General features: G+C 48.9%; 2 protein-coding genes across 5 annotated transcripts; one reads left to right on the top strand and one right to left on the bottom strand.

Moving 5' to 3' along the window:
* Positions 1-4,593: 4,593 nt before the first annotated feature.
* On the top strand, positions 4,594-26,958 carry LOC310697376 (radial spoke head protein 3 homolog B-like). The gene is made up of 9 exons (XM_083483981.1): positions 4,594-4,785; positions 7,970-8,057; positions 9,013-9,154; positions 11,000-11,145; positions 12,333-12,536; positions 16,256-16,418; positions 19,458-19,544; positions 21,657-22,054; positions 26,698-26,958. Exons 1-8 carry the CDS (start codon positions 4,652-4,654, stop codon positions 22,031-22,033), a joined length of 1,341 nt encoding a protein of 446 aa, XP_083340107.1. The 5' UTR covers positions 4,594-4,651; the 3' UTR covers positions 22,034-22,054; positions 26,698-26,958.
* Positions 26,959-64,159: 37,201 nt separating this feature from the next.
* On the bottom strand, positions 64,160-122,013 carry NRTN (neurturin). Of its 4 annotated transcripts, XR_014521027.1 has the most exons (4): positions 121,131-122,013; positions 71,572-71,809; positions 64,602-66,377; positions 64,160-64,519 (listed from the first exon to the last, which is right to left on the bottom strand). XR_014521027.1 is itself a non-coding variant. In XM_083484211.1 (3 exons), exons 2-3 carry the CDS (start codon positions 71,780-71,782, stop codon positions 65,929-65,931), a joined length of 660 nt encoding a protein of 219 aa, XP_083340337.1. In that variant the 5' UTR covers positions 71,783-71,809; positions 121,131-122,013; the 3' UTR covers positions 64,160-65,928. The 4 variants fall into 4 exon arrangements, 3 of the variants coding, with proteins under 3 accessions (XP_083340337.1, XP_083340339.1, XP_083340338.1); XM_083484211.1 differs by having other exon boundaries at positions 64,160-66,377; XM_083484213.1 differs by having other exon boundaries at positions 64,160-66,377; positions 71,572-71,711.
* Between the last annotated feature and the right edge of the window lie 20,995 nt (positions 122,014-143,008).

Raw genomic sequence — 143,008 nt, 5'->3', positions numbered from 1 at the left:
CAATTTGCAGCGCGGTTTCATCCGGGAGTCCAGCGCAGTAGGGGGCAGTCCTGTTTTCTTCGTGAAGAAAAAGGACACGCCCCAAAAAAGATTGGTCGTGGATTACCGCCTCTTAAACAGAATGACCAAGCCCTCCGATTTCCCTATGCCCAGGATTGACGACCTGCTGGCGACGGTGCGCAAGGGACGCGTGTTCACCAAGTTGGACCTGCGAGGAGCGTACAATCTCATCCGTATGAGGGAGGGCGATGAGTGGAAGACAGCCATGTTCACGCCTCTGGGCACCTACGAATATAGAGTTATGCCTTTTGGATTGCAAAATGGCTCCCACGTTTTTCAAGCTTTTATGCATCACGTGTTGGCGGGACTCCTCTACAAGAAGTGCGTCTGCTTTCTGGATGACATCCTGATATTCTCTGACTCGCAGCAAGCACACGACCAGGACGTTCGGGAGGTGCTGAAGAGGCTGCAGCAGCATAGACTGTACGCCAAACTGGAGAAGTGCCAGTTCGACACGACGGAGGTGGATTTCTTGGGTTACAAGCTGTCGGACAAGGGGCTAGCAATGGACAGCGCCAAGGTTCGTGCGGTGTTGGATTGGAAGAGCCCGCGCAACCGGAAAGAGGTCCAGAGGTTTGTCGGATTCGCCAATTTCTATCGCAAGTTCATCAAGGGGTTCGCGATGCAGACGGCAGCTATTACGGACACGCTAAGCTCCAAGAAAAAGAAATTCATCTGGACGGAGCAGGCGGAGCGGTCCTTTCAGACACTCAAGCGTCTCTTCGCGTCGGAGGAGCAACTGCTGCATATCGACCCCAGCAGACCGCTGAGGGTGGAGACAGACGCGTCCGATAGAGCAGTGGGAGCGGTACTGCTGCAGAAGGACCCGCAGGGGGTCTGGAGGCCGGGGGCGTTCTACTCCAGAAAGCTCAGCAAGTCGGAGCAGAACTACACCATCTGGGATAGGGAGCTGCTTGCCATTCATGCAGCTTTCAAGGCGTGGAGGCACTTCCTGATCGGCGCCAAGCACACGGTGCAGGTCTGCACGGACCACAAGAATCTGGAGCACTGGCGCACGGCTCGGTTCCTGAACCAGAGGCAGATCCGTTGGGCGGAGTTCTTTGCTGACTTCAATTTCCGAATTGAGTACGTCCCGGGCGACACCAACATCATGGCGGATGCCCTGTCCCGAAAACCGCAGTACCTCGAAGAGGCGACGCCAGCGGCGGCCATGCACATCTTCGCGCCAACAGCGTGGGCGTGCGCTTCAGCCACAGTAGACCTGGATGCGGTGCGACGGGCGTTGACGGACGACTCATTCGCGCAGGCGAAGATGGCAGAGGTGCACAAGGGCACGGCGAAGGGCGACGAGTTCCAGATACGAGACGGCTTGCTCTTACGTAAAGGGGCCGTCTACGTGCCGGGAGACGAACTTCGCGCCCGGGTACTGCAGCAGCTGCACGACGCACCCACGGCCGGGCACTTTGGCACAGAAAAAACGGTGGAATTGGTCGCAAGAGACTTTTGGTGGCCCAGACTGAGGGGGGAAGTCGCGGACTACGTCGCGAGGTGCGACACCTGCCAGAGGGCCAAGCCGGTGCACAAACCACCGGCGGGACTGCTGGAACCGCTGCAAACGCCGTTTGAACCATGGGAGAGGGTGGCCCTGGACTTTGTCACGGATCTACCCAGCTCGAGAGGCAAGACAGCTGTACTAGTGGTGGTGGACTTGTTCACCAAGATGGCACATTTCATACCGTGTGCGAAGGTGGCCACGGCAGAACAAACAGCCAAATTGTTCATAGATCACGTGTTCAAAGTGCACGGGCTGCCACGGTCTATACTGTCCGACCGCGGGCGCCAGTTCATCTCGAATTTCTGGCAAAAGCTGATGGGCTTCCTGAACGTCAAGATCAACCTGACATCGGCAAGGCACCCGCAGACCAACGGGCAAGCGGAGAGGGTCAATGCCATCATGCAGCAGTACCTGAGATGCTATGCCAATCAACAGCCGGCGACGTGGGTGGATTACCTGCCGCTCGCCGAATTCGCCTACAACAACACGAAACACGTATCCACAGGGGTGACGCCGTTCTTCGCCAACAATGGGAGGAATCCCAGAACCTTCCCGGGACTGGACAGAGTGGGGGAAGGGGAACCACAGACGGCGGACGCTTTCGCATCTGAGTTGCAAGAGGTCCACGATCAACTCAGACGGCAGCTGGAGCTGGCGAAGCACGCATACAAGGTCCAAGCTGACAAGCACAGGCGAGTTGGCGAGGAGATCCGAGTGGGAGACTGGGTCTGGTTGGCAGCCCACGCAGTGCCGACCCGATCGTTAGCCAAGAGGAAGCTGGGGCACAAGCAACTCGGTCCATACCGAGTCGAAGCGCAGATCAACCCGGTGGCTTTCCGGCTGGTGCTACCAGAGGGTTCCAGGATGCATCCGGTGTTCCACAGGTCGGTGCTCACTCCCTACAGGGCACCGCACAGGTTCCAGGAACCAGGAACGGCACCGAGTCAGTCTCCGGAGCGGACGGAGGTGGGGAGATTGCCACAGCAGGACCCCATCAACGAAGTCACGGAGATTTTGGACTCCAGATGGGGGGAAGATGGAGTAGAATATCTACTAGCAAGGGAGGGCACCCGGGCCAGTACTAATAGCTGGGTGCCGGACTACGCCTTAGAGGAACCCCTGCTCAAGGATGAGTTTCATGCCCTTTTCCCACACAGACCTATGCCAGCGGGCTTCTTCGACGACTGGTTGTTCACGCCCACGCTTTCCTCCAGCACGTTCCATGGCTTCGACTCGGAAGGGGAACCCGCACCGCGCACACGTTCCCCAGAGGGGTCACCGGAGGGTTCGGCGTCCGACAACTCGTATTGGTGGGACGATCGGCCAGAGGAGCAGTGGCGCCGGAAGTGGCAGGAGACACCAGGTCCAGCGACAGACGCAGAGACGGACATGGACGTTTGCGGGGAGGACCTTGGTTTCGAGCACGGCGGCACCGAGATGGAGGCGGAGGAGACCACCGTTGACGAACGCGGGGAGGAAGACTCGGAGGTCTTCAGTTGGCGGCCAGCAACGGGGAGCGAACTGTATCCGACATTCACTCCCGTGATGACGGAGCACCCACCAACCACCCTTGAAAGCGGGGAGGGGGGAAGGGGAGGCTTCGAGGGGGGGATGGATGTCAGGGGTTCAGGAGCAGAGACGCAGAGAAGGGAGGAGACAGAGAGCGAGGGGGAGGAATACGAAGGAAGGATGAGTGGGGATGACGACCCGAGATCACCGAGCCTGTCTAGCGAGTCCGAGGATTCCCAGAAGGGAGCGCCAGCAGCCAGAGCAAGGGGGGAGAGCAGGGGGACACCCCAGGAAGAAGGGTCCAGAGAGGGATCAGAAAGCAGCAGTTGGAGATCGGGACCCACGTTCCCAGCCGGGAGCAGCGGGGAGAAAGGGGACCAGATATCGGGCTCCGGAGACTTTCAGAAAGAGGGAGGGCATGAGTCAGGAGTAGTCACGCCCACCTCGGGGAGCGAGGAAACGATCAAGAGGAAAGTGGAGAGTTGGGCGCGCGCGCCAAGTTCAAATGTAACGGAAGCTGGCGCAGCCAGCAGCCCAGAGAGTGAACCGAGTCCCAAAGCCCGCCGCAAGGAGGCGGAAGGGTCAGGGGGGTCCGCGTCAGAAGAGAGTAGGAAAGGAGAGACCCAGGGGGGCAGGAGGACCCAGAGACGGAAGGAAAGGCGCAGGAGGTGGAGCAAGGCTAGGGTATTAAGCTGGTGCGCTAGAGGCGGAGACTCAGACGGGTCTTCGTCGTTCTGACCTAGAAGAAGTAGGGCTGCACGTTGCAGTTTGGAAATGGAACCTGTAATCCAATAAAGACTCTTTGAAACTGAACGCTGGCTGACTTGGTCCTATGTGAGCTGGGACTGGGCGGCAGCCCTGACAAATAATAATAATAATAATAATTTATTAAATTTACATACCGCCCTCCACCCGACAAACACAGGCCGGTTTGCAGCATAAAAAGCACAAACATGTGTTGCACCCTATTAAAAAACGACAACGAAAGTAACACAAAATCCCTGCGCCTCCATTTTGTAGCCGTCGCCAGTTGGTGTGTAGACAATGGGCCAAGAGCCTGACTCCAACTGGGGCCATTGAGTTTCCCATTTGTTTTCCTTTGAGACCCATAGCCCCAGATATTTATTATTATTATTATTATTATTATTATTATTATTATTATTATTATTATTATTATTATTATTAATACTCTGCCCTCCCCAGCCAGAGCCGGGCTCAGGGTGGCTAACAACAGTAAAAATTACAGTAAAAACATAATAGGGAAAAAAACCCCAATTTAAAATACAGGTTAAAATGCAATTTAAAATGCAGCCTCATTTTAAAAGTAGCCCATAATTCAAGTTCCCTTTCGTGAACTCCAAGGTCTCTGGTCATAGTTATGCTCCCTTGGACGGATGTCAACGAAGGCAGCTCCCGGCTGGGTCAGGTGGCAGGGCTCAGTTTACCTTGGCGACAGTTGCCAGGGTACGGAGTCCGTGTCGCCCGGCGACGGTTGCCAAGGAGACTCTCTCGGCGCTGCTGCTCCCAGCCCAGGCCTCTTGGAGCCAGAGGCTGCTGCGAGACGCCATGGCCTCCACGTCGGTGATTATCAGCCGGGACGGCACGGCGGCAGGACCCTCTGCCACCTATTCGTACTGCAACCGTCCCAGGCCGTTGCCGGGCAGGCAGAAGTACCGGACCTCCATAGATGCCAATGAGACGTGAGTACTTTTAGGCTCCCAGGCTGGACCGGGGAAGGAAGGGCCCGACCCGAAAGAGTCCAACCGACATCCGTGATAGACTGCAGCAATATGCTCCCTGTGGGGCATCCCTTGCACTCAGCCCAGAAGCAGAATGCCGGCTGAGGCCTTGCCAGCGCATAATAATAATAATAATAATAATAATAATAATAATAATAATAAATTATTTATACCCCACCTGCCAACCTAGCAGTTCGAAAGCACGTCAAGTGCAAGTAGATAAATAGGTACCACTCCGGCGGGAAGGTAAACGGCGTTTCCGTGCGCTGCTCTGGTTCACCAGAAGCGGCTTAGTCCTGCTGGCCACATGACCCGGAAGCTGTACGCCGGCTCCTTCGGCCAATAAAGCGAGATGAGCGCCGCAACCCCAGAGTCGGCCATGACTGGACCTAATGGTCAGGGGTCCTTTACCTTTACCTCACCCATCTGGCTGGGTTTCCCCAGCCACGCTGTGTGGCTTCCAACAGAATATTAAAATACAATACAGTGGTACCTCGGGTTACAGGCGCTTCAGGTTACAGACTCCACTAAGCCAGAAATATTACCTCGGGTTCAGAACTTTGCTTCAGGATGAGAACAGAAATCGCGCAGCGGCAGCAGGAGGCCCCATTAGCTAAAGTGGTGCTTCAGGTTAAGAACATTTTCAGGTTAAGAACGGACCTCCAGAACGAATTAAGTTCTTAACCCGAGATACCACTGTAATCTATTAAACATTAAAAGCTTCCCTAAACAGGGCTGGCTTCCAATGTCTTCTAAAAGTTTGGTAGTTGTTTTTCTCTTTGACATCTGCTGGGAGGGCGTTCCACAGGGCGGGCGCCACCACCGAGAAGGCCCTCTGCCTGGTTCCCTGTAACTTGGCTTTTTGCAGCGAGGGAACCGCCAGAAGGCTGGGCCTCAGTGTCCGGGCAGAACAGAGCTGATAAACAGCTGCCGTGGACACAGAATTAACCTGCGCCTCCATGGACAGCTGTGAGTCCAGAATGACTCCCAGGCTGCGCACCTGGTCCTTCAGGGGCATAGTTACCCCAATTCAGGACCAGGGAGTCCTCCACACCTGCCCGCCTCCTGTCCCCCCCAAACAGTACTTCCATCTTGTCAGGATTCAATCTCAATCTGTTAGCCGCCATCCATCCTCCAACTGCATCCAGGTGTCCGCGAAGTTCAAGGTGCCCCTGTTGGGGTTTAAAGCCTTTAACAACCTGGGACTGGCTTACCTATGAGATCACCAGGCAGAGGGCCTTCTCGGTGGTGGCACCTGCCCTGTGGAACGCCCTCCCATCAGATGTCAAGGAAATAAACAACGATATCTGACTTTTAGAAGACATCCGAAGGCAGCCCTGTTGAGGGAAGTTGTTAATGTTTGATGTTTTATCGTGTTTTTAATATTCTGTTGGGAGCCGCCCAGAGTGGCTGGGGAAAGCCAGCCAGATGGGCGGGGTTTAAATAATAAATTATTATTATTATTATTACTATTACTACTAGATTCTTATGCTGGTTCTACAGGCCTTTCAGCCAAGATGGGCGATGCTTGGTCGCAGAGGACAGCATATCAGAAACGGAATAATAATAATAATAATAATAATAATAATAATAATAATAATAATTGCACATGAACTGAAAAATAGCCAGAGGAAGCAAACAACACAGACCCATGTTTGCAAGAGCCTGGTGTAGCGTCACTGCTTATGTAAATATTTCAGACAACCCAAACACTCCCAATATATGGATTTGTTACCTGTTTGCTTTTGCTTTTGGTCGCTTTTAAATGTTCCGTTTTTGTTAGAAAACGGAATTGTTTTATTTTGTTTGTTTCTGATGCTTTTCAGTTGGGAATGGTCTTGATATTGTAATGTTTTTTTCTCCCCCCCCCCCTCTCTCTCTTTCTGGATAATTTTTATATATGCTGTGAAATTTAAGAAAGCGCTGGAAAGAAAGAAAGAGGCGCAAAGAACAAACTTGCTGCTGTTGTTAGTTTGGCTGTTGTTTTTAAGTGTGTGCGGCTGCCCAGTTGGTTTGCAAAGGAATCATGGAATGGTAGAGTTGGAATGGGGACACCCAAAGGTCCTCTAGCCCAACCCGCTGCAACGCAGGGATCTCAGCTAAAGTATCCATGGCAGATGGCCAGCCGACCTCAGCTTAAAAGTAGAGTGTTTTTAAAAATTAAAAAAATTAAATCTTCTTCTCCTTCTACAAAATAAATACAAATCCTGTAATGGGTATGAGTTACTCGTGCGTAAACTGCCGCCTCTCTAGGCTTAATTGCCTTGGTTAAACCGTTCTGACTGTGCAGCCCATCTCCGCGTGGCTGTCTCAGTCGCTAGCAGAATCTGTCTGTGGGCGTTTTTTAAACCTCTTCCGGCATAGAAGCTGTCTGACTCCCAAACGCCTCCTTCTCTCACTGTGCGGGAGTCTTCTGCGCAGGGAGGGCGTGGGTAGTGGAGGACCTGGGCTCTCCTCACTGATGTCCAGAGAAGAATCCCAGAGCTCTCCCTCCGCCTCCCCCATATCCCGGGTGTTGCACTGATTTCCTTCCCCCTCTACTGAGCTGCTTCTCCCCCTGGTGCTGGGTCCTTCGCCCGCAGAATCTGGGAGCCTTCCCTTCGCCTCTCGCTCTGATGTCAGTTCCCTGACAAATCCAATGTGTGATTTTTCTCTTCTTGCAGAGTTAGAACCAAACGATTCCCAGTTCATTTTAAAACCACGCAAAAACAGTAATAAGAACGTTCTCTGCGTTAGCTCTCAAACTACGCCATTCTCATTTTCGCTGGGAGTTGAACACAAAAGCACAATTTCATGTCCCTTTTTGCTCACATTTTTAAAGAACACATTTGTTTCAGGGAAGAAATATCATGGCACCTGTATTATTATTATTATTATTATTATTATTATTATTATTATTATTGCTATAAATAGGCCCGGAACTCTGTAAGAATTTTTGTCACAAAATCCCCCTGGGCACAAATACCTCTGACAGGTTTGCAAACTTGCAAATTAAGGAGAGCTTATTTATTCTCACATCTCCGGCAGCCTTGCAGATTTAGAAGCAGGAATGGGGACAGTTACACCCTGTTCTCTTACGCTTCATTGCTAATTTATGCTAAGTGCTGTTTTCAAATCCTGTCCCTCTTCATGTTTTTTCTTCCAGGGAAGAGGAGCCCTATCAATATGCCAACCTCATGTATGAGAGGCGAGTCGTTCGGGGCAACACCTATGCTCTTCACATCTTACCATGGGTGAGTTTTCCTTCTCCCGTAAACTTTGACATATCTATGTATCTATTTCGACTGCACATTCCAGGCAAAAGGAACAATGTGCAGTTAACCAGTGGAACTAGCTGCTGCAAGATGAAAGGCTTGGGCATGAACTTTGCCCAGGAGGAGAGGTCTAGTGATGGATATTGCTGTCATGTTCAGACTCCCCACCAGCACATCTGACCAAGCCACTGGGCTAGGGGGGTTTTGGGATCCGGACATGGGTGGCACTGTTGTCTAAACCACTGAGCCTCTTGGGCTTGCCGATCAGAAGGTCGGTGGTTCGAATCCCCACAACGGGTGTGTTATGTACTGAGGTTCTCACCCTGGGCCAGCAGCGGGATACTGTAGATAGTTATGCAAATGAAGGATCGAAAGTGACGTTCAGTGATTGGATAGTTTTAGAAAGTTGCTACAGTAACGTTGTACTGGAGCTCTATATAAGCAGGCTGACTGAGCCCTTCAGTTCAGTTCTGTTCTGGCCTCTGAATAAGCAAGAGCTGTTTGAAGAATCGCTGTGTCGTCTGATATGTTCACCCACAACTTAACAGGGTGAGCTCCCGTCGCTCGGTCCCTGCTCCTGCCAACCTAGCAGTTCATAAGCACACCAGAGCAAGTAGATAAATAGGTACTACTGCAGCGGGATGGTAAACGGCGTTTCTGTGCGCTGTGGTTTCCGTCACTGTGTCCCGTTGCGCCAGAAGTGGTTTAGTCCTGCTGGCCACATGACCCAGAAAGCTGTCTGTGGACAAACACCGGCTCCCTCGGCCTGAAAGCGAGATGAGTGCCGCAACCCCATAGTCACCTTTGACTGGACTCAACCGCCCAGGGGTCCTTTACCTGAGTTGCTGTGGGTTATAGGGCAGTGTTGAAATCTAATAAATAAGATTAAGGACACTGCATGAACTGCTTTCTTTCTGTCCATCCCCTCCGCCAGAGCAGTGAACCCGATCCTCTGGAACTTCAACGTCAGCGGGAAGCCCAGCGTAAAGCGTTGGCCCGGAGGAGAGCTAGGGATCAGCTTCAGACGAGAACCCCGGAACCTGTAGAAGGCAGGAGGCATGTCGACGTTCAGACAGGTAAGGCACCAGGCGGAGAAGGAGGGCGAAATGCTTATCTCAGGAATACTGGGGAATGGCAAAATAGAAAGATTGGTCTAAAATTATGATCTTAGCTGGTATGCTTGTTATTGCATCAGGGTGGAAAGGAAACGATAAATGGACAATGGAAAAATGGAATGACTATGTTATTGAATATACCGTATTTTTTGCTCTATAAGACTCACTTTTTCCCTCCTAAAAAGTAAGGGGAAATGTGTGTTCGTCTTATGGAGTGAACTGTGCAGCTATCCCAGAAGCCAGAACAGCAAGAGGGATTGCTGCTTTCACTGCGCAGCGATCCCTCTTGCTGTTCTGGCTTCTGAGATTCAGAATATTTTTTTTCTTGTTTTCCTCCTCCAAAAACTAGGTGTGTCTTGTGGTCTGGTGCGTCTTATAGAGCGAAAAATACGGTATACAATCTGACGTATTTGAACAGGTATTGACGGAAGATACATGGGAAAACAAATGTAAAAAGATTTTGAATGAATGGACAAGCTATAGGAATTGGAGGGACACGGGTGGCGCTGTGGTCTAAACCACAGAGCCTAGGACTTGCCGATCAGAAGGTCGGCGGTTCGAATCACCACGACGGGGTGAGCTCCCGTTGCTGGGTCCCTGATCCTGCCAACCTAGCAGTTTGAAAGCACCTCAAAGTGCAAGTAGATAAATAGGTACCGCTCCGGCGGGAAGGTAAATGGTGTTTCCATGCGCTGCTCTGGTTCGCCAGAAGCGGCTTAGTCCTGCTGGCCACATGACCCGGAAGCTGCACGCCGGCTCCCTCGGCCAGTAAAGCGAGATGAGCGCCGCAGCCCCAGAGTCGGTCACGACTGGACCTAATGGTCAGGGGTCCCTTTACCTTTACCTTAGGTAATTTGTAAATTTTCCCCACTCCTCACTAAAGCTCCTCTCTTCCTTGTTTCTTATTTTCCCAGTCATTTTTGCCATTTCGCCGTACTCCAGCATCCTCATCAGTCATTCATCTCTGGTCGGGACTTTATTTTCTTTCCATCTCTGGGCCAGTAGTATCCATGCTGCTGTCGTCGCACGCATGAATAGTCATTTCTGCTCCTTTGGTATCTCTGCACCTAAAATTCCTAGTAAAAAAGCTTCTGTTTTTTCCACAAACATTGCCGTATTTTAAACATTTTTTTCCCAACTCATTATAAATCATTTCCCAGAATGCTTTTGTTATCTTGCACATCCTTCCCAACCTTAAATTCAGCCCTCCGCGTTAGTTTGTGATTCATATTGTGGTGAGGTTCTCTCTCTCTCTCTCTCTCTCTCTCTCTCTCTCTCTCTCTCGTGTGTGTGTGGGGGGGGCATGTTAGTTTTTACAATGCCCAAGTCCCTTCTAATCCCCAAGTTTAAAAAAATCTAATGGAAGATTCCATTGTTGAACTAGCCAAGCAGGTTTCCTTGTGCGTAGGGCTGGGAGATATACCGTATTTTTTGCTCTATAAGACTCACTTTTCCCCTCCTAAAAAGTAAGGGGAAATGTGTGATCGTCTTATGGAGCGAATGCAGGCTGCGCAGCTATCCCAGAAGCCAGAACAGCAAGAGGGATTGCTGCTTTCATTGCGCAGCGATCCCTCTTGCTGTTCTGGCTTCTGGGATTCAGATAATTTTTTCCCTTGTTTTTCTCCTCCAAAAAATAAGTGCGTCTTGTGGTCTGGTGCGTCTTATAGAGCGAAAAATACCTTCAAAGGCAGCCCCACGCAGAGCTCCCATTTCCATCCTGATTATCCTCCGTGCCAGAGTTTTGCATCGGAGTCAGGAGAGCTGCAAAACTTCCCCTACACAAGAGCATCCCAAATGCCGTTTCAGAACTGTACCTGGAAGAGCTTGCGGACCGTATCATCGAAGTGGACATGGAATGCCAAACGGACGCGTTTCTGGACCGGCCGGCAACGCCTCTGTTCATCCCCGCGAAGACCGGCAGAGATGTGGCCACCCAGATCTGGGAAGGAGATGTACGTTAGAACCATAGAACCGTAGAGTCGGCAGGGACCCCCCAGCGGTCACTTAGACCAACCCCCTCTGAGCCAAGCCTGGCAAGTGTGTTTCAGGCTTCCAGAACTCCGGTCTAGGCTGGACTTTGGACCTTGCCAGATTTCCTGGGGGGTTGGAACTGGACTGTGATCAATGCCGCGTCCAATGCTTCTAGGGGCGCAGGTAGTGCTTTGGTCTAAACCATGGGTAGGCAAATTAAGTCCCGGGGGCCGGATCCGGCCCAATCGCCTTCTCAATCTTGACCATGGATGGTCCGGGAATCAGCATGTTTTTACATGAGTACAATGTGTCCTTTTGGTTGGACTGTGTTCTGGAAGCTACCAGTATGAGTTTGACCAAACTGCGGGAGGCAGTGGAAGACAGGAGGGCCTGGCGTGCTCTGGTCCAGGGGGTCATGAAGAGTCGGACACGACTAAGTGACTAAACAACAACAATGTGTCCTTTTATTTAAAATGCATCTCTGGGTTATTTGTGGGGCCTGCCTGGTGTTTTTACATGAGTAGAATGTGTGCTTTTATTTAAAGTGCATCTCTGGGTTATTTGTGGGGCATAAGAATTCATCCATTCCCCCCCCCCCAAAAAATATAGTCCAGCCCCCCACAATGTCTGAGGGACAGTGGACCAGCCCCCTACTGAAAAAGTTTGCTGACCCCTGGTCTAAAGCACTGAGCCTCTTGGGCTTGCCGATCGGAAGGTTGGCGGTTCGAATCCCCATGATGGGGTGAGCTACAGCATGGTACTCTTATTGTTCCATTTCTTCTATGAACCACTTTCTATACAGCATCTCAAAACGATTTCACAACAAAAACTTGTATTTCAAAAACTGCACATATAAAGACAGTTAAAACCATTGTATAAGGGGAGCGTGTGGCGCTGTGGTCTAAACCACTGAACGTCTTGGGCTTGCCGATCAGAAGGTCGGCGGTTCGAATCCCAACGACGGGGTGAGCTCCCATTGCTCGGTCCCAGCTCCTGCCAACCTAGCAGTTCGAAAGCACACCAGCGCAAGTAGATAAATAGATACAGCTGTGGCGGGAAGTTTGTCTTGATGTGCAGATTTACGCTTTAAAGAAAACCATTTCTCAAGACGTTCCCCTAGGTCAGCCCACCTCTGATTTCTCCTCTTTGTTTCAACCCCCCCCCCCAGCTTTTCGATTTTGATATCGAAGTGAGGCCGATGCTGGAGGTCTTGGTCGGCAAGACCATCGAGCAAGCGTTGCTGGAAGTCATGGAGGAGGAGGAACTCGCTGACCTGCGGGCGCATCAGTACGCGTACCACGAGCTGCGCCGTGCGGAACTCGCTGAGGTCCAGAGACTTGAGGAGCAAGAGCGGCGGCACAGAGAGGAAAAGGTACAGAGTCCGGCACTGCTAGCTGGGCGGGGAGGGGAAAGAAGCAGCGGTTTTCAACCCGTGTGCCGTGGCACCCTGGGGTGCCTTGAATAATGGTGTTGTAAACAAAAATTGCCCTTTTCCCTTATGGGGTATCCAAGTGCCCATATAGAGTCCATACATAGGTTCCCTATTGGTCAGATACATCATACATACATCACAGAAACGGCGGTCTTAAAACAGAAATTTGATTGTTTTTCTCCAGTCGTTGTTTATCTCCTGTCTGGCAGGTTACTTGATTGGATTGCCTGGGTAGCCTGGCCAGTCTTTTGTAGTGATAAATATTTAGTTCCTGGGTCATGTCACAGGCTCACACCCTGTTCAAACACAGACATACCCTTAAGACAGGATTTGTGAAGGAAAAGACATGGGGGAGGCTTTTCCACTTCGACCTTGCAGAGAAAACATTTGGTCCGTTTGGGACAGTTTGGGAATCAAAATGGTTCCAGGTCGGTCTTCCTGTGCTGATCTATGTACGTGCTTGGTTGGTACACTTATGAACATTTAACATACCGTATTTTTCGCTCTATAAGACGCACCAGACCACAAGACGCACCTAGTTTTTGGAGGAGGAAAACAAGAAAAAAAATATTCTGAATCTCAGAAGCCAGAACAGCAAGAGGGATCGCTGCGCAGCGAAAGCAGCAATCCCTCTTGCTGCTCTGGCTTCTGGGATAGCTGCGCAGCCTGCATTCACTCCGTAAGACGCACACACATTTCCCCTTACTTTTTAGGAGGGAAAAAGTGAGTCTTACACAATCACAATGTGATCACAATGGTCAGGGATGCCGTGGGCAACCCTGGCCTCTGTCCCTCTTTCCTTCCCTCCCTCCTCTGACGCCCTCTGGCGTCTCTGCCTCCCAAAGGCTTGCACGGCTGTTTGTTGCAGCAACCCTGGCTGCAAGCTCCCCGTGTGAATGGTGCCTCTGGGGCTGGCCTGGGGGCGCTGGGTGCCAGGAGCTGAGGTGGCCTCGGAGTAGGCAAGCAATTGGGCGAGGGAGCGCAGTCTGCCAGCCCTTGCTGTTGGGAATGGGCAGGCAAGTTCCAGGCCCCAGTGGGGCAGTGTGAGGAGGCACCTATCTTTGAGGCGAGGGGGGCGGCTCAGAGACCAGGGGCAGCAGAAGCGACTGCCCAGAGGACTCCCCAGGAGAGGGGCAAGTAGGCTGAGGGAGGGGGTTCAAAAAGGGGTGAGGGGCTGCCAGCTCTGCAGGCAAGGGGGGGCCTAACTGGGAGCCAGTGCGGTGTAGTGGTTAAGAACGGTAGATTCGTAATCTGGGGAACCGGGTTCGCGTCTCTGCTCCTCCACCTGCAGCTGCTGGGTGACCTTGGGCCAGTCACACTTCTCTGAAGTCTCTGAGCCCCACTCACCTCACAGAGTGTTTGTTGTGGGGGAGGAAGGGAAAGGAGAATGTTAGCCGCTTTGAGACTCCTTCGGGTAGTGATAAAGCAGGATATCAAATCCAAACTCCTGAGCCCCACAGGGGGGCCACAGACAACACTGGCGTCCACAGACAACACTCTGATGCCCTCTGGCATCTCTGCCCTCTGGCGTCTCTGCCTCCCCAAGGCTTGCACAGCTGTTTGTTGCAGCAGCCCTGGCTGCAAGTTCCCCAGGCGAATGGTGCCTCTGGGGCTGGCTAGGGGGCGCTGGGTGCCAGGAGCTAAGACGGCCTTGGAGTAAGCAAGCAAGCGGGCGAGGGAGCCCAGTCCGCCAGCCCTTGATGTTGGGGATAGGCGACATGTCTGTGGGGCAGTGCGAGGTGGTGTTTCTCTTTGGGGGGCAGCTCAGAGACCAGGGGCGGCAGCAGCGGCTGCCCAAAGGACTCCCCAGGAGAGGGGCAAGGAGGCTGAGGAGGGAGGGTGTTCAAAAAGGGGTGAGGGGCTGCCAGCTCTGCAGGCAAGGGGGGGGGGCTAACTGGTCTCCTGAGCGCCACAGGGGTGCCACAGAAAGAAAGTTCAAGGGAGCCATGGACTCAAAAAGGTTGAAAACCTCTGAGCTAAAGTATTGGGGTGGGGGATTTCCAGTCAAGGAAAGAAGGTGACTGTCACATCAGTTTCTGAAGGGATTACAGTGGTGCCCCGCAAGACGAATGCCTCGCAAGACGGAAAACTCGCTAGACGAAAGAGTTTTCCGTTTTGGAGGTGCTTCACAAAACGAATCTCCTATGGGCTTGCTTCGCAAGACGACAATGTCTTGCGAGTTCCTGGTGGTTTTTTCCCCTCCCCTCCCCCCTTTTTCTAAGCCGCTTATCAGCTGATCCGATCAGCAGATAAGCCGCTAAAAGCCTCTAAAAGCCGCTAATAGCGCTAATCCGCTAATCCGTCAATGGGCTTGCTTCGCAAGACGAAAAAAACCGCTAGACGAAGAGAATCACAGAACGGGTTCTTTTCCTCTTGCGAGGCACCACTGTAATTTGCCTTGCGAAGCTGGAGAGAGAAGGTTGTGCCATTTGAGTTTCCCATGCAGTTCGATGAGGCCCTATGCCACGGAAGGTAATGGGGCCCTTTATATGTCCAGCTGTCCTTTGTCAACAACAAATTGCCACTGGTTTTTTTGTGCTGAATGTATGCTATATGGTAATTTATGGACCTAATAGGTATCTCAAGCATTTGCCCATGTTGCCGTGCAACCAGTCCATGCAGAATGTAGGCACCCTATATATAGAAAGGAGCAAACCAGGGATATTTTAGGGAGCAGGCTAGTAGGCGGGGCCCATGACTTACACCAGGCATAGGCAAGCTCGACCCTCCAGATGTTTTGGGACTACAACACCCATCATCCCTAGCTAGCAGGACCAGTGGTCGGGGATAATGGGAATTGTAGCCCCAAAACATCTGGAAGCCGAGTTTGCTTATGCCTGACTTACACAGAACGGATTCTTTTCGTCTTGCGAGGCACCACTGTACATGGGCTCCCTGTGGTGTTTCCAAGCCCAATTCAAATTTTTTACGAGATCACCTGACGCTACATGTGTTCATGCAACAGCAAGAACAATTTTATTATTTATCTGACTGGGTTGCCCCAGACACTCTAGGCGGCTTCCAACAAAATATTAAAACACAGAAAACTTCCCTGAACATAGGGGAGATAGGTTTCTGGGTGGGAGTTGATCACGGTGTGGATTTGCCAAGCGTGCCTTCCTCTTAGCACGTTTCTCCCTTGTGTCCTGAGTTCGAGTGTCTTCAAAGCCCATGACACCTTTGGTAAAGGCTGTTCTCCAATTGGAGCGCTCGCAGGCCAGTGCTTCCCAGTTGTCAGTGTTTATACTACCGTGGTGCCTTGGAAGTCAAACGGAATCCATTCCGGAAGTCCGCCCGACTTCCAAAACATTCATAAACCGAGGTGCGGCTTCCGATTGGCTGCAGGAAGCTCCTGCAGCCAATCGGAAGCCGCGGAAGCCATGTTGGACGTTTGGGTTCCAAAGAACATTCACAAACCGGAACAGTCACTCCTGAGTTTGCGGCGTCCGGGAGCCAAAACGTTCAACTCGCAAGGCATCCAGGATTCAAGGTTTGACTGTACGTACATTTTTTAAAGATTTGCCTTGAGAGAGTCTTTACATCTCATCGGTTGAGCATCAGCTACCGGGTCTGATTCAAAGTCTGCTGCAATGGCTTGGGAAACAGACCCAAAACAAAACCCAGAAGTTCCACACCGGTTGTTTTCGTCTCCCCGGCAGGAGCGTCGCAAAAAGCAGCAGCTACAAGTCCTTCAGAAGGAGAAAGAGACCTCGGAGAAGATTGCAGCTCGGGCTTTTGCTCAACGCTACCTGTCGGACCTTATTCCTTCCGTCTTCGGCAGCCTTCGGGAGAGTGGATACTTCTACGACCCAGTGGAGAGAGGTGTGTGGCTTGCTGTGTGTTGGGATGGCGGCGGGGGCTCTCATTTTGATTTCAGGCTCCCCAAGTGTTAAGTTGTGGGCGAACATATCAGACGACACAGCGATTCTTCAAACAGCTCTTGTTTATTCACAGGCCAGGACAGAACTGAGCTGAAGGACTCAGCCGGCCTGTTTATATAGAGCTCCAGTACAACGTTACTGTAACAACTTTCTAAAACTATCCAATCACTGAACGTCACTTTCGATCCCTTATTTGCATAACTATCTACAGTGTCCCCCTGCTGGCCCAGGGTGAAAACTTCAGTACATAACACCGAGAAAGGCATCTGTGTTGCCAAATGCAAGGTGGTTCTTTTAGATGAGATTCAGAGGCAATACAAAAACAAGCGAGTGAGAAGATTTTATTCTAAACAACAAGCAATACAGTGGTACCTCTGGTTACGTACTTAATTCATTCTGGAGGTCTGTTCTTAGCCTGAAACTGTTCTTGACCTGAAGCACCACTTTAGCTAATGGGGCCTCCCCGCTGCCGCCGCGTGATTTCTGTTCTCGTCCTGAAGCAAAGTTCTTAATCTGAGTTACTATTTCTGGGTTAGCGGAGTCTGTAACCTGAATCGTATGTAACCTGAAGCGTATGTAACCCAAGGTACCACTGTATATACATTACCAGCTAGGCTAGTGACTGGGAGCGGCTGACAAGACCACATAACACTGGTCTTGAAGACCCACGTTGGCTCCCAGTACGTTTCCGAGCACAATTCAAAGTGTTGGTGCTGACCTTGAAAGCCCTAAATGGCCTTGGACCAGTAGACCTGAAGGAGTGTCTCCACCCCCATCGTTCAGCTCGGACACTGAGGTCCAGTGCCACAAGTCTTCTGCTTGTTCCCTTACTGCGAGAAGCGAAGTTACAGGGAACCAGGCAGAGGGCCTTCTCGGTAGTGGCGCCCGTCCTGTGGAACGCCCTCCCATCAGATGTCAAGGAAATAAACAACTATCTGACTTTCTGAAGACATCTGAGAGCATCCCTGTTTAGGGGAGTTTTTAAAGTCTGAGGATATTAGGGAAAGCCATGTACCACTGGACACGCTTAGATGTTGTTGTTTTTTGCAATTTAGTGGCATGCAAATTCTGTTAAGTAAATGGAATAAACACAAGAATGCCTTTAATAGGAGGAATGTGCCTGGGAATGCCCAATAATGTTCATGCATGCCTTTTAAAAAACATGTCGATGATGAAAACTTAAGAAACACAGGGAACCAGAATGGATAGATTTGGCTGTCCTCAGTAAAGGCTACCATTGCCCAGGAAAGTTTCGACGAGAACAGGAAACCCTTATACAGTGGTGCCTCGCAAGACGAATATAATCCGTTCTGTGATTCTCTTTGTCTAGCGGTTTTTTCGTCTTGCGAAGCAAGCCCATTGACGGATTAGCGGATTAGCGCTATTAGCGGCTTTTAGAGGCTTATCTGCTGATCAGATCATCTGATAAGTGGCTTAGCGGCTTAGAAAAAGGGGGGGAAAGGGAAAAAAAAACAGCAGGAACTCGCAAGACATTGTCGTCTTGCGAAGCAAGCCCATAGGAAATTCGTTTTGCGAAGCACCTCCAAAACGGAAAACCCTTTCGTCTAGCGGGTTTTCCGTCTTGCGAGGCATTCGTCTTGCGGGGCACCACTGTAAGTACTTCCTATTAAGGAGAGTCCATGGCTCGTGGATCAGTTGCAGCGGGCCTCCAGATCGTAGAATCAAAGAACTGTAGAGTTTGAAGGGACCCCAAGGGTCATCAACCCTCTGAAATGCAGGGATCTTTTGCCCAACCTGGGGCTCGAACCCACAACTCTGAGATTAAGAGTCTCATGCTCTAACAACTGAGCTATCCCAGATGTTGCTGCAGAGGGGAACACAACCGGTTTGCCCGCTGCTGGGACGCCACAACAATTACTTACTAGTTATCTCCTGCTTGGACTACTGCTATGCGCTCTAGGTGGGGCTACCTTTGAAGGTGACCCGGAAACTGCAACTAATCCAGAATGCGGCAGCTAGACTGGGGACTAGGAGTGGCTGCCGAGACCACATGACACCGGTCTTGAAAGACCTACATTGGCTCCCAGTACGTTTCCAAGCACAATTCAAAGTGTTGGTGCTGACCTTTAAAGCCCTAAACGGCCTCGGTCCAGTATACCTGAAGGAGCGTCTCCACCCCCATCGTCCAGCCTGGATGTTGAGGTCCAGCTCCGAGGGCCTTCTGGCGGTTCCATCTCTGTGAGAAGTGAGGTTACAGGGAACCAGGCAGAGGGCCTTCTCAGTGGTGGTGCCCGCCCTGTGGAACGCCCTCCCATCAGATGTCAAAGAGATAAACAACTACCTGACATTCAGAAGACATCTGAAGGCAAAGTTTTTAATGTGTGATATTTTAATGTATTTTTAATCTTTTGTTGGTAGCCGCCCAGAGTGGCTGTGGAAACCCAGCCGGATGGGCGGGGTACAAATAATAAATTGTTGTTGTTGTGGCGGTGGTTAGAATGTAAGGTGAGAGGCAGAGGGTATCAAATTTTGGTGTCACACAGGGAACCAGGTAAAGGACCCCTGGACGGTTAAATCCAGCCAAAGGCGACTATAGGGTTGCGGCGCTCATCTCGCTTTCAGGCTGAGGGAGCTGGCGTTTGCCCGCAGTCAGCTTTCCAGATCATGTGGCCAGCAGGACTAAACCGCTTCTGGCACAAGGGGACACTGTGACGGAAACCAGAGCGCACAGAAACGCTGTTTACCTCCCCACCAGAATGGTACCTATTTATCTACTTGCACTGGTGTTCTTTCGAACTGCTAGATTGGCAGGAGCTGGGACAGAGCAACAGGAGCTCACCCCGTCACGGGGATTTGAACCACCAGTCTTTTTAATTGGCAAGCTTTTAATTGCCCTTGTTGCACCACAGAGTGGGTGAGCTCTTTCTGCTTCCAGCCTCAGCTGCTCTACCAAACAACAACCTTCCAATATTTCTCCATTCGGGTAATAATTTTTAAAATCTCTCCTTGTATTTCGCAGACATCGAGACAGGCTTCTTCCCGGGGATGATGTCGGAGATAGAAGAGATCATGGAAAACCGGGTTCTGGGCAGAACAATAGCCGACAGTAAGTTAAATTATCCGGGGGTGGGGTTTTCCCCCATGTGCAAATAAGGTTCGGTGGCTGTTGTTTTCTTACAAAATGACAATGCAAAATTATATATTTTTCTAAATAAAAACAAAACTCCTCCGTTCGTTCTCTGTCAACTGCAGCCACCGCCAGAAAGCGGCTCCCTCAGCTGCAAGTTGGGGGGCTCCTTGCAAATTACGGGGGGGGGACCCGCAAATTATCTCCTAAAAGTTTTTTTTATTTTACCAACCAACAGTTTTAACAAACCAATTTTATTACACAAAACGTACAGTATTCATTTCGATCTGTTGTCGCGGGGCTCCTAAAAGGTGTTGTCAGAGCTGCTTCCAGATCCTAGCTCACAGAGGATCGCGCTAGCCAGCGGTCACTTGTAAAAGTCTTTTATTGAGTTACAGTTTCCATTCTCAAGCTGCTGCGCGCAGCTCTACGTCTTAAGGGTTAGACCGGCGAAGCTCCGTCTGAGTCTCCGCCCCCTGTACACCAACTTAATACCCTAGCCTTACTCCACCTTTTCCGCCTGACCGTTCTTCTCTGGGTCCCTCTGCCCCCCGTGGTCTCTTCCTTCCTGGACTCTTCTGACGCTGACCCCCCGGACCCTCCTGTCTCCTTGCGTCGGGCTTTAGGACCTGGCTCCCTTTCCGGGCTGCTTACTGCGCCACCTTCCTGTGCATTTGAACTTGGCGCGCGCGCCCAACCTTCCACTTTCCGTCTGACCGTTTCTTCGCTCCCCGATGGAGGTGTGGCCACTCCTGACTCGTGCCCTCCCTCCTGTTGTGAGCTGCCAGCGCTTGATACCTGACACCCTTCCTCTCCCCTGCTCTCTGTTGGTGACGCTGGTCCCGATTTCCAACTGCTCCCCTCTGAGCCCCCTCTGGCCCTTTCTTCCTGGGGTGTCCCCCTAGGCTCCCCCCCTTGCCCTGGCCACTGGTGCTCCTTTCTGTGAATCTTCTGATTCACTGGAAAGACTCGGAGATCTCGGGTCGTCGTCATCACTCATCTTTTCTTCTGCCTCCTCCCCCTCGCTCTCTGTTTCCTCCCTTGCCCTTGCCTCTGCTCCTGAACCCCTGACAGGTGTGGTGCCCTTAGTCTACGCGGCTGGTTTGGTTAAACCAGCCACGATTGCTGATCTGTGCCTGATTCCTGCGCCGAAATCAACTACCATAACTGGCTTGGGCCTATTAATTCCTGAGCATTTAGGAGGATACAGCGGACGCTCGGGTCGCGAACGTGATCCGTGCGTGATGCACATTCGCAACCCGCAGAGTTCGCAGCCCGCAGCGGCGTGTCTGCGCATGCGCGGGTTGCGATTCGGCACCTCTGTGCATGCGCAAAGCATGATTTAGTGCTTCTGCGCATGTGTGACCGCCAAAACCCGGAAGTAACCCGTTCCAGTACTTCCGGGTTTCGGCGGTCCGTAACTTGAAAAAACACAACCTAAAGCGTCTGTAACCTGAGGTATGGTATGACTGTATTACCATTTACAATTTCATCATCATCAATCTTTATTACGGTCCAGAGACCCAACAAATCATTACAAAGCAATACACAATCCAGACAGCCTACCTCCAGGTTAAACAAGCATTTTGTTCAGAATATAGGGACCATTGGTTCTTGCGACCACCGATAAAAACTTGGCCACTGCTAATGTTCTAGCATTTGTCCGGTCTTCCAATAGGAACCTGACATAGCGAGCCTCTGATTTTCCCGGGAAAGGTACCAGCAAGGGTAGTATCAGTCCCAATGTTTAAGAGAGGCCACCCAAATGTACCCTCCAATTATAGGCCAATTAGCCTGCTTTCAATAATTGGGAAGCTGTATGCCCGATTCCTCAGCAGTAAATTGACAACCTTTCTAAATGAACATAATATACTATCTGAAGCCCAGGCAGAACCATTCAACATCAGACCACTGTCTAATGCTGTCCTTCCTAGCCGAGAAGTATACCAGGCCTCTACAGGGTAAACTCTTCGTGGCCTCCATGGATCTGAAATCAGCGTTTGACTCCATCCCCAGATCCCAGCTATGGTCCAAATTAAATCTGATTTTGCAGGATTTACAATTTCTAACGCGAAACAACTTTCCTTGCAGACTTAATCCGAGACATGATGGAAATGAGGCTGGACTGTTACGAGAAAGGAGTGTTGCCGGTCCGGCCGGAGGTCATTCTGCCCCCCGACCCGGAAGACGCCATGGTTCCCTCCATGGAATTATTGTTGGGCGCGAGCCTGGATTCACAGGGAATCATGGAACAGATGGAATCCCTTGGCCAACAGGACGGCTTGGATCAGCCAGATGTTTACGGCCAGTTGGAAGCCTTGGATAAGATGGAAGCTCCTGCCCAATCCGAAGCCACGGAACAGCCACCGATTTCAGATCAGCCGGAAGCCCCAGATCAGCCGGAATCCGCTCCAGATCAGGACAAAACAGCGGAAGAGCCAGAAGTCAAGGAGCCAGAACCACAGTGATGGGATTACTAAATGAATCAGGTAGGGCAGGTGTGAATTAGTTCTTCAATCCCCAAAAGAATTATTATTACAGTGGTGCCTCGCAAGACGAAAAGAATCCGTTCTGTGAGTCTCTTCGTCTAGCGGTTTTTCGTCTTGTGAAGCAAGCCCATTGACGGATTAGCGCTATTAGCGGCTTTTAGTGGCTTATCTGCTGATCGGATCAGCTGATAAGCGGCTTAACAGCTTAGAAAAGGGGGGAAGGGGAAAAAACCCCGCAGGAACTCGCAAGACATTGTCGTCTTGCGAAGCAAGCCCATAGGAAATTCGTTTTGCGAAGCACCTCCAAAACGGAAAACTCTTTCGTCTAGCGAGTTTTCCGTCTTGCAAGGCATTCGTCTTGCGGGGCACCACTGTATTATTATTATTATTATTATTATTATTATTATTATTATTATATCCCACCTTTCCCCAGACTGAAATTTAAGGCAGTTAGCAGATATTATTATTGTTGCAAAAGTTGGGTGCCACCTCCGCTCGCTGCAAAAGTGGGGGATCAATGGGAGTCCCCAGCAAATTCATGGGACGCTTGTGGCGCTGTGGCTTAAGCCACAGAGCCTAGGACTTGCCGATCAGAAGGTCGGCGGTTTGAATCCCCGCGACGGGGTGAGCTCCCGTTGCTCAGTCCCTGCTCCTGCCCACCTAGCAGTTCAAAAGCAAGTCAAAGTGCAAGTAGATAAATAGGTACCGCTCCGGCGGGAAGGTAAACGACGTTTCCGTGCGCTGCTCTGGTTCGCCAGAAGCGGCTCAGTCCTGCTGGCCACATGACCCGGAAGCTGTACGCCGGCTCCCTCAGCCAATAAAGCGAGATGAGCGCCGCAACCCCAGAGTCGGTCACAACTGGAGCTAATGGTCAGGGGTCCCCTTTACCTTTTACCAGCAAATTTCATGGAGCCAGCAACCTTTCCAAATTCCAATTGCTGGAAGCCACAGGAGCTGGTTTTGTGTTCGAATCGCGCTCGCTGGTTTCCCACAGGCATCTGGTCAGCCGCTGTGAGAAGAGGATGACGGCCTAGATGGGGCCATTGGCCCTGATCCAGCAAGACCCTTTTTTACATTCTTAGGTTTGCCTCTTCCCTTCCAACCCCTTTCCCTTTTGTAAGAACTGCCTTCGTAAAAACCGCTTGGGGAGTCTTCTTTTTTCCGTTTTTGCCGGCGGGCAGAGTAAAATAAGAATAATAATATTTCAAATAAAATAAAATTGAATGTGGTTCAAGGGATACCATTATTGTTAGCAAGGGGGGAACCTCCCCCCTTTGCTGATATTTATTGTCAGGGTCGGATTTAGATTTGATCAGTGGCGTAGCGTGGGTTGTCAGCACCCGGGGCAAGGCAAGTAATTTGCGCCTCCTAAACCGTGGATTTGCGCCCCCTAACCCGTGGATTTGCGCCCCTAACCCTAACCCCCAGATGTTGCGCCCGGTGCTGCTAGCCCCCTCTGTACCCCCCACGCTACGCCACTGGATTTGATGAGGCCCTAAGCTTCTGAAGGTCATAGCTGTCAACCTTCCCTTTTTTGCGGGAAATTCCCTTATTCCAGCGTCGTTTCCCACTGCTTCCTGCTGCTATCCCGGATTGTTAGATATCCCGTGGACTGTCCTCGGGACAGGTGAGGCTGCTGATCCCTTATTTTCGAGGCTGCTGATCCCTTATTTACAAATCTGAAAGTTGACAGCTATTCTGAAGGTAATGGGGGCCCTTTATATGTCCAGCTGTCCCTTGTCAACAACAAATTGCCGCTGTTTTTTGTGTTGAATATATGCTATACAGTGGTACCTCGGGTTACATACGCTTCAGGTTACATACGCTTCAGGTTACACACTCCGCTAACCCAGAAATAGTGCTTCAGGTTAAGAACTTTGCTTCAGGATAAGAACAGAAATCGGGCTCTGGCGGCACAGCGGCAGCAGGAGGCCCCATTAGCTAAAGTGGTGCTTCAGGTTAAGAACAGATTCAGGTTAAGAACGGACCTCCGGAACAAATTAAGTACTTAACCTGAGGTACCACTGTATGTCATTTATGGACCTCATAGGTACAGTGGTACCTTGCAAGACGAATGCCTCGCAAGACAAAAAACTCGCTAGACGAAAGGGTTTTTTGTTTTTTGAGCTGCTTCGCAAGACGAATTTCCCTATGGGCTTGCTTCGCAAGACGGAAATGTCTTGCAAGTTTGTTTCCATTTTCTTAACACCGTTAATACAGTTGCGACTTGACTTCGAGGAGCAACTCATAGAACGCGGTGTGGTAGCCTTTTTTGAGGTTTTTAAAGACTTTGGTGATTTTTGAAGCTTTTCCAAACTTTGCCGACACTGTGCTTCGCAAGACGAAAACAATCGCAAGACGACAAAACTCGCGGAACGAATTAATTTCGTCTTGCGAGGCACCACTGTATCTCAAGCCATTTGCCCATGTTTCCATGCAACCAGTCCATGCAGAATGTAGGCACCTTATATATAGAAAGGAGCAAACCAGTGATATTTTAGGGAGCAGGCTAGCAGGATGATTTGCATCCTGGGAGCCTACACAACACAAAACACTGTTGCTGTATGTAGGCTTTATTTATTTATTTATTTATTTATTTATTGCTGAATTGCAACTCATTACCAAACTTAAAACCATGGAGAGACCTGGTCTGAACAAAGACATTGGATTCTTATCTCATTATACATAACTAAGCCATTTCTCACCTTCTCACCCCTTGCCTTTTCCTGTAAGACCTATTACAGTCGTTAAGAGTCGTCAACAGGCTCATCTCAGCTACCTGCCAATCTCCCATTCCCACCACCCTTCTGAGTAATACCCCTCCCCACCTTCTCACTATATAGAAGGATCTGGCAACTTCTGTTTCAGTGTATCTGAAGAAGTGTGCATGCACACGAAAGCTCATACCAAGAACTAACTTAGTTGGTCTTAGAGGTGCTACTGGAAGGAATTTTTTTATGTAGGCTTTATAGTATTTGTTTTTTTATCTTATATTTTGAAAATGTACATCCAGTTTTTTCCCCCTTTAAATTTTTTGGGGCCCCCAAGAGAGTGGAGCCCTATAAGCTTGTTTAGCTTATACGTAAACCGGCATTGTTTATTGTGCGTTCTCCCCGCAAGATGGCAGCATCGCCATTGGGATGTTAACGAAACCAAAAGCATCATAGCAAGCCTTCCTGTCTAGCCTGTGGGCTGAGATGCGAGTGAGTTGCAGTGATTTCAGTTCTCCTCCTCTGGAATCGGTTTCAGTTTAGACCAGGGGTCAGCAAACTTTTGCAGCAGGGGGCCGGTCCACGGTCTCTCAGACCTTTTTTTGGGGGGGGGGCAGACTACAGTGGTACCTCTGGTTACGTACTTAATTCGTTCCGGAGGTCCGTTCTTAAGCTGAAACTATTCTTAAGCTGAAGCACCACTTTAGCTAATGGGGCCTCCTGCTGCCGCCGCACAATTTCCGTTCTCATCCTGAAGCAAAGTTCTTAACCCGAGGTACTATTTCTGGGTTAGGGGAGTCTGTAACCTGAAGCGTATGTAACCTGAAGCGTATGTAACCCGAGGTACCACTGTATATGGCGGGGGAATGAACGAATTCCTATGCCCCACAAATAACCCAGAGATGCATTTTAAATAAAAGGACACATTCTACTCATGTAAAAACACGCTGATTCCCAGACCGTCCGTGGGTCGGATTTAGAAGGCGATTGGGCCGCATCCTGCCCCCAGGCCTTAGGTTGCCTACCCCTGGCTTAGGTAGAGAGCTTGGGAAAACCCCCCTTTTAAGAAGAACTGGTTCCAGTTCAACATGTCTGCAAAGGAACTAATTCCAGTTCATGTCTGATTCACGTTCGGCCACCGCCGAATTTACATATAAACTAAACAAGCTATAGTTTAGGGCCCCACTCTCTTGGGAGCCCTCCAAATTTTTTTTAAAAAAATACAACTGGATGTACATTTCCAAAATATAAAAAACAAATAAAATTTATTAATTATTACTCTCCCTTCTTCCTTTTTTTAAAAAAAATACATTTTTATTGATTTTTTAACATATCAGTTCCAACAGTCTCACAACATATCTTCACATCTTATACAATATTTTTGACTTCCGTCAACACCTCTGATGATTTTCCGTTCTTTATCACTTATTCTGCATTTCTTAATTTCCTATTACTGTACATTTAATTATCCTTAACTAATAATTCTTTTCATAGTCTTTCAAGTAATCCACCTTACAAAACTTTTTGCAGTCCTACAGGTATATTCTGTTCATCACAATTGCTTTTCAAATAGCTCATATATTTCCTCCAGTCTTCTAAGAATCTCTGGTCCCGCAGATTTCGAATCCTTCCTGTTAATTTATCTAATTCTGCCTAGTCCATCAGCTTCATCCTCCATTCTTCTTTCGTCGGCAGTTCTTCTTACTTCCATCTTTGTGCCAATAATATTCTTGCTGCTGTCATTGCATATGAAAACAACTTTTCTATTAATATCCTTAATATCCTTATTATTCTCCCTCCTTCCATGACCCTCTGCCATCTTGCCCTCTCGATTTTAGGCTGGTGTGCTGCTTTCACTTCGGTAAAAGTGATAAAACTCGTGCCGGCCATAAGAACTACATTTTATTTTATTTTTTGCCGTTCTCTTTCCAGGGATTCCAGGACGTCGCAGCAACGCGTTTGTGCCAACTGACAAAATGCTGGATTTAATTGGTCCTGGTGAAAGCAATAAATGGAAAGCTGCGGTTTTTCAAAAATACGTGCGAGGTCTATGCTCTTATTAGCCCCCCCAAAAAAACTCGGCGCTAAGAAACATCACACTAGTTTTCAACGAATTCCCCTTCTTTTTAAATTTTTGCATGTTCCCATTAATTGTTTGCAACTTAAATGTGCCTAAATAAATCCCAGACGGCATCTGGTAGAAGTTTGTTGTTATTTAAGTTCTGTTGAAGTCAGCGAGATACAATTTAGCCAGAGCTAAACTGTTGAGTGGGTTCGATTTCACTGGGACTAGAAGTGGTAACAAAGTTCTGCCAGATCTGTGTGTTGACGTTTAGAAAGTTTTTAGCAACCTTTGCATTGTTTAACCATAGTTATTTGCCTTATAACCATAGTATCTGCCTTAGTTGACCAGAAAATGTGTTATTTTTTTAGAGAATGTTTGTGTGTATGTGCATGCCTATATATATTTTTAGAAACTTAGGATAATTTCATTTCTACCTAGTTGCCTTATAAGTCTGATTTATTCATGACTTCAGCAAAAAAGGAGGTTTTTCGTTTTTCTTTTAATGTTATTTTCCTAGTACAAAAGAAATCATTGTGGAGATAAATAGATTGGTTGTTGTTGTTGTTGTTATTGTTGCTGTGCTCTTCCTCCCCCCCCCCAGTCTCCCCCCCCCCCGAACCAGGTTAATTATTTCGTTTCAAATGTTTCTCTTTGGAAAGCACTGTTTGTGTTTTATCCCATAAAGCATTGCCGTTCAGTCGTATTCTTAAATAACTTTAATGCATTTCCATGTTTGTGTTTTACCTATGATTGTATCTATCATTTTAAGATTAATTAATTTTAATTAATTTAATTGATTTATTTTAATTAATTTAATTAATTAATTTTAATTAATTAATTTTAATTAATTTTAAGATTAATTTTAAGATTAATTTGGTTTTGTTGCAATGGTATTATATGTAAGATTTGGGGGGGGGGGTGAATTGACCAAGAATTCACCCAGATCTGTGCTTGGGCCAAGTCTAGAAAGCACAAGTCGAAGCGGTTTTCTGCTTGTCTCAAATGCCCTTCATCAATAAATCGGAGCAAACATCATCCCAACCCAACTGATGTGTGCTCTGATCCAGCAGTAAAGTTCGGGTTTCCCCGGGGGAAAGTGTCAAAGGCAAATGCGGACGAGCTCAAAGACAGCGAAATCTCCCACCGTTTAGTTTTTCTTCTCCCCGGATAAAACGAATCATTGAAGAGGCAGCCAAATGGCTGATCTCTGCTTCCCCTCCCTCCCTTCTAAGGATGCCCAACGCTTGTCTCCAGCGGAGCTCTACTCAGAAGGAACCTGCCGAAATGAAACGGATCCAACCCGTTTTATTTCGGGGGGGTTGACTCTGAATATGACCAGCGCTGGATATGAGCCCATGCATCTAGTTAGAAAAAGTTCCCACTCCCTTTTAATGTGATCTTAAACATCCTGTTTAAGAAATGGGACCGTTTATCTTTTCTTCTCCCTGTGTTTTTTTCTTACCCCCAAATTTAGCACCAATAAATGTGGGTGGGTGGGTGGAAAACAGGCTTGTGCGATTGCAGTTCTGAGCTCCCTGTGTAACCCGCGTTCAAGGTGGCTCATGAATGGCGGGACGTCAGATGCAATGCTAAAAGCCGCTCGCGGCTGCTACTGCCTCCTCTAAGATGCCCATAGCTCTGGCAGGAGCTATGGGGCTCTTCTTCCCCCTAACCCTCCTCCCTGCCCCATTGCCACCTCTCCTTCCTCTTTCCGGGGTACAAAGGGTCCAGCGGTCAAGGTTTCTTGGTTGACCAGTTGCTGTGACCCAAACTCCCTCAAGGGACAGGCAGGAACCCATCAATCTGAACCCATCAACCCAGGAATGGCAGGAGTTTGGATCATAGCCCCAAACGTTTGCCATACTTTAAAGAACTAGCGAAAGCTCTCTGATCTCACGAAGTCCGTTGCGACGAATGTTTATTGTCGTGGGGAGCGATCTGCCTGTTCAGAAAAAAGCACACCTGTAGCATTTCGGAACAGATGCTCAAACCGCTTTTCCGAAGCAAGGGAGGAGACACAATCTCGCCTCCTCCCTGAGCAGCTAGATTTCCAAAGGCGGGGAGCTGTTTTCTTTTTCCTTGCACCAGGCCTCCGGAACCTGTGGCCCTCTCTGGGGAGAGGCTGTGGGACTCCAGTTCCCAACAGCCCCATAGAGAATGTAATCCAGAGACATCTGTTGGACCACAGATTCCCTGTTCCCGCTTTGCACAGCGATTTCTCCCTTCTGAAGTGCTACGGTCCGGCGCACGACTATTTCTGTGTGCTTTTTCCAAACGTGTAGATCAGCTCTGTCTGGAAACATACGCAATGTCAAATCTGTTTTCCTCTTACCTCCTGCACCCCACCCCCCAAAAAGCATTTTGTGTGAACTGAAAATAAAGAAGATACCACAATGTGATTCTGTTGTCAAGTACTTCTTCGCAGCCAGCTGGGGAGCGTTGTAGGAAAAAAATTGCGCTTAGCAATGGATTCAGGGTCCCCTAAGTCTGTTATCAGGGACGCGGGTGGCGCTGTGGGTTAAACCACAGAGCCTAGGACTTGCCGATCAGAAGGTTGGCGGCTCGAATCCCTGTGACGGGGTGAGCTCCCGTTGCTCATTCCCTGCTCCTGCCAACCTAGCAGTTTGAAAGCACGCCAAAGTGCAAGTAGATAAATAGGTACCACTCCGGTGGGAAGGTAAACGGCGTATCCGTGCACTGCTCTGGTTTGCCAGAAGTGGCTTAGTCCTGCTGGCCACATGACCTGGAAGCTGTCTGCAGACAAACGCCGGCTCCCTCAGTCTATAGAGCGAGATGAGTGCGCAACCCCAGAGTCGGTCACAGCTGGACCTAGTGGTCAGGGTTCCCTTTACCTTTTTAAGTCTGTTCTCGGGATGCGGGTGGCGCTGTGGGTTAAACCACAGAGCCTAGGACTTGCCGATCAGAAGGTCGAATCCCCGGGACGGGGTGAGCTCCCGTTGCTCGGTCTCCGCTCCTGCCCACCTAGCAGTTCGAAAGCATGCCAGTGCAAGTAGATAAATAGGTACCACTGCAGCGGGAAGGTAAACGGCGTTTCTGTGTATTGCTCTGGTTTGCCAGAAGTGGCTCAGTCATGCTGGCCACATGACCTGGAAAAACGCCAGCTCCCTCAGCCTATAGAGCTATCTTCCAGGGGCCACACTTCCCAGCAGTCAGTGCCGGCCCACCCAAGAGGCGGGGCGAGGTGACTGCCTCAGGCGGCTGGATGCATGGGGCACAAGATCTGACCTCAAAGGCGTGCTTTGCCCACTGTTGCTGGACGTTGGATCTGGAGTGTCTAGACCAACCCAGTCAGATGGGCAGGGAACAAAAATAAAAATATGATGATGGAATCGGATGTCCCTATTTTCATTGGAGAAATGTTGGAGGATATTCTGTAGCTGTGCTTTGTCTTCCATTCCCAAGAAATGAAGATTAACTCATATCAGGTGCTGCCCTGCAGCTCTAAAGCAGGCATAGGCAAATTCAGCCCTCCAGATATTTTGGGACTACAGCATAGGCGCCGACTCCATGGGGCTTGAGGGGGCTGGAGCCCCCTCAAAAAAATTTTTGGGGGGGCTCAGCCCCCCCAATAATCTCGGGCGCCCTTCCAACAGAGCGCCGCCGCCGTCCCCCGCCTCCTCCTTCGCCAGCCAGCCAGCCAGCCGCGCGCCCTAATGGCGGGGGCTTCTGCCTCGCTGCTTCGACTGCCAAGGCACTGCCGGAAATCCCGCGAGAACAGGGGAATCCCGACTGGCCACACCTCCCAGCCAGCCAATCGGCTGGCGGGGGGCGTGGCTTGCCCTATTTAGGGCCGGAGCCACTTTATTTGAATATTCATGAGCCTATTTATTATTCATGAGCTTTCCCGGGCCCCCCCAATATTTTTTACAAGTCCGCGTCCCTGGACTACAGTTCCCATCATCCCTGACCCCTGGTCCTGTTACCTAGGGATCATGGGAGTTGTAGGCCAAAAACATCTGGAGGGCCGAGTTTGCCTATGCCTGGTTTAAACCAACAGCCCCAGCTGTTTCATCCAATATCAAGAAGATTGGGTGAAATTTAAAGACTATTTGAATAAATATTGTAATATTAAAGATTTGTAACCACTTGAAAGAACTAATTAGGCCTAGGGTTAAATTAGGATTAAATAAATAAATAAGAAAAAGTATAATAAGAAAAGCTAGGAAATTTGATTTATGACCGGAATATTGTTATATGGAATAATGATATTGGAAACTGCTACATTTAATTACATGGAAATTCAGTTGGAAGAGATTAGAGGAAGTCAAGCAATATGTTTATGAAGTTGGATATTTTAATTAATTAACGAAGTCTTATTGCATGCGGTGGTATATGTGAGGTTTGAAATACTTTATTTCTTTTCTTTTCCTTTTATTATTGTTTTTTTTCTTTTTCTGTTTGTTAAAAGTTGTGTTTTTGGATGAAATTTAATAAACATTATTGGGGGGGGGGGGAAATAAAAATAAACCAACAGCCCCAGCTGGGCCTTGTGTCTATTTTCGCCCATTTCCTTCCACTACCCCCCCTTCCCCCGCTTTCCCTCCATCCCGAAATATTTCATTCAGGCTGTAACCATGCCCCACGGAGCGCCGCGGCCGTTCCTTGTACTCGCGCCAGCAGCCATAAAATTCATCACCCAGGTGAGGAAATCAAGGAGGCCGGACTTCACATCTGCCTTCTTGCAGCGTGAGAATTCCCTTCCAAGAATATCTGCGGACAATGAGATTACTCTGGCAAGTTGCGGGGGGGGGCGGTGAGGAAGGAAAGATGGGACCGCGTGTATTTATCGCCATGGCAACACCCAATTCGGAGGTATCCGTTGACCACAAAGCCCCCCCAAGCATCGTTCAGAAGTAACCAGATCTCTTGACGGGTTGGCGGATGGGGAAATTCTTCCTAAGGAAGAAAATTTGAGTGGAAAGGAGGGTGGGAGGGATGGAATGGGATTCGACCCCTCATCCTCCCCATTCCCCTTTTTAATTTTAGGATCGCCACCCCCCCTCCGTGATGATTGAGTTCAAACCGGCTTTCTCTAACAGGATATTGCTCATTTAAAAATGAAGACAAAGTTTTTGTGGGATCGGGAGTCAATTTAAATGCAGTCTTCTTGCATGGGGTTTTCAGGTGGGTGAATGCAGCGAGGCGACGGGTCAACAGACTTATGGGTCAAGGGGCAGAAAACATGTCTGACTGGTCAATCCCACGAGCCAGAAAAATGTAGGTTTTGGGCTGCTGCAACCAGCCTGCAATACAGTGACCTGAATCAATCAATTCAGGGTTTGGTCAACAAAAGCGTAATGAGAACCCTGCAATGTTCAGAACGTGGCACCCGAGATTGCTTGCTTTCCTCTTCCCTCTCCAATCCTTTTTCCTTTTGTGCTGTACCGTTTTTATTTTGGTAAGCCTGAAAGGTAGGGACTGTGTTGTTTTCCCGACAGGCTAGCTGTTCTGCAGATGCTTTCTGGCGGAAGATAAAACACGGCGGACGAGCGAAGAAATAAAGGAATGCATGAATGAAGACTTGGCTGGTGTTATTCGGACGGCCATCTGCCATGCATGCTTCAGTTGATATTCTTGCATTGCAGGGGGTTGGACTAGATGGCTCCGGGGACCCCTTCCAAGTCTATGATTCCGCAATTCTATTTTGAGCAGTATGGCTGACGCTGAAAACCGTTTAGGCCAGTTTAGAGCCAGGAATCGCTGGAGAATGGGTGGAGAATGGCTGCCGTTGCAACCCCTCTCCCGTGACTTCAATGATGACAAAACCAAATACAGTGGTATTAGTACCTCGGGTTAAGAACTTTGCTTCAGGAAGAAAACAGAAATTGTGCAGCGGCGGCAGCAGGAGGCCCCATTAGCTAAAGTGGTGCTTCAGGTTAAGAACAGTTTCAGGTTAAGTAAGGACCACCAGAATGAATTAAGTTCTTAACCCGAGGTACCACTGTATTATGCTGAAAGTGAAATGAATAATGTTAGGTTTTGAGTAAAAAAGCTAAAAATTCTTTTTGAAAGGACTCTGGCCATGCCACGCCTCCTCTCCTCAAGCCACACCCCTCAACAGTGTGGCTCCGCCCCCACTTTGAGAGCTGTCATCTGCCTGGAATCTGTCTCCGAACTGCAATAATTGTTTCTTGCAATGTTACGTCTTCCATGCCTGGATGTTGTGTGAGCAGAACTCTCTGGCTTTCTCAGGACTCGTTTTGCCTGGTTTTCAGAGTCGCGCCCGTCGCTCTGCCCATTTTCGCCAGGGGCCTTCTCCCCCCCCCCCCACGGAGCCCCTGGGAAGCCGACCCCCAAGGAATGTAAGGCCTCCCACCCAAGCTGGGAGGTAAAAAAAAAAAAAAATCCATTGTCTGGAAGCGAAACCCATCTCCCCCCCCCCCCACTTCCAGCCTCTTCCTTTTGCTCATCTGCAAACATCTGCAGCCTAAATCATAAATTAATCTGACTAAAACACAAGTTAATAGACTTGCGGAGACCCCCAGATTCTGATCTTGACGGATTAGAGTGGAGAGGAAGGATCCGAAAGTATATTTCTCAGCCCTTTGCTCAATGGGACGACTCTGAGGAAAAAGTCTGCACGTTCTGAGTCGGTAACGAGTTCCAGATTTTTTGTGGGGGGGGCTGTGCTTGTCAGCTGCTTTGCATTATTTATAGATCCCTTGTGGTCATTGGGAAATGATGGGGGTGGGTGGGGAGGCGTAGGGTCTCATCACTCCGGACTCAAGGCAGCCTGCCCCCCCGGGGATACGTTACAAGTTTCGTTCACAATTTTTCAAACAACGCCCCCCCCCTCTCTGGGTATTCTGTTTCCAGGTCTGAAATAAGAAGCAATTATGCTCCATCCATTCCTTAAGGCAAGGTTGTAGATTTACAGTGCCTGGGGGTGGGGGGGTGGGCAGGGGTTGCCGGGAGCCCGAAGCCGATTAACACCCCTTTTTTTGCAAAAGAATAAAAAAAATAACGGGGGAGGTCGTGTACAAATTCACAGCGTGAGGTTTGAAATCTGAAGCGCCGAGGTAATGCTCTCGCATCTCTGCACGGCGGTTGTGACATGACTTGTGGGGAAGGGTACATTTATATTTACAGTGAGGGGGAGGAAAGTATTTGATCCCCTGCTTAATTTGCCCGTTTGCCCTCTGACGACGAAATGACCAGTCCATAATTTTACAGTGGTACCTCGGGTTAAGTATTTAATTCATTCCAGAGGTCCGTACTTAACCTGAAACTGTTCTTAACCTGAAGCACCACTTTAGCTAATGGGGCCTCCCGCTGCTGCCGCACCACCGGAGCACGATTTCTGTTCTCATCCTGAAGCAAAGTTCTTAACCCGAGGTAATATTTCTGGGTTAGCGGAGTCTGTAACCTTAAGCGTCTGTAACCTGAAGCGTCTGTAACCCGAGGCACCACTGTAATCCCTTTTGTTTTGATTTCCCATCCTTGTGTCTGTGAGCCAGAGAACCTGCAAAAGAATAACAGAAAGCACTGTTGAGAATGTGCAAAAGGTAAAGGTAAAGGACCCCTGGACGGTTAAGTCCAGTCAAAGGTGACTATGGGGTTGTGGTGCTCATCTCGCTTTCAGGCTGAGGGAGCCGGCGTTTGTCCGCAGACAGCTTTCTGGTTTACGCAGCCAGCAGGACTAAACCGCTTCTGGCACAACGGGACTCCGTGACGGAAACCAGAGCACACGGAAATGCCGTTTACCTCCCCGCTGGAGCAGTACCTATTTATCTACTTGCACTTTGACGTGCTTTCGAACTGCTAGGTTGGCCGGAGCTGGGACTGATCAACGGGAGCTCACCCCGTCGTGGGGATTCGAACCGCCGACCTTTTTAATCGGCTATGGGAAAACCATAGCTTTAACTATACGGATCTTTGTTGGCAAGGTGATGTCTCTGCTTTTTAAGATGCTGCCTAGGTTTGTCTTATCGCTACCCGAAGGAGTCTCAAAGCGGCTAACAATCTCCTTTTCCTTCCTCCCCCACAACAAACACTCTGTGAGGTGAGTGGGGCTGAGAGACTTCAGAGAAGTGTGACTGGCCCAAGGTCACCCAGCAGCTGCATGTGGAGGAGCGGGGAAGCGAACCCGGTTCACCAGATTACGAGTCCACCGCTCTTAACCACTACACCACACTGAATAAATACAGCTAATCAATTTCTCTCTTTTTATATATATACATTTTTATTGGTTTTTTAAACATATCATTTCCAACAGTCATATAACATAACTTTTCATCTTATGCAATATTTTAGACTTTCATCAACACTTCTGATGATTTTTCGTTCTTTATCACTTATTCTGCATTTCTTAATTTCACTACAGTGGTGCCCCGCAAGACGAATGCCTCCTAAGATGGAAAACTCGCTAGACGAAAGGGTTTTCCGTTTTGGAGGTGCTTCGCAAAACGAATTTCCTATGGGCTTGCTTCGCAAGATGACAATGTCTTGCGAGTTCCTGCTGGTTTTTTCCCCTCCCCCCCTTTTTCTAAGCCGCTAAGCCGCTTATCAGCTGATCCGATCAGCAGATAAGCCGCTAATAGCGCTAATAGCGCTAATCCGCTAATCCATCAATGGGCTTGCTTCGCAAGACGAAAAAACCGCTAGACGAAGAGGATCACAGAACAGATTCTTTTCGTCTTGCGAGGCACCACTGTATTACTCTTAATTGTCATTAACTAATTATTCTCCTCATAGTCTTTCTTGCAATATTTCATATAATCCTCCTTACAAAACTTCTTGCAGTCCTACTGGCGTGATCTGTTCGTTACGATTACTTTCCAAATAGTTTGTATATTTACTCCAGTCTTCTAAGAATCTCTGGTCCCGCAGGTTTCAAATCCTTCCTGTTAATTTGTCACGTTCTGCAAAGTCCACCAATTTCATCCGCCATTCATCTTTCGTCGGTAATTCTTCTTGTTTCCATTTTTGTGCCAATAATATTCTCGCTGCCACAGGTAGTCAACTTCTGAGCCCTGCATGCCAGGGCACCGACTTGCCCCCCTCCCCCCATTGCAGGTAGGCGGAGGAGGAGCAGGGCCATGGGATTTGGGGGGAGTCCAGCCCCCTCCTTGTAAATTTTGGGGGTGCTGAAGACCCCTCAAACCCCCCACCTGGTGTGCTTACCTGCCTGCATCACACATACAATCCAGGGGACTGGGGGTTGGGGGTGTGTGAAAACTGAATTTCTGGTTTTTGCTTGTCTGTGTCCCGACGTGTCCATGTTTTGAAGCCTGCCCTACCGCAGATCCCCATCTCTTAAAGCAGATCTGAGGCCTGGATGAAATCTTCCTCAGCGCTTCGGGACCCGGGGTCTGGAAAAACCAAAGCGCCTGCGATTCCTTTCGTCTCATTAGAGGACGTGTAAACACGCGGGCCAATTTGCCGCGGCTTTAAACAAAAAAGGAGGAACAACAACAACCAGAAAATAAAATAAAAGCGCTCGTAGCTTCCCTTCCAAGAGCTCTGCTATTTATGGCGCAATTTTTCCATGCCCTAGTGCCAATCAAAATGAATTTTTCAGACTTCCACGGCCTCTTTTTTATGGTTCGTCATGGAAGAGGGAGCCAAAGGGCAAGAGGGAAGCAGCCATCGTCCTCTCGCTGGTTTTGAAGTCGGACGCAAACGGGTGGGTGGGCACTGGGATTCTACAGCTGCTCTTTGAGATGGGGCCGGTTCCCCTGGCTGCGTCTGGGGATGACGGCGGAGGTCCGCTGCCACTAAATCCACTTGACAATATTACTAACAACAGCAACAAGGCGGCCCCCTGAATCTGTGGGGTGCTTAGCTGCTGTGGGGCGGTCCGTCCTCCCCCCGCCTTTTCCCACCATGCCTTGAAAGATGCAGTCAAGAAGATGTATCACCCCTTTCTCAGTTTATGGCGCATTCCTCATCGCTCTCCGATTTCCCGGGGAAGGTGGCATAAGCACTGGGCCTTGGGGGGAGATTCGGAAAAGGCCGAGAGACCAGCAACAGACCAGCTGCGCTGAGAACAGGCAGATCAAGAATTTTCTCAGAGATTCCCCATCTCCGTGGGTATTCCTGCACGGCCTGTTTTCCCCGTGTTATACGGTTTTCTGCTTGCAGAGTCAGTTACAGAACTAAATACAGTGGTACCTCGGGTTAAGAATTAAATTCGTTCTGGAGGTCCGTTCTTAACCTGAAACTGCTTTTAACCTGAGGTACCACTTTAGCTGGGTGGCGCTGTGGGTTAAACCACAGAGCCTAGGACTTGCCGATCAGAAGGTCAGCGGTTCGAATCCCCGCGATGGGGTGAGCTCCCGTTGCTCGGTCCCTGCTCCTGCCAACCTAGCAGTTCAAAAGCACGTCAAAGTGCAACTAGATAAAGAGGTACCACTCCGGCGGGAAGGTAAACGGCATTTCTGTGCACTGCTCTTGCTCGCCAGAAGCAGCTTAGTCCTGCTGGCCACATGACCCGGAAGCTGTACGCCAGCTCCCTCGGACAATAAAGCGAGATGAGCGCCGCAACCCCAGAGTCGGTCACGACTGGACCTAATGGTCAGGGGTCCCTTTACCTTTACCACTTTAGCTAATGGGGCCTCCTGCTGCCACCGCACAATTTCTGTTCTCATCCTGAAGCAAAGTTCTTAACCCGAGGTACTATTTCTGGCTTAGCAGAGTCTGCAACCTGAAGCGTCAGTAATCTGAAGCATCTGTAACCAGAGGTACCACTGTACAGAATTTTTCTAAAACATGGAACTTGGGAAGGTATAACAGAAATGCTGGGAGCATTTGCCGAGACCACATAACACCGGTCCTGAGAGACCTACATTGGCTCCCGGGACATTTCCAAGCACAATTCAAAGTGTTGGTGCTGACCTTTAAAGCCCTAAATAGCCTCGGCCCAGTAGACCTGAAGGAGCGTCTCCACCCCCATTGTTCTGTCCAGACACTGAGGTCCAGCGCCAAGGGCCTTCTGCCGGTTCCCTCCCTGTGAGAAGTGAGGTTACAGAGGGCAGAGGGCCTTCTTGGTGGTGGCGCCCGCCCTGTGGAATGCCCTCCCATCAGATGTCAAGGAAATAAACAACTCCCTGACTTATAGAAGACATCTGAAGGCAGCCCTGTTTAGGGAAGTTTTTAATGTTTGATATTTTATCGTGTTTTTAATGTTCTGTTGGGAGCTGCCCAGAGTGGCTGGGGAAACCCAGCCAGATGGGCGGGATAATAATAATAATAATAATAATAATAATAATAATAATAATATATGCTTTAGTAACACAAAAGAATAGGACAGACAGCTTGGGTCTTGGTCCCACCAGGTGGGAATGTGGAAGAGGGCCTTCTCAGTGGTGGCTCCTCCCAGTAGATGGACAAAAGTGTCTCCTGTTGGGCTTGCGTATGGGGAGGGAAGAGGCCTGAGGCAGAGTCCCAATGGTCAGGGACACAGGTCCAGAAGGCCCCACTTGTCTCCCTTGTCTGATCTTCCTCGCCCCTAAAATAGAGGAACTGTCAAGGATTGAAAAGGAGAAAATTCCACTTCGCTATCCCAAGAATATGGCTTCCTTATTTTGGAGTTATTTGATACGGATTATAAAAAAGCTCTTCCTTGAACCGTTCCCAAACGAGCCACTAATGGAGTGATTACAAAATCTATCAAAGCAATCTTAGGATTTACCACCATATGTGTATGTCTGTGTTATGTGTGTTTGCGTGTCTCTGAAAACATTGCTGGAAGAGGGAGAAAGACAGGCTTCCAACTTCCAGCTGAGGTTGGAGCAAGTCTATAAAATCTTGCAACGGAAAACCGGCATCTCTCTTTAAGCATGTTGCTGTAATTTATAGTATGTTTGCTGGCTTGGCCACGAAGGTTTTGAGGCCAGATGTATTATTCCCCGCAGTTCTGGATCGTCGCAATAGTCAAATGACGAACAAAGGAAGAGGATAAGCACATCAACTGAGAGCTGGGCCATAAAGAAGGCTGATCGCCAAAGAATTGATGCTTTTGGATTATGGTGCTGGAGGAGACTCTTGAGAGTCCCATGGACTGCAAGAAGATCAAACCTCTCCATTCGGAAGGAAATCAGCCCTGAGTGCTCACTGCCAACCTACACTTTTATCATCATATAACTTTTTTCATAATATATCTAAATTCTTATATCTACCTTGCAACTATTACTGAAGTTCCTCGAATGCTGCAACAGAGTCTAAGCTACTATATTTATATTTCAAATATTCTTTGAAAACCTCCCAATTTGAGACAAATTCCTGTTTTGACTTAGTCTTTATTTTTTCTGATAGACCACCAAATTCAGCACATTCTGTCAGCTTTTGGATCCAACCTTGTTATTGTTTAGTCGTTTAGTCGTGTCCAACTCTTTGTGACCCCCTGGACCAGAGCATGCCAGGCACTCCTGTCTTCTGGGTCATGTGGCCAGCATGACTAAGCCGCTTCTGGTGAACCAGGGCAGCACACGGAAACACCGTTCACCTTCCCGCTGGAGCGGTACCTATTTATCTACTTGCACTTCGAACTGCTAGGTTGGCAGGAGCAGGGACCGAGCAACGGGAGCTCACCCCGTCACGGGGATTCAAACCACCGACCTTCTGATCGGCAAGTCCTAGGCTCTGTGGTTTAACCCACAGCGCCACTCCATTGACTGTCAACCGCTCTCTAGGGTTTTAGATGGGGCCTTCCTCAGCGCTACGTAAACTGCACCTGGGGTGTTCTGCATGTCAATCAAAGACTCTTTTGCTAAGCTACAATTCCTCTCCCGAACAGAGAACACTCTTCCTGTTGCTAAAGTGATATAGACCTTTCTGACACCTTCTCCTTCCAGATGCATTTACAGAAACTTAGCTTCTACAGATCATAGGAAGCAAGCTAAATATATTGCAGATTTTAATATTGCACAGCATGAAGCGACTGGATACAGAAAACGGAATCCCTTTGGAATAAAAAATATTCAGATTCAAAGCTTTACTAGGCTAGAACTTCTTCAAAACAGGTACAAAACATCAATGATACATCCAGATAATTCCATAATATCCAAGTACTGGTACTTCTTCTTAAGTATATGTAACATAATTACAATCAGAATAAAATTCAAATCTGTGTCTCTCCCATAGCTTGCATTAGTCTGCATCCAGCCTAAGGCTATGCAGCTGCTGGAGAGATTATCACATCCGTTGTTGTTTCTGTTACGTCCTGAGAAAGACCAACAGGCAACTCCCTTCAAGATGGAGATTTGCAACTGAATACCTTAATCGCATGATCTAAGGTTAAACACTCACATGAAGGCCTGCAGAGAACATCAACAGTTCCTTATCAACCCAGCTAGAGATTAGAGAGAGCTTCAGCATGCTTGAATGGAAATTTCCAATGTTAAACCCTTTCAGCGACATACATACAGGCATTCTTCATTTTGGTGTGCAGTTATACTTCACAAAAGGAACCCTGCTAGCAAGCTAGGGTCAGCTGGGGTCCCAAGACTTGGCTAGAAATTCCTTCTCTTCATTTCTGCAGCGCCAGTAAACAGCCCTTGCCCTGCAGTTTGTGAAGGGAGAAGGCATCTAATAAAGGTTTTGCTAAGCGATTATCACACTGGGTGTCGTGTTTTATTAGCATGGAAATTTGGCCCAGAAATTCCCGGAGCCGGCCTCTGCGTACGTGTAGTAGCTGGTTTTTGTCCTGTTTTGACCACTACAGGCTCAAGACGAATCCCCGAAGTCAGGACTGGAGACAACCCAAGAAGCAGACGGGCAAGGACTCCAAACCTTGTAAAAGTTTTTAACGCTTCCCCTCCAAACCCGAACTCTCCACGCTGTCCAAGCGACAAGGCGGCTCCTCTGGAGCAAGAAACTAGAGGTGGGGAATTTGCGGCCTCTCAGATCTTGCAAAACTTCAGTCCCAATCACCCCTGACCTGGCTGGTTCTAACCGGAGCTTGGAGTCCAGCAAAACTGGGGTGCGTCATTTTAGGGGGGCGAAACTTACTTTTTGCAGATTTCTTCAGTGAGGGGTCTTAAAAATACGTTTTTGGATGTGAGGAATTCAAATCTGCTATTATGTTTGTGACTGGGCAACATTCAGCTTGGTCGCTTGACGTAGAAGGACATTGCTTTCAGAAAACCAAAGTAATAGCATTTTACTTTCTGAACATCTCAGGTAATGAATAATACTAATAATAATAAATCTAACTGCAAGCACTTTGCAATAATTTTCAATGATTTCTACACGATTTTGCACACATTTTGCTCAACAAGCAAAAGCTAAATTGTGTGAATTTAACCAATATAACTTTTGATTTCCAAAATCTTATTGTCCCTGTTGTTTAAGGTGCCTGCCTGCCAGCCAGTCGTGCAGAAAACAACCCCTCTGCACTGCCACAAATCCAACTCAATGGTGTAACGTTGGAAAGTGTCGATCACCTCTCCTACCTGGGCAATTATCTTTCCACAAGGGCCAACACTGATGCTGAAATCCAGCATCGCCTGAGCTCTGCGAGTGCAGCTTTCTCCCGATTGAAGTGCAGACATTCACAAGAAAACCCCACCTTGGAAGAATGGCAGATGAAGGTGATAGAATATATGGGACTGGCAGAAATGACTGGCAGAATCCGAGACCAGGGAAAAGAGACGGCGGAAGAAGACTGGAAGAAATTTAAGAACTATCTTAAGAAACATTGTAAAATTAATGAATGTTAGAATGATGTGGTTTTAGAAATTAAGTGGATTACAGCTGTAAGGATTAAGTTAAAAGAAAAGAAAGGTTAAAAATTAGATAAAATTTAAGGGTGAGGATTTGCTGAATTAAAATCTGAAATTGGAATGCAGAAAGGGGAGGTATGAGGAGGTCGGAGAAGTAAGTTATAAGAAAATAAGGGTTTGAAATTATACTTGTTTTTTGTTTGTGTTTGTTTGTATTATTGTGTTTGTCTATATAATTTGTGAAACTTTAATAAATATCTTATAAAAAAAGACATTCACAAGGAAACCAAAATGCTTGTTTACAAAGCTATTGTACTACCAAACTTACTGCATGCTTGTGAAACATGGACCAACGCCATCTCCAACTCCTCGAAAGATTCCATCAACGGTGTCTCCGAAAAAAAATTACACATCACTTGGGAAGACAGGTGAACTAATGCCAGTGTACTGGATGAAGCAAAGGTCATCAGTGTTGAAGCAATGATTCTTCAACATCAACTTTGTTGGACTGGCCATGTTGTTCTGATGATCGTCTTCCGAAGCAACTCGTCTATTCCAAACTTAAAAATGGAAAGTGTGATGCTGGTGGTCAACAAAAGAGGTTCAAAGACTGTCTCAAGGCAAATCTTAAAAAAGGTAGTATAAACACCGACAACTGAGAAACACTGGCCTGTGAGCGTTCCAGTTGGAGAACAGCCTTGACCAAAGGTGTCATGGGCTTTGAAGATGCTCGAACTCAGGACGAAAGGGAGAAACATGCTAAGAGGAAGGCACGCTTGGCAAATCCACACCGTGATCAACTCCCTCCCGGAAACCAATGTCCCCACTGTGGAAGGACGTGTGGATCCAGAATTGGCCTCCACAGTCACTTACAGACTCACTGTTAAGACCATGTACATGGAAGACAATCTTACTCGGCTACGAGGGATCGCCAAAGAAGAAGAAGACCGTTCCACTGGGAAAACTGTCAGCGCTTTGAACGGTGCCGCACTGAAGGTGAAGAGAGCTTCCGTCTCTCGAATTCAGCTCCTGCTCACCCTTCTTTTCCCATTGACCCCAATGCCCCTGCCCGCAGCCACGGCCAACGGGGAGGCTGCAAGCAGAAGGGAAATCTCACCCCCTTTGTGATAGCTTTCTCAGCTGCCAGCGAGGAATGTTGATTTGCACGCTTTGTGGGGTCTTTGCCTTGAGCTGCTCCTGGCAGACCAGGCTGGCTCAGCTCCAACAAGCAACGAGGCTAAATCCCGCGCATTCCCAAAGTCTTGGGAGCCGGGTGGCGCAGTGGGTCAGTGCATCCGGCTGTTGACCAAAAGACTGGTGGTTCGAGCCCACCCAGGGAACGGCTGCGGGCAGGATTCCTGCGTGACATATTGCACCGATCCTGGTTTGACTGCACTGGCTACCAATGAGTTTCCGGGCCCAATTCAAAGTGCTGATTTATAATAATAATAATAATTTATTATTTATACCCCGCCCATCTGGCTGTGTTTTCCCCAGCCACTCTGGGCGGCTTCCAAAAGAATATTAAAATACTGTGATACATCAAACATTAAAAGCTTCCCTAAACAGGGCTGCCTTCAGATGTCTTCTAAAAGTCTGGTAGTTGTTCTCCTCTTTTACATCTGGTGGGAGGGCGTTCCACAGGGAGGGCGCCACCACCGAGAAGGCCCTCTGCCTGGTTCCCTGTAACTTGGCTTCTCGCAATGAGGGAACCACCAGAAGGCCCTCGGTGCTGGACCTCAGTGTCCGGGTAGAACGATGGAGGTGGAGACGCTCCTTCAGGTATAGGGGACCGAGGCCGTTTAGGGCTTTAAAGGTCAGCACCAACACTTTGAATTGTGCTCGGAAACGTACTGGGAGCCAATGGAGGTCTTTCAAGACCGGTGTTATATGGTCTTTAACCTATAAAGCCTTAAATGGCTCAGGATAGCAATACCTCAAGGACCGCCTCTTTCCATATGATCCTACCCGGTCCTTGAGATCATCTTCTGAGGCCCTCCTTTGTGTGTCTCCTCCTTGAGAGGTCCAGAGGGTGGCAATGCAAGAACAGGGCCTTCTCTGCAGTGGCTTCCCATCTGTGGAATACTCTCCCCAGGGAAGTTCGCCTGGTGCCTTCTTTAAACACCTTTAGGCACCAGGCAAAAACATTCCTCTTTAACTAGGCATTTGGTTGATCCGATTTACACCCTATGCCATTTAAAAATGTGGTTCTTTTGACAAATTGAAATTGCAGAGTTTTGAGAAATTAAAAAATAAAGTGAGAGATTGGCTTCCTTATTATCAGATAATGGAGGCATACAACTTGGATAAGAAAACTGGCTTCCAGGTGGAAAAATCAAAACTAGAGACAGAACTGTTAGAACCCAAAACTAAGAATTTGTCAAGAATGTATAACTTGCTGTTGAAATGGAATACTCAGGATGAAACGGTGAAATCTGCTATGATCAAATGGGCACAAGATGTTGGACATAATATTATGTTTGCTGACTGGGAACAGTTATGAACCACAGGTATGAAGTTTACGGCATGTAATGCCCTAAGAGAGAATATTATGAAAATGATATACAGGTGGTACATGACCCCAGTCAAGCTTGCAAAAATCTATCATCTGCCCGATAACAAATGTTGGAAATGTAAAGAAACTGAAGATACATTCTTTCACCTTTGGTGGACGTGCCCAAGGATTAAGGCTTTCTGGGAAATGATCTATAATGAACTGAAAAAGGTATTTAAATATACCTTCTTGAAGAAACCAGAGGCCTTTCTTCTGGGCATTGTCGGCCAATCTTCTTCTTCTTCTTACTGGGATGCTGAAACTTTGGCCTGATCTTTATAGAGCAGAAAAGTACCAAGGGCTCATAGCCATGATGACCCACCCTGTTTAAGGACAGCAGGCCTGATGGAGCAGGCCAAAAATAAAGAGAGAAAAGTCTATCGCTTCGATGCCATGTTTGCGAGCTTCCCAGAGGCTGTCCACTCTTGGAAACAGGAAACTGGACCGATGTGTTTTAGGCACGACCAGACAAAGCAGCTCTTATCTGCTTCCTCATCTCTGTTTGCTGCGGCTTTTTCAACCGCAGAGGTGGCTCTGGGAGGCGTCTGCGCTCCCTTCCAATTTGTCAAAAGGAAACCCGTAAATGCACATCAGTCGTATTGGGGGAAATACCCTTTTCCTCCCCACGGCCGACTTCACACGCCCTTGTTTTTGGCAAGCCTCCTGATTGCTCCACATTTGGGGCAGGCGGAAGCAAGTCCCTCGCCCCGTAAACGCACCCAGTGTCACAGCAAGGAAAACCCTACAGTGCATTTTTGAAGACAGGCTTGCCATTTATTCAGGGTTACGCCTGATCCTCTGTTCCAGGGGTCAGCAAACTTTTTCAGCAGGGGGCCGGTCCCCTGTCCCTCAGACCTTTTGGGGGGCTGGACTATATTTTGAAAAAATAAATGAATGAATGAATTCCTATGCCCCACAAAGAACCCAGAGACACATTTTAAATAAAAGGACACATTCTACTCATGTAAAAACACCAGGCAGGCCCCACAAATAACCTATTTGTCTACTTGCACTTTGACGTGCTTTTGAATTGCTAGGTTGGCAGAAGCAGGGACCGACAACGGGAGCTCACCCCGTCGCGGGGATTCGAACCACCGACCTTCTGATCGGCAAGTCCTAGGCTCTGTGGTTTAACCCACAGCGCCAGCCGCATCCCACTGGCATTGGTAGAACCATGCAAAAATCGCAAGGCACAGGCAAGCTGACCAGGAAGACCAGTGGGGTCTGAGTCTTGCCAGCAAGCTCCCTGATGGAGAGGACTCCTTTGCTCATCCTGGATGCAGGATCACGACCCTATTGCAGGGATAAGAGGATTCAGTGCCTCCAAACCCAGGACGGAGAATTTGGGAAGTTTCCCCCTACCCGCAAGGTGGCTCGCACCAAGTTTATTTTCCTTCCGCTCCAGGCCTGGCAAGTGCCGATGTCCTAGTAGCCGTCAATGGCAGAGCAGGGTAAAGACAGGTCACCCATGGCAATGTCGTCTCTTCACACTCGGGGAAAGGGGAGCAAGCGGAACAGTCTTGCCCCGAGGATATTGGCAGAGCGGAGGCAGCCCTGCCTTGAACACCTTTTCCAGAACACAACATCGCAGCCTGCCAAAATCTAATGTGTCTCTTGGAGCGCCTTCTCGGTTGCACAAGTCTCTGCAATCTCCCCGATCGAAAGTTTCCTTCCTCTGTTGGCTCCTGGCTTGCAAAGAGTTCGCTCTAAGATTAAGCAATTGGGAGAGAAACCGAACCGAATCACAGCGAGAGAGGACAGCTGCCCACCAGCCCATCGAGGTCAGTGTTGTCAGCACCAACTGGCAACAGCATCCCAGCATCTCAGGCAGAGGCCAATGGCAAACCTTCCTGGTGATGCCGAGCTGCTTGTCTTCTGCTGTGTTGTGTACAAACACCCTGTTGATCGCAGCTAAGAAGCTCAAAATATTCACGTTGAATCCTGACAAGACAGAAGTCCTGTTTTGGGAGGACAGGGGGCGGGCCGGTGTGGAGGACTCCCTGGTCCTGAATGGGGTAACTGTGCCCCTGAAGGACCAGGTGCGCAGCCTGGGAGTCATTTTGGACTCATAGCTATCCATGGAGGTGCAGGTCAATTATGTGTCCAGGGCAGCTGTCTACCAGCTCCATCTGGTACGCAGGATGAGACCCTCCCTGCCTGCAGACTGTCTGTCCAGAGTGGTCCATGCTCTGGTTATCTTCCGCTTCAGCTGGCTGGATCTGATGGTTTTGTGGGATGTGAAACACAAGAGCAGTCAAGTACATTCCTAGATTGAACATGTTTACACATGGGGAGGAATGTTTGTCCAGCCAGCAGGTGAACTTCTTGTTTCCTTCTGGGCTGGGACAGACTTCCTCTGCATGGGACTAGAGGTGGGTGTGGCCTCACCTGTGCAGGTAATGACAAAAGCACAGGGCAGGGCGGCCATCTCTCTCTTTTTGACTACATGCATCGAAGAAGCAACATCTGCTTAGCCAATGATGCTCTCTTGGCCAAGAGAGGACAAAGGGACTGTCTCTTTATGGGATAGTTTCCAGGTGTATGTTACTTTTCTAAGATAAGTCTGCCTTCTGGGATCCAATTGTAAACAGAATGTGAGTACAGTGGTACCTCAGGTAACATACGCTTCAGGTTACATATGCTTCAGGTTACAGACTCTGCTAACTAAGAAATAGTACTTTGGGTTAAGAACTTTGCTTCAGGATGAGAACAGAAATCGTGCTCCGGAGGCGCAGTGGCAGCAGGAGGCCCCATGAGCTAAAGTGGTGCTTCAGGTTAAGAACGGTTTCAGGTTAAGAACAAACATTCGGAACGAATTAAGTACTTAACCCGAGGTATCGCTGTAAACTGTTTTTATACTTTTATAGAAGATTGTGTCATGTCTTTTATGAGGGAATAAGGGGAAAATACCAGAACAGTTATTATAGAGGCTTTAGCGAGCCTGAGAAAACGCATCCGCTGTGAGTTTAAAAGGGGGAATGTTACTCTGCTAAATTGTGAACTTGTTAACACAAGTTGGAAAGGCTATTATCAGACAATATACCACCGGTATGAAATTTACGGCATGTAATGCCTTAAGGGAGAATATTATGAAAATGATTTATAGGTGGTACATGACCCCAGTCAAGCTTGCAAAAAATTATCATTTGCCCGATAATAAATGTTGGAAATGTAAAGAAACCGAAGGTACATTCTTTCACCTTTGGTGGACGTGCCCAAAGATTAAGGCTTTCTGGGAAATGATATATAATGAACTGAAAAGGGTATTTAAATATACCTTTCTGAAGAAACCAGAGGCCTTCCTCCTGGGCATAGTCGGCCAATTGGTGCCAAAGAAAGACAGAATATTTTTTATGTACGCAACAACGGCAGCAAGAATACTTATTGCAAAGTACTGGAAGACACAAGATCTACCCACCCTGGAAGAATGGCAGATGAAGGTAATGGATTACATGGAACTGGCGGAAATGACTGGCAGAATCCGAAACCAGGGAGGAGAGATTTAAGGACTATCTTGGGAAATATTATAAAATTTGTGAATGTTAGATTGATGTTGGACTGAATCTAAGTGGTTACCAGCTGTAATGATTAAGATAATTGGGGGGGGGGGGAGAGAAGAAAGAAAGGTGTAAAACTAAGTGAAAATTGAGGATGAGGATTTGCTGAGTGAATAATTTGAATTGGAATACAAAAAGGGGAGGTATGAGGAGGTCCGAGAAATAAGTTAAAAGAAAATAAGTGAAGGAAATTATATGTGTTTTTAATTTTTGTATTTTAATTTTTGTTTTTTGTCTTTTTTTTGTATAAATCTGGAAAAGTTAATAAATATTTTTTTAAAAAATAAATAAATAACCAAACAATATATAATCTCCTGCGTCTCTGAACATTCCCACAGCATTCTGGAGCCCCGCAACGGCACCTGAAGGCCACAGGCTCCTCATGAGGGATTCCCAGTGCTGAGATATTTTGCACCGGCCCTGCCAGAACCACAGTGACCTTCGCGCCAGGAGAGCTCTCATGGGAACATGGTGGGTCTGGTAATGCAGATCAGCTGTAGCAGCGGTGACCTCATGGAAGACTGCCGGGCGATAATTAAAACGATTCCCTCCGTCACTTTATAAAAGTGCCTCGGGGTACCCACACCCCATCCCCTTTGTGGTGTAGCCTTAATGACACAAGCTTACCCATGTTTCTCCCGGAGCTGTCAGCGAGGTTTCGCGAAACACCCCAAGCCAGCTTGGAAGGAAAATCTGTTCGCAAATTTGATTCCCGCTCCCACGTCCCTCTTTGCCGCCTTTTAGGGGATTCATCAAGCGTTGTTTCGGTGGGTGTTGAAAAATGGACACATGCACACACCGCTCTCACGCACGGCAAAAGCAGTTGCCGAGTTTGGCTCCTCTACAAATCTTGTCTCTCTTTCCCCTCCTTTTTTTAAACTGACAATACTTTGGAAGATGTTCGTTTACTCGGGAACGGAAATGAGTTGTATACCTTTCCCCCCAGCAGCACGTGCCCACAACAGCCACCCGAATATTACTTGCTAAAAATTGGTAAACACAAGAATTACAGTGGTGCCCCGTAAGACGAATGCCTCGCAAGACGGAAAACTCGCTAGATGAAAGAGTTTTCCGTTTTGGAGGTGCTTCACAAAACGAATCTCCTATGGGCTTGCTTTGCAAGACGACAATGTCTTGCGAGTTCCTGCGGGTTTTCCCCCCTCCCCCTTTTTCTAAGCCGCTAAGCCGCTTATCAGCTGATCCGATAAGCCGATAAGCCGCTAAAAGCCGCTAATAGCGCTAATCCGCTAATCCGTCAATGGGCTTGCTTCGCAAGATGAAAAAACCGCTAGACGAAGAGAATCACAGAACGGATTCTTTTCGTCTTGCGAGGCACCACTGTACCAACAACGGAAGATTGGCAGATGAAGATGATGGACTTTTCAGAGCTAGATGATCTGACTGGAAGAATCCACAACCAGAAAGAAGAGGAGTTTCAAGAGGACTGGAGGAAATTCAAGGACTATTTGAATAAATATTGTAATATAAAAAATTAGAAATGACTTGAAAGAAACAAATAGGCCTAGGATAAATTAAGTTATAATTAAATAAATGGGATTCAGAATGTTAAGAAAAGTGAATAAGATGACTATAATTGGAAATTGTTTTAGTTTAATAATGATATTGGAAAGCTGTTACTTTTAAATTACAAGGAAACTCAGAAGGGAGGGATTTGAGGAAGTCAACCAAGATGTTTAAAAAGTTGGATTTGTGAAGAATTAAGTTTGTTATTATTGTCTGTTTGTTTACTGTTCCCCCCTTCCCCCCCTTTCTTCTTTCTTCTTTTTCCTTTTCTGTTTTTGTGTATCATTTTGCTTTGTGGTTTGTGTTATCACGGTGGAAAATTTAATTAAAAAAAATATATTTTTTTTTAAAAGGAAAAGCAGCCCGTGTTTGTATGTGCACGCGAAACAGAACAGCAAAAAAAGCAGCATACACAAGAGGTGAATTTACTCAGAAGTAATCCCCACTAACTTTAAAAAAGCCTTCTTCGCAAATGTTCGCAACAGGATTGCAGAGAGGGATATAAACTTCTATGCAGCCCTGGGTTTGTTGCAATCGGTGCTGTTTCCGCTCAGCTGCAGTTCGGCTTCTGCAAACGCCTACATTGCCCATCTTTGCTGTGCCCAAAATGAATGTAATTGATTATGTAATTAACTTCAGTGTAGCTCACGCGGTTAGACTGTGGTGCTGCTGGTTAGAGCAAAGTAAACGGCTTTTCTGTGCGCTCTGGTTTCCGTCACGGTGTCCTGTTGTGCCAGAAGCGGTTGAGTGGCCTGCTGGCCACATGACCCCAGAAAGCTGTCTGTGGACAAAGGCTGGCTCCCTCGGCCTGAAAGTGAGATGAGCGCCGCAACCCCATAGTCGCCTTTGATTGGACTTAGCCGCCCAGGGGATCTTAACCTTTTTACCTTTGTATAACTGTACGAGAGAGAATGTGGGGTTTCCTCTCTGAGCACACCAGTTTTGCCTTAGGCCCCTGACACCTTACCTCAGTGGCCCTCAGAGGAAAACGTCCCCCTTCCCTGGTGTTAAAAGGGCCGCTGGTTCTGGCAGGAGGAAGGCATCTCAAACCAATTTGCATGAGTCAAATTCCCCCCAACCCATAACCGACTCTGTCAGTTTGTCCGTCCCCACAAGTCTGTGGCCTTATAAAATATTACTAGAAATGGAGGGTTAAGAAGATCAGTTAAAAGAGGTGTGGGGAAAGGCGACAACAGGTCAGATAGATAGTCACAGCTGGGGGAAATTATGGGAGAAACCTACGTTGAAAATGCTGTCTGTAAGAATAAAAGAAAATTATTATTCGGGTGGCGCTGTGGGTTAAACCACAGAGCCTAGGACTTGCCGATCAGAAGGTCGGTGATTCGAATCCCCGTGACGGGGTAAGCTCCCATTGCTTGGTCCCTGCTCCTGCCCACCTAGCAGTTCGAAAGCACGTCAAAGTGCAAGTAGATAAATAGGTACCGCTCCAGCGGGAAGGTAAACGGCATTTCCGTGCGCTGCTCTGGTTCGCCAGAAGCGGCTTAGTCCTGCTGGCCACATGACCTGGGAGCTGTACGCCGGCTCCCTCGGCCAGTAAAGCAAGATGAGCGCCGCAACCCCAGAGTCGGCCACGACCGGACCTAATGGTCAGGGGTCCCTTTACCTTTATTATAAATTAATTTGGAGATGGTATTCAACACCGGTCAGATTAAATCAAATAAACAAGAAATATTCGGTGTTATGTTGGAAGGGGTGCCAGGAAAACAGGGAATTATGTTTACATGTGGTGGGGGTGTAAATATGTACAATTTTTCTGGCAAAAGGTGTAACAGGAAGGAGGTAACAGAAATCACCGGGTTAAAGCTGACCGAAAGTCCAGAGATAGCATTATTATCAATTTACGATGGGGTGGAAGGTTCGCAGGCTAGTAAGGGCTTGCTCACAAATTTATTGACAGCTGCACAAATTATGATAGCCAGGAAGCGGCAGGGGCCAGCAGAATATAAAATGGAAGAATGGTATAAAGTGTCGTGGGGTATAGCTATTAACGATAAATTAACATGTGCCATTAAGGTAAGACGGGGAATATGCAGAAGAAATGATTCTGAGGAGATATGGAAGGTGTCTGTTGAATTTGTACCGTTAAAACAGAAAGGGGCCGTCAAACCATCGCAAAAGGTGTTGACATTTTGGGAGGCTGGCTAGTTACAACGGAATGGTCTCGGGTCTGTGGGGTGCACATTTTTCTTCTGATTTATTTATGATTATTCCTTTGTCAAAAAAGAAAGAAGATAAAACTCAAGTCTGTGGCCACAACTGGGACCTTAACAGGAACGGATTCCATGCTCTTAATTGTGTGCCATTAGCTAATCTCCTGCACACCAGCTCCGTGGAGGCGGCCCGAGTTCTAGTCTTACGGAAGTCGGAGAAAATCTCTCTCTCTCTCCTGTTTATCCAGCCCAGGCATCATTTTATAAACCTCTCCCCAAAGTCATATTTCTCCTAACCCCCCGGGATCTTCCATGTAGGGCAAACCATCGATCATGTTGGCTGCTCCACCCCCCTGTGCAATTTTCCACCTCCTTCACCCCTTCTTCCGCGAGCCAGACTCTCCGGACATCGCCTTCCAAGATGGCCATTGCCAATCTTAGTTGCCTCCCCCTCCCCGGCCCACCCAAAGCCCCTCTTCATTGTTATTGCTGTGGAAGACCTGGCGGCACTTTCCTGTTTTAAAGAAATAAGATTTATGAGACTCCAAAGATGCTTAATAAAATATTTACAGAGCGTGGCTTTGGATGTGGGAGAGAGGGCCTGGCGCTCTACCCAAACCCTTTCTGCTCCTGCCGCTGTCAGAAATCTGGGTGGCACAAGGCGCGGTAATATAAACGGAACATTTTTCCATTCCCCTAAACTCTATAAATCTTCAGGGCTGTCTAAAGGCACTTTGTTTTCTGGGGAGGGGGAGGACGGAGGAAGGAAGGAAGGAAGGAAGGAAGGAAGGAAGGAAGGAAGGAAGGAAGGAAGGAAGGAAGGAAGGACACCTTCACATCTTTTCCAGGGGGTCCATTTCCCTGGCCCCACGACATTCACGATTCATACTGGAAGCCTAGTGTGTAGTCCTTAAGGTCTGAAAAATTTTGCGGTTCTATAGCTCACTGTGTGACTTGAGCTGTTGCCAGTTCCGAATGCTGCAGTTTGACTGAACGAAGTTCCCCGAATTAGTTCAAAACCCACTCCCTCTGAACTACAACTGAAAGTACCATATTTTTTGCTCTATAAGACGCACCAGACCACAAGACGCACCTAGTTTTTGGAGGAGGGAAACAAGAAAAAAAATATTCTGAATCTCAGAAGCCAGAACAGCAAGAGGGATCGCTGCGCAGCGAAAGCAGCAATCCCTCTTGCCGTTCTGGCTTCTGGGATAGCTGAGCAGCCTGCATTCGCTCCATAAGACGCACACACATTTCCCCTTACTTTTTAGGAGGGGAAAAGTGAGTCTTATAGAGCAAAAAATACGGTAATTCCCAGGACTGACCGAATCAAGTTTGTTTGGGGACAGAAGTTTGAACTATTTCGACTTAATCCAGATCAATGGAAGTAAGAGTACCGCTCTATTCTGCCTTAGTCAGGCCACACCTGGAATACTGCGTCCAGTTCTGGGCACCACAATTTTAGAAGGATGTTGACAAGCTGCGAGGTGTGCAGAGGAGGCCAAAGGAATTTGTTTATATTTTTTTTCAAAATATAGTCCGGCCTGCCACATGGTCCGAGGGACGGTGGACCGGCCCATGGCTGAAAAAGGTTGCTGACCCCTGACCTAAGCAATTGGAAGGACGGACTCTTACCTTTGCACCAAGTGAATGGCGGCAGAGAAGGGTGATGGGCTCTCATTCCTCTTGCATCTCGCCCTCTTTTGTTGGCGAGCTCCGATTCTGGCTCCCGTCCCGTAAGCAGGAAAGGGGGGAAAGCGATGCAATGGATGGCAAGGATGAGTTGATTTCGGGAAAGGGTCTTTGAGATTGCCGGGTGCAGCCGACATCGCTCCTAGTGGTGCAGCAATGAAACTGCTGCCACATTGGCAGAGCTAAGCAGGGTCCAGTGTGGTTTCGAATTGGATGGGAGACCGCGTGTTGAGATTCCTGCATTGCAGAGCGTTGGACTAGTTGACTCTTCCAAATATGATTCTATGCCCCTCGGGGTCCTTTCCAAATCTACAATTGTCTGCCCCTGGAATCTGGTGTTTCCATTGTCCTGGTTGGTAGCAATAGGGAGAGAAAGTGGTTTTTTCCCCCTTCACTAGGTTGGCATGCAAAAGGAAGCTTTGCAGATCTCGGGGCTGTGGGAATGTTCAGGGATGCAGGAGAGGATATATTGTTTGATTATAGCCTTTCCAACTTGTGTTAACAAGTTCACAATTTAGCAGAGTAACATTCCCCCTTTTAAGCTTGCAGCGGATGCCTTTGCCCAGGCTAGCTAAAGCCTCTATGATAACTGTTCTGGTAAAGGTAAAGGTAAAGGGACCCCTGACCATTAGGTCCAATCGTGGCCGACTCTGGGGTTGCGGCGCTCATCTCTCATTATTGGCCGAGGGAGCCGGCATACAGCTTCCGGGTCATGTGGCCAGCAGGACTAAGCCGCTTCTGGCGAACCAGAGCAGCGCACGGAAACACTGTCTACCTTCCCGCCGGAGTGGTACCTATTTATCTGCTTGCACTTTGACGTGCTTTCAAACTTCTAGGTTGGCAGGAGCAGGGACCAAGCAACGGGAGCTCACCCCGTCGCGGGGATTCGAACCACCGACCTTCTGATCGGCAAGTCCTAGGCTCTGTGGTTTAACCCACAGCGACACAGGCGTCCCTTAACTGTTCTGGTATTTTCCCCTTATTCCCTCATAAAAGATAAGACATGACACAGTCTTCTGTAAAAGTATAAAAAGAGTTTACTCACATTCTGTTCACAATCGGATCCCAGAAGGCAGACTTAGCTTAGAAAAGTAACATACACCTGGAAACTATCCCATAAAGAGACAGTCCCTTTGTCTTCTCTTGGCCAAGAGAGCATCTTTGGCTAAGCAGATGCTGCTTCTTCGATGCATGTAGTCAAAGAGAGAGAGATGGCCGCCCTGCCCTGTGCTTTTGTCATTACCTGCACAGGTGAGGCCATGCCCACCTCTAGTCCCATGCAGAGGAAGTCTGTCCCAGCCCAGAAGGAAACAGGTAGTTTACCTGCTGGCTGGACAAACGTTCCTCCCCATGTGTAAACATGTTCAATCTAGGAATGTACTTGACTGCTCTTGTGTTTCACATCCTACAAAACCATCAGATCCAGCCAGCTGAAGCAGAAGATAACCAGAGCATGGACCACTCTGGCCAGACAGTCTGCAGGCAGGGAGGGTCTCAGCCTGCGTATCAGATGGAGCTGGTAGACAGCTGCCCTGGACACAAAATTGACCTGCACCTCCATGGATAGCTATGAGTCCAAAATGACTCCCAGGCTGCGCACCTGGTCCTTCAGGGGCACAGTTACCCCATTCAGGACCAGGGAGTCCTCCACACTTGCCCGCCCCCTGTCCTCCCAAAACAGGACTTCTGTCTTGTCAGGATTCAACCTCAATCTGTGGAGCTTCTTAGCTGCGATCAACAGGGTGTTTGTACACAACACAGCAGAAGACAAGCAACTCGACATCACCAGGAAGGTTTGCCACTGGCCTCTGCCTGAGATGCTGGGATGCTGTTGCCAGTTCGTGCCAACAACACTGACCTCAATGGGCTGGTGGGCTGCTGTCCTCTCTCGCTGTGATTCAGTTCGTTTTCTCTCCCACTTGTTTAAGCTTAGAGCGGACTCTTTGCAAGCCCCGAGCCAACAGAGGAAGGAAACTGTCAGGAAACTGACATCAGAGCAACAGGAGAAGGAGAGGCTCTCCGATTCTGCAGGGGAAGGTACAAGCACTAGGGGGAGACGCAGCTTGATGGAGGGGGAAGGAAATCAGCGTAACACCAAGGATCCAGGAGAGCAAATGGGGGAAGAGGGGGAAGGGCTCCGGGATTCTTCCTTGGAAGTCAGCAAGGAGAGCACTGGTCCTCCACTACCCACGCCCTCCCTGCGCAGGAGACTCCCGCGCAATGAGAGGCGGAGACGATTGGGTGTCAAACAGCTTTTATGCTGGAAAAGTTTTAAGAAACGCCCACAGACAGATTCTGCTAGCGACTGAGGCAGCCACGCGGAGATGGGCTGTGCAGTCAGGACGGTTTAACCCAGGCAGTTAAGCTCCCAAACGGGGACAGTTTACGCACGAGTAACTCCAAACCACTACAGAAACCTTCGATCGGGGAGATTGCAGAGGCTCTAGGAATGCTGTACTTGACTGCTCTTGTGTTTCACATCCCACAGGGACTCCCTTCGTTGGATCTGCTCTGGCAGACCAGCTTCATCGGGTGTCCTCTCTCCACAATTGTCACCTGGGGGGGGGGCGGCCATTCCCTCAGTGGGAAACACGGGAAGCAGCAGTGCTCTCACTCCACCAGCTTTGCTGGACGCCCAGCTCCTGCCCCTGAATCTCTGGGTTGGGGGTTCGAGCCCCAGCTTGGGCAAAAACAACACCACTATGTATTGCATGGGGTTGGAGTAGGTGACCCAAACGGTCCTTTCCAACTCTACCATTCTACGGTTCTATAACTGTGCCACCTGGTCAACGGTTTAGAAATCGAGTTTTGATGTTCCTCATCCCTCCCTGTTCCTTTTTCCTCGCGTGTTGTGTGATGATGATGATGGTGGTGGTGATTATTATTTTCCCCCAGATTGTAAGCCTGTGGGTAGAAACTGTCTTGTTTTGTATGGAAGCGACTCTGGGAGCCTTTTGGAGAGCAGGGGTAAGGTAAAGGTAAAGGGACCCCTGACCATTAGGTCCAGTCGTGACTGACACTGGGGTTGCGGCGCTCATCTCGCTTTATTGGATTAATTGATACGTATAATCTGGAATACTTAATGTGATTTGATTGGATTGTTAAAATGGAAAACTTAATAAAAATGATTTTTTAAAAAAAGTTTGTTATTGGTATGAGCTTTCGTGTGCATGCAAATGAAAACTCATACCAATAACAAACTCTCTAAGGTGCTACTGGAAGGAATGTTTTTTATGTTGTTTCGACTACGGCAGACCAACACGGCTACCTACCTATATTATACATCTCAACTATGAGCTGAAAGGAGCATGGCAGGGTTAACTATGCCCTACTCAAAGTAAAGGTAAAGGGACCCCTGACCATTAGGTCCAGTCGTGGCCGACTCTGGGGTTGCGGCGCTCATCTCGCTTTACTGGCCGAGGGAGCCAGCGTACAGCTTCCGGGTCATGTGGCCAGCATGACTAAGCCGCTTCTGGCGAACCAGAGCAATGCATGGAAATGCCGTTTACCTTCCCGCCGGAGTGGTACCTATTGATCTACTTGCACTTTGATGTGCTTTCAAACTGCTAGGTTGGCAGGAGCAGGGACCGAGCAACGGGAGCTCACCCCGTCATTGTGGGGATTCGAACCGCCGACCTTCTGATCGGCAAGTCCTAGGCTCTGTGGTTCAACCCACAGACCCACTGAAATTAACGAACCTCAGTTCTTATCTATGAACTTCGACGACTCTACCCTTGTAGAATGCCACCCATTGTATCTTCATCCTGATGCAGAATCAACACACCACACCAATTGCTTTTGTTCAGTTATTCCTCTCTTTTTTAATCATTTCCCCCCCATGCCAACATCGCGTTTGGTTCTTAAGGCGTTTGCTTCTTCCTCCAAGAACTCGTATGCTTTCGGCCGAGAAATAAATGGTAAAAGAAAAATGTACCTGAAAGGCAAGCAAAGGTTGACATCGTTTTGCACAATAAATTAGGAGAGGGGTGGGAATAAGATGGAGAAGCCCTCAGCGCAATAGGTAGGATATATTTTAGGGTACCTAAATAAATATCATAAGTTACTTTGAATAAATAGAGCTCAGCATAATATACAGTGGAATTGCATCAACTTCTCAAGGTAAATCGATGGGCGGTGTTGACACCAGGTTTGGGAAACCCTCAAAGCTCCTTAGAAACACAGATTGTTGGCTTTTGCCAGGCCCATCTAACTCAATATTGTCTACACGGGCCGGCAGAAGCTCTCCAGAGTTTTGTTTTTCCCAACACTAAGTGGAGACCACGTGCTCTACAACTGAACTATAGCCCTTCCCCCAGCACATCTCTAGATCGCAGGGAAATAATACATTGCGACAGCAGCCCTTTCCATGTTCAGAAATTTCTTAATGAGAACCAGTAGTCATCGATGGCTTTTGATGGCTGGTGGCGGCTAGCTATGACACAGCTGCAGGTCTGGGACTGAAAGGAAATGGTTCGGAAGTTGGGATGTCGCCAGCAGGGGTGCCAAGTTGAACAAAATCTATAAAAGAGGGAAGACAGGGTGCAGCAATAATATTATATATATAAAAAAATACCACGGGAAATGGGATGGGAAGTTGATAGAACCAACAAAAATAAATTATTATGTATTGGAATTTTATGTGAAATTTGTGGGAATTTAATAAAACTTGAATGGCAACGCCCATCAGCTGGGGGGCTCAAATATTTTGTGGCAGCCAGCAAGGCATAATAATAATAATAATAATAATAATAATAATAATAATAATAATATGTTTATACCCTGCCCATCTGGCTGGGTTTCCCCAGCCACTCTGGGCAGCTCCCAACACAATATTAAAAACACATTAAAACATCAAACATTAAAAGCTTCCCTAAACAGGGCTGCCTTCAGATGTCTTCTAAATGTCAGGTAGTTGTTTATTTCCTTGCCATCTGGTGGGAGGGCGTTCCACAGGGCGGGTGCCACCACCGAGAAGGCCCTCTGCCTGGTTCCCTGCAACCTCACTTCTCGCAGGGAGGGAACCACCAGAAGGCCCTCGGAGCTGGACCTCAGTGTTCGGGCTGAACGATGGGGGTGGAGACGCTCCTTCAGGCTGTTTAGGACTTGAAAGGTCAGCACCAACACTTTCTGCTTGGAAACGTACTGGGAGCCAATGTAGGTATCTCGGGACGATGTTACATGGTCCTGGTGGCCGCTCCCAGTCACCAGTCTAGCTGCCACATTCTGGATTACTTGCAGTTTCCAGGTCACCTTCAAAGGTAGCCCCACAGAGAGCGCATGGCAGTAGTCCAAGCGGGAGATAACTAGAGGCGTAATCCCCAAGATAAGGGGATCCAGAGGGGGGAAGAATCTTTGATAGTGCTTTGATACCATCTCCAGAACCACGTGGGGAAGGGATGGATGGGAGGGAAAGCTGGTGGGGAAGTGGAGAGGCAAAACACACACCCCCATCCCAAATAGTAAAGGTAAAGGGACCCCTGACCATTAGGTCCAGTCGTGGCCAACTCTGGGGTTGCGGCACTCATCTTCTCCCTTAATGGCCGAGGGAGCCGGCGTACAGCTTCTGGGTCATGTGGCCAGCAGGACTAAGCCACTTCTGGCGAACCAGAGCAGTGCATGGAAACGCTGTTTACCTTCCCGCCGGAGCGGTACCTATTTATCTACTTGCACTTTGACGTTCTTTCGAACTGCTAGGTTGACAGGAGCAGGGACCGAGCAACGGGAGCTCACCCCGTCATTGCGGGGATTCGAACCACCGACCTTCTGATCGACAAGTCCTAGGCTCTGTTGTTTAACCCACAGCGCCACCCACGTCCCGTTCCCATCCCAAATATTTTCTCCAAATTGGCCCTTCTCAAGAACATTTTTCTGGAGATGTCATGTTCGTGGATGCAATCCTGGCCTGCGGTTTGGACCTCTCGTTGCCCAACAATGTCAGCGCTCTGTGGGTTGATGTCATCTGGACGCTTCTGGGGCAGTGGAGCCAAAGAAAAGACAGAAACCTGGAAAGGGGCCTTCACTACATTGCTACTCTCTCCCAAACATCTGTATCGGGACTCTTATTGAACGGAGGCCTTTCCTGGACGACGATTAGCAAAACAAAACAGAATAGAACGTGGGTGGGGTGGGGTGGGAGGGACAAAAAAGGAAAGATGGCAAGAATAAAAGGGAGCCTTTTCACGTACAGATGTTTTTTCCACCCGCCTCGGATCTCACTTCCGCCGACCCTTTGGAAATTTTAGCACGGTGGAAACGGTCCGTTTTCACGCAGAAGCACGGTCCTGAGAAAGGAAGATATTGTGAGAAAGGGGCATCTTTAAGGAAAAACTGCTATTGACTGGGAAATGTCCTCCTGGCCGGCTGAATGGAGAGACGGATGGGAGGAACTCAGGGAGAGGGAGAGAGAAAGAGAGGGGCCCCTGAGCTAAACTGGTGCAGAATGGATGGAGAAGGAGGAGAAATGGCCTGGAATCATAGAATCCTAGAGTTGGAAGAGACCACAAGGGCCATCGAGTCCAACCCCCTGCCAAGCAGGAAACACCATCAGAGCACTCCTGACATATGGTTGTCAAGCCTCTGCTTAAAGACCTCCAAAGTAGGAGACTCCACCACACTCCTTGGCAGCAAATTCCACTGTCGAACAGCTCTTACTGTCAGGAAGTTCTTCCTAATGTTTAGGTGGAATCTTCTTTCTTGTAGTTTGGATCCATTGCTCCGTGTCCGCTTCTCTGGAGCAGCAGAAAACAACCTTTCTCCCTCCTCTATGTGACAACAGCTACAGGAATGGTCGAAGCACACTGGGAGAGCAATTGCAAAAACTCCCAGGTTCAATGTATTACAGTATTTTAATATTTTTTTGGAAGCCGCCCAGAGTGGCTGGGGAAGCCCAGCCAGATGGGCGGGGTATAAATAATGAATTATTGTTATTATTATTATTATTCCAGTAGTGATGTATGGAAGTGAGAGCTGGACCATAAAGAAGGCTGAGCACCAAAGAATGGATGCTTTTGAATGATGGTGCTGGAGGAGACTCTTGAGAGTCCCATGGACTGCAAGAAGATCAAACCACTCCATTCTGAAGGAAATCAGCCCTGAGTGCTCACTGGAAGGACGGATCCTGAAGCTGAGGCTCCAAGACTTTGGCCACCTCATGAGAAGAGAAGACTCCCTGGGAAAGACCCTGATGTTGGGAAAGATGGAGGGCACAAGGAGAAGGGGACGACGGAGGACGAGATGGTGGGACAGTGTTCTCGAAGCTACTAGCATGAGTTTGACCAAACTGTGGGAGACAGTGGAAGACAGGTGTGCCTGGTGTGCTCTGGTCCAGGGGGTCACAAAGAGGCGGACACGACTAAACGACTAAACAACAACAACAACATTACTATTATTGTTATTGTTATTCAAGACCCAATAACCATGGACAGAATCTGAGCTAGATGAACTGGCTATTTGGTCCGGTAGCTATGTCTTTGAGGGGGAAGACTGCAGCCCAGTGAGTTTGCATGCGGAAGGTCCCAGAATCATATCTCCAGCACCTGCAGGAAGGGTGGGGAGCAACCCCTATCTGAAATCCAGCACAGCTGCTGCCTGTTGGTTTGTTTTGGTCCAAACGGTCCAGGTTTGCACCAGAATGCACCTCTGCTCAGGGATAACGCTCCCCCTTGTGTTTGATGGCTCTTCAGCAGCGGACATCGTGCAGCCCCCTAGTTCCCCCACAACCCTCCATCAGTGGCGTAGCGTGGGGGGTGCAGGGGGGGCGGCCGCACCGGGCACAACATCTGGGGGTTAGGGGGCGCAAATTCACGGGTTAGGGGGCGCAAATTACTTGCCTTGCCCTGGGTGCTGACAACCCACGCTACGCCACTGCCCTCCATGCCTTCTTTTCAATGCACATGGCATGTGCTCATGCACTATTTGCCCTTACATGTGCCTTTGCGTGCGTACGCATTGGCACATGCATTTCTTGCGTGCTGCAAAACCGTGAGAGGTGCAAATCTCAAATGTGTTTCGGTTCTCGTGAAAGTGCAAATTGCCTTTAAAACGCAGACCTAATCGAATCTCTCCCCTGCCCCCTTAACCCCAGACATAGGAAGTTTCCACCACCCGGCCGCCGCATCCACAGATGCCATGAGATTTGGCTGCAATTCACAGCCCTTATAGCTTTGAGCAGGTAAAGGTAAAGGGACCCCTGACCATTAGGTCCAGTCGTGGCCGACTCTGGGGTTGCGGCGCTCATCTCGCTTTACTGGCCGAGGGAGCCGGCGTACAGCTTCCGGGTCATGTGGCCAGCATGACTAAGCCGCTTCTGGCGAACCAGAGCAGCACACGGAAACGCTGTTTACCTTCCTGCCGGAGCGGTACCTATTTATCTACTTGCACTTTGATGTGCTTTCGAACTGCTAGGTTGGCAGGAGCAGGGACCGAGCAACGGGAGCTCACCCTGTCGCGGGGATTCGAACCGCCGACCTTCTGATCGGCAAGTCCTAGGCTCAGTGGTTTAACCCACAGCGCCACCCGCGTCCCTCATCCAGCGTTCCTAGCTTTGAGCAAGGACTCTCTTATTTCCAAACTGGTTTTCAGAGCAATGTGGACAAAGAGCTCTGCGATAGCAGGCAACGTTTCACAGCAGTGTCACCGTTGTTTACTCTGGAAGGATATAAATGAGCCCTCGGACTTCTGCCTTGGCCAAGCCAACTTCATTTGTCTCCCGAAAGAGCATTTCTTTCTTTCTCTCTCCTCTCTTTCTTGGCTGCCTTCCCGGGCCAAGGAAATGCTAAACAGAAGGACTATCCATAAAGTCCTGCCGCCCTTCACAGGCAGGAGCAAAGAACGTGGAATGCAAGCCAGCCCTATGGATCAGGACAGCTGCCTGCTGTCCAGCCAGGGTGGACAACTAGGGCAAAACGCATGCCGCAAAGCAGAACAAACGTTCCTATTTGTGACGAGAGGGGCACTTCCTTCCACACAAGCAACAATTCCTCACTGACCTGCAAATGAATCAGGCCTGAGTCTCTAAGACTGGTACAACTGCCTCAATCCCAGCCTTGCCAGCAAAAGTGAGGCTGGGATCAATGGATGCATGTCTGCTGCTCTCACACAAGAGACCAGAGCCCTGCAGGATTTTGACATCTTTCTGCAGGGCCTGCAAGACGGAGCTGTTCCGCCAGGCCTTTGGTCGGGGTTCAGTCTGATTCTTTTCTTTCCTAGCCCGCTCACAGGTCCTTTATAAGACCAGTGGTAACATTTGGCCCTGGAGAATATTAACCACTCTCAATTTTACCCGTGGACTGCCATCCAGTTGCTCTGAACTAATTTTAAGATGTATTTTAATTAATCAATTGCCTGTTTTTATGTTCTTATGTTCTTTGTATACTGTGTTAGTTTTCTGATGGTAGCCGCCCTGAACCTGGCAATGGCCGGGGAGGTTAAGGTAAAGGGACCCCTGACCATTAGGTCCAGTCGTGGCAGACTCTGGGGTTGCGGCGCTCATCTTGCTTTATTGGCCGAGGGAGCCGGCGTACAGCTTCCGGGTCATGTGGCCAGCATGACTAAGCCGCTTCTGGCGAACCAGAGCAGTGCACGGAAACGCCATTTACCTTCCCGCCAGAGCGGTACCTATTTATCTACTTGCACTTTGAGGTGCTTTCAAACTGCTAGGTTGGCAGGAGCAGGGACTGAGCAACGGGAGCTCAACCCGTCGCGGGGATTCGAACCACCGACCTTCTGATCGGCAAGTCCCAGGCTCTGTGGTTTAACCCACAGCGCCACCCGCGTCCCTTTCGCCAGAAGTATGGATGGGCATCTATGTCCCGGTTTCTGGTTATTATTTTTCCCAATCTTAAGTTCGGTTCCATCACATTTCTGCATTAGTTTGCAATTTTTCTTGGGGGAAGTTCTCATGAAAATTGATGAGCATTTTATTACGAATTTGACACACACCCACCCCAATATATGTACCTAGTGCAATGGATTTTTGTACGTCATATGCATATGTATGCACATTTAACCCTAGGATATGTATATTCATTTGCAGTTTAATCGACTGGAGAACTGCATTGCAAAATTCGGAGAAGTGCAAATGTCAAAGTATGGCTACTTCGGCTCCCATATTGTTTCGGGGACGTGTGAATCCAGTATACCTGAAGGAGCGTCTCCACCCCCATCATTCAGCCCGGACACTGAGGTCCAGCTCCAAGGGCCTTCTGGCGGTTCCCTCCCTGCGAGAAGTGAGGTTACAGGGAACCAGGCAGAGGGCCTTCTCGGTGGTGGCGCCCACCCTGTGGAACGCCCTCCCATCAGATGTCAAGGAAATAAGCAACTACCTGACTTTTAGAAGACATCTGAAGGCAGCCCTGTTTAGGGAAGTTTTTAATGTTTGACGTTTTAACGTGTTTTTAATATTCTGTTGGGAGCTGCCCAGAGTGGCTGGGGAAACTCAGCCAGACAGGTGGGGTATAAATATTAAGCTGTTGTTGTTGTTGTTGATTTGCCATTAAATGGTAACTGAATCAAATTTATCTCCCTCCTCACCGGTCAGCAGCAAATGCCTCTTAAGGCTGAATATCTGGTTCCTTCTTCAGTAGAGAAGCCATCAACCTCGCTTTGAGAAGCATAGCGACACTGCAAATTAAAACTTGTTTTGACTGTCATTTCCATTATTTCACGGAATGAAGAGAGTTGCCTGAACGCCAAGTCAGTTCATTGATTCATCTAGTGGATTATTGTGTACTGTGGATGTCAGGGAACTGACATTGGAGCTAGAGGCGGAGGGAAGGCTCTCAAATGATGCTGGAGAAGGGCCCAGCAGGGAGAGAGGCAGCTCCGCAGATGGGGAAGCAAATCAGCGCAACACCAGGGATAAAGGGGGCTGATGGGGGAATCGGCGAGAGGGCTTCAGGACTCTTCACCGGACACCAGCGGGAAGAGCACGGGTCCTCCGCTACCCACGCCCACCCTGCGCAGAAGACTTCTGCGCAGAGAGAGGAGGAGGAGACTGGGTGTCAAACAACTTTTATGTTGGAAAAGATTTAAGAAACGCCCACTGACGGATTCTGCTAGTGACTGAGGCAGCCACGAAGTGAAGGGCTGCCCAGACTGAAAGGTTTAGCAAGGCAACAAAGCCTGGAGAGGCGGCAACTTACGCACGAGCAACCCATACACATTACAGTAACCTTCTCCAGATGTTATAGGACTGCAATGCCCAGCATCCCTGACCCTTGGGCTAAGCTGGTGGAGACAGATGGGAGTTGTGGTTCTGTGATGTCCAGAGGCTGTTCTCCTCTGACTGGCTGTGGCTCCTGCAGTTCTCCCTGAGGCAAAGATGGAACCTGGAACCCGACACCTTTTGGAAAGCAGGCAGTTCCAGAGATTTGAACTCAGGACGTTCTGCTTCCAAAATTATGGTCCCTCACAAAGTCTGGAGACAATTAGGAAGTTGCCTTGGCCAGAGCTTCAGCAGCTCACACACTGCCTCGTCCAGGATTTCCCAAACTTGGGTCTCTTTCCAGCTGTTTTTGGACTACAGTTCCCATCATCCCTGACCTGCTAGCTAGGGATGATGGGAGTCGTAGTCAAAAAACAGCTGGAGACCCAAGTTTGGGAAACGCTGGCCTGCTCCATTTCTCAGGAGTAGGCGATCTGAGGATTGTGTCCCAATAAAACATCTAGCACATGAGCAGGGTCTGGTATGCTTTCAAACAGGGCGGGGGGACGACTGCGTGTTGAGGTTCCTGCATCGCAAGGGGGTTGGACTAGATGACCCCTGGGGTCCCTTCCAACTCGACCATTCTATGATTCTCTCTACACTAAACCATCAACAGTTCTCCACAGCCCTTCCCTGAACTACCTCAAGATCCCAGAGATCGAACTTTGGACCGCCTGCATGCAACGATGCCTCTTTCCCGTAAAATCCATTTAAGAACCTAGTCCTCATGGTTCTGTGCAGATTGAAACAGCAGCGAAGGTGCCTTAAAACTGAGTCAGGGCCACAGAGCTCCACGTTGGCCCAACCTGCTGGCAGAGGCTCTCCATGGTTTCAGACATAACTGGAAGCGCCAGGAATCGAAACCTGCAAAACTCTGCCACCAAACCGCCGTCTTCTCCAACGTCCCTCTAATGTTTAATGTGGAATATTTGAGCTCTTCGGTTTCAGAATCCCCCGGACGCCGCTGATTCCGTTAAGAATTTGATGCAACGCCTGGAAAGGAACGTCGGCCTTTTTGTACACATTTGTCAATACTTTAAACCTATGTCTACATGTATATACAAACATACATTTCACACAGCACTGTTATAACGGTGTGTGTACTTTAAGATGGCGGCAGATGGCTCCCCCGCAAGTATAAGAGGAGCACTCCTCAATCTCTCAACCCTTCTTCGCCCACAGGATTCAGAAGGCGCAGCATGGGCAGGAACGGCCCCTGGCACCCGGGCCCCATGTGGAACCATCCCCGTAAAGATCTCCAGCTTGGGCAAAGCGGGCACCGCCCAAGGGGCAGCTCCTCCAGAAGACCACCAGGCAAGAGATCTCTCTTGTTTTCGATCCGCTGCGAAGCTTGGAACGGCGTTCCTCCAGCCAGCTGCGTCGAGAGTGCGCCGGTTCCTCCATCGCGGCAGCGCGGCGGGCTGTTCCGGCGAGGCCCTTGACAGGATTCCTTGCACCGCTGGAATCAAGAGCTTCTCCGGCTCCCCACCAGTTGAGGAGGCCCCCAAACAGACGCTGGCTTCTCTTGGCCTCCGTTGACGGCCATGAGGTAGACTTAAAATCCAGGTGTCTCCTTAGCTGCTCCAAGCGGGGATGTCCTGGCGGTCTTCTCCTCGCGTCCTCTTCCACGTTTGGACAACCACCCACACGCCAGCAGCCTCTGGGCACCGCTGGGTGTGCTGCCAGGCCCCTCCTCTTCCAACCTTTGCTCCATCACACGCAGCCGCACTCTTTGGCCGACACCTCGTTCACCGTGTAGTAGCGATTCCCCGCGTCCAAGAAGGAGACGTCGTCGTCGTACGACAGGGGGCGGCAGCACGGCCGGGCCCTCACCTTCTCCTTCTTGATCTTCCGCATGCTCCTCACGTTCTTGAGGGACAGGTCGTAGTTGCGCACGGCCGAGTCGCAGGTGCCGCTGCAGTAGCGGAAGAGGACCGTCTCGTCCGACTTGTACCCGAGGCCCAACTCGCTGACAGTCACCTCCAGCTCCTTGAGGGAGCAGGGCTTGTGGCGGGCCTTGGCGCGTTTCATCCGGTTGCCGGCTTTGGCAAAGAGCGGCAGTTCGTGGCCCCCAGAATTCATGGACTGGCTGTACCTCTCGATCAGCGTGGAGATGAGGTGGCGGATTTCTCCCTCCGTGTAGCTCTCGAACAACGTGCTGTCTGGAATTTTTTTAAGAAACGACAGAAAATTAGAATAATTATAATAATAATATAAGGGACTCGGGTGGCGCTGTGGGTTAAACCACAGAGCCCAGGACTTTCCTATATTGCACAGAGCCTAGGACTTGCACTATATTATTTTCCGTTCAGCAGCCTAACAGCCCATGGACAGAATCTGTTTTTTAGCCTGTTGGTACGAGTGATTGTGGGACGCTGTGGGTTAAACCACAGAGCCTAGGACTTGCCGATCAGAAGATCGGCGGTTCGAATCCCTGCGACGGGGTGAGCTCCCGTTGCTTTGTCCCTGCTTCTGCCAACCTAGCAGTTCAAAAGCACACCGGTACAAGTAGATAAATAGGTACCGCTCCGGCGGGAAGGTAAACAGCGTTTCCGTGCGCTCTGGTTCTCCAGAAGCGGCTTAGTCATGCTGGCCACATGACCCGGAAGCTGTACACCGGCTCCCTCGCCCAGTAAAGCGAGATGAGCGCCACAACCCCAGAGTCGGTCATGACTGGACCTAAGGGTCAGGGGTCCCTTTACCTTAATAACATAATAATAAAATTTTATTTATATCCCACCCTCCCCAGCCGAAGCCGGGCTCAGAGCGGCCAACAACAATTAAAGTAATACAGCATTCTAAAATCAATTCATTTTAAAATCAATTCAAAATCAGATTAATGGCAACCATTGTGCTAGAGTTCTGTGAGGATTACCAAAGGAGGGGTCAGACTGTGCCCTGCCCAAAGGCCTGGTGGAACAGCTCCGTCTTGCCGGCTCTGCGGAAAGATGTCAAGTCCTGCAGGACCCTGGTCTCATGACAGAGCGTTCCACCAGATCGGGGCCACGACCAAAAAAGCCCTGGCTCTTGTTGAGGCCAGCCTAACCTCCCTGCGGCCCGGGACCTCCAAGATGTTTTTGTTTGAAGACCGTAAGGACTATACTGAAATGGCAAAACTGACCGGGCGACTCAGGAATCAAGAAGATAATGACTTTTAAAAAAGAATGGGAAGAACTTATAACTTATTTAGGAGACCATTGTTAAATAAATAAAAACGTCTTGTAAAGAAACGGGGGGTGGGGTGGATAATTCAGAGAGATGAAAACTGTGGAGAACGTAATGATATGCAGTTTTAGAATAATTATTCCTTCCAGTAGCACCTTAGAAACCAACTAAATTTGTTATTGGTATGAACTTTCATGTATCTGAAGAAGTGTGCATGCACACGAAAGCTCATACCAATAACAAACTTAGTTGGTCTCTAAGGTGCTACCGGAAGGAATTTTTTAATTTTATTTCGACTACGGCAGACTAACACGGCTACCTACTTGTATCTAGAATAATTATAATAAAAAAGTTCCTTCCAGTAGCACCTTAAAGACCAACTAAGTTAGTTCTTGGTATGAGCTTTCGTGTGCATGCACACTTCTTCAGATACACTGCTGCAAGACAGACCCAAAAAAGAAAATAACAGAACACCTCTAGTCATCACATACAGCTCCCAAGTTAAAACAATACAACGCATCATCAGAGATCTACAACCTCTTCTGGACAATGACAGTTCTCTTTCTCAAGCTCTGGGAGGAAGACCTTTCATTGCCTACAGACAGCCACCCAATCTTAAACAACTCCTAACCTACAATAATACTACAACCAGACTTAACATGGACACTGGTACCAGAGCCTGCAATAAACCCAGATGCCAACTTTGCTGCCACATACACCCCAGTGTATCTGAAGAAGTGTGCATGCACATGAAAGCTCATACCAAGAACTAACTTAGTTGGTCTTTAAGGTGCTACTGGAAGGAACTTTTTTATTTCGACTACGGCAGACCAACACGGCTACCTACTTGTATCTAGAATAATTATGTTAAGGACCCATGCAGGGGACACAAGGGGAAATTGTGAGATTCAGAGAATCTCATATATGGATATGGTAAAAGTTTTTTTTTCTTTAAAAAGAACCCAAAACTCTCCCGTCCACCGCCACAAACATGGGGCGCAGCCCTCTAGTTTTATTTTTGCATTAAATACCCTCCCCAACCCAAGCCAGTGTGCTGTTTAGCACGCTCCGAGCATCCAGGGTTTTTCCACGAAGGCAACTTGGCCTCTGCTCGCAACCTGGATTTAAGAGCATCCACGAAGCCTCTGAGGGACTTTAAAGGACCCAGCGGCCGGAGGCTTTTATTCCGTTCCCAGGCAGGAAAGAACAAAAGGGAACAGCAGCATCTGATTCCAATGACCATTCACCGCCGGTAATTTGCTGGCGCCAAATTGAGGAAGGGCCCAGAAAGCTCGGTTTGAAACAGTCGGGGTTTGCTTGCTTGGCACGTCATCATCATCATCATCATCATCATCATCATAATTTATTTTGCCGACAAAGGGCCGTATAGTTAAAGCTATGGTTTTCCCCGTAGTGATGTATGGAAGTGAGAGCTGGACCATCAAGAAGGCTGATCGCCAAAGAATGGATGCTTTTGAATTGTGGTGCTCTTAAGAGTCCCATGGACTGCAAGAAGATCAAACCTCTCCATTCTGAAGGAAATCAGCCCTGAGTGCTCACTGGAAGGACAGATCCTGAAGCTGAGACTCCAAGACTTTGGCCACCTCATGAGAAGAGAAGACTCCCTGGAAAAGACCCTGATGTTGGGAAAGATGGAGAGCACAAGGAGAAGGGGACGACAGAGGACGAGATGGTGGGACAGTGTTCTCGAAGCTACCAGCATGAGTTTGACCAAACTGCGGGAGGCAGTGGAAGACAGGAGGGCCTGGTGTGCTTTGGTCCAGGGGGTCACGAAGAGGCGGACACGACTAAACGACTCAACAACAATTTATTATTTATACCCCGCCCATCTGGCTGGGTTTCCCCTTCACGTTGGGGAAGGAGGCCCCATTGAGGCAAAGTTAGCACTGCCCCTCCAAGTTTGTTCAGCCAGCCAGACCCCCCAGCTGCTCGCCTTCTTACTTACAGCCTCCTTCTCCTCCTTACATACCCTCCAACACTCCTCAGATGAAAATAGGGACATTTCTCACTCACCCCCCCGCCAACTGACCCCCCCTTGACATCCCCCCCCTTTTTTTGCTGTTGCTCTCCTTCCCTCTCCCCGCTGAAACTCCCGCACCCGATCGGAAGCCGCATCGGACAATCGGGTTCCAAAAATAGTTCACAAACCGGAACACTCACTTCTGGGTTTGCGGCGTTGGGGAGCCAAAACATTCGACTCGCAAGGCGTTCGGGATCCAAGGTACAACTCTATTATTATTATTATTATTATTATTATTATTATTCCCCATCTATCTGACTGGGTTGCCCCAGTGACTCTGGACAGCTTCCAACATACAGTCATACCTCGGGTTACAGATGCTTCAGGTTGCGTTTTGTCGGGTTGCAGACACGCCGAAACCCGGAAGTACCAGAACAGGTTATTTCTGGGTTTCGGTGGTTGTGCATGCAGAGAAGCGCTACATTGCGCTTTGCGCATGGGCAGAAGTGCCGAATTGCAACCCAAGCATGTGCAGACGCGGCGCTGCTGGTTGCGAACGTGCCTCCCGCACGGATCACGTTCACAACCTGAGAGTATATAAAAATTTCTGGAGGGTGATGGGATGGAGGTGGGGGTTGGAGCACTTCACTCTTCTCCCGGTGTGTGCACTTGGTAGCTTACAGGAATGCCTAAAGGTAAAGGGACCCCTGACCATTAGGTCCAGTCGTGACCGACTCTGGGGTTGCGGCACTCATCTCGCTTTACTGGCCGAGGGAGCCGGCGTACAGCTTCTGGGTCATGTGGCCAGCATGACGAAGCCGTTCCTGGCGAACCAGAGTAGCGCACGGAAAGGCCGTTTACCTTCCCGCTAGCGCTGTACCTATTTATCTACTTGCACTGGTGTGCTTTCAAACTGCTAGGTTGGCAGGAGCAGGGACCAAGCAACGGGAGCTCACCAGGTCGCGGGGATTCGAACCGCCAACCTTCTGATCGGCAAGTCCTAGGCTCTGTGGCTTAACCCACAGCGCCACTCATGTCCCTTCACAGGAATGCCTAGATAGAGCTAGACCTACAAGCCCTTCTTCACCCATCCCTAAGAGGGAGTCCCTTGCGGGCCGAAATTTGGTTTCTTCCTCCTGCATGCCCATGCCCTTCTTAAAGCGAGGCACCCAGAACTGGGCTGGCAGCCCTCTGTCTCGCCTTAGTATCGTGCTTCTGACTGAGATCAGCCTTGTGCCCCCCGTCAAAGTCCCCCTCTCTCCTTCGCAGCTGGAATTTGGAGGCATCCGATAACCGCAAAAAGCCTGATCTAATCCTATACACAAACCCACCCCAATCAACTGCCTTTGAAAGAATTCTAATGCATAGACAAACGTGCAATTAAATCCATTTTTTCAGTGGGGGGGGGGGGTAGCCAAATGTAACCAATCTCAGAGGCAACCATGTCCCAGTCAAACAGTCCCCAAAATTCATCTAATCTCCCCATCCCATCCCAGCTCGGTAGGACGGGTCTGGATTTGATTCTATGCTATCATAGGAAATCTCATGCTACCATACACAGTTTTCCAAGCGGGGATTTGCAGATGCAATTACATCAATTTTGCGCGCATGTGTGCAATCGCATAAATTTTGCGTGCATGTGTAATGAGTCGATTTAGCCTCGAGTTTAGGATCTCTGTTTGGGAGAGTTTTACACCAGGATATGCTGCATAGAAGCCCAAGTTTATAATGATCAAGGTAAAGGGGACCCTGACCATTAGTTCCAGTCGTGGCCAACTCTGGGGTTGCAGCGCTCATCTCGCTTTCAGGCCGAGGGAGCCGGCGTACAGCTTCCGGGTCATGTGGCCAGCAGGACTAAGCCGCTTCTGGTGAACCAGAGCAGCGCACGGAAACGCCGTTTACCTTCCCACCGGAGCGGTACCTAATTATCTACTTGCACTGGCATGCTTTTGAACTGCTAGGTTGGCAGGCGCAGAGACAGAGCAACGGGAGCTCACCCCATCGCGGGAATTCGAACCGCCAACCTTCTGATCGGCAAGTCCTAGGCTCTGTGGTTTAACCCACAGCACCACCCCTGAGGAACCATCTAAAGAGGCCACATTGAGAACACCTTAGGTTCACACCCAACTCTATCTCATAAGCACTATTGCACCCTTCCAATCCTACTCATTTTCCACCGGGAGAAGGAAGGGCTGAGAGCCCAAGCTTACACTGGGAGATCAGCGACCCGCGGCGTCCCAGAGCCCTTGGGTGCCTCCTGTGGCCGTCGGTGAGCGAGGAAGACGACGAGGTTCTCGAGAACAGCGACGAGGAGAAGAGGGTGTGCTCCTGGCTCCTGGTGAACAAGTCTCTACAAACCAAAACGGACAACATGGAACTGAAGAGCATCGAGGCTATAGCTGCCAGCTTCCATACCTTCATCTTAGACCAAGTCAGAACATTGAAACTCTGCAAAACAGGCAAAAACGACAGTCTTTATTACACCGGCCTGGGCCCTGGCATCCCTGCCCCACCCAGACCCCCTGCAATAGCATTCGAAAGAGGCGCACGTGGCGTTGGGGGGGGGGGCTTCTCCTCCTCCGAAAAATGCAGAAATGGATAAAATCCTCCTATCCAAACAATAACTATCAGTGCAGGTAAGGGCGAAAGAAATTAATTTTAATTTTTATCATCTACAATACTGTCTTATTCATCTTATAGTATGATATGTTGATTATTGCCTTCATTCTATGGATCAATGGTCTCCTTAGACAGCAAAATTCCTGTTTTAGGGGTTAGTTTAAAAAGTCTGGAACGGATTAATCCATTTTGCATTACTTTCTATGGGAAAGCAGGCCTTGGTTTTGGGACGCTTTGGTTTTGGAACAGACTTCCGGAACGGATTAAGTTTGAGAACCAAGGTACCACTGTAGCGACACAAGCAAGACAGAGTACCATATGTTTAACACACATTTAAAGCAACGAACTATCCATATTTACCTTTCCTCCACTCTTTCTGGATACAGTGGTACCTCGGGTTAAGTACTTAATTCGTTCCGGAGGTCCGTTCTTAACCTGAAACTGTTCTTAACCTGAAGCATTACTTTAGCTAAGGGGCCTCTCGCTGCCGCCGCCACGCAATTTCTGTTCTCATCCTGAAGCAAAGTTCTTAACCCCAGGTACTACTTCCAGGTTAGCGGAGTCTGTAAACTGAAGTGACCACTGTACGGTCCACACTTTAAACCTCCGTGTCCAAGCTACCCCCCTTTTTTTGCTTCATAGCTTTCCCTGCAAAAACCCACTCCTTAAAGCTGAATCAGAGAAAACATCAATCTACCAAAACCCCAGATTGTCATTTGCTCCGATGGAGCGCTAAAGAACAGGCTTTCGCAGAGCTTTCAAGTACTTCCCTGTTCCTAGAAAGAGCAGAGCTAAAATTTAAGCACAGCTAAGTCCTGCTAAAAGTAAAGGTAAAGGGACCCCTGACCATTAGGTCCAGTCGTGACCGACTCTGGGGTTGCGGTGCTCATCTTGCTTTATTGGCCGAGAGAGCCGGCGTCCAGCTTCCGGGTCATGTGGCCAGCATGACTAAGCCACTTCTGGTGAACCAGAGCAGCGCACGGAAACGCTGTTTACCTTCCTGTTGGAGTGGTACCTATTTATCTACTTGCACTTTGGCATGCTTTCAAACTGCTAGGTTGGCAGGAGCCGGGACCGAGCAACGGGAGCTCACCCCGTCGTTGCAGGGATTCGAACTGCCGACCTTCTGATCAGCAAGCCCTCGGCTCTGTGGTTTAACCCACAGCGCCATCTGCTACTGAGTAGGAAAATGACAGGCAAAGCCACCCACTGGATTCATTGTTAAGGAAGGAGGCAGGTGGGCATGGAGGAATCTAGACTGTGGTTGGTGGGGCAGTGCTGGTCTGTGACCGTATTAATAAATTCATTCATTCATTCATTCATTCATTCATTCATTCATTCATTCCATCTAATGGAGCAGCCTCCAGAGACGAGAAGCAAAGGTATTTAGGTCCTCTTTGCACGGCTCCCCTGGCTGTTTGTGTCCCAATCTCTCTGCAAAGAGGAATGTACTTCCAAAGCATTTTGTAGCCTGTTATAGGAATTCTAAGGTCTCATATAGAATTCCTATAACAGGCTACAAAATGCTTTGGAAGTACATATATATATATATATATATATATATATATATATATATATATATATATATATAATGTTCATAAATGTACAAGGCAAACACATACACAAGTATATAAACCACGTGTCTGAAATAGTACAGGAGAGCAATCCTGAAGCCATTTTGACTCTCCCAAATTGACCTCAAATATCTCTCTGCAAGGAGGGAGGAAATGGGAAAAGCCACCACCCCATTGTCTTTTTGCTTGCAAATCCTGTCTTAAGGGCGTATTTGTGTATGAATAGGGTGAGCCTGTGATCTGGATTCAGGAACGGAGTATTTACCATCCCTGAAGAATGGCCAGGGTGCCCAGATAAAAGCAATCAGTGACCATTAACAGGTTTCCTGCCAGACAGGATTCTGCTATAGACCGCCTCTTTTGTGATGTATGTGTATTTTGTCTTGAGCTACAGCGTAGGCAGTTTCAAATGTCTGTATAAGAACTTGCACACCAATGTTCTGGGTTTCTCCTCCCTTCTGTGTGGGGTGAGTGGAGACCCTGTTGCAACAGTTTAATAAAGATCAGGCTTACTAGCTGCTTTGCTTCTCAATATTCTCTGGTTGGCCTCTGCTATTTTCTCCTACCGATAGAAAACCTACATAATGACTCTAAACGGGTTCTTGGGTACCCCATAAGGGATGATACGGAGCAGGTTTTTTTCTGATAGCAAGCCCCACCCCCAGTTTTGCACCGTCTTGCAAGGGCCTCTGCTTTTCATCTGACAACTCGGTTTTCGCAAGGCTTCTTTCGATTTGATTTAATATTTCTATTCCGCTTTTGCGACAGCAAACACTGAGCCTCTTGGGCTTGCCGATCGGAAGGTCGGCAGTTCAAATCCCCGCAATGACGGGGTGAGCTCCCGTTGCTCAGTCCCAGCTCCTGCCAACCTAGCAGTTTGAAAGCACGTCAAAGTGCAAGCAGATAAATAGGTACCGCTCCGGTGGGAAGGTAAATGGCGTTTCCGTACAGTGCTCTGGTTTGCCAGAAGTGGCTTAGTCATGCTGGCCGCATGACCTGGAAGCTGTACGCCAGCTCCCTCGGCCAATAAAGCGAGATGATCGCCGCAACCCCAGAATCGGCCACGACTGGCCCTAATGGTCAGGGGTCCCTTTACCTTTATTAGAAGCAAACAAACTTTGCAATCGCTATACTGTCAAACGCAGGAACGTTATAAATAGGGGAAGCAACAAAAAATTAGCTGATCCTAGCAGCCAACCCGTCAGCGCTGTAGAACTTTCTGAAAGCAGTAGCTGCCCAAATGGTGTCCCACAAGAAACCAGTCAGTTAAAAACAATGAATGGATCTTCTGTGAGCTCTAAGCGGTGGAGAAAGCTGACCGTTGTTTCTCTGTATGATTCACGGTCTTAGGCTTGCTGCCAGGTTCCAGATCAGTAACTCATAACCATGCTTGCTCTCGGTTAAAATTCGCTAATAAAAATGTCAGCACAACAGATCCCTCGTTACATTCGCTTCGACTCGAAAAGCAACTCCTGATGTTAAGCAGAGACTCTGAGACCGAAAGTTACGAAAACGGTTCGTTTTGGCAAGCAGAGTTTGCTTCCCACCAAATCTTACTGCCTAAAGTCAGTTATCACCCTACCAGAGAGCTAATAGCATTAGTCCTTCCTAGTTTAGGGAAGGGGCAGAAATTACCATATTTTTTGCTCTATAAGAGCATAAGATGCACCTAGTTTTCGGAGGAGGAAAACAAGAAAAAATATATATTCTGAATCCCAGAAGCCAGAACAGCAAGAGGGATCGCTGTGCAGTGAAAGCAGCAATCCCTCTTGCTGTTCTGGCTTCCTGGATAGCCACGTGAAGCCTCTTCAGGACAGCGGATGAAGGCTCCCCTAAGAGCCACGCTCCCTTTAAAGAGCACGTGGAGCATGTGAGGAGGGAGAAGGGCAGCCCCCAAGAGCTGCGCGCACACTCCACGCAGCTCTTTAAAGGGAGCGCTGAGCAGAGCCTCCCGCCTGCATTCGCTCCATAAGACGCACACACATTTCCCCTTCCTTTTTAGGAGGCGAAAAGTTCGTCTTATAGAGCGAAAAATACGGTATTTCCAGTTCTCATTTAAAGGTGTTTCTACCTAATTCATGGGACGCGGGTGGCGCTGTGGGTTAAACCACAGAGCCTAGGACTTGCCAATCAGAAGGTCGGCGGTTCGAATCCCCGCAATGGGTGAGCTCCCGTTGCTCGGTCCCTGCTCCTGCCAACCTAGCAGTTCGAAAGCACGTCAAAGTGCAAGTAGATAAATAGGTACCGCTCTGGCGGGAAGGTAAACGGCGTTTCCGTGCACTGCTCTGGCTCACCAGAAGCGGCTTAGTCCTGCTGGCCACATGACCCCGGAAGCTGTACGCCGGCTCCCTCGGCCAGTAAAGCGAGATGAGCGCCGCAACCCCAGAGTCAGCCACGACTGGACCTAATGGTCAGGGGTCCCCTTACCTTTACCTAATGCCACGGAGACATGGAAACGGGCAGTGCTTACTGCCTCCTTTCACACAGTCTAAAGGTAAATGATCCTGAGCAAAACAACCAGACGTTTAGGGAGAAACTGGCAAAAGCACTGATTTCTCTGCTGGGGAGATAACCTTGCCAGAAATTAATGTTCTTGTTGCCGACGATGAGGCCCAACCAAACATTGCATGCGCACACACACACATGCACACACGCCATTTGCCCGAGGCCCGTCAATCTCTCCCATCAAATGATAAGCAGCAATTATTCTGATGATTAAGACATGCCCCCAAGGCAAGGCGGGCAAGGATCTCCGTGTGCCAGCTTAATTATTGCCCCGGAGGGGGGAAAACCGAAATGAAAGACGCGAAGACATTTGGGAAATGAAAGGAGAAAGGAGGCTGTGTTCCTCATGCCTCTGACACACGCCACTCCCCACGTGACGTCATTTCCCCCCACCCCACGGTGAGCCCGTTCGGCGTGGCACGCCCAGCTTGCACCCTATGGCAGCATCTCATGACTCGTATCCAAATTAAATCGGCACCCAGCCCTTGTGCTGACTTGCTGAATAGAGTGACTCCATTTTTGCTCTTTCCAGGGCTCCCCAGATTTGGAGGGGGGCAGGGAGTTCTCCACCAGCAGCCTGGAAAATTGGTGGAGCCATCTCAAAGGCTTGAATGCTACAGATGAATCAGTTTCTTATTTTCTACATATCCACCAGGATTGTTGTCGTTTAGTCGTTTAGTCGTGTCCGCCTCTTCGTGACCCCCTGGACCAGAGCACACCAGGCACTCCTGTCTTCCACTGCCTCCCGCAGTTTGGTCAAACTCATGTTCGTAGCTTCGAGAACACTGTCCCACCATCTCGTCCTCTCTCGGCCCCTTCTCCTTGTGCCCTCCATCTTTCCCAACATCAGGGTCTTTTCCAGGGAGTCTTCTCTTCTCATGAGGTGGCCAAAGTCTTGGAGCCTCAGCTTCAGGATCTGTCCTTCCAGTGAGCCCTCAGGGCGGATTTCCTTCAGAATGGAGAGGTTTGATCTTCTTGCAGTCCATGGGACTCTCAAGAGTCTCCTCCAGCATCAGAATTCAGAAGCATCCGTTCTTCGGCGATCAGCCTTCTTTATGGTCCAGCTCTCACTTCCATACATGACTACTTGGAAGACCATAGCTTTAACTATACGGACCTTTGTTGGCAAGGTGATGTCTCTGCTTTTTAAGATGCTGTCTAGGTTTGTCATTGCTTTTCTCCCAAGAAGCAGGCGTCTTTTAATTTTGTGGCTGCTGTCACCATCTGCGGTAATCATGGAGCCCAAGAAAATAAAATCTTTCACCAGCATTACTCGGAGGAAAATAGGGACGTCCTATTCCATCCCCTCCAATGTTTCTCCAATGAAAATAGGGACGTCCTATTCCATCCCCTCCAATGTTTCTCCTGTGAAAATAGGGACGTCCTATTCCATCCCCTCCAACATTTCCCTGATGAAAATAGGGACGTCCTATTCCATCCCCTCCAACGTTTCTCCCATGAAAATAGGGACGTCCTATTCCATCCCCTCCAACGTTTCCCCCATGAAAATAGGGACGTCCTATTCCATCCCCTCCAACGTTTCCCCCATGAAAATAGGGATGTCCTATTCCATCCCCTCCAACGTTTCTCCCCTGAAAAGAGGGACGTCCCATTCCATCCCCTCCAACGTTTCTCCCCTGAAAAGAGGGACGTCCTATTCCATCCCCTCCAACGTTTCTCCTCTGAAAAGAGGGACGTCCTATTCCATTCCCTCCAATGTTTCCCCCATGAAAATAGGGACGTCCTCTTCCATCCCCTCCAATGTTTCTCCAATGAAAACAGGGACGTCCTATTCTCCATCAGGAAGCTTCTCCTGTGTTTGATCTCTCCCCCCATAGACATTGTCTACACATCAACCTCTGTCCCCTTGAGCCAATTGCAACCTCTCTGCCTCACCGATCTTGCAGGATCATTGTAAAGACAAAAAATGTTTGAGGGAAGGGATCTTGTACAAAACCTTCGACAGATAAAGGGAATGAATGAAACTTGTAGCTCTGGTGTGCCTTGAGTCCTTGTCAGGGGAAATTGCCTGGGAATAACCAACCACAAACTTGTGGAGGAAGGAGGAAGAGGAAGAGGAGGCAAGGTCTCCCAATGGCTTCAAGAATGGTTTATCTTATGATGAAAGTCTGCACAGTGGTACCTCGGGTTAAGCACCGTATTTTTCGCTCTATAAGACGCACCAGGCCACAAGACGCACCTAATTTTTGGAGGAAGAAAACAAGAAAAAAATTTCTGAATCTCAGAAGCCAGAACAGCAAGAGGGATCGCTGCGCAGTGAAAGCGGCAATCCCTCTTGCTGTTCTGGCTTCTGGGATAGCTGCGCAGCCTGCATTCGCTCCATAAGACGCACACACATTTCCCCTTGCTTTTTAGGAGGGGGAAAGTGTGTCTTATAGAGCAAAAAATACGGTACTTAATTCGTTCCGGAGGTCCATTCTTAACCTGAAACTGTTCTTCACCTGAAGCACCACTTTAGCTAACAGGGCCTCCTGCTGCTGCCACGCCACCGGAGAACGATTTCTGTTCTCATCCTGAAGCAAAGTTCTTAACCCGAGGTAATATTTCTGGGTTAGCAGAGTCTGTAACCTGAAGCGTATGTAACCCAAGGTACCACTGTATATTTTTTTTAACGGTTTATCTTTCAACACCATTTGCTGGGCTAGGGGGAAGCAAGCAAGCTGCATGCCATCAGATATACCCATTTTAATGTGTCCTTGCTGGGCAATCCTTATAGATTTGAGGAGGACCAAAAGATCAAGATCAAGGGAAGTAATAGTGCCACTGTATTCTGCTCTGGTCAGACCTCACCTGGAGTACTGTGTCCAGTTCTGGGCACCACAGTTCAAGAAGGACACTGACAAACTGGAACGTGTCCAGAGGAGGGCAACCAAAATGGTCAAAGGCCTGGAAACGATGCCTTATGAGGAACGGCTAAGGGAGCTGGGCATGTTTAGCCTGGAGAAGAGGAGGTTAAGGGGTGATATGATAGCCATGTTCAAATATATAAAAGGATGTCACCTAGAAGAGGGAGAAAGGTTGTTTTCTGCTGCTCCAGAGAAGCGGACACGGAGCAATGGATCCAAACTACAAGAAAGAAGACTCCACCTAAACATTAGGAAGAACTTCCTGACAGTAAGAGCTGTTGGACAGTGGAATTTGCTGCCAAGGAGTGTGGTGGAGTCTCCTACTTTGGAGGTCTTTAAGCAGAGGCTTGACAACCATATGTCAGGAGTGCTCTGATGGTGTTTCCTGCTTGGCAGGGGGTTGGACTCGATGGCCCTTGTGGTCTCTTCCAACTCTAGGATTCTATGAAAAGAAGCCTTGCCCGCAGGCCAAACTGTCTCACGGAACCCAAAGCAGACATTTCTTACAGCAAGCGCTGATGGATATTTGCAAACTTTTGAGATGCACTCTCCTTCCTTCATGTCTAGACGCAGACTAAATCATCCGTCCCCGGCTGTTGAAATTGTGACGTCGCGGTGGGCGATGGGAGGGTGCAGCTGCCAAAAGATCGCAAGGATGGAGACATCAAAAAGTTGGGAGGAACAGAATTGGTGCCCGAAGTTCAAAGGGCTGTTGCGCGATGATTCATTGCCTTTGAGCCACGAGTGCTCAGATCATGAACTCTCCATCCTTGGAGGTTTTTAAGCAGAGGTTGGATCCATAGTTGTCAACGTTTCCCTTTTTTTAAGGGAATTTCCCTTATTCCCAGTAGGATTCTTCACAAGAAAAGGGAAATGTTGACAGCTATGGTTGGATGGACATCTGTCATGGATGCTTTAGCTGAAATTCCTGCATTGCTGGGGGTTGGGCTGGATGACCGCTGGGGTCCCTTCCAACTCCAGAATTCTCTGATTCTATGAAATCTCTCTCTCTCCTGAGTTCTGGAGTTCAGAATGCCTTGCTCTCACTTCCCAAATGCGACTCTGTTCCCCCCATTTCCAGACTGGAGAATGTTCATGTGCAGGAGAGCTGGGTTTTGGCTCACATCTGAGTTCAGGAAATGCGAATTAAGTCAGTTTATATTAAAATTGTGGATTGCATGAATTCCCACCCCTGGCCATCCCTCCTGCCCTGCTTAAGAGCTTCACAATGGAGCATGACTGTGGAAGACCGGTTGCCAGGTATGAACCAGCAAAGGAATCTTGTGACATGCAAAACAGATGCACAGTGGTACCTCTAGCTGCAGACTTAATTCGTTTTGGGGTGCCATTCGCACCCTGAAAAGTCCGTAACTATAGCGCCTCTTCCGCGCAGCTTGATCGAGTGCTTTTGCGCAAGTGTGATTTGGACAGATCACTTTTGCGCATGAGAGAGGCACGCTGATCACTTTCGTGCATGCGATAAGCGCGCAGATTGCTTTTGCGCATTCGAGAAGCATGCAGATCGCTTTTGCGCATTCGAGAAGCATGCAGATCGCTTTTGCGCATGCGAGAAGCACGCAGATCACTTTTGCACATGCAAGAAGCGTGCAGATCGCTTTTGCGCATGCGAGAAGCACGCAGATCACTTTTGCACATGCAAGAAGCGTGCAGATTGCTTTTGCGCATGCGAGAAGCATGCAGATTGCTTTTGTGCATGTGAGAAGCATGCAGATTGCTTTTGTGCATGTGAGAAGCATGCAGATTGCTTTTGCGCATGTGAGAAGCATGCAGATCACTTTTGCACATGCAAGAAGCGTGCAGATTGCTTTTGCGCATGCGAGAAGCATGCAGATTGCTTTTGTGCATGTGAGAAGCATGCAGATCGCTTTTGCGCATGTGAGAAGCACGCAGATTGCTTTTGTGCATGTGAGAAGCGTGCAGATCGCTTTTGCGCATGCGAGAAGCACGCAGATTGCTTTTGCGCATGCGAGAAGCACGCAGATTGCTTTTGTGCATGTGAGAAGCATGCAGATCGCTTTTGCGCATGCGAGAAGCACGCAGATTGCTTTTGTGCATGTGAGAAGCACACAGATCGCTTTTGTGCATGTGAGAAGCATGCAGATCGCTTTTGCGCATGCGAGAAGCACGCAGATCACTTTTGCACATGCAAGAAGCATGCAGATCACTTTTGCACATGCAAGAAGCGTGCAGATCACTTTTGCACATGCAAGAAGCATGCAGATCGCTTTTGCGCATGCGAGAAGCACGCAGATCGCTTTTGCGCATGCGAGAAGCATGCAGATCGCTTTTGCGCATGCGAGAAGCACGCAGATCACTTTTGCACATGTGAGAAGCACGCAGATCACTTTTGCACATGCAAGAAGCGTGCAGATCGCTTTTGCGCATGCGAGAAGCATGCAGATCGCTTTTGCGCATGCGAGAAGCACGCAGATCGCTTTTGCGCATGCGAGAAGCACGCAGATCGCTTTTGCGCATGCGAGAAGCACGCAGATCGCTTTTGCGCATGCGAGAAGCACGCAGATTGCTTTTGCGCATGCGAGAAGCGCACAGATCGCTTTTGCGCATGCGAGAAGCATGCAGATCGCTTTTGCGCATGCGAGAAGCACGCTGATCGCTTTTGCGCATGCGAGAAGCATGCAGATCGCTTTTGCGCATGCGAGAAGCACGCAGATCACTTTTGCACATGCAAGAAGCATGCAGATCACTTTTGCGCATGTGAGAAGCGCACAGATCGCTTTTGCGCATGCGAGAAGCATGCAGCTCGCTTTTGCGCATGTGAGAAGCATGCAGATCACTTTTGCGCATGTGAGAAGCGCACAGATCGCTTTTGCACATGCAAGAAGCATGCAGCTCGCTTTTGCGCATGTGAGAAGCATGCAGATCGCTTTTGCGCATGTGAGAAGCGCACAGATCGCTTTTGCACATGCAAGAAGCACGCAGATCACTTTTGCACATGCAAGAAGCATGCAGATCACTTTTGCGCATGTGAGAAGCATGCAGATCGCTTTTGCACATGCAAGAAGCATGCAGCTCGCTTTTGCGCATGTGAGAAGCATGCAGATCGCTTTTGCACATGCAAGAAGCACGCAGATCACTTTTGCACATGCAAGAAGCATGCAGATCACTTTTGCGCATGCGAGAAGCACGCAGATCACTTTTGCACATGCAAGAAGCATGCAGCTCGCTTTTGCGCATGTGAGAAGCATGCAGATCGCTTTTGCGCATGTGAGAAGCATGCAGATCACTTTTGCACATGCAAGAAGCATGCAGCTCGCTTTTGCGCATGCAAGAAGCATGCAGCTCGCTTTTGCGCATGTGAGAAGCATGCAGATCGCTTTTGCGCATGTGAGAAGCATGCAGATCACTTTTGCACATGCAAGAAACACGCAGATCGCTTTTGCGCATGCGAGAAGCACGCAGATCGCTTCTGCGCATGCACGCATGGCGAACCCGGAAGTAAACACTTCCGGGTTTGCTGCGTTCGTAAGCTGAAAGTCCGTAACCAGAGCGGAACACAACTAGAGGTACCACTGTACTATTTAGAGATGTCAGATCACGGTTCACCTGCTCATCCAATGTCAGGAATGGAAACCGGGCAAGCATTCGCTGTTGCCCACAAATATTATGTAAATGATTACATTATTTTCTGCATTGCTTTTGACATTTCCCTTTCAGCAAAACGCACCGTAATTCATTGCGTCCGTTTTGGCAATAGCGGATAGCGAGACAAACAGAGTAAGTCTTAGCAGAACCCGAACCGCAGGGGAAAGGAAGAAGCACAGATTGTGACGAACGCCATGGAATTCGCCGCATCCTTTCATCCCTGAACGAAACCTATCACAAAGAGAGCTTTAAACGCAGCACTATGTTTTGCAGGATCTGTTAGCAATTTGGTGGAAGGAGCCGGACAGAACAGGAGAGCGGTCCCAAATCAAGCTTTTTCTGGCAGAAACAGACACTTCTAGGAAATCCAGTCCTTTCCCTTTTTTAATGGCCTTTTATAACATGTTAGGCATTGTGTGACTCTCCCAGTGCTGCCGCAAGACTCAGTGCCCGCCTAGCAAACCGCCGGTGCCAAAACACGACGAAGCCGAGTTTGTTATTGTGCAAAATCTCCCGAGAGGTGACAGGAATTGGGGACAGAGCGAAACAGCCAAATATGGGCTCCTTCAACTTTGAGCCTTTTCGCAAGGCGATTCTGGGGCTGATAAATCCTACCCAATTTGGTCAAGGCAGTGTTGAGTGTGCAAAAGGCTAATCCTGCAAATGGCCGGGAGATTCAGGGTGGATAAAAGTCAGGACTTCATTCAGCACGTAGTTAAGTGATGGAATTTGCTTCTCCCAGGAGGCAGTGATGGGCAGGAGCTAGATGGATTTGAAAGAGGATCAGAGCAGAGTATGTTTAGCCTGGAAAAGAGGAGACTGAGAGGAGATATGAGAGTATATTGAGAGTATCTTCAAGTATCACAAGGGCTGGAAGATGGAGCAAGCGTGTTTTCTGCTGCTCTGTTTGAAAGAGGGGAGCAGGGGCCGTTTCCCGCGTTGGCAGGGGGCGTTCCAGCGCCGCGCCCCCACGTAGCCAACCAACCAGGTGGAGGCTTGGGGGCGGGGTTTTGCTGCTCAAACGTGGCCACGGCAGCACTCCCCTTTCATTCGGCTGCTGGTTTTTGTCGGATCACCCACCCACCTTCCCTTTAGTTCACTGCTTGGTTCTTGACATTGCTATGGACCTGTGGTTGGTCGCCTTGATTGTCCAAGGGGCCCGGTAGGAATTTTTATCCAACTGGCAAATTGGCACCAGCCACTTGGTTTTTTGCCTTGTTGTTGTTTAGTCGTGTCCAGCTCTTCGTGACCCCCTGGACCAGAGCACGCCAGGCCCTCCTGTCTTCCACTGCCTCCCGCAGTTTGGTCAAACTCATGCTGGTAGCTTCGAGAACACTGTCCCACCATCTCGTCCTCCGTCGTCCCCTTCTCCTTGTGCCCTCCATCTTTCCCAACATCAGGGTCTTTTCCAGGGAGTCTTCTCTTCTCACGAGGTGGCCAAAGTCTTGGAGCCTCAGCTTCAGGATCTGTCCTTCCAGTGAGCGCTCAGGGCTGATTTCCTTAAGAATAGATAGGTTTGATCTTCTTGCAAGGTTTTTTTGCCTACCTCGTAGCAAATCGTCACAACTTTTAGGTACTGGCGGTTAGGCATTGGAATATGTTTGTGTATTGGAGGGCAGGGTGTGGCCATCGCCTACCCCTCCATTTTATGGGTATTCCGTTAAAGGAATCCGGCGGTCGTGGATCCTGTGTGACGCCCTTGCTGGTGGCTAGGGCCATGGCACGACCCCCGGTGACATCAGGGGGAGCTTTCAGTTGTATTTGTGTCAGGGAACTGACATTGGAGCGAGAGGCGAAGGGGAGGCTCCCAGATGATGCTGGCGAAGGACCCAGCAGCAGGGGGAGAAACAGCTCAGTGGAGGGGGAAGCCAATCAGCGCAACACCGGGGATAAAGGGGGGCAGACGGGGGAAGTGGAGAGAGGGCTCCAGGACTCTTCACTGGACCTCAGTGAGGAGAGCCCAGGTCCTCCGCTACCCACGCCTTCCATGCGCAGAAGACTCCCGCGCAGTGAGAGGAGGAGGAGACTGGGTGTCAAACAACTTTTATGTTGGAAGAGGTTCAAGAAACGCCCACTGACGGATTCTGCCAGTGACTGAGGCAGCCACCATGAGAAGGGGCTGTGCAGTCAGAAAGGTTTAACAAGGCAAATTAACCGAGAAAGGCACCAGCTTACGCACGAGTAACTCATACCTATTACAATTTGCATCAACAGGCTCCTCCCACTGGTGGTTAACCCTTGTTAGACTCACCCCTCCCTGAGGGGGTGGAGTCACGCTCTGTTGTTTTATCCAGTGCCTAAGCAATACCTCTCACATGCTGTAATCAATAAAGTTGTGGCCTTTTTTAGCCCATTAACCTAATATACTGTGTCTTTATCCCCAAGCGGTTGGCAGCTCCTTGAATCACAACAGATTACCTGCCAAATCACCTTAACCCATAAGTGCCCACGCGACGGCTTCAGCCTGTGGAACTGGCCCTGTTACGGGCACCACATAATACTTCTGGGAAGTGTGGAACTCCCTGCCTATTGAAAGCAAGCCGGCCCTTTCACTGTATCCTTTTTGGCGCTTGCTAAAAACATTATTGCTCGGGAAAGTCTATCCAGACATGTGTTCGAATGCCGGATGTTGGCATGTGTTTGGTCGTTAGTTTACAGTTGATTTTAATTGGGGTATTTAAAAAAGGGTTTTAACTTTTCTTTTTACTGATAATGTTATCATAATGTTATCATTTTAGTCTTTCCTTGCGAACCGCTTTGAAGTTTTATTGCAACCATGTGGTATGCGAATGTTTCAAAATAAAAACAACATCTGAATCAAACGTGACCCCGAAGTTTATGGCGGGACAGAGGCTTGCGAGGAGGGGAGCATTTTCCCGGTCCGGGAAACTGGCCAGCCAATTCTTTTGTGTCATGGACCGCACAGTTTTCTGACAGAGCAAGTGCATGGCTTGGGAATACTTCCAGATCCATCTTTGTCCCCCAAGGCCCAGGCATCTTCAGAGGCTAGGAGCACCAGCTGTTGCAACAGCTACAGCCGCTCCTTGATTAACTTTTGTTGTTGTTTTTGTTGTTGCTGAGACGTTTAGTCGCGTCCGACTCTTCGTGACCCCCCTGGACCAGAGCACGCCAGGCACTCCTGTCTTCCACTGCCTCTCGCAGTTTGGTCAAACTCATGCTGGCAGCTTCGAGAACACTGTCCAACCATCTTGTCCTCTGCCGTCCCCTTCTCCTTGTGCCCTCCATCTTTCCCAGCATCAGGGTCTTCTCTTCTCATGAGGTGGCCAAAGTCTTGGAGCCTCAGCTTCAGGATCTGTCCTTCCAGTGAGCACTCAGGGCTAATTTCCTTCAGAATGGAGAGGTTTGATCTTCTTGCAGTCCATGGGACTCTCAAGAGTCTCCTCCAGCACCAGAATTCAAAAGCATCCATTCTTCGACGATCAGCCTTCTTTATGGTCCAGCTCTCACTTCCATACATCACTACTGGGAAAACCATAGCTTTTACTATATGGACCTTTGTTGGCAAGGTGATGTCTCTACTTTTTAAGTAGATTGACTAGACTGCTGCAATCCTCTCTACGAGGGACTTCCCCTGTAGACTGACCGCCTAATGTACGCAGGTTTTGAAAGCAATTTCCCCCAATGTTGGCCTGTTACTTAGAGTCACATGTGCCTAAAGGTAAAGGGACCCCTGACCGTTAGGTCCAGTTGTGGACGACTCTGGGGTTGCGGCGCTCATCTCGCTTTATTGGCCGAGGGAGCCGGCATACAGCTTCCGGGTCACGTGGCCAGCAGGACTAAGCCGCTTGTGGCGAACCAGAGCAGTGCACGGAAACGCCGTTTACCTTCCCACCGGAGCGGTACCTATTTATCTACTTGCACTTTGATGTGCTTTCGTACTGCTAGGTTGGCAGGAGCAGGGACCGAGCAACGGGAGCTCACCCCGTCACTGCGGGGATTCGAACCGCCGACCTTCTGATCGGCAAGTCCTAGGCTCTGTGGTTTAACCCACATCAGCCTTTGAACACATAGGGGATCGGATTTCCCACCCCAGCCCTATCAGATAGAGATGTGTGTTCTGACAGCCCTTGCAGCGAAGGGCTGCTCTCTGCAAATGTCTAGGCGCTGAAGGAATCCATGCGGCAGCAGGATTGCACCTTGCCGCTGCCAAATCCTTGCCCAACGTGGGCTGCAGATGTCAAATCCCTAAGTGTTTCCGCCGCAGTTCGCTTGCATGTGGAACTATGCAACCAGACAGATTGGGCATGGGCGGCGATTGTGTGGGGGGGGGGGCTTAGGCCTCTCTCTCTCTCACCCCCCCCCACAAAAAACCACTTTTTTATTTAAAACCCATAAAACTTTAGGAGGACTCTTCCAGCCAAACAGCAGCCTGTCTTTGGCGGCGGAGGAGGCTGGCGGAAGGAGCGAGGGTCTGTTTTTGCAATTTGCCCCCTCCGACACAGCGCTGGGCTGTCTGTTAAAGAGACATTGTCAAGATGTTTAGGGAAGGCCCGGATTAAGAGGCTTAAAGGAGGTTTTGCAAAAACAAGCCGGGCTTTCGGGGGGGGGGGCAGGGAGAAGAGAGAATCTCTTGCATGAAAGCAAAACAAGCTTATTCTTTCAATTTCAACATACACACAGAATGAGCATGTAAGTGGAACCAGTTGTTACTGGAGGGGTTTCAGAGCTGCCCCCCCCCCGCCCCGTGACAGTTCTCAGGATCTTTGCGGGGGGGGGGGGGAATACTGCATTCTTCCGAAAAGACTCAAGCAGCCCCGATATAGGAGCCAAATTGTCTGATCTAGAATTCTGCAGCCTCCCCCCCCCCCAATCCAGAGCAACGGAATTTCCCCTGATCAGAGAAAAGGAAAGCCCTCTGTACATGCTCGCAGGGCCTCCGGTGGGACTAACCTGCCCTACTGTTGGCAGCCAGTGAGGGTGGGCAGGTGTTGGTTTGGCTCCACCCACTGATTTGGCCCCGCCCACCGTTGGCATGCAGCCCCCCAGAAGATTCCCAGGGAGCACACCAGTGCAAGTAGATAATTAGGTACCACTGTGGCGGGAAGGTAAACGGTGTTTCTGTACACTGTGGTTTCCATCACAGTGTCCCATTGCGCCAGAAGCGGTTTAGTCCTGCTGGCCACATGACTTGGAAATCTGTCTGCAGACAAACGCCGGCTCCCTCGGCCCGGAGGCAAGATGAGCGCCACAACCCCATAGTCGCCTTTGACTGGACTTAACCATCCAGGGGTCCTTTAGCTTTTTTAAAACTTAACTTAGGGATGGGTGAATCGGACGGTTTTCATATCAATCTGCACTAATATACAGTGGTACCTCAGGTTACAGACACTTCAGGTTACATACACTTCGGGTTACAGACTCCGTTAACACAGAAATAGTACCTCGGGTTAAGAACTTTGCTTCAGGATGAGAACAGAAATCGCGCAGCGGTGGCGCAGCAGCAGCAGGAGGCCCCATTAGCTAAAATGGTACCTCAGGTTAAGAACAGTTTTAGGATAAGAACAGGCCTCCAGAACGAATTACGTTCTTAACCCGAGGTACTACTGTACCCCTCTTTTTGGTACATATTACCTGCCTGGGGATGAGACACGAGTGGTGCTGTGGGTTAAACCACAGAGCCTAGGACTTGCCAATCAGAAGGTCGGCGGTTCGAATCCCCGCAACGGGGTGAGCTCCCGTTGCTCAGTCCCTGCTCCTGCCAACCTAGCTGTTCGAAAGCACGTCAAAGTGCAAGTAGATAAATAGGTACCACTCTGGCGGGAAGGTAAACAGCGTTTCCGTGCGCTGCTCTGGTTCGCCAGAAGCGGCTTAGTCCTGCTGGCCACATGACCCGGAAGCTCCCTCGGCCAATAAAACGAGATGAGCACCGCAACCCCAGAGTCGGTCACTACTGGATCTAATGGTCAGGGGTCCCTTTACCTTTACCTGCCTGGGGATCTTCACTATGGCATCTGCCGAAGTGTGAATTTTGAAGAATGGGTTGGGTTTGCGATGTGTTTTGGAAAGCACGAAGGTAAGTTCTCCTCTGAATGCAAACCAGGCTGGATTTGGTTCCTGTGCCTAGTTGAACTACAACAGCCTCGTTGAGCCTCCGCTGTCTAAAAATAACCGGCCTCTCAGTACCAGAAGCTGGGAAATCAACAAGGACTTATAAACAAGAGTGGGTCACACTTGCAAACGTCCTAGGGGCATCTGGCGGAGGCAGGAGGATGGGACAAACCAGCCTTTGCGTTGATGCCGCGAAGCAATTCCGAGACTCTTAACATGGCCAGAATTTCTGTCCCCGGTCCCAACACGCCTCAGGCTCAACTTCCACTGTGTACACCGTCAAAAGAGACACTCCCATCTTTGTGCGGCTTCGAAAACACATGCTGATCTTTGTCCTGACACAGAGATTATTACGGCTGTTTTCCCCCTTTCCCCCCGGTACTGCTCTGAATCCTATCCAGCTCTCAAAAACAACGGGAAAAGCGCCACTTGTTTTGTCGGCGGGTCATTTGGCGACATTTCCCCAAACTTGGGTTGGGGTATAGAGGATGAATCTCCGAAGTGACCCAGTTGGGGGCCGGGATGGGTGGGGGGGAGTCGGAGAGAGAGCGAAAGATCCCCACTCCCAAGTTTGTCTTGGCAAAGCCGAGGGGATGGAAGCCATCAGGAAACGAAGATTTAACTTCAATCCGCCGGCCAATAATTGGTGAAGTGTTCTTGGCGGCCCTCGCGAAAAGAAGGAGGGTGTCACTGCCAAAAACGCTTCCGTGTTTCCCTCCGCCCTTCTCTTATCGCCGCTGCTGTTATACTACAAGGTGCAAAAGCTTCTGGAGTACAAACCAAGAGACCCGGCTAGAATCATAGAACTGGAAGGGACCCCCCAAAGGACATCTAGTCCAACCCCCTGCAATGCAGGGATCGCAGATAAAGCGGATATCCACACAACCTCTGCTTGAAAACCTACAAGGGAGGAGAGCCCACAACCTCCCGAGAGAGACCATTCCATGGCCTAGGACCCTCGTACCTACGGGACCGCCTCTCCTGGTATGCCCCGTGGAGGACCTTAAAGTCCATAAATAGCAACACCCTAGAGGTCCCGGGTCCTAAAGAAGTCAGATTAGCCTCAACCAGAGCCAGGGCCTTCTCAACACTGGCCCCAGCCTGGTGGAACGCTCTGCCTCATGAGACCAGGGCCCTGCAGGATCTGATTTCTTTCCGCAGGGCCTGTAAGACAGAGCTGTTCCGCCTGGCCTTTGGCTTGGAATCAACTTGATCCCCTCCCCCTCTTTCCTTTTTCCTTTCTCCTTCTGTGATGGAACTCCTATTTGGGGACTTCCCTGGCTTTTTTCTGGCCCACATAGGACCAGTCTGGATAGTTGGCCTTTGGTGAAGACTTTTCATCCCCCAAAAAGTTTTCATCCCCAAAAAGTTTTTGATTTGAGTTTCTACTGAAATGAGGCTGCATTTTAATGTTGTTTTTAAGTTGTATTTTAATCAATTGTTTTTACACCTGGTGTTAGCCGCTCTGAGCCCGGTCTTGGCTGGGGAGGGCGGGGTATAAATAAAAGTTGTTGTTGTTGTTGTTGTTGTTGTTGTTGTTGTTGTTGTTAGTTGAACAGCTCTTACTGTCAGAAAGTTTTTTTTCAGTAGGAATCTCGCGGCAGCTAAAAAAGCCAATGCAATTCTGGGCTGCATCAATAGGAGTATAGCATCTAGATCAAGGGAAGTAATAGCGCCACTGTATTCTGCTCTGGTCAGACCTCACCTGGAGTACTGTGTCCAGTTCTGGGCACCACAATTCAAGAAGGACACTGACAAACTGGAACGTGTCCAGAGGAGGGCAACCAAAATGGTCAAAGGCCTGGAAACGATGCCTTATGAGGAACGGCTAAGGGAGCTGGGCATGTTTAGCCTGGAGAAGAGGAGGTTAAGGGGTGATATGATAGCCATGTTCAAATATATAAAAGGATGTCACATAGAGGAGGGAGAAAGGTTGTTTTCTGCTGCTCCAGAGAAGCGGACATGGAGCAATGGATCCAAACTACAAGAAAGAAGATTCCACCTAAACATTAGGAAGAACTTCCTGACAGTAAGAGCTGTTTGACAGTGGAATTTGCTGCCAAGGAGTGTGGTGGAGTCTCCTACTTTGGAGGTCTTTCAGCAGAGGCTTGACAACCATATGTCAGGAGTGCTCTGATGGTGTTTCCTGCTTGGCAGGGGGTTGGACTCGATGTCCCTTGTGGTCTCTTCCAACTCTAGGATTCTATGATTCTATGATTCTATGATTCTATGACTCTATGATTCTATGATTCTATGATTCTTTCTTGTAACTTAAGTCCTGCTCAACTGCTGTGTTTGGGTCACCCAGAGGCATCTAGCTGGTCAGCGTGAGAACGGGAGGCTCAGCTAAATGCGCTCTTCATTTGTTCTCAGGGTGACCGAAGTTGGGAGCAGGGGAAGAAATCCAGATCTGTTAGCGTTTAAGGGCAAATCTCCCCAACTCACACTTCCCAGAACAATAGGAGGAATGCAACACAACCATGAGTTAAGAATCACATGTCTCCAAATTCTGCAAGGGTCAGTCCTCCAGCCAAGGACTGCAAGCAAAGCGTGCATACAGAGAGTTCCCGTGCAAATGCACACAGTATGAAAACAGTACATGCAAAAGCATCCTATTAGGGAAAACCACTTGCAGATCCAACCTCTCCATTCTGGAGGAAATCAGCCCTGAGTGCTCACTGGAAGGACAGATCCTGAAGCTGAGGCTCCAAGACTTTGGACACCTCATGAGAAGAGAAGACTCCCTGGAAAAGACCCTGATGTTGGGGAAGATGGAGGGCACAAGGAGAAGGGGATGATGGAAGGTGAGATGGTGGGACAGTGTTCTCGAAGCTACCAGCATGAGTTTGACCAAACTGCGGGAGGCAGTGGAAGACAGGAGTGCCTGGCGTGCTCTGGTCCAGGGGGTCACGAAGAGTCGGACATGACTAAACGACTAAACAACAACAACTTGCAGAAACGTGTGTGTTAGTCGCGTACAAAAACGCAATTATCAGAAGAAATTTGCATTACAACGCAGGTGAATTTTCGTGAAGAGTTTGCAAATTGCAAATTTCGTGAAGATTTTGCAAAATTTTGCAAATTTGCAAATTGCAAATTGTGAAGAACCGAACTGGACCGTCCCCTGATTGAAAGCAACCTCTCTCTGAACAGGTGAGAGTGCATGGCACCTACGGCTCTGCCATCAAGCTGCCACCCCCTGCCTGCCTACACAAGAGTAGCAGCTGCCCAAAATGCTCACTCTCACCAACGATGGAACCAAATGCAATTCTGTGCCAGCATCCGTTTCTCTTTCTTTTGCAGCCGAGACCGTCCACATGCCCCAAAGGTACATTAACAAGCAGGACATTAACAGCCCTCTCTTGTGGTTTGCCTGCAATATCTTGCATTTAGTGGTAAAAGGTAAAGGACCCCTGGACAGTTAAGTCCAGTCAAAGGCGACTCTGGGGTTGCGGCGCTCATCTCGCTTTCAGGCCAAAGGAGCCGACGTTTGTCCACAGACAGCTTTCCAGATCATGTGGCCAGCAGGAGTAAACCGCTTCTGGCGCAACGGGACACCGTGACGGAAACCAGAGCACACGGAAACACCATTTACCTTCCCACCACAGTGGTACCTATTTATCTACTTGCACTGGTGTGCTTTTGAACTGCTAGGTTGGCAGGAGCTGGGACGGAGCAACGGGAGCTCACCCCGTGGCGAACCGCCGACCTTCCGATCGGCAAGCTCAAGAGGCTCAGCGGTTTAGACCACAGTGCCACCCGTGTCCTTTTACAATTCAGTGGTAGACTGCTCTGGAACATGGAAGTTCCGTTCAACTGCCATGGCTAGTAGCTATCATTGGTGGGCCTGTTATCCCTGAGGAAGAACGAAGAACGCTGAGGCTATGGGAGGCCTATGATTAAGAGATGAAGTACACACTCATTCACGCGATTGGCCACCTAGTAACACAAAATAGGATTTGCAAGGTGGCTCAAAAGTAGGTAGCCTGCTGCGGAAGCCAATTTCTTTGTCCTTGAATCAAGTTCGCTGTCATCATTCGCAACTAATCCTTTCATCAGACTCCACTGTCCGCCCAAAATCTGGCCGCCACTTAGTGGTGTGTTAGTTATGTGTACCCATATAATCTGTTGTGATGAATTTCATTGGTTCAACTGCATGACTACTTTTGGGGCCACTGCTGTTGGTTAAACCACAGAGCCTAGGACTTGCTGATCAGAAGGTCAGGGGTTCGAATCCCCGCAACGGGGTGAGCTCCCATTGCTCGGTCCCTGCTCCTGCCAACCTAGCAGTTCAAAAGGACATAAAAGTGGAAGTAGATAAATAGGTACCACTTCGGCGGGAAGTGCTCTGGTTCGCCAGAAGCGGCTTAGTCCTGCTGGCCACATGACCTGGAAGCTGTACACCGGCTCCCTTGGCCTTTAAAGCGAGATGAGCACCGCAACCCCAGAGTCAGCCACGACTGGACCTAATGGTCAGGGGTCCCTTTACCTTTACCTTATAGACTGCCTTGGAATAAGCAAGTTAAATCCCGAGGTTAATAGCCCAAACCTCTGTGAATCTACTGAACTGGCCATTTCACAGGGCAATTCTCCAGTGCTATCTGACAACCAGACACACTGAATTGGGTGCCAGAGTCCAACTCTTACACACTTCTCGCCAATACACTTTCGGCCTTATAAACCAGATCCGTGCTCTGCAAAGCTGTCAACCACATCCTTTCTTTTCCAGGCATAACAAACGCGCGCAGGAAGGATCCGACATTTGCAACGCTTTCTTGTCAGATCACCAGGAGATTTCTCTAACGGCCCGAAAGAGCCAGCGACTCTTTGCCAGGAGACAAGATTTTCTGGACATCGTTGGCGCAGCATCCAATTAACATTATTATTATTAACAGGCTGCTTCTGTTTCTTATTTTCCTTCTCATGCACCTCCATCCAAGCTGTAAGCAAAACCAGAGCTATCCTCTTTGCCTCCAGATGGTTTTGCTTTGCTGTCAAAAAAAAATATCCTCATGCATAACCCAATTCCCACCAGAACGCAGGTCCACTTTTTCCTAGCGCTCTTCAGTTTCACAGGCAAAGAAACACACAAACATAAACACACTTTTCCTTCTTCAGTTCTTCGGGAGGGGTGGCGAATCACCACTCCTTCTAATGACAAACTCAGGTAGTGAAGGCCAACAGGAATTAAACCAACCAACACCAGTGAGAAATAAGAAAGGGAAACGAGAAGATTGTAGCAGCATCTATAGGTAAAGGTAATGGGACCCCTGACCATTAGGTCCAGTCATGACCGACTCTGGGGTTACGGCGCTCATCTCACTTTCCTGGCCGAGGGAGCCGGTGTTCAGCTTCCGGGTCATGTGGCCAGCATGACTAAGCCGCTTCTGGCGAACCAGAGCAGCGCACGGAAACGCCATTTACCTTCCCGCCGGAGTGGTACCTATTTATCTACTTGCACTTTGACGTGCTTTCGAACTGCTAGGTTGGCAGGAGCAGGGACCGAGCAATGGGAGCTCACCCCGTCGTGGGGATTCGAACCACCGACCTTCTGATCGGCAAGTCCTAGGCTCTGTGGTTTAACCCACAGCGCCACCCGCGTCCCTAGCAGCATCTATAGAGGAAGCCAAATATTTTTTAAAAGTTTAAATAGGGGTTGGGTGGGAAATACACACACACACACAGAACACCCATGGAGAATTAAGTATGGTTAGTAGCCAGAGAGTTAAGAATGGAAGAAGGCAAAAGTTTCTGCTCTGATCTCTTTTCCTCCCCACACAGCGATGTTTCCATTCTGCTGCAGTTGGGCTTCTGTGTCATTCTCCTGTCTGCTGCTATAGAATTTTACATAATTAATTACACCATTGCTACACGATTCCACAATTTGTTCAAAGTAAATGCAACACAAATTGACTACTTGTAATTGCTTGACTACTGTAATTCGCTCTACACGGGGCTGCCCTTGAAGCTGTCCCAGAAACTCCAGCGGGTGAAGAATGCTGCAGCGAGGCTCCTCACGGGGTCCCTGCCATGGGAGCATATTCCCCCAGTGCTTTTCCACCTGCACTGGCTCCCGGTGGAGTACAGGGTCAGATTTAAGGTGCTGCTTTTGACCTTTAAAGCCCTTCACGGCCTAGGACCCTCGTACCTACGGGACCGCCTCTCCCGGTATGCCCCACGGAGAGCCTCAAGGTCCATCAGTAGCAACACCCTAGAGGTCCCGGGCCCTAAGGAAGTTAGATTAGCTTCAACCAGAGCCAGGGCCTTTTCAACACTGGCCCCGGCTGGTGGAATGCTCTGCCTCATGAGACCAGGGCCCTGCAGGATCTGATTTCTTTCCACAGGGCCTGTAAGACAGAGCTGTTCCGCCTGGCCTTTGGCTTGGAGCCAATTTGATTCCCTCCCTCTCTTTCTTTTTTCTTTTCCTTCTCCTCCTGCGATGAGACATTTTAATGAGGCATTTTAATATTTTAATGTTGTATTTTAATTTTGTTTTAAGTTGTAATCATTCAACTTGTTTTTATTATTGCTTGTTAGCCGCCCTGAGCCCGGCCTTGGCTGGGGAGGGCGGGGTATAAATAAAAAATTATTATTATTAAATTGGGGTGGGGTGAGGGAGGGAGTAATAAATTATGTGCCATTTGCAAATCGAAAGCAACAATTGCAATAATCGATCGCCGGGTTGATTTCCGTTCTGCGTATAAGCAATTGTTGGCAACTTCCCATTTTTTCTAGCATCCTTACACAGAACGTTGTGAGTCGGTTGGAGGAGAAAAATGGTAAACGGGTGTTGGGGAGGGAGGGAACGGAACGGAACGGCCGGCTGGAGCAGGGTTCATCTATCTGTCTGTTTCGGGTACCATTCGTCTTTGTGGACAAACTTCCTACATCCTTAGGGGGCGAAGGAACCACAGCTATGCTAGCAAGATTTCTGGCATTCCAAGTGGGATGGGAACGCCGTTCAGGGAAGCCCAAAGACGGAAGAGCACAGCTGCCACAAAATTTCACATGCGCTGGAGGATCACAGTAGGTCTGGTTTACAGCTTCGGAGGAGGAAGGCCACCCCCCCAGCCCCCACTGTCCCAGGAAAGCAAGGGGGAGAGAGTGCCCTGTTGGGATTATCTCTGCTTGAGACGGGGCAGATATGGCAAAGAAAGTGACACAAAGCAAACAGCTGCGTCTGGGTTTTGAAGCAAAGATGTGCTTTGCTCCCAGTCAGTCCTGAAATTGGTTTTATTCAACTGCAAGCTCATTACCAGCAAAGGGCCTGACCGGGGGGGGGGGGGAGAGAGAAAGAGGAATCTGTGGAACATGGAAGAATGCAAAGCACGAACAGGATTCTGTTTTTATCTGTTTGTTCTTTGGAGTACAAAGTACATACAGTGCTACCTTGGTTCTCAAACTTAATCCATTCCGGACGTCCGTTCCAAAACCAAAGCGTTCCAAAACCGAGGCGTGCTTTCCCATAGAAAGTAATGCAAAGTGGATTAATCCGTTCCAGACTTTTAAAAACAACCCCTAAAACAGCAACTTGAATTTTACTATCTAACAAGACCATTGATCCATAAAATGATACAATAAACAATGTACAGTGGTACCTCGGGTTAAGAACTTAATTCGTTCCGGAGGTCCGTTCTTAACCTGAAACTGCTCTTAACCTGAGGTACCACTTTAGCTAATGGGGCCTCCCGCTGCCGCCATACAATCTCTGTTCTCATCCTGAAGCAAAGTTCTTAACCCGAGATACTATTTCTGGGTTAGTGGAGTCTGTAACCTGAGGCACCACTGTACTGCAGTCATGAAATCAATCAATCAATCAATTAGTCAGTCAGTCAGTCAGTCAGTAGCTGAACTGGGTTCCACACAGTCACAAAAGCAAAACAACAAAAAAAGCCGCAAAAACAAAATGCAAAAATAAATAGCGAAACAGACAGGCCTGAGAGTAACATTCAAATAGGAAGTGTAACACTAGAAATGGAGCACGTTCGGCTTCCGAAAAAAGTTCGCAAACCGGAACACTTACTTCCGGGTTTGCAGTGTTTGGGTTCCAAGTTGTTTGAGTACCGAGGCGTTTGAGAACCAAGGTACCACTGTATCAGGGCCTGCTCAAGACATTTTGCTACCTGAGGCAAAGGGCAAGATGCTGCAATCTTCCAGTTATCATTATTATTATTTCCCTAGACCTGTAGATCTCAGGGAGGTTTCACAACATAAAATCACAACATGAAGAAGACAAAATACATAATAAAAATAGAAGCAAAGACAACCCAATAATCTCACAACGCATTTCAAAAGGCCTGGTCAAAGAGGAACATTTTCGCCTAGTGCCTATGAAGGTGCCAAGCGGGCCTCTCTGGGGCGAGTATTCCACAAACGGGGAGCCACCACAGAAAAGGCCCTGTTCTCGTGTTGCCACCCTGTAGACCTCTTGTGGAGGAGGCGCACAAAGAAGGGTCTCAGAGGATGATTTCATGGTCTGGGTAGGGTCATATTAAATGTGTTCTGTTAAATGTGTTTCTGTCAGGAGGGTTATTGGGGGGTTTTTGTTTTCATTATGTATTTTGTGTTCTCTCTGTGCATTTTCAGGTGGTGAGTCACCCTGTGACCTTCAGACGAAGGGCAGTATCCGAATTTAATTCATGCCAATACAATTCTCTCTTTTGCCATGACCCATTCAAACCTGAAACTCAAAAAATGAGCCAGCAAACAGATGTACTTGTTATAGCAGAGTCTATTTACTACTGCGAACCGTTTCCAACTTCACAAACTATTATCCTCAACCTTCATAATAATATCCCAGCCTGCAGTGACTAATGTGGCAGGTATTTTGCCCTTCACATGCTAACCGGTTGTCAAAATTCATCGCAGAAATTCATCCTTTACTTTTCCAGTGAAGTTTAAGGAAAATTAGTATTGCTCTAGGAACAGAACAAAGTATAAAAAGGCACATATAGAAGCCAATTGGACTGGTAGTTGAATCTTACTCCAATTCTGGTGAAAGGGTAGCGACTTATTTGATGATGATGATGATGGGCAATGGGCTAGCTTAGCAGGTAAAAAGGTAAAGGACCCCTGGAGGGTTAAGTCCAGTCAAAGGTGACTATGGGGTTGCGGTGCTCATCTCGCTTTCAGGCCAAGGGAGCCGGCGTTTGTCCACAGACAGCTTTCCAGATCATGTGGCCAGCAGGACTAAACCGCTTCTGGGTCAACAGGACACCGTGACGGAAACCGGAGCGCACAGAAACGCCGTTTACCTTCCCGCCGGAGCGGTACCCATTTATCTACTTGCACTTTGACGTGCTTTCGAACTGTTAGGTTGGCAGGAGCAGGGACCGCGCAACGGGAGCTCACCCCGTTGTGGGGATTCGAACCGCCGACCTTCTGATTGGCAAGTCCTAGGCTCTGTGGTTTAACCCACAGCGCCACCCGCGTCCCTCCAGCCTCTCCTAGCGCCGATGAAATGCTGCTTCTGATGGCTGGCGCCCCATTGCTTCCCACTGCCCGATGCGATTGTGTCGCGAAGGCCAGAGCGGGGAATCCGAAGTCCGCCGAGGCAGAGCCGCCCGTTGCGAGGAGTTGAGCGCCTGTCACTCAGCATCTTTCCCAAATGTGCAGTTGGCAGGAAAGATCAGGGATTGAGCGCTGCTCTCCGGGAAGAGGCCATATTAACTCCTCTCTCCTGCTCCTTCCTCGGGGGTTCGGAACTGTTTCTGATTTCGCTAATGAGGCAGAAATATGCAGGCGCTGGGGACTTGAGAGTCGCCCCCTCCCCGCTCGGCAGCTGTTTTTCTGCCGTCAGAGCCTCTGCTACTAAATCTCCCCTGCGGAGGCACAAAGTCCTTCTCTTTAGGGGGGAGAGTGAGGCGCTTAGCACAGCTCTGGGGCAAGAGGATGTGACCCCAGCCCTCTGGCGTATCTCGGGCTCTGCTGCTTTTGCCCAGAGGGGGGTCCTGAGTCTGTGGGCTACCCTTCTTGGGCTACCAAAGGAACATAAGAAGTCTATCTAGCTGAGGGTTGTCTATACAGTGGTACCCTTTACCTTTACCTTTACCTTTACCTTTACCTTTACCTTTTTCTCAGCGGAACGCTCTCCCTTGGGAGGTTGTGGACTCTCCTTCCTTGGAGGTTTCTAAAGCAGAGATTGGATGGCCATCTGTCCTGGATGTTTGAGCTAAGATTCCTGCATTGTAAAGGGTTGGTCTAGATGACCGCAAGGGGCCCCTCCAACTCTACAGTTCTATGATTCTCTGTATCCTAACACTAGAACCCATGGAAATCCAGTGAAGCTGGACACCAGAAGATTCAGGACAGACAAAGTCCTACTTCATAGAGCATGTTAAGTGTAAGAGAACATGTAAGACTAAGAGTACCGTATTTTTTGCTCTGTAAGACTCACTTTTTCCCTCCTAAAAAGTAAGGGGAAATGTGTGTGCGTCTTATGGGGCGAATGCAGGCTGCGCAGCTATCCCAGAAGCCAGAACAGCAAGAGGGGTTGCTGCTTTCACTGCGCAGCGATCCCTCTTGCTGTTCTGGCTTCTGAGATTCAGAATATATTTTTTCTTGTTTTCCTCCTCCAAAAACTAGGTGCGTCTTGTGGTCTGGTGCGTCTTACAGAGCGAAAAATACGATATGTAAGAATAAGATGTAAATAAAGCTGATTGGTTTGAGTGTTCAGCCTGCATTATGTTCACAGCAGTGGCATAGCGTGGAGGGACAGAGGGGGTGGTGGTCTCAAGGGCAAAATTCTGAGAGACTGCATGGCTGAACTCCCGCCATCTTCTTAAGCTGCAGGGAGGCAAGACCAAGGCTGGGACACGCATGCCTCCAACCCAACTGCCCAGTCTACCAGGAGGGAGCAACCCTTGCTTTGCCCCGGGCACCAGCAACTCACGCTACGTCACTGGTCACAGAAAGCCTTTCAATACACACATACAACGCCAGCCAAATGAACGAACGCCTCTGCAGAAATGTCATTCCGAAGGAGGAAAAGTTAATTAAACTGAGGGAAGGGCACAACTGTAAAAAATTAGAATGACATTACTTTCAGCACTTCAAATGCCCAAGGGGACATGAGTCTGGAGTTTGGCAAAAGCCCTGATCGCAACAGAAGTATCCTTTGTGAGTATATATATGCGTGGAAAGTCATGCAAAACCCAACTTCTACTGTGTTCCAAGGCATCGCTCTAGCCCAAGAGAACAAGTCAACATCCTTTGGGTGCCACAAAGTGCTCTGCGAAATGATAGCCACCTGCCAGTTTTCCACTGGTGCACTCTCCCTCCCTCCCTCTGTTGCTGTCTTGCGACCAGAAAACTCCGTAGTATCGTGCTGTCGCTGCAAACACACAAATCAGGACTTGCTGTCGGTGCTGCTTTGCACTGACAATGAAACCCTTCTGATGTCATCATCTGATGTCATAATATCAGCACGGCCCATGTGTCAAATGGGTGGGGCAGTCGGGATTCGGGTCCTCCACCTGTGTCCTAATAATAATAATAATAATTTATTATTTATACCCCACCCATCTGGCTGAGTTTCCCCAGCCACTCTGGGCGGCTCCCAATCAAGTGTTAAAAACAATACAGCGTTAAATATTAAAAACTTCCCTGAACTGCCTTCAGGTGTCTTTTAAAGAGAAGATAGCTGCTTATTTCCTTCACATCTGAAGGGAGGGTGTTCTACAGGGTGGGCGCCACTACCAAGAAGGCCCTCTGCCTGGTTCCCTGTAACTTTACTTCTCGCAATGAGGGAACCGCCAGAAGGCCCTCGGAGCTGGACCTCAGTGTCTGGGCTGAACGATGGGGGTGGAGACGCTCCTTCAGGTATACTGGACCGAGGCCGTTTAGGGCTTTAAAGTTCAGCACCAACACTTTGAATTGTGCTCGGAAACGTACTGGGAGCCAATGCAGATCTCTCAGAACCGGTGTTATGTGGTCTTGGCGGCCACTCCCAGTCCCCAGTCTAGCTGCCGCATTCTGAATTAATTGCAGTTTCCAGGTCACCTTCAAAGGTAGCCCCGCATAGAGCGTGTTGCAGTAGTCCAAGCAGGAGATAACTAGAGCATGCACCACTCTGGCGAGACAGTCCGCGGGCTGAATGGGAAGCTCATTGCTGGAAGGCACCAGGGCATATGGCGGCCACCGACCCACCTCTCCTCCTCCAGGTGTCTCCCCATAATGCCAAGCCCTGCAGGTGAAGCAGGGGCACCGGAATGCTGAGTGCAATCGCGCCATTTTTAAAACTAGATGTTACCAGGAAGATCCAGAACGTGAGGGAGCAGCCAACATCCTTGGAGAGCTTGCAGGACACTTGCACCCCAATGAGGCCATCTCTGTGCCCCTATTTTCCATCTTTCCAATGAGCAACAGGTGGCCATTTCCACACAACACCAGAGCAGTGCCAGATTTACGCATGCTCTAGTTATCTCACGCTTGGACTACTGCAACGCGTACTGGTGACTGGGAGCGGCCGCCGGGACCACATAACACCGGTTCTGAGAGATCTGCATTGGCTCCCAGTACGTTTCCGAGCACAATTCAAAGTGTTGGTGTTGACCTTTAAAGCCCTAAACGGCCTCGGTCCAGTATACCTGAAGGAGCGTCTCCACCCCCATCGTTCAGCCCGGACACTGAGGTCCAGATCTGAGGGCCTTCTGGCGGTTCCCTCATTGCGAGAAGTGAGGCTACAGGGAACCAGACAGAGGGCCTTCTCGGTGGTGGCGCCCGCCCTGTGGAACGCCCTCCCATCAGATGTCAAAGAGATAAATAATTACCTGACATTCAGAAGACATCTTAAGGCAGCCCTGTTCAGGGAAGTTTTTAATATGTAACGCTGTACTGTTTTTAACACTGATTGGGAGCCGCCCAGAGTGGCTGGGGAAACTCAGCCAGATGGGCGGGGTATAAATAATAAATTATTATTATTATTATTATTATTATTATTATTATTATTATTATTATTATTATTATTAAGCTAAATAAGCTATAGATTAGGGCCCCAGTCTCTTGGCAGCCCCCCATAAAACTGGATGTACATTTCCAAAATATAAGATTAAAAAACAAATAAAATAAAACTTACACACACCAACAGTGTTTTGTGTTGTGTAGGTTCCTATGTAAGTCATGTAAGTAAGTCATGTAATGTAAGTCGATGTAAGTCATGGGAAAAAATATCCCTAAAATATCACTGGTTTGCTCCTTTCTATATATAGAGTAAGAGATGCAGGTGGCGCTGTGATCTAAACCACTGAGCCTCTTGGGGTTGCTGATCAGAAGCTTGGCGGTTCGAATCCCCGTGACGGGGTGAGCTCCCGTTGCTCAGTCCCAGTTCCTGCCAACCTAGCAGTTCGAAAGGACGTCAAAGTGCAAGTAGATAAATAGGTACCACTTTGGCGGGGAGGTAATTGGCGTTTCTGTGCACTGCTCCAGTTCGTCAGAAGCGGCTTCCGCGGATTCCGTTCTTAGACCAAGGTAAAGTTCGCAAACCGGGACACCTTTTGCAGAGTTTGCAAAATGAATCGTTTGTAAACTGGGCTGTTCTTAAACCGAGGTACCACTCCGTGTGTGTACTTTTGCAAAGCAGTTTCCAAAAATAAATGCATTTTTGTATTTACTAACATAAGTATTTCTGTGCGCACTCAGCCCTGAAAGGTGCCTGTTTCTCTACATGTTGCACAGCTGTAAATTTCAGCGAAGCCTGCATTTTTAAAGATGGTTCTGTGCTTCGGTTCTCGTGCTATTTCGGAAAGGGCAGATTTGGCAGGTTTTCCTGTAGCTGCAAACCGAATTTGATCTCTCTCCCACCGCTGGGTATAAATAAAAATAAAACGAGCATTAGCGAGATAGTAATGACTGTGTCAATGGTTCAGAGAATTATTCCTCCAGGCTCTTTGGCAGAAAGTGAAATGGCAAAATCAAAGTATTCGGTTAACCCGAGGGAGCAAAACACCTCTGCTCCCTTTGCTGCAAAAGAGGAGAGTCTCGGATGCTTTCAAAACTATTCCAAAGAGCCCTTGGCTACCTTTTTATCCACCTCGGTTTCCAAGACACGATGGTTTGTCAATCCAGGTTCATATTCACCTTCCTGGGATGTTGATGGAGATGTTAAAAAGGGCGAGGGTTCATCTTAATTAACGCCAGCTCATTATCTTTCTGGCAAGTTTCCACGCTCATGAAAATCTTGCCGGAGAGATGTGCAAGCAGGGGCCTGCAAGGAGAGGCCAGAGATGGGTGCCCTTTGGGAGATTATACAACCCAGTCGAGTAGAAGCCAAGCACTGGAAATTGCCTGCTCAGAATTGTTGTTGTTGAGTCGTTTAGTCGTGTCTGCCTCTTCGTGAGCCCCTGGACCAGAGCACGCCAGGCACTCCTGTCTTCCACTGCCTCCCGCAGTTTGGTCAAACTCATGCTGGTAGCTTCAAGAACACTGTCCCACCATCTCGTCCTCTGTTGTCCCCTTCTCCTTGCGCCCTCCATCTTTCCCAACATCAGGGTCTTTTCCGGGAGTCTTCTCTTCTCATGAGGTGGCCAAAGTCTTGGAGCCTCAGCTTCACGATCTGTCCTTCCAGTGAGCACTCAGGGCTGGTTTCCTCCAGAATGGATCAGTTTGATCTTCTTGCAGTCCATGGGACTCTCAAGAGTCTCCTCCAGCACCAGAATTCAAAAGCATCCATTCTTAGCTCCCCAAGATCTCAGTCAGTGATAGAAAGGGAGAACACGGACAGGCGAGGTCCTCTACAGCAGGGGTCAGCAAACTCTTCCAGCAGGGGGACGGTCCACTGTCCCTCAGACCTTGTGAGGGGCTGGACTATATTTTGGGGGGGGGGTGAACGAATTCCTATCAGTGGCGTAGCGTGGGGGGTGCAGGGGGGGCCAGGCGCACCGGGCGCAACATCTGAGGGTTAGGGGGCGCAAATCCACGGGTTAGGGGGCACAAATTACTTGCCTTGCCCCGGGTGCTGACAACCCACGCTACGCCACTGATTCCTATGCCCCACAAATAACCTAGAGGTGCCTTTTAAATCAAAGGACACATTCTACTCATGTAAAAATACGCTGATTCCCGGACTGCCCGCGGGCGGGATTTAGAAGGCGATTGGGCCGGATTCAGCCCCCAGGCCTTAGTTTGCCTACCCATGGTGTTGGCACTCGCCCTTCTTCTGATAGGAAATGCTCTGTGGTGGGGAGACAGCAAGAAACGCCGGGGTCAAGAATCTGGGTGGTATTTGTACCTGTTTAGGGAAGTTTTTAATGTTTGATGTTTTACTGTGTTTTTAATATTCGGTTGGAAGCTGCCCAGAGTAGCTGGGGAGGCCTGGCCAGATGGGAAGAGTATAACTAATAAATCATTATTAGTATTATTATTACAGTCATACCTCGGAAGTAGAACAGATTCTGTTCCGGAAGTCCATTTGACTTCCGAAAGGTTCAACTTCCAAAACGCATCTTCTGATTGGTTACAGGAAGCTTTTGCAGCCAATCAGACGCCGTGGAAGCCCCGTCGGACGTTCAAGTTCCAAAAGAATGTTTGAAAACGTTTGACTCCCAAGGCACTCGGAAGCCGAGGTACGACATTATTATTATTATTATTATTATTATTATTACTACTACTACTACTACTACTACTACTATTACTATAATCATCATCTATTCATTTTTCACTTTGTGCACGTAAATAAATGAAATACCAGGGTTGGGGTGGGCATGGAATGAGCCCTAAGGTAAAGGGACCCCTGACCGTTAGGTCCAGTCATGGCTGACTCTGGGGTTGCAGCACTCATCTCGCTTTACTGGCTGAGGGAGCTGGCTTACAGCTTCCGGGTCATGTGGCCAGCATGACTAAGCTGCTTCTGGCGAACCAGAGCAGTGCACGGAACGCCATTTACCTTCCCGCCGGAGCGGTACCTATTTATCTACTTGCACTTTGACGTGCTTTTGAACTGCTAGGTTGGCAGGAGCAGGGACCGAGCAACGGGAGCTCACCCCGTCAAGGGGATTCGAACCTCCGACCTTCCGATTGGCAAGTCCTAGGCTCTGTGGTTTAACCCACAGCACCCCCTGTATCCCTACTTTCCAACAAAACCCACCAATTATACACACAAAGGCATGACTCTCCAGAAAGTGAAGGTTTTCTCCCAGAAGCAGGGACTGGTGCAAAAGAGAGCAGAGATCGTCTTCAGTCCCTGCCTCTGTTTTCAAATAACTTCCCTCATTTATAGGACTGGGTCAGAAGTCAACAAGAGTTTGCAATAAACTGTCCAAGAGTCGTCCTAGGATCCCATGCCAAAACCAACATTGTTAAAAGGGCAATGAAGCCACCAAGCTTTGCACAGAAGCTTGCTTCGGGAATGAGAGCTCAATGGTCCCACAGATTGCGAGAGAAAAGTACGGGGGATCAACTTTGCTTGGGAACTCTCTATCCCATGGGTGGGGGTCTTCTTTGGCTCCATGGACCAGATCTTCATCAGGACCGGCCTCGTGAACCAAATTGGATAGGTGGGTGGGGCTGGAAGCGACAATGACACCAGGTGTTACGGCACTTTGACGTCCCAAAGTCGGGACGTCAAAGCACCTTGCTAAAGCAAGAGCCCTCATTTTTTATCAGGCGTTTTAACGTGACCCCCTTCCGGATTGCACTGAATCCTGCCAAACTGAGCAGGATTTAACCTCCTGCCCATCAGCTGATGGAGAACTGGCATGCACAGCCAATGCACAAGTAATCACATTGCTTTCTGAGTGACCAGTCAACTCTTTGCGCCATTTCTTTAATTTGTATTATGTTTTACAAGCTCACTAAATGAAAGAACAAAAAACAACAACCAACTTGATAGCAATCACCTAACACTCTGACAAACGCCCTCCTCTCAGCTCCAGTAAAGGTAAAGGGACCCCTGACCATTAGGTCCAGTCGTGGACAACTCTGGGGTTGCGGCGCTCATCTCACCTTAGTGGCCGAGGGAGCCGGCGTACAGCTTCCGGGTCATGTGGCCAGCAGGACTAAGCCGCTTCTGGTGAACCAGAGCAGCGCACAGAAACGCCGTTTACCTTCCCGCCAGAGCCGTACCTATTTATCTACTTGCACTTTGACGTGCTTTCAAACTGCTAGGTTGGCAGGAGCAGGGACCGAGCAACGGGAGCTCACCCTGTCATGGGGATTCGAACCGCCGACCTTCTGATCGGCAAGTCCTAGGCTCTGTGGTTTAACCCACAGCGCCACCCGCGTCCCCTCATCTCCAGTACATAACATCAATAGCTGAATCCTACTGTGACCTAAATGGCTCATTGCCAAAACAAGATGACAAGACAGAACCCTTTTGAGGAAAGTGCATTTCCAAGGTTTGATGGCTAATAACACCTGATTGGCTCTCTATACACTTGCGCTCAGTGGCTGCATTCAAATGAAGAAAATCTACCTCATATCAACCTAAGCAAATTGTGGTTCCTTTTTCTGGTTATTTGGCTCTAACCTTTGATAGAATACAGATCATTGAACAAACTTCATTGCGTTACATTCTTCATTAAATTATCTCTCGGTTGATAATGTAATTTTACGGTATTGCTCCAAAAAAAGAAGAAGAGTTTGGATTTGATATCCCGCTTTATCACTACCCTAGGGAGTCTCAAAGCGGCTAACATTCTCCTTTCCCTTCCTCCCCCACAACAAACACTCTGTGGGGTGAGTGGGGCTGAGAGGCTTCAGAGAAGTGTGACTGGCCCAAGGTCACCCAGCAGCTGCATGTGGAGGAGCGGGGAAGCGAACCCGGTTCACTAGATTACGAGTCTACCGCTCTTAACCACATTGGTTCTGGTGGTGTTATGAGACATCAAACCTCAGAAATTTCCCAAAAGGTTTCCACAGTTTTGTCCACCCGTGTACCTCTTGAGTAGCTGGGTAACCCCCTAATGTGAGGACCGAAAACAGCCTAGCTAGAACAAATGGGAAGTGAAAGAGAGGAGCAAAACAAAGGAGAAGGGCGTTCAAGAAAGTATTTTCATGGGGCATGTATAGATGCTTTCAGACAAGCCAACCCTCTGTCTGCTCTCTTGTCTTCTGACCCGTTCTTTTTTGACGAATGAGTCAACGAGAGCAGGGCGGCTGGTTCATTAACCAACCCCGCTGGGCAAATCCTCCTTTCACCTACTTTTGCACACTCCCTGGATCCTGCCCGCTGCGCAGGTGGTCTGAGGAGCGGAGACCAGTGAGTCACAGGCGAGGCCAGTTCTTCTCTGGGGTGGGTTCCCCAAAGCAAGCAGCTGATCCGACCTCCTGTTACAGATCCCCAGAGAGATTTGAGATCAGGCGCTCAGCAATGGATCTTGCTGGCTGCTGGCTGAGAAAGCCACTTCCGCCTTAAGGAGGAGGTGGGGTTGCGCGCTCTCACGACCCCTCCATGTGTGCAGGGGTGTATATTGTGATAAGAATTTTATGGTCTTAGATATACGATAATGTTCATAAGTGTACCAACCAAGCACGTACATAGATCAGCACAGCCGTTTACCTTCCCACCGGAACGGGACCTATTTATCTACTTGCACTGGTGTGCTTTCAAACTGCTAGGTTGGCAGGAGCAGGGACCGAGCAACGGGAGCTCACCCCGTCATCGCGGGGATTCGAACCGCCGACCTTCTGATCGGCAAGTCCTAAGCTCTGTGGTTTAACCCACAGCGCTACCCGCGTCCCCATAATCAGTCGCACCAACAGACTAAAAAAGCAGTTTCTACCCGTGGGCCGTTAGGCTGTTGAACGGAAAATAATACAGTGCAACTGACTTTCGGGGTTGGTGTGTTGTGCGACAAGCACACAGAGAGCAATGAAATTGAGTGTTTTGGGGGGGAGGCTCAGTTAATTTCATTGCACACAGGTTGTACATGGACAACAAGATATTATTATTATCTTCAAAGCACTTCCCGGTTTTTGGCTGAAGACAGGGCGTGCTAAAGAGTTTCCCCTGTCGCTCGTTCCTCTTTCCCTCTTCCTTCCAAGCTACCATATATGTACAAAAAGTCACACATGGAACATTTAACAAGCTTTGTGCCCTCGCCCCTACAATGGGGGCAGTGCTGGCCCCCCCAGGGCCCACAACCGCCCCCCACCAAGACTTTCCCTCCTCCTCTTTCTGCAGGAATGGGACCGCCTGCACAGCAGAGCGAAACACTTCATAAAAGTCACAAGAACACAACAGGGTGTGTGTGTGTGTGTGTGTGTGTGTGTTCTTTTTCTAAAGAAGAAAATGCAAGTGGGGAGAGGGATAACTCTTCTCGCTTCCCAAAAGCAGAGGTGAAATGAAACACATTTCTTTGCTCGCTCTTTCTCCGGCGCTGAAAACAGCCGTGAAAGGGAACAGGGCCGCACTAAACCCAGCTGGAGCTAGTCAGAGGAAGGGAGAAAGGATGCTTCACATATTTTCCTTTATCCCGTGGAAGATTCCACTGCTCTGGACTGGGTCCAGTTCTGAAGCAGCAGAACGCAGGTTCAAGCGGAGGGCCTCTCACTCCAGATGCCCACAACCGCAGGCGCATCACGGGGACAGCCACAAATAAGGGCGTAAGCATGCTGGCCCTGGGACACGGATAGCGCTGTGGGTTAAGCCACAGAGCCTAGGACTTGCCGATCAGAAGGCCGGGGGTTCGGATCCCTGTGACGGGGTGAGCTCCCGTTGCTCGGTCCCTGCTCCTGCCAACATAGCAGTTCGAAAGCACGTCAAAGTGCAAGTAGATAAATAGGTACCACTCCAGCGGGAAGGTAAACGGCGTTTCTGTGTGCTGCTCTGGTTCACCAGAAGCGGCTTAGTCCTGCTGGACACATGACCCGGAAGCTGTATGCCGGCTCCCTCGGCCAATAAAGCAAGATGAGCGCCGCAACCCCAGAGTCGGCCATGACTGGACCTAATGGTCAGGGTCCCTTTACCTTTTATGCTGGCCCTAGGGGTAACCCGAGCAACGCGGTCCAGGTGTGGTCCTGAATCCAAAGGTTCCTCTAGGAGTCAGTCCAACAGGGTCAAGGCAGGACATGAGGCAGAAAACCAGGCAAGGACAGGTACAGGATCTCAGGCAGGATCTAGCATACAGCAATGTTGCTCCCGCAACCTGGGGTGGGGTCCAACAGCCTTTTATCTTTGTCGGGGTAACGGCCGGTCCTGATCCCCCGACGACTCACCTCCCTGTCTCGCATGAAGGCGAGCACTCTTCCTGCAAGTACTCAGGTCTCTCCTTCTCTCAGACCTGAGTTTCTGCAGCTCAGGAGATGTCAGTGGGTTACTAGACCCAGGGGCCGCCTCAGCCTCCCCTGACCCAACCGGTAGTGGAGCAGCTGTAAGCAATGGCCCAGCTGGAGGCAACGAGGTCATCCCCACATCTGGAGCCAGGGCAGGATCAGGCCCCTGACTCGGCCCAGCTGGTGTTTGCTGCAGGGGAACCTGTGCAGACTGGGACTCTTCAGGATCAGGCCCAGACTTGGTTCAGATGATGCCTGAGGCATTTTTGGGGGGGTCAAAATTCCATGGCTGGGAACGCATTAGAAATTTCCCCACAGGAATCAATGGAAATCGTCAACTTGTTATGTGAACACTCGCCTGACAAATGATTCCTGAAAACACCTTGTGTTCAGGTAGAAGAAGAAGAGGAGTTTGGATCTGATATCTCGCTTTATCACTACCCGAAGGAGTCTCAAAGCGGCTCACATTCTTCTTTCCCTTCCTCCCCCACAACAAACACTCTGTGAGGTGAGTGGGGCTGAGAGACTTCAGAGAAGTGTGACTGGCCCAAGGTCACCCAGCAGCTGCAGGTGGAGGAGCAGGGAAGCGAACCCAGTTCACCAGATTACGAGTCTACCACTCTTAACCACTACGCCACACTGTCTGGAATCCTGGAGAGCTGCTGCTGCAAGCCCGTGCAGCCAATACTGGACTAAATGGGCCAATAGTCTGATTCCATATAAGCAGCCCATATAAGGAGCTCTCTGGGTTTTTAAGGGCTGCAGTAGCGCTTATTTTAGGATATCTCCCCATTCAGAGAAGTGCTTATAACAATATACTGACAACCGCTACTTCTTTGAATAAATAAATCCTTCTGCCTCTGTTTGTTTTAGTTGGTTGTATTAAGTGGTTTAAGAAACCAAACAAGCCCTAAAGCTGTCTTATTATTATTTTTAAAAACCCCCAATGTGGGTGTCATTGAATGTTAGTCATAGAGATGACCTATTGAAATCAATGGAGTTAAAGTTAAAAGGTAAAGGGACCCCTGACCGTTAGATCCAGTCATAGCCAACTCTGGGGTTGCGGCACTCATCTCGCTTTATTGGCCGAGGGAACCGGTGTACAGCTTCCGGGTCATGTGGCCAGCAGGACTAAGCCGCTTCTGGTGAACCAGAGTATCGCACGGAAACGCCATTTATCTTCCCGCCGGAGTGGTACCTATTTATCTACTTGCACTTTGACGTGCTTTCGAACTGCTATGTTGGCAGGAGCAGGGACCGAGTAACGGGAGCTCACCCCGTCATTGCGGGGATTCGAACCTCCGACCTTCCGATTGGCAAGTCCTAGGCTCTGTGGTTTAACCCACAGCGCCACCCGCATCCCTAGCCCATTAAATTCAGTATAACTTAGTTTGCTGTGAATTGTTATTTTATTAAAGTACAGTGGTGCCTCGCAAGACGAAAAGAATCTGTTCCGCGAGTCTCTTCGTCTTGCGGTTTTTTCGTCTTGTGAAGCAAGCTGCTTAGCGGATTAGCGCTATTAGCGGCTTAGCGGGCTTAGCGGATCAGCTGATAAGCGGTTTAGTGGCTTAGCGGATCAGCTGATAAGCGGCTTAGCAGCTGAGCGGATCAGCTGTTGAGTGGCTTAGCGGATCAGCTGATAAGCGGCTTAGCGGATCAGCTGATAAGCGGCTTAGCGGGTCAGCTGTTAAGTGGCTTAGTGGCTTAGGATCAGCTGTTAAGCGGCTTAGTGGCTTGGGAAAAAGGGGGGGGACCGCAGGAACTCGCAAGACATTTTCATCTTGCGAAGCAAGCCCATAGGAAATTCGTTTTGCGAAGCACCTCCAAAACGGAAAACCCTTTCGTCTTGCGGGTTTTCCGTCTTGCGAGGCATTCGTCTTGCGGGGCACCACTGTATGACACTTTGGGGGTTATCTTTGGACGGGAGGTAGGTGAAGATTTTGAAGGATTGCTGGTACCAAATTTGTCCCCAATCACTACTTACTAGACTAGAGAGTAGGCCTTATTGGACCCAACTGCGCTTGCTTCTGAGTAACCTTGCCCTGCTATGAATCTGTGTTTCAGATCCTACACGTAAATGGGGCTGGGGTGGTGGAGATTTATCACAGAACCGCAGAAGTAAAAGGGATCTCCTTAGACTAAGGGGGGAATCTGACAATTTCTGTCTCTCTCAGTTTCTCTCACACACACCCCCATTAAATTCGGTTCTCTACATTTCTGCAGCAATGTGCAATATCGTAAAGTCGTTAAAATTCATCGTTTCAGTGCGAAATTCTCCCAAGCTACACATTATTTACAAAGCCATCCCCCCCCAATGCAATGGACTATTGGCCCTCTTTCAGCAATATATTCATTTTTATGTACACATCCCCTTTGTACGTGCCTTTTTTTGTACGGCTCCTGGCTGTAGAGCTGTATTACAAAATTCAGGGACGGGCGAGAATTCAGAAAGACGGCTGCGTTTCAAAGCCTGGACTGGATACATCCCAAACTGGAATTAGGATAGCCAGAAGAAATATCAACAACCTCAGATATGCAGATGACACAACTTTGATGGCAGAAAGTGAGGAGGAATTAAAGAACCTTTTAATGAGGGTGAAAGAGGAGAGGGCAAAATATGGTCTGAAGCTCAACATCAAAAAAACGAAGATCATGGCCACTGGTCCCATCACCTCCTGGCAAATAGAAGGGGAAGGAATGGAGGCAGTGAGAGATTTTACTTTCTTGGGCTTCATGATCACTGCAGATGGTGACAGCAGCCACGAAATTAAAAGACGCCTGCTTCTTGGGAGAAAAGCAATGACAAACCTAGACAGCAGCTTAAAAAGCAGAGACATCACCTTGCCAACAAAGGTCCGTATAGCTAAAGCCATGGTTTTCCCAGTAGTGATGTATGAAAGTGAAAGCTGAACAATAAAGAAGGCTGATCACCGAAGAATGGATGCTTTTGAATTATGGTGCTGGAGGAGACGCTTGAGAGTCCCATGGACTGCAAGAAGATCAAACCTCTCCATTCTGAAGGAAATCAACCCTGAGTGCTCACTGGAAGGACAGATCCTGAAGCTGAGGCTCCAAGACTTTGGCCACCTCATGAGCAGAGAAGACTCCCTGGAAAAGACCCTGATGTTGGGAAAGATGGAGGGCACGAGGAGAAGGGGACGACAGAGGACGAGATGGTTGGATAGTGTTCTCGAAGCTACTAATATGAGTTTGACAAAACCGCGGGAGGCAGTGGAAGGCAGGAGTGCCTGGCGTGCTCTGATCCAGGGGGTCACGAAGAGGCGGACATGACTAAACGACTAAACAACAACAAATTGATTCAGAAATTTTGAGTCAGGTGGGTTTGCCTTAAACGATCAGCCAAACCAAATTCCTCCCCCCCCCCCCGACAGGTAGGCGACCAGCCTAGTTTTAAAAGTCTCTGAGGAAGTCCAGTGCAGTCTGGATAGCTCAGTCGGTTAGAGCGCAGTGCTGAAGACGCCAATGTTGCAGGTTCGATGCCCGCATGTGACAGCTGCATATTTTCCTGCGTTGCAGGGGGTTGTGCGAGATGCCCCCCCCCCCGGTCCCTTCCAACCCTGTGATTCTATGATTCTAAGGAGAGTCCGTCCGCGCGGTCAAACACCTCATGTCATCAGTAAGTTCTTCCTAATAGCGTGTAGCACTTTTTGCAACTGCTGCTAGGAAAATTAGAGCAAATCATATAGCCAAGGTAACCATTAACTGTAAAGGAGATGAATTTATTTGATCCTATCTATCTACCTCAGGCTATGCTCTATCTTTGTCACCAAACTCCGAGTATAACTTGCACACTGTTATTAATTGACATTGCTTTTAACATTAGCGGCCATGTGATGATTTTAGCTTATGAATTTCATTGTTTAATGTCTTGATTTGTACATTGGGGTACTTTTATAGCTCTGTTTAGAGTACGTAATGTTTTGATAATATAAATGTTTTAAGTCTTTCAGTATATTTTCTTTTAATTGTCAAATAATTCTGTGTACATTGCGGCAGCCTTTGGCTATGTGCAATAAAACTGACTGGCTGACTGACTAGTTGGGAGGAAGAAATAAAATATTCCCGAAACAAAATGCAAAAGCAAATTGTGGAGTGTGAGTGCCGCTCCAAAATCCTCTTCCAACTTGAATAGAGAGAGAATGGTGAAGTCTTTATGAGCACTGGGAGGGCAGTAAACTAGAGGTGTGCGGGAGAACCTAAAGGAAGCAGGTTATTTCAGGAACGGAGAAAGCTGACCTCTTTCCATTCACCGCCAGCCTCCTGAGTTCCACCTTACTTCACAGAGCAGGAAATGGGTCTAATCCAGGGCTGCGTTTAGACGCTGCAATTCTCCAGGAGCGCCGTAAAAATCACAGAAGGCAGCTTTGACCCCAGAACTCAACTTCCTGAGAATCTCAGCTTGCTTTACTTAGAGAGAGAGAGAGGTTCTGGGAAATATTCAGTCCATGTGCGCGAAAGCCATTCAGAGGATATGCATATAACGCTTTATATATCACCCCTTGCCTCTCCCAGTTAACAAGGGAGAAGGCGGCATCACACATCCCGTCTGCCTCAACGGCGACTTGTACTGCTTTGTCGCTAGACTGGGATTTCCAGAAGCAGGAGAGAGGTTCAGTAGCTGTTTCAAGAGCAAAAATCGGCTGCAGTTTCAGTGGCGTAGCGTGGGTTGTCAGCACCCGGGGCAAGGCAAGTAATTTGCGCCCCCTAACCCGTGGATTTGCGCCCCCTAACCCTAACCCCCAGATGTTGCGCCCGGTGCAGCCGGCCCCCCTGCACCCCCCACGCTACGCCACTGTGCAGTTTTCCAGCAACCGGGGAGGGGAGGGGAAAGATTGGCTCTCCCACCTGCCACCTGCCACCTGCCTCAACTAAGAAAATCAGAATTATGCAAAAGAAGAAGCGCTGCGCACATTTGCTCAATTTGCATTACGGGGGAGGGATGCTGATTTTGGCACAGGTTTAGGATATGAATCCTTGCTCCAGAGAGAGCGCATACCCATATTTTTTGCTCTATAAGACCACAAGACGCACCTCGTTTTTGGAGGAGGAAAACAAGGAAAAAAATGTTCTGAATCTCAGAAGCCAGAACAGCAAGAGGGATCTCTGCGCAGAGAAAGCAGCAATCCCTCTTGCTGTTCTGGCTTCTGGGATAGCTGCGCAGCCTGCATTCGCTCCATAAGACGCACACACATTTCCCCTTACTTTTTAGGAGGGAAAAAGTGAGTCTTATAGAGCAAAAAAATGGCAAATAGCCTTTGCGTGCTTCGATGCAAGAGGATGTGAGGACAGTTCAGATGCAGGTTGCAGAGGCCCAAGTCAAAAATGGATTTCTGCATCATGTTTCTAAGTGGGTCCATGCTTGATGCTATTTAGAATCTACTGGACTCCCTTATGTTTGTAGAAGAAAGGACTATCCAATGTAGCTCTTCGCTGGAGATGTAATATGGAACAATGCACACGGGTGGCACTGTGGTCTAAACCACTGGGCCTCTTGGGCTTGCCGATCGGAAGGTCGACGGTTCGAATCCCCGTGATGGGGAGAGCTCCCGTTACTTTGTCCCAGCTCCTGCCCACCTAGCAGTTCGAAAGCACACCAGTGCAAGTAGATAAATAGGTACCACTGTGACGGGAAGGTAAATGGAATTTCTGTGCGCTCTGGTTTCCGTCACGGTGTCCCGTTGCGCCAGAAACGGTTGAGTCCTGCTGGCCACATGACCCAGAAAGCTGTCTGTAGACAAACGCCGGATCCCTCGGCCTGAAAGCAAGATGAGCGCCACAACCCCATAGTTGCCTTTGACTGGACTTAACCGTCCAGGGGTCCTTTACCTTTAGCTTCTCTGAAACATATGCTTTTATTAAGTTTTTGGGGAAAGTGCTGGACTATAGAAACAAGACACTACGGAGAAAAAAAAATTCAGAAGTGCATAGGCTCTTGAATGATATACCCATTGTATGGAAATTTACAACAGGACAGCGGAAATAGATTCTTCACACCCTAATGGTGGCCAAGAGACCGATATGGACAAGTAGGAAGATTAGAGGGAGGGAGCCGGCCGAGGGAGCCAGCGTACAGCTTCCGGGTCATGTGGCCAGCATGACTAAGCCGCTTCTGGCAAACCAGAGCAGCGCACGGAAATGCCGTTTACCTTGCCGCTGGAGCGGTACCTATTTATCTACTTGTGCTGGCGTGCTTTCGAACTGCTAGGTGGGCAGGAGCAGGGACCGAGCAACGGGAGCTCACCCCGTCACGGGTATCCGAACAGTCGACCTTCTGATCAGCAAGCCCTAGGCTCTGTGGTTTAACCCACAGTGCCAGGAAGCCCTAAATGACCAGATCTCTAGAGAGTCGCTGCCTGTCTGTGGAGACAACAACTGAGCTAAATAGATCAGGTGTGTAGTGGTCTTGCAAAAGGCAAATTCCACGCTAGGGATCATTAGGAAAGGAATTGAAAACAAAACTGTCCATATCACAATGCCCTCGTGCAGATGCACGATGTATATTTCTGGTCGCCGTAGCTCAAAAAGGACATCGAAGAGTTTGGAAAAGGTTTGGAAAAGGGACAGCAAAACAATCAAGCGAGTGGAGCCCTGCAAGAAAAGGGTGCGGTGGTGGAGACGTTTAGAGGTTCACCGCTGTTGTTTTCTGCCTGTAACTGATTACTTTCCCCCGTTTAAATCGCGCTTCCTTTGCATTTCAGCGGAGGGGGTAGAAATAATTGTGCCCTTAGTTCCATGGAATTCACAGCTTAGGCTAACATATGCAAACAATCGCCGAGGTTGCGTTAAATAGCAGGCAGGGGATGCCACAGAGGAATGTGGCATTTGGCGGAACCGAATTGCAGCGGAACAGAAACAGCTGTGAGGAAGACAGGGCGAGCAGAAATCCCTTCATGAATGCACAGCATCCCCGACAGACGAACAACCTGATGCTGTTTAAATACCTCCCACAAATGGTAGTCACAGCAGGAAGGAGTATTCATTGAACAGGTAGCTCAGGGATCCCTTTTTGACAACGCAAAGGTGGACAACTTCTCGCTTCTCCAGACATTGCCCCACAAGTTGACAACTGGTACTTAGTCCCTGAAACAGAATTGGCTCAGTGTGCCCCAAACACTAAATAATAATAATAATAATAATAATAATAATAATAATAATAATAATATATTACTTATACCCCGCCCATCTGGCCGGGTCTCCCCAGTCACTCTGGGCGGCTTCCAACAGGATATTAAAAACACATCAAACATTAGAAACTTCCTTAAAGAGGTCTGCCTTTAGATGTCTTCTCAAAGTTAGATAGTTGTTTATTTCCTTGACATCTGATGGGAGGGCACCACCACCAAGAAGGCCCTCTGCCTAGTTCCCTGTAACCTCACTTCTCGCAAGGAGGGAACCGCCAGAAGGCCCTCAGTGCTGGACCTCAGTGTCTGGGCAGAACGATGGGGGTGGAGACGCTCCTTCAGATATACTGGGTCAAGGCTGCTTAAGGCTTTCAAGGTCAGCACAAACACTTTGAATTGTGCTCGGAAACGTACTGGGAGCCAATGGAGGTCTTTCAGGAAAAGTGTTCTATGCATGCCCTCAGCCAGCCACTAGATCCTTTGTTGTTGTTTAGTCGCTTAGTCGTGTCCAACTCTTTGTGACCCCCTGGACCAGAGCACGCCAGGCACTCCTGTCTTCCACTGCCTCCCGCAGTTTGGTCAAACTCATGCTGGTAGCTTCGAGAACACTGTCCCACCATCTCGTCCTCTGTCGTCCCCTTCTCCTTGTGCCCTCCATCTTTCCCAACATCAGGGTCTTTTCCAGGGAGTCTTCTCTTCTCATGAGGTGGCCAAAGTCTTGGAGCCTCAGCTTCAGGATCTGTCCTTCCAGTGAGCACTCAGGGTTGATTTCCTTCAGAATGGAGAGGTTTGATCTTCTTGCAGTCCGTGGGACTCTCAAGAGTCTCCTCCAGCACCAGAATTCAAAAGCATCCATTCTTCGGCGATTGGCCTTCTTTATGGTCCAGCTCTCACTTCCATACATCACTACTGGGGAAACCATAGCTTTAACTATACGGACTTTGGTTACTTTCAGCCAAACTAGAGGGAGATGCTTCCTTCCACCTTCCTTCTGCTCCTCAAGACCCCAGGCTGCTCCTGTAGAACTCAGGAGGGAAGAGGAGCGAGACCAGACTAGAATGGCTTGGCCCTGCCTTGTACTTGGTCTGGGTCCAGTCGCAAGGAGCACCAGCCACCACTCAGCGCATGGTTCAGGAACAACCATCTCAGTCAAGGAAAGCATGCGCGCTTGGGGGGAAATGCGGCCACAGTCTGCAGAACCGGGAGGGGAGAAGCAGGGCCTTGGAATAAACACGCTTCCCTAAACAAAGTTTTCTCGTGAAGCGGCTTGGCAGCGGTCCTCCGCTTCTCCAGAAGGCACTTGAGATTGCAATACAGTAAAAATTTATATGACTTAAGACACTCCACGGCGCCTGGCAGCGTCTCGAAAGAGCGAGCGGCCAGAGGTATTTGAGGAACAAGAAAGTGATCTATAGAGAGAGAGAAATGGAACCTTGAAGCTGAGTTCAGGATCACAAAATCACAGAGCCTAGGGCTTGCCGATCAGAAGGTCGGCGGTTCGAATCCCCGCGATGGACGGGGTGAGCTCCCGTTGCTCAGTCCCTGCTCCTGCCAACATAGCAGTTCGAAAGCACACCAGCACAAGTAGATAAATAGGTACCGCTCTGACGGGAAGGTAAACGGCGTTACCGTGCGCTGCTCTGGTTCGCCAGAAGCGGCTTAGTCCTGCTGGCCACATGACCTGGAAGCTGTACGCTGGCTCCCTTGGCCAATAAAGTGAGATGAGCGCCGCAGCCCCAGAATCATCTGTGACTGGACCTAACGGTCAATGGTCCCTTTACCATTACCTTTAGGGACACGGGAAAGCCTAGGGCTTGCCAATCAGAAGGTTGGCGGTTCAAATTCCCACGACGGGGTGAGCTCCCATTGCTCAGTCCCAGCTCCTGCCAACCTAGCAGTTTGCTTGTCTGACGGGAACACCAATAATAAAAATAATAACAAGAAGAAGAAGAAGAAGAAGAAGAAGACGAAGAAGAAGAAGAAGAACAACAACAACAACAACAACAACAACAACAACAACTTCGTTATTTATGGGTTGCTCCAGCCACTCTGGGCAGCTTCCAACATAGATGAAAACATAATAAAACATAGAACATTAAGAAGCCTCCCTATCCAGATGTCTTCTAAAGGTTGTATTGTGACTTATCTCCTTGGCTTGGGGGCGGGCAGTCACATAACTCCATACCCTCCAACGTTTTTCCGATGAAAATAGGGACGCCCTAAGGAAAAGTGGGACGTTCCGGGGTCAGATCAGAAACCGGGGCGGCTTCCGTAAATCCGGGACTATCCCTGGAAAATAGAGAAGCTTGGAGGGTCTGCTCTCTGTCTGGGGGGCTGTCCAGCCCAAGCCTAGTTTAGAGACAAAAGTCTGCAGACACACATAAGGACACATGACTTCCCCCCCCCAAGGAATCCTGGGAACTGTAGTTTGCTCTGGGTGCTGGGAAATGTAGCTCTGTAGTGGGTAAACGTCAGGATCCAATCGTATGTATTTAAATGTAAAGTCTGAACCACGGCCGGATTTAGGTTTGATGAGGCCCTAAGCTACTGAAGGTAACGGGGCCCTTTCTATGTCCAGCTGTCTTTTGTCCACAACAAATTGTCGCTGGTTTTTTGTGTCGAATATATGCTATACGGTCATTTATGGACCTCATAGGTATCTCAAGCCATTTGCCCATGTTGCAACCAGTCCATGCAGAATGTAGGCACCCTATATATAGAAAGGAGCAAACCAGGGATATTTTAGGGAGCAGGCTAGCAGGCGGGGCCCATGACTTACACCAGGCATAGGCAAACTCGGCCCTCCAGATGTTTTGGGACTACAACACCCATCATCCCTAGCTAGCAGGACCAGTGGTCGGGGATAATGGGAATTGTAGCCCCAAAACATCTGGAAAGCCGAGTTGGCCTATGCCTGACTTACATCGTAGGAGCCTGCACAACACAAAACACTGTTGCTGTATGTAGGTCTTATATTATTGGTTTGCTTTTTATCTTACATTTTGGAAATGTACATCCAGTGTTTACTTTTCCTTTATTTTTGGGGGGGGGCCCAAGAGAGTGGGGCCCTGAGCTATAGCTTGTTTAGCTTGTACGTAATTCCGGCACTGGTCTGAACGCTGCCAAAGAATGCCAAGAAGGCAGATCTGAAAATACTTCCATGCTTCCCATCCACAATGAGCACATCAACAACAGACTGTGATATTGATGGTGATGATGGTATATTTATTCCTTGTCTTTTTCCCAGACAAAGACTCAAGGAAGTTTACAGATGCGGAATACAAGTCTCCTTGTCAGTCGTCCCCATTCCCAGGAGATGAAACACATCTCTATATAAACCTTTGCAATTACCGTATTTTTCGCTCTATAAGACGCACCAGTCCACAAGACGCACCTAGTTTTTGGAGGAGGAAAACAAGTGGGAAAATATTCTGAATCTCAGAAGCCAGAACAGCAAGAGGGATCGCTGTGCAGTGAAAGCAGCAATCCCTCTTGCTGTTCTGGCTTCTGGGATAGCTGCGCAGCCTGCATTCGCTCCCTAAGACACACACAGATTTCCCCTTACTTTTTAGGAGGGAAAAATTGAGTCTTATAGAGCAAAAAATACGGTATTTCTAAATGTGCACCTAGGCATACCGATTACAATGTGCAAGCTTCATGCTCTTGTCGCCAGCAAGTGAGGAAATCACCCTGTATCCCAAAGCTAGATTTCGCTAAATAAATAAATTCCAAGTTTGCTATAGTCGGCTATGCGGTTTTGCTCCCGTAAGTAGATGTTGGGCAGTTCTGGAAACGAGTTCATAGCTGATGTGAGCGGCTGATCTGATACTCATTTATGTATTCGTGAAAACGGAGGAATATGCCCTGCCCTCATTTTCCTGCCCTGCACTAACTGTACAGGGAGAAAGCAGAGTTTTCTGGTTTACGCACTGTTGAAACATGTGCGTCGAGCCGTTATTTCACGTGCAAAATTCTTCCCTGGGGATTTTAACTTTGCACATCCCTGTCAACACTGGGGAGATATGCTATTCATTAATTAGTGAATGAAGCAGTTGGTATATCAATGTTCTTGGTATCCCCCTAACCCCTTTAAAAAAAACCCAAATATTTAAATCTAGGGATAAATTCTTAGTCCCACTTAGTTGAGTATTTGGCACTGGCCTACCCCTCTAACAAGAGATATGAAAACTATTCTCTATCCAGCATCTGAGAGCCACCCAAATTTGTAAAGTTTGTTCACCGTAGGCTACATTAAGCCGCCCAGAAATAAATTCCCGACTCCGGTCCTGTGTTCAAAAAATAGAATTTCCACTTTGCCCAATTGCATGGCCCTGAGGAGGAAAAGAGTAGTGGACTATGCTCAGTGGCGTAGCGTGGGTTGTCAGCACCCGGGGCAAGGCAAGTAATTTGCGCCCCCTAACCCGTGGATTTGTGCCCCCTAACCCTAACCCCCAGATGTTGCGCCCGGTGCGGCCGGCCCCCCCTGCACCCCCCATGCTACACCACTGACTATGCTGCTTTCAAGGTTGCAAGCGGAGGGGAAATGCTCAAATGCTTCCCTACCTTGTAAAATGGAAAAAAAGAAGAAGAAAGCTCCTTGTTTGACCGCAAGGAGAAAAACCTTGCCCTCTGCATGCTGTGCTAGATTTCTGCTTGCGGGGCATTTTACTTGGCTTTCATTTTAATATGAGGGAATGCTCAAAACTGTGGCTGGAGAAGGGATGGAGCCCAAGGGTAGGGAAACTATTTTGGATGCCAGGATTCAATCCTTGTCATCTCTACGGGGGGGACTGCAAATGACCCCCCTGTGTGAAACCCCGGAGAGTAAATAAACCAATGTATAATTTCCCATGTCCCCTGCCACTCCATGCAGCCTGAAGGGGTATAAAGCCATTCTACTTCATCAGGATCCGACCACCTCATTCTGCTGCAGGGACAGATCTGATTTGAGATGGCACTGGGGGGAAAGAAGGAAATGAACACATCTTTCGTCACCCTCCCATATTTAAGAAACTTCTCCTCTTGATCTGGTTGTTAAAATGATCTCAGCAAGTTGTCCGAAAACTCTGCATGTCCTCACATTTCCACCTCCCCCAGAAAGCAGGATTTTACCCTTCCTTCACAGCCCGGAAAACAATGGGAAGAGCCCCCGTCCTCTTACCTTCGCAGTCCAGTCTCTCCGAAAATCATCCGTCAAAAAGCGTCCCCGAGAAAGCAGAGATCTCCGAAAGAATCAAAACCCACAAGGCCAGTCATCCTTGCAAAAACAAAACAAACAACCCACAAAAACACAAGGGGTGGGGTGGGGGGTGGGAACACAAATCACCTCAAAGGGCCCATCTCATCCAGAAAAGTCCAAAAATAATTCAGCGGCAACTCCAGAAAACCTCCACACCCGACTTTGGGTTAATCCTCCTTCTGAGCACCAACCGCCCTGCAAAACCTCTTTCCGCTTTCTGCCTTCTGCCAAACCAGGGCAGCTCTGCTACCAAAACCCATCTTGTCGCTCCCTGGGGATCCAGACTTCGAGGGACATCGGAAACGGCCCGGGGACCACACCACCCAGATGCAGATTCCAGAAGTTTTTGTGGCTCACAGCGGCGGAGGACGCTCCCTCTGTTGACCTGGGCCTCGCTCCTTTGCCTCGCCCCGAGGGAGAAGAGGTCCTCTGGGGGGAGGTCAAGCAGGTGGACTTCTGCACGTGGCTCTTGCCGCCCACCTCTCCCCCTGGGCCAGGTGCGATCCTCGCCAGCGGAGCCTCCCCCTTTGGGCACCTGGCGAATCGGTCTCCCCCAGCTGGCTAATTCCCTGCCACTTCTTGCTGCCTCCCCCTGCGAGGAAGGTGGCGGTCTTCAGGCCTCCAAAGGTCACTCAGATGCCCTTTCCGAAGCGCTTCTCCCGGCCGCAGCTGGAGTCTCTTTGCGCTGGTGCGTCTGGTGTGCATAAACGCCGACTTTTCCTCCTCTTCCTAGCCAGCTGCCAGCCTCAACTCAGCAATCCTTTGGAGAGGGAACAGCAGGGTTGCAGTGGGGGGAGAGAAAGCAAGCAAGGGGGGAAAAACCCCACACACCAAAAAAACCCCCAAGGCTTCTGGTTCTGTCACTTTTCAAGAAGTTATTTCCTTCCACAGCAGCTATTTTCCTTCTCCTCTACTTTGCATTTTTCACATTCACCTTGGAGCTTCTCTGCTTTAGGGGGAACAGTGAAAGGGTTTGGCGGATCTGTTCCTGCCTTCCAACTCTTTTTCTGGGGGGGTTGAAAGGAGGGGGGTGGAGAAGGTGCAGTCCACAGAGCCGAATGCACAAGGGGAGGGGTTTCAGCAAGCCCCACCCTCCACCACCAAGGCTGAGGGTGTCAAATTTCCCCCCAGTGCCCAAAAGATTAAGCGTGTCTTTCCTGAGACGGTCGGAGCTGCGTCTCCAAAACCATGGGAAGAGAGAAGGATGAGAGGGCTGGAAAATCTAGATGTGGGGGGGGGGGTAGGGGGTGTGGAGAGACGAGAGGAGCGATTTTATTTTAAGTACCAGGTGAGGACATTTTATTTGAAATAGCTCAGCGAGGATGTCATCCGGGCGTTTGCCGTTTAAGAGGCACTTTTTGTAGACATCATTGATTCGCATGCTGCTTCCTCGCGGAGGCAAAAATATGGAAGATGACTCTCCGCCTCCTAGGAGCCTACAAAGTAAAATAAACAAAAACGAGACTGCGGGGGAGGGCATGGGGGGAAAACCAGGGAGTGGATGGATACAGATGAGGGCAGTCAAAATTTGGAGTGGTGATTTTCAGAAAGGAAGGCCACACAGGGAAGTCCGCAAATTGAAGAGTGATTTGTAGGAAGGCAGAAAGGAGAGAGTGTTGTTCTGCTCCACTTTTCTTTCATAGACTCATAGAATTGTAGAAAGGGACCCCAAGGGTCATCCAGACCAACCCCCTGTGATCCAAGAATCTTTTGCCCAGTGTGGGGCTGGAACCCACAGCCCTGAGATTAAGAGTCTTGTGGCTCTGCCTGCTGAGCTGTCCCAGGAAGCCACAAGTGATTTGACCCCAGCATTGCATGGAGAGTTCCCCAGGTGGAAATAATGACACATTGTGCAATTATTAAGGTTAATGTGCTTTTAAAAAAAAGGCCACAACTTTATTGATTACAGGTGATGAGCGATATTGGCTTAGGCATTGGTCCTAACCAACTACAGTGGTGCCCCGCAAGACGAATGCCTCGCAAGACGGAAAACTCGCTAGACGAAAGAGTTTTCCATTTTGGAGGTGCTTCGCAAAACGAATTTCCTACGGGCTTGCTTCGCAAGACGGCAATGTCTTGCGAGTTCCTGCTGGGTTTTTTTCCTCCCCCCCTTTTTATAAGCCGCTAAGCCGCTTAGCAGCTGATCCAATCAGCAGATAAGCCGCTAAAAGCCGCTAATAGCGCTAATAGCGCTAATCCGCTAATCCGTCAATGGACTTGCTTCGCAAGACGAAAAAACCGCTAGACAAAGAGAATCACAGAACGGATTCTTTTCGTCTTGCGAGGCACCACTGTATAGCCAACTCCAACCCTCCAACTCCAAGTCCGGGAAGGGTTAACCACCAGTAGGGGGAGTCCTGCTGATGCACATCAACTAGGAACTCCCCCGGGGTCACCAATAGGGGGCGTGCCTTAGGCCCTCACCTCCCTAGGCTTCAGACAGGGCCACACACCCCGGAATCCTTTATCGGACTACCCTTCAATATGTGGGGCAGGTGATGGCGCTACCTCCCCTCTTTCATCTACAGAACAATACCAATGCCTAGCCACCAATACAGTGGTACCTCAGGTTAAGTTCTTAATTTGTTCCGGAGGTCCGTGCTTAACCTGAAACTGTTCTTAACCTGAAGCACCACTTTAGCTAATGGGGCCTCCTGCTGCCACTGCGCCGCCAGAGCACGATTTCTGTTCTCATCCTGAAGCAAAGCTCTTAACCTGAAGCACCATTTCTGGGTTAGCGGAGTCTGTAACCTGAAGTGTATGTAACCCGAGGTACCACTGTACCCAGAAAGTTGTGACGATTTGCTACGAGGTAGGCGAAAACCAAGCGGCTGGTGCCAAATTGCCAAGTGGAAAAATTCCTACCAGGCCCCTCAACGGCGACCAACCGAGGTCCATAACAAGGTCAAGGAACGAAAACCTTATAGGGTGGGGAAACAGGAACAGCTGGTGGGCAGCAAAGAGGGAGATCTCCGGCTGCGTCCTGCCTTTATAGGGCAAGCCACGCCCCCAAACCAGCCGATTGGCCGGTTAGGGGGTGATGCGGCCAGGAATCCCCCCAATCGTGCAGGGCTGGCCTCTACCCACCGCGCGCATGGAAGGGCCGTGAAGCCCGCAACCCACCTCCTTCCTGAAGGTGGAAGTGGCTTTCTCACGCAGCCAATACAGTGGTGCCCCGCAAGACGAATGCCTCGCAAGACGGAAAACTCGCTAGACGAAAGAGTTTTCCGTTTTGGAGGTGCTTCGCAAAACGAATCTCCTATGGGCTTGCTTCGCAAGATGACAATGTCTTGCGAGTTCCTGCGGGGTTTTTTTCCTCTCCCCCCCCCTTTTCTAAGCCGCTAAGCCGCTTATCAGCTGATCCGATAAACTGATAAACCGCTAAAAGCCGCTAATAGCGCTAATCCGCTAATCCGTCAATGGGCTTGATTCGCAAGACGAAAAAACCGCTAGACGAAGAGAATCACAGAACAGATTTTTTTCGTCTTGCGAGGCACCACTGTATTTGGAGATGAAACATTATGTCGTAAAAACAAAAAACAAAAAAAATGCAATATTCCTGGGCGTGTGCAGAGTGCCTTTCCTTCACGCCTGAGCAATTCTCGCGAAGGAAATGGTGATAGTTGCACAGCGTGCATTCATCCTTACAATATGTGGAGACAAAAACAGCCATCCTTTGACATTCAGACTTCTCTGAATTTTGCAATCTGAGAAAACTGTGAAGAAATGCAGGTGCCTGGGGTTAAAGGGAACCTAAAGATTATAGACGGGGAAGACTTCTTATTTTGAAATGTAAATTAGAAAATCTAATTTAAAAAATTATACACACAGAGAGGGGGGGGCGGGTACCATGGTTCTCAAGCTTAATCCATTCCGGAAGTCCATTCCAAAACATAAACCGAGGCACGCTTTCCCATAGAAAGTAATGCAGAATGGATTAATCGGTTCCAGACTTTTAAAACCAACCCCTAAAACAGCAATTTACCATGAATTTTATTATGAATTAGACACAAGATCTACCCACTTTGGAAGAATGGCAGATGAAGGTGATAGACTATATGGAATTGGCAGAAATGACTGGCAGAATCCGAGACCAGGGAGAAGAGTCGGTGGAAGAAGATTGGAAGAAATTTAAAGATTACTTACAGAAATATTGTAAAATTAATGAATGTTAGAATGATGTTGGATAGAAATTAAGTGGTTTCTAGCTGTAATGCTTTAAGAGAATATGAAACAAAGGTCTATAAATGGGTAAGAGCTTAATGGTAAGGATTTGCTGAACTAATAAATTTAAGTGGAATACAAAAAAGGGAGGTATGAGGAGGTCCGGGGAAATAAGCTTAAGGAAAATAAGATTAATGTGTTTTTAACTGTTTTTATTTTGCATTTCCCCCCCCCCTTTTTATTGTAATGTGTGAAAAAATCTTAATAAATATCTTATATATATATAAAAAGAATTTTATTATGAATTTTTAAAAAATCTTACCTGCACTGATGATAGTCATTGTTTGGGTGGGGGAAGAAGAAGAAGAAGAAGAAGAAGAAGAAGAAGAAGAAGAAGAAGAAGAAGAAGAAGAGGAGGAGGAGGAGGAGGAGGAAGAAACAGTTGCCTGCCAGGCTCTGACCACTGTGCTTTTCAAAGCTTTGAATTTGAGGACTTAATTTTGGGGTTATCTATATATCTATATCCTGGAATGTGGGTGACGCTGTGGGTTAAAGCACAGAAGGTCGCGGTTCGAATCCCCACAACGGGGTGAGCTCCCGTTGCTCAGTCCCTGCTCCTGCCCACCTAGCAGTTCAAAAGCACGTCAAAGTGCAAGTAGATAAATAGGTACCACTCCGGTGGGAAGGTAAACGGCGTTTCCGTGCGCTGCTCTGGTTCACCAGAAGCGGCTTAGTCCTGCTGGCCTCATGACCCGGAAGCTGTACGCCGGCTCCCTTGGTCAATAAAGCGAGATGAGCGCCGCAACCCCAAAGTCGGCCGCGACTGGACCTAATGGTCAGGGGTCCCTTTACCTTTACTTTTATATATCTATATATAGGAATATATATATATGGCGGTCCACCAATCTGTATGTGATGGATTCCCTGCCTCTGAAAACAGCTAGATGGGAAGGCAACTACAATGGAGGAGGTCCATATCTGCAGGTAATGGTAAAAAGGTAAAGGACCCCTGGACGGTTAAGTCCAGCCAAAGGTGACTATGGGGTTGCGGTGCTCATCTCGCTTTTGGGCTGAGGGAGCCAGCGTTTATCCACAGACAGCTTTCCGGGTCATGTGGCCAGCAGAACTAAATGACTTCTGGCGCAATGGGACACCGTGACGGAAACCAGAGCGCACGGAAACGCCGTTTACCTTCCCGCCGGAGCGGTACCTATTTATCTACTTGCACTGGTGTGCTTTCGAACTGCTAGGTTGGCAGGAGCTGGGACGGAGCAACGGGAGCTCACTCTGTCATGGGGATCCGAACCGCCGACCTTCCGATCGGCAAGCCCAAGAGGTTCAGAGGTTTAGACCACAGCGAGACCCTCATCCGTATCTGCAGCAGCATCATGTCTCCCTGGAGCACTGGACCAGCCATGCCCCAAGCCATGTTTCGGCATTCTGTGTTCCTCTGCTTTAGTCTGAAGGCTCCGAAGTTGTGTCTTTCTTGCGCTGCTGAAAGGTTGGGTCGCAGTCACGTAACCCATTCGGCACACCCACACCAGACAGTTAAAGCCGATGTGAAACTCGTGGCTTTGCTCCAACGGCCGTAGGAACTGTTTGCCAAGGGCGCTGGGGTGGTAGCTCTGTGAAGAAGAAGAAAACTACAGTTCCCATGATCCTTTAGGGGCAAGCCATGTGCATTCAATGTGCTTTGCATATATCGAGTGGGTGCGGCTTGTGCTGGATGTTAACATCATTTTTTTTTATGTCTGGCTGTTATTATGGGTTTTATGGTTGTAATTGTGTTTTATGACATTTTAGCTGGAGAGCTTCTTAACCTTAACGGAGGCCCGTTTCACATAAATTTAGACAAGAAGCCACGACTACAAAACGAAATGGCAGGGAACCCAGAGGATAGCAGGCTCCCATGCCAGAAAGTCACAAGGCTGACTGTGGAAGAGGGACCTACCTACCAGTTTTGGTTTTCGTCCGTTTCTCTTTTTCCAAACTTCTTTTTCGTGTGTTTTTTTAAAATCCTGGGCTTTGAAGAAGTGCGAACTCAGGGTGCAAAGGGGGAACGCGCTAAGAGGAAGGCACGCTTGGCAAACCCTCACCATGACCAACTCCCGCCCAGAAACCTATGTCCACACTGTGGAAGGACGTGTGGATCCAGAATTGGCCTCCGCGGGACACCGTGACGGAAACCAGAGCACACGGAGACTCCGTTTACCTTCCCGCCACAGCTGTACCTATTCATCTACTTGCGCTGGTGTGCTTTCGAACTGCTAGGTTGGCGGGAGCTGGGACAGAGCAACGGGAGCTCACCGTGTTGTGCGGGTTCGAACCGCCAACCTTCCGATCGGCAAGCCCAAGAAGAAGAAGAAGAAGAAGAAGAAGAGTTTGGATTTGATATCCCGCCTTTCACTCTCTTTAAGGAGTCTCAAAGTGGCCAACATTCTCCTTTCCCTTCCTCCCCCACAACAAACACTCTGTGAGGTGAGTGGGGCTGAGAGACTTCAAAGAAGTGTGACTGGCCCAAGGTCACCCAGCAGCTGCATGTGGAGGAGCGGAGACGCGAACCCGGTTCCCCAGATTACGTGACTACCGCTCTTAACCACTACACCACACTGGCTCAGTGGCTAAATTTATCCCTCCCTTCCTACTGTGGAAGGACTCCACTTCATAAATCCAGCGCTTTGCTCAAAGCAAGAGAGCTCTGGTGCGCTTTGGCGCGCAGGCAGCCTTCCCTTCTGCAACAGGAAGGTGGAGGGGTGATGGGAATAGAATGACAACAGATTCCGAACCAGCAAAAGCTGTGTCTAGTTATCTCCCCGCTGCCCTCACATCCTGTCAGCCTCCTCTCAGAGGAGGGTTCTTGGATCATCCCGGCTTTTCCGCGGCTTCCACCTAAGGCCCCTTTAATACCTCAGTATCACCTCGGGGGACGCCCAGCCCGAGCCCTGACTCATCAGCAGTAAAACAAATTCCGGCTTGCAAACCAGATGTCAGCGAAAGAGGAGAGGCCATCCATCAGCCATCAGCCCCCAAGGCAAAGGTGGGGACCCGGGCGCGTGGGGCGGGGGTTGCGAGGCGCAGAGAGGTCAGGGTGCGACTCACATGCCAATGGCTGGTGGAATCATGCCCATTAGGGCCTCATCAAACCCAAATCTGGCCCTGAGCTACTGAAGGTAACGGGGCCCTTTCTATGTCCAGCTGTCCTTTGTCAACAACAAATTGCCGCTGTTTTTTGTGTTGAACATATGCTATATGGTAATTTATGGACCTAATAGGTATCTGTGGGATGTGGGGGGCGCTGTGGGTTAAACCACTGTGCCGCTTGGGCTTGCCGATCAGAAGGTCAGCGGTTCAAATCCCTGTGACGGGGTGAGCTCCCGTTCCTCGGTCCCAGCTCCTGCCAACCTAGCAGTTCAAAAGCACGTCAAAGTGCAAGTAGATAAATAGGTACCACTCCGGCGGGAAGGTAAACGGCATTTCAATGCGCTGCTCTGCTTCGCCAGAAGTGGCTTAGTCATGCTGGCCACATACCCGGAAGCTGTGCGCTGGCTCCCTCGGCCAGTAAAGCGAGATGAGCGCCACAACCCCAGAGTCGGCCACGACTGGACCTAGTGGTCAGGAGTCCCTTTACCTTTACCTTTTATGTGTTAATTTATGGACCGAATAGGTACAGTCATAGCTTGCTGCAGGTTGAGCATTTTTGGGTTGCAAACCGCACCTAACCCGGAAGTTCCGGGTTTCGGCACTCGGGCATGTGCAGAAGCGCAAAATGATGTCATGCTCATGCGTAGAAGCGCCAAATCAATGTGGCGCTTCAGGCTGTGAATGCTGTGGGTTGCAAACGTGCCTCCCGCATGGATCATGTTCACAACCAGAGGTATGACTGTATCTGTGGGACGCGGGTGGTGCTGTGGGTTAAACCACAGAGTCTAGGACTTGCCAATCAGAAGGTCAGTGGTTCGAATCCCTGCAGTGGGGTGAGCTCCCATTGCTCAGTCCCAGCTCCTGCCAACCTAGCAGCTCAAAAGCACATCAAAGTGCAAGTAGATAAATAGGTCCCACTCCGGCGGGAAGGTAAACGGCATTTCCATGCACTGCTCTGGTTTCGCCAGAAGCGGCTTAGTCCTGCTGGCCACAAGACCTGGAAAAACAGTCTGTGGAAGTGGACAGACGCCGGCTCCCTCGGCCTGTAAAGCGAGATGAGCGCTGCAAACCCAGAGTCATTCGCGACTGGACTTAATGGTCAGGGGTCCCTTTACCTTTAATAGGTATGCATGGTATGATTATTTCCCACCTAGTCATTTTGACACTTTGGGCACCCTATTTGCGAAATTTAGCAATTCCAAAATACAGATGTGCTCTCGCTCTCGCAAGATTGAAAAGACTGCCTTCGGCTGGACTTGAGGGTCAGTTTCAGAAAATTCCACTGGAAAAACAGTTATGTCCCTGTGGAGATGGCAGTATTGAGTCAGTGGCTCGTATGTTTCTGGCTTGAACGCTTTATAAAGATTTGAGGAGTGATGTTATTACCCATGCTGGGTCGCTCAACCTTTGCTACTTTGCAGAACAAGATGATCAAGTGACAGCAAAAACTGCAAGGTTTTTAGCGGAGGCAATTAGTAAAAGATCTATTATTTGATTATTGATGTAAACCCCCAGAATGTATTTCCTATAGTTAAGTTTTTACCTCTATCATCAGTGCATTTTATTTCATTTTATTTTATTGCTATGGCTAGTGGGATCCACTGCAGATGGTGACAGCAGTCACGAAATTAAAAGACGCCTGCTCCTTGGGAGAAAGGCGATGGTTTTCCCAGTAGTGATGTATGGAAGTGAGAGCTGGACCATAAAGAAGACTGATCGCCGAAGAATGGATGCTTTTGAATTCTGGTGCTGGAGGAGACTCTTGAGAGTCCCATGGACAGCAAGAAGATCATATCCATTCTGAAGGAAATCAGCCCTGAGTGCTCACTGGAAGGACAGATCCTGAAGCTGAGGCTCCAAGACTTTGGCCACCTCATGAGAAGAGAAGACTCCCTGGAAAAGACCCTGATGTTGGGAAAGATGGAGGGCACAAGGAGAAGGGGACGACAGAGGACGAGATGGTGGGACAGTGTTCTCGAAGCTACCAGCATGAGTTTGACCAAACTGCGGGAGGCAGTGGAAGACAGGAATGCCTGGCGTGCTCTGGTCCAGGGGGTCACGAAGAGGCGGACACGACTAAACGACTCAACAACAACAACAGTGGCTGATGCAAATAAAGATTGTATCTTCTAACCATCTGTTCTGAACATGGGACAACGAAGCAAATATCAATGATTTCCACTCCCCTTTCTGTTTTCGCTAGGATGTTCTGCCATCTTTCCATTGAGCTAAATTCTGCTCAGGAGAAACCCACTGAAATTAACAAATCTATCATAGTCTTGTCCATTAATTCAGTGGGTCTGTGCTGAGCAAAGCTGGCATTACATACAATTCCCAGTTCTTGGTCAGTAAAGTGGGCCAAGCACGACATTTGCTCATCTACTCGTTCCAAAACGAGTTCAGCCAGATGGTTAAAATTAAAATTTAATGCGACATTTGTTTTCCGTAAGCAAGTATTTCAACCAAACTGTTCCCTTTTCAGAGAAAATGGCGACAGGGGAGGCGGGGGCTGGGGGCGGAATAAAAATAGAAGGCAGGGTGACATTTTCCTGCATGAAGAACCCTCAACCCTGATTGGAACTTGCAAAAAATGGGTATTTCCATAGGGGACAACATTAAGAAAGGGGTCAGTATCTTTCTGACAATATCATAATGCCATTATAAAAATCTACGGTGTAACTGCACTAGGGATATCGTGCTCAACCAGAAATTGTAGAATTGTAAAGTTGGGTGCCTCCTGAGATATCGTCACAAAAATTGCCATGAGGGTTTCTGAGGCGCAAGAGGTGGATGATATCCCTGCTTTAGTCAAGATAGCAGACTAAAATGTAACTTTGCCTGGTTTTTTGGGGCATCGGTTGAGACGCGTGTTGAGATATCATCACCAAACTTGGCACACAACTTCCTGAGGTAGCGGCGGCCATTTTACCGACCTTTGGCTGCCGGCTGCCATTTTGAATCGAGACGATGAACCGAACCACAACTGCTGTGTGACTTTGCCCTTTTTTTTGACCTCGGTTCAGCTGCTTCTTAAGATGTCATCGCCAAAACCCGCATTGGGGGTCCCAAGATGGGGGTGACAAGTCAACGTTTGGACTCTGGGGGGCCATTTGGAATCAAGGTGGCAGACCGAAGCATGACTTGGCCTGATTCTGACCGGTTGGGTACGATGAACCCAAGCTGTGCCGATGAGGGCACTTCTGGAGATAACCACCGCCCAGTTTGAGGTGACTTCACCCAGTCCAAACTGGGTACAAACTGTGCTGTCACGGTCCGGTTCATGGGCAATCGAAGTCCCAGCAGGGGACGTCAGAACCGGGGGCAAGATGGTGGAGTGGGAGCAGGAACAGGGGTCCAGAAGCCAGGAAGTCAGGAAGCCAAGGGTCCGAAGGTCAGAGAGCCAGGAGTCAAAAAGCCAAGGATCCGAGGGTCAGGAAGCAAGGAGTCACGAAGCCAGGGGTCCGAGGAGCAAGAAGCAAGGAGTCACGAAGTCAGGGGTCCGAGGAGCAAGAAGCAAGGAGTCACGAAGTCAAGGGTCTGAGGAGCAAGAAGCAAGGAGTCACGAAGTCAGGGGTCCGAGGGTCAGGAAGCAAGGAGTCACGAAGTCAGGGGTCCGAGGAGCAAGAAATCAAGGAGTCACGAAGTCAGGGGTCTGAGGATCAAGAAGCAAGGAGCCACGAAGTCAGGGGTCCGAGGAGCAAGAAGCAAGGAGTCACGAAGCCAGGGGTCCGAGGAGCAAGAAGCAAGGAGTCACGAAGCCAGGGGTCTGAGGATCAAGAAGCAAGGAGTCACGAAATCAGGGGTCCGAGGAGCAAGAAGCAAGGAGTCACAAAGTCAGGGGTCCGAGGAGCAAGAAGCAAGGAGTCACGAAGTCAGGGGTCCGAGGGTCAGGAAGCAAGGAGTCACGAAGTCAGGGGTCCGAGGAGCAGGAAATCAAGGAGCCAAACACAGCAAGGCAGGAAACGTGTTGCTGTGGCAAAGAGCCAAAGGGAAATGCTGACCTTATATCCCTTCCCGGCTCTTGCCACCAGGTCCAGCGAGTTACCAAGCGGCCTCACCTGTGCAGCCATGCCTAGATTAAATGTCCTTGACTCTGCGATATTGTGGGGAAGGTACAGGGGAGTACCATATGCCCAGAGAACCTGTCATTGTGCCATGGGTGTGGTTGAGTCCACCGAACACATTCTCTTGACTTGCCCTTCTTATGCAGAGCTTAGACAAAATTTTATAGACCCACTCCTATGTCAATCTAGCTTCCTATCCGGAGAAAACCAGGTTTTACACTTGCTGAATAGCGTCACTAGAGCTATACCTTCCTTGGTGGCCAAATTTCTTTTTTTAGCTTTTAAGCGTCGCAAGACTTTAATTGATTGTATTGATATGGGGCTATCTGTTTAGCCCATTTTAGTGTTGACTAAGCTCTAAAATCTTCCTGGAGCTTTTAATTGTGTATTGACAAATGTACTTTTTTCTGACTGACGGTCGAATAAAAGGTTGATGATGATGATGTGCATCCGTGCCTTGCCTCTTCAGAACAAACTTAGGAAGGCCCCAGTCCTGCAAAGTCCTACTGGTCACAGGGCCTGGTTCTTGCACACACTCCTGACACGATTTGAGGGTTATGCTTCCGATTTGAGTGCCTCTCTTCCTTTCTGAGTGGCACACTTCCATATTGAGTGCTATACTAAGGTCTGCCTGTTCTTGCTATTTGTTTTGCGTTTTGTTTTTGAGGCTTTTTTGGTTCGTTTGTTTTTGTGACTGTGTAGAACCCAGTTCAGCTACTGATCGATTCGATTGTGTGCCTGCGGAAGCGGATAAAAGCTGCAAAGCCACTTTAGACAGTGCAGGTAGGGGGAAAAAATACATTTTCATTTTTAACAACACTGTTTTATTGATTTTACACCGATGCTGGTGGCGCTGTGGGTTAACCCACAGAACCTAGGACTTGCCAATCAGAAGGTTGGCGGTTCGAATCCCCACGATGGTGTGAGCTCCCATTGCTTGGTCCCTGCTCCTGCCAACCTAGCAGTTTGAAAGCACGTCAAAGTGCAAGTAGATAAATAGGTACCGCTCCGGCGGGAAGGTAAATGGCATTTCCGTGCGCTGCTCTGGTTCGCCAGAAGCAGCTTAGTCATGCTGGCCACATGACCCGGAAGCCGTACGCCGGCTCGCTCGGCCAATAAAGAGAGATGAGCGCCGCAACCCCAGAGTCGGCCGCGACTGGACCTAATGGTCAGGGGTACCTTTACCTTTACATTGTTCATTGCTTTCATTTTATGGATCAAAGGTCTTGTTAGATAGTAAAAATCATGTTAAATTGCTGTTTTAGGGGTTGGTTTTAAAATTCTGGAACGGATTAATCCATTTTGCATTGCTTTCTATGGGAAAGAGTGCCTTGGTTTTGGAACGCTTTGGTTTTGGAACAGACTTCCGGAACGGATTAAGTTTGAGAACCAAGGTACCACTGCATTGAGACCGACAGGGGCAACAAGTATTGTTCCCGAAAGCGTTAAGTCCTCCCTGGAGTCCGGCCACTATTCGCCCCCCAAAATAGCCCATACCACGTGACCTCCCTGTAAATCTAAGGGTTGTACGAAGAAGAGAAATCTCAGTGCTTTTTTGCGACTCTGGTTTGAAACACCGGCGCTGTGTATATTTTTCATAGGATTTAAATTCCTTGACATCAGCCTTTATATAGCTGACCTGGATTTAGGATTATTATGATTAATATGGCATGTTTCCCCATGGTACAGTTTTGACCATTTAAAGCGTCTTCTGGCTTTGGAAAGGTGTGGGGTCAGGAGAAGGTTTTTTTCTGGCTGGGCTCCCCAACTTGCTTTCTCCTGGGGCAGGGCAGGGGTGAGAGCAAGGGGCAGGATTTTGCCCCAGGGCTGTGCGCTGATGGCTCCAGCAAAGTGTACAGTGGTGCCTCGCAAGACGAAAAGAATCCGTTCTGTGATTCTCTTCGTCTAGCGGTTTTTTCGTCTTGCGAAGCAAGCCCATTGACAGATTAGTGCTATTAGCGGCTTTTAGCGGCTTATCTGCTGATCGGATCAGCTGATAAGCGGCTTAGCGGCTTAGAAAAAAGGGGGGAAGGGGGAAAACCAGCAGGAACTCACAAGACATTGTCGTCTTGCGAAGCAAGCCCATAGGAAATTCGTTTTGCGAAGCACCTCCAAAACGGAAAACTCTTTCGTCTAGCGAGTTTTCCGTCTTGCGAGGCATTCATCTTGCGGGGCACCACTGTAATGTAATTCATGAGCAACAGGAGGCAAACACTGTTTTACTTAACATCGCTGTATAAAGATACTTACGAGGCAGATCCAAAAACTGAACTTTACTCCATGCCTCACTTGCCACATTCAAAAACTGAGCCTGCAACTGGCCTTGAGTCTGCGATTCTCCTTGCCATCATCTCTCCCTGTGGAGTTAGAAAAGTACTGCAATTCCCAGCCACCTCTTTTGCATTGACTTGTCTCTTCATTTCCAAAGGGGCGAGAAGCAAACGTCAACAACATCCATCCCTTTGCTCTGCCAGCCCCGCCAATGCAGATGTTAAGAGTTAAGCCTTTCCAGCCGTCCCCAGAAAATAAGGTTTCCAGATGGGGGAGGGGGAGGGGCTCGTGGTACCCGCTGGAGAGACGTTACGGGTGCCTTTTCTGCAAAAGAAAACCGAAATAGGACCTTTAAAGAGAAAAGGGGGTGGGGAGATGTAAGTAACAAATTACAGTGGTGCCTCGCAAGACGAAAAGAATCCGTTCTGTGATTCTCTTCGTCTAGCGGTTTTTTCGTCTTGCGAAGCAAGCCCATTGACGGATTAGCGGATTAGCACTGTTAGCGGCTTTTAGCGGCTTATCTGCTGATCGGAGCAGCTGATAAGCAGCTTAGCGGCTTAGAAAAAGGGGGGGAAAGGGGAAAAAACCAGCAGGAACTCGCAAGACATTGCCGTCTTGCGAAGCAAGCCCATAGGAAATTCGTTTTGCGAAGCACCTCCAAAACGGAAAACCCTTTCGTCTAGCGAGTTTTCCGTCTTGCGAGGCATTCGTCTTGCGGGGCACCACTGCATTTCACATTATGCTGCTTGATCCATCTGGACCTTGGAGTCCGTCGCAGCATCTCTTAAACTACCTCGCAGGCTTGTTGAGAGGATGAAATGAGGAGGCAGAGAACCATGGGCACTGCCTTGAGACCCAAGATCAAGTTGTCACATAAATGCAACAAACAAATACCGTATTTTTCGCGCTATAGGACGCACTTTCCCCCCTCCAAAAATTAAGGGAAAATGTGTGTGCGTCCTATGGAGCGAATGCAGGCTCCTTGGCTTCAGCGATAGCAACGCGAAGCCTCCAAAGCGCAGAGGGAGCGCTCCCTCCGCGCTCTGGAGGCTTTGTGTTGCTTTCGCTGAAGCCTGGAGAGTGAGAGGGGTCGGTGCGCACTGACCCCTCTCGCTCTCCAGGCTTCAGGGATAGCCGGCTGAAGCCTCCGGCGTGCAGGGGAGAGTCTCCTGGCTTTAGCGAAAGGAACCCGATGCCTTCGGAGCACAGCGCGAATTCCCGCTGCGCTCCAAAGGCTTCAGGCGGCTATCCCTGAAGCCTTCAGAGTGCGGTGGGAACTCGCGCTGCACTCCGAAGGCTTCGGGTTCCTTTTGCTGAAGCTGGGAGAGCAAGACTCTTCCGGCTTCAGCAGAGAGGAAGAGCTGCGCAGTGCCCCTTCAGCAAAGCTGTAGGAGAAATGGAAGGGGCTCTGTTTTTCCTGCCGCTCCGCTGAAGGGGCGCTGAGCAGAGAGGGGGAGATTTTTTTTTCTTCTTCTCCCCCTCTAAAACAAGGTGCGTCCTGGAACTGGCGGAAATGACTGGCAGAATGCGAGACCAGGGAGAAGAGTCGGTGGAAGAAGATTGGAAGAAATTTAAAGACTATTTACAGAAATATTGTAAAATTAATGAATGTTAGAATGATGTTGGATAGAAACTAAGTGGTTTTTACCTGCAATACTATAAGGGAATATGAAAAATGGATTACTAATAGGTAAAGATTTAATGTTACAATATTTTAAGATTAAAGATTAGGATAAATAAAGAGGGGAAGAATTTGCTGAACCAACAAACTGAATTGGAATACAAAAAAGGGAGGCGAGAGGAGGTCCGGGAAACAAGTTAATGAAAAATAAGTAATGGAAAGACTGAATTGTTTTTAATTATTTTTATTTTGTATTTTTTTCTTTTTTTCTTTTTTTGTAATATTTTGAAAATCTTAATAAATTTCTTATAAAATCTGCAATTCTTATAAAATTATGCAATCTGGGGAACCGGGTTCGCGTCTCCGCTCCTCCACCTGCAGCTGCTGGGTGACCTTGGGCCAGTCACACTTCTTTGAAGTCTCTCAGCCCCACTCACCTCACAGAGTGTTTGTTGTGGGGGAGGAAGGGAAAGGAGAATGTTAGCCACTTTGAGACTCCTTAGGGTAGTGATAAAGCGGGATATCAAATCCAAACTCTTCTTCTAAAAATAAAATAAAACAAGGTGCGTCCTATGGTCGGGTGCGTCCTATAGAGCGAAAAATACTGTAACTGTATGCAACAAAGATGATGGATTTTTCGGAGCTAGCCGACCTAACCGGAAGAGTCCGTGACCAGAAGGAGGAGGAGTATCAGGAAGATTGGATTAAATTTAAGGATTACTTAGTTAAATAGGTTAAGTTAAATTAACTGAAAACAGCTTGCAGATACTTACGGTAATTGGCTTAGGATTCTATTTAAGTTAAGTGATGAATTAATATGTTTAATTTCATAAGATGAAGATCTAAGGATGTTAATGTGTAAGTTAAATTTTATGAAAACTGTGATTTGGAAAACCGTTAACAGGACATGCAATGAAATTCAACCAAGGGGAAGCGAGGAAGTCACTTAAGAATGTTAATAAGTGTAATTTTTAACAAGGCTATGATTTATGTTTGTTTGTCTTATGCGTTTGTTTGTTTATAATGTTGTGAAAACCAATAAAAAATGGGGGGGGCAATAAATGTCTGGTTTTTTGTCTGCTTGGCTGGACAAGGTAAAGAAACTCACAAGTTTAATAAATAAATAGCAAAAAAAAAGAAAGCTTCTCTTCTACATGCCTTTGACTTTTTAGATTCTTTGAACACCATAATTGTTGGGGCGGGGGGGAATAAATTAAACCATTCGCTGCCTGTATATGATGTTTTCTTAGACACCGTAAGTACATTTTAGAGTTGAGCACAGCAGCTTGTAGCAATCTGGATTGAGGAACTTTGAACTGAACTGCAAACCGAATCGGAACCCAACTGGTTTGTTTTGTAAAGGGATGAACGTGAACTGGAATTAGTTCTGCTAAGGAAAAAATCTAGGTGTGAGGCTGCTCAGTCACCCAGCTGGTCGGGCAGGTCCCTGCGGAATAAAGGAAGGAGTCCAGCCAACCGGAGCAAATAGCTGTAGACCAAAGTTGATTGCGCAATAGGTTCAAAGAGCAAATTTGAACCCCGAGGATGGGGTGACAAGGACTTTTAAAACTTTCCCACCACATCCCAGAATACAGTTCGAAGGGGAGGGGTTAACCTTGGCAAACATGTCCAGACAAGTCCTTGGTACCAGATTAGCACAAGCGGACATGGCGGGGCAAGACTCAGGTATAAGATGAGCATAGACAAATATGTCTTAAGTACCCACCACCCAAAAGTACAACAGAAGTCCCTTTGCATGTCTGGAGCCTGAGGCGAGTCAGGTGATGAGATTTGGCTACCCTTGGCTAACAATGAGCCCAGAAATTGTCACCTCTGGCAACTTCCTGGAGTCCTTTTTCAAGGGGAAAATAGCTTTGGAATGGAGGAAACTGGGAAAGGAGATGATTTTATATTATTTTTAAAGCTAGGTAACTTCCCTGAGCTGTCAAGTTGAAAGGATACATTCAGGCATAATCTTTGTAATATTTAACTTTGAAGATGTGCCCCCCCCCCGCCGCCGGTAATTTCCGTAACAGTCCCTTTGGAGAAAGGTTGAACTAGAACAGGCAAACTGGGCCCTCCAGATGTTTTGGGACTACAACTCCCATCATCCCTAGCTAACAGGGCCAGCGGTCAGGGATGATGGGAGTTGTAGTCTCAAAACATCTGGAGGGCCGAGTTTGCCTATGCCTGAACTACAACCAGCTTTTGTGAAAAGAGCTTTCCAAACTCTCCCCCCCCCCGCCCCCCGCTCTGCTTCTATGTTTTCTCTTCTGCAGCGAGTCTGGTTCAGATTAAGATGTTTGCTTTAGCAGCTACTGACTGACCAGGACGGTCTGCATTTTACAGTTTGTTGTTGCTCTTTTGATGCTCCAAGTCATTTTATTTCTTTTCTCCACAAAGTCACCCTGAACCTCAAACGAGGTATCATTACTTAGAGAAGGGGTGGGGTGGGCTTCCCGCCCCTTCTCTCTCACCCTCTGGACTTTGCTAGGCCAGGCAAGGGAGGGAGAGGGTGAAATTCTGCCCATCCCATTCCCCTCCTGTCTCCAGTCTTAAATTCGCTTCTCCGTCTTTCCAGATCCCATCTGGTCACATCCAATACCATACATGTACAGCTCTCTTATACCACTTTAAGAGTCGTAAAGGGACCCTTGACCATTAGGTCCAGTCGTGACCAACTCGGGTTGTGGCGCTCATCTCGCTTTACTGGCCGAGGGAGCCGCCGTACAGCTTCCAGGTCATGTGGCCAGCATGACTAAGCCGCTTCTGGCGAACCAGAGCAGCGCATGGAAACGCCGTTTACCTTCCCACCGGAGCGGTACCTATTTATCTACTTGCACTTTGACATGCTTTCGAACTGCTAGGTTGGCAGGAGCAGGGACCGAGCAACGGGAGCTCACCCCGTCACTGTGGGGATCCGAACCGCCGACCTTCTGATTGGCAAGCCCTAGGCTCTGTGGTTTAACCCACAGCGCCACCCACGTCCCTTATCTGAAGAACATAGGAATGTCCTATTTAATACTAACAACAACAGCAATAAAAAATACAGTGGTGCCTTGGTTCTCAAACGCCTTGGTACTCAAACAACTTGGAACCCAAACACTGCAAACCCGGAAGTAAGTGTTCCGGTTTGCAAACTTTTTTCGGCAGCTGAACGTGCTCCGTTTTGAGTGTTACGCTTCCAATTTGCGTGCCAAACTTCCATTTTAAGTGCTAGACTGAGGTCTGTCTGCTTTTGCTATTTATTTTGCATTTTTGTTTTTGCGGCTCTTTTTGTGTGTGTGGAACCCAGTTCAGCTACTGATGGATTGATTGTGTGGCTGCAGTACATTGTTTATTGCTTTCCTTTTATGGATCAATGGTCTCGTTACATAGTAAAATTCATGTTAAGTTGCTGTTTTAGGGGTTGCTTTTAGAAGTCTGGAAGGGATTAATCCGTTTTGCATTACTTTCTATGGGAAAGCGCGCCTTGGTTTTGGAACGCTTCTGTTTTTGAACAGACTTCCGGAACGGATTAAGTTTGCGAACCAAGGTACCGCTGTTAGAATTTTATACTCTGCTCATCTGATTGGGCTGCCCCAGCCACTCTGGGCAGCTTCCAACATACATAAAAACATAATAAAACACTGAATGTTTAAAAACTTCCGTATACAGGGCTGCCTTCAGATGTCTTCTAAAGGTTGTATAGTTCCTTATCTCCTGGGCTCGGGGGTTGCACAACTCCAAACCCTTTTTCCGATGCAAATTGCCGATCAGAAGGTCAGCGGTTTGAATCCCCACAATGGGGTGAGCTCCCGTTGCTCAGTCCCTGCTCCTGCCAACCTAGCAGTTCGAAAGCATGTCAAAGTGCAAGTAGATAAATAGGTACCACTCTGGCGGGAAGGTAAACAGTGTTTCCGTGCGCTGCTCTGGTCCGCCAGAAGCGGCTTAGTCCTGCTGGCCACATGACCCAGAAGCTGCACGCTGGCTCCCTCAGCCAATAAAGCGAGATGAGCGCCGCAACCCCAGAGTCGTCCACGACTGGACCTAATGGTCAGGGGTCCCTTTACCTTTAAGGAAAAGCGAGACATTCCAAGATCAAATGGGACGGCTTCTGTAAATTTGGGACTGTCCCTGGAAAATCAGGACACTTGGAGGGTCAGCAGCTGGATGCGGAAGGAGATGGGTGACTTGAGGGCTGGCCAGATGGAAAAGTCTAGAAGACCACATTTGGCCTCCAGACCTGAGAGTCCCCAATCTCTCCTGAAAAGATTTTGACACCACCATCTCATACGGTCACAAGAACATTGCTTTCTCGCGGCAGTTTATCAGTGTGGACTCAGCAGCATGGACAGAAAGATCTGCTCATCAGGTACAAACCACGCCCCTCATCCCCAAGTTCCCAGCTGGTTTGGTCAGTGCTCCCCGCACTCTTCGTTCCAGGACTTTGAAGCCACTGGTTCGAGTCCTACCCTCTGGCAGCAATTTTTCAGTGCGGACTCAGCAGCAGGGGCAGGAAGCTGCAAGTGAAATAAAGGAGCTGAAATATGGAGCCAGCTGTGTTCATCCTCCGAGTCTGGAGCTGATATTAATTAGCTGTTTTAATTTTAATGTTTTTACGCTGCTGCCTTCTGCGTTTGATTTTTGGGATATTATCGGAACTTATTGCTTTGGATTTTAGACTGGGTGTCTCATATGTTCGGGTTTTATCTGATGCAAGTCACCTCCAGCTTACATTTTTTGTGCTTAGAAGATCGGTAACTTGTCTTCTAGGACAATGTCCAGTTTAGAAAGGAAAGCAGGGTGTGGATGATTATTAAAGTTCTTATCTCGGTTGAATCAGGATTCAGGCAGGGCTGAGATGCAGAGGCAGAAAGCTAATTCTGTTTAACAAATTTCACTCGGTAAGTTCAAAAACCTCTGGAAAAACCCAGAAGCAGTTCCCATAAAGCCTTGACACAGTCGTTCATATGTTGCTTGCTTTACGGATAGACTACTGCAATGCCCTTCATGTGGGGCTTCCCTCGCCGTTGACCCAGAACTGGCAGAATGCTGCAACACAATTGCTGACAGAAGTGAGGTCTTGTTAGAATGCAATGCCTGTGCTCAGAGATCTTCACTGCTTGCCGATTTGCTGCTGGACCAGTTCTGTGGTTTTGCTAGTAGTATATAAAACCCTTAACAACTTGGGACCAGTTCACTTACGAGATCATAGAATTGTAGAGTGCCTGGCGTGCTCTGGTCCAGGGGGTCATGAAGAGTGGGACACAACTAAACGACTAAACAACAACAACAATTGGAAGGGACCCAACTGGAATCTAGTCCAATCCTCTGCAATGCAGGAATCTCAGCTAAAGCATCCATGACAGATGGCAGCCCAACCTCTGCTTAAAAACCTCCAAGGAAGAAGAGTCCTTCACCCCCTGAGGGAGACCCTTCCACTATCAAACGGCTCTCACCATCAGAAAGTTCTTCCTGATGTTGAGTCGGAGTCTCCTTTCTTGAAGCCATGAGTTCGAGTCCTACCCTCCAGAGCAGGAGAAAACAAGCGTGCTCCATCTTCCATGTGGCAGCCCTTCGGATATTTGAAGAAGGCTATCATGTCTCCTCTTTTCTAGGCTCAACATACCCAGATCCTTCAACCGTTCCTCATCAGGCTTGGCTTCCAGAGCCTTGATCACCTCAGTCGCCCTCCTCAGCACACCTTCCAGCTTGTCAACATCCTTCCCAAATTGTGCTGCCCAGAATTGGACACAGCATTCCAGATGTGGTCTGACGAAGGCAGAACAGAACGGGACTATGACTTCCCTTGATCCAAACACTGGAATGTTGTTGTTGTTTAGTCGTTTAGTCATGTCCACCTCTTCGTGACCCCATGGACAAGAGCACGTCAGGCACTCCTGTCTTCCACTGCCTCCCACAGTTTGGTCAAACTCAAGCTGGTAGCTTCGAGAACACTATCCAACCATCTCGTCCTCTGTCGTCCCCTTCTGCTTGCGCCCTCCATCTTTCCCAACATCAGGGTCTTTTCCAGGGAGTCTTCTCTTCTCCTGAGGTGCCAAAGTCTTGGAGCCTCAGCTTCAGGATCTGTCGTTCCAGTGAGCACTCAGGGCTGATTTCCTTCAGAATGGAGAGGTTTGATCTTCTTGCAGTCCATGGGACTCTCAAGAGTCTCCTCCAGCACCATAATTCAAAAGCATCCATTCTTCGGCCATCAGCCTTCTTTATGGTCCAGCTCTCACTTCCACACATCACTACTGGGAAAACCATAGCTTTAACTATACGGACCTTTGTTGGCAAGGTGATGTCTCTGCTTTTTAAGATGCTCTCCAGGTTTGTCATTGCTTTTCTCCCAAGAAGCAGGCGTCTTTAATTTCGTAGCTGCTGTCTCCATCTGCCATGATCATGGAGCCCAAGAAAGTAAAATCTCTCACTGCCTCCATTTCTTCCCCTTCTATTTGCCAGGAGGTGATGGGACCAGTGGCCAGGATCTTCGTGGAATAGCATCAGCCTTTTTTCCTGTTGCATCAACACTCTTGACTCATCTTGTGGTCCAC

The sequence above is a fragment of the Podarcis liolepis genome (genome assembly GCF_965112155.1).
Source record: "Podarcis liolepis genome assembly, chromosome: 18".
NCBI lineage: Eukaryota > Metazoa > Chordata > Lepidosauria > Squamata > Lacertidae > Podarcis > Podarcis liolepis.
This window is presented reverse-complemented; position numbering and strand designations above follow the sequence as displayed.

Excerpts from the sequence above, each read along its gene's own strand:
- NRTN (XM_083484211.1), bottom strand. The coding sequence starts at position 71,782 with ATGAAGGTATGGAAGCTGGCAGCTATAGCCTCGATGCTCTTCAGTTCC. Across the intron at positions 66,378-71,571 it reads CGGGTCGCTGATCTCCCAGT|ACAGCACGTTGTTCGAGAGC; the intron begins GTAAGCTTGGGC and ends AAAAAATTCCAG.
- LOC310697376 (XM_083483981.1), top strand. The coding sequence starts at position 4,652 with ATGGCCTCCACGTCGGTGATTATCAGCCGGGACGGCACGGCGGCAGGA. Across the intron at positions 9,155-10,999 it reads GCATGTCGACGTTCAGACAG|AACTGTACCTGGAAGAGCTT; the intron begins GTAAGGCACCAG and ends ATGCCGTTTCAG. Across the intron at positions 12,537-16,255 it reads GGCGGCACAGAGAGGAAAAG|GAGCGTCGCAAAAAGCAGCA; the intron begins GTACAGAGTCCG and ends TCTCCCCGGCAG.